Here is a 144,179-nt window from a genome sequence, read left to right as displayed (position 1 = left end):
CTGGGACATTGCCCCTAGAAAGGGTTGCGTACCCACCAAACAGTTTACATTAAACCATAGATTAGAAACATAACTACATACTATACGCCTTCATCTCTTGCCGAAATAGGTATGTAGGCAGTCTAGGGACGGAGTTGTCCCTAGTACTCAAGCATTCGGGGATGGGGTCTAGGATTTCATAAGAAGAAGGATTGCGAAGAATCCTAATTGAAAGATAAGTGTAATAAAAGAAAAAGTAATTCAACGCATACTCGGAAGGAATCTCGTATGGATTCGCTTGACTTCCTGAGGCTTTAGGACAAATTTTGAGGTGGAATTCAAGCTTGCAATATATTATTTTACTTGCTCCTAAGGACGGCGACCTCGGTGCACACCTATTAAAGGAGTGTAGTTCTTAGTGAGTGACTTAGGACCCGAATGGTCCCAATGAGTCTAAGCCTCTGGCTAGAGCACCTCCTATCCCAAGTTGGATAGATGCCTACCCTGTTTGGGTAGATGTCTATCTCGTATTGGATAGATGAAACCTCTTGTCCTGTATGGACAAATGCCTAACCCGTATGGTTAGATGCTCATCCCGGATGGATGAATGCTTGATCCAATTGGATAGATGCCCAGAGTATGCGATTGAATCAAACACAAATGATTAAATTAAAAAAAAAAGATGTTCAAAATTTTTTTGGGTTAAGTATAGCGAGTTACTACAGGCACAAGGTAACAGGGGAGGGGGAAAGGTTATGAGAGACAAAGGAGGGAGAGGAAAATGAAAAGAAAGAAAGGAAGGTCAGGGAGAGAAAATTCATGAGGGGGAATGATGAAGACTCCAAAGGAAAGAAAGTAATGGATGCCAAGAGAGACTAAGATTCAACCCATCATCTCGATTAAGATTGTTAGGGTGATTAATGATTTCGATAGCCTCCTTAAGTTTCCTTTTAAAAAAGTTTTCCTCCTTACACAAGATTTGAGTGTCCTTCAAACAAATATGATGCTTGGTTGTAGTGGAGTGTCCGACTAAACCTGATTTGAGGACACGCTCATGCTTGATATCGACACCATGTTCTTTGATTCTGGTGATGAAAGATCAGTTTGTTTCACCAATATAGGGGGTGCCACAAGAGAAAATGACCTTTTAGACTCCCAACTTAGAAAAAATGTCCTTGGAGTCTTTAAGAGGGTGGGCATGCTTCTTTAGGGTAGAAAAGGCTTTGAAGACACAATGAAGACCTTTTTAATAAGGATTTTTGAGATCTTGTGGGAAATGCCTTCAACATAAGGGAGGGAACACTTGAGAGCTAAGAATGTTGAGGGGGAAAGGGATTGGGTGGTCCAAAAGAAATAGGATTTGGCTTGGTGAAAGGCTTTATAGATTTGTTTGTTAGAGTATCCATTCCACCTAAAGACTTGACAAAGATGGGTGAGCTCAAGGTTTAAGCTATCATTGTCACAAATTTGGTGAGCTCTTAAGGCAAGGGTTTTAAGGATTCTAGCTTTTTGGCTCGAGTGTGTTGGTTGAAAATTTTGTAAACTAGGTGAATTTACAAAATTGTAGTTTCAAACACAACACATGAGATTTAATCACTCATATTCTTCGAAGGGAAGGCTCCCCCTTTAACTTTCTATTTTACTCTACTAAAATAAGATACAACCTTTCGATTTCTATTCTAAGCTTGGGTGGTGCATCATCCTATCTTCTTTTTTAAGATAGATGTTATTCTTTTCCTCTTACTTCAAGAAATAATTTACAATATAATTCTTATAATTTTGACATTACAAATTAACTCAAAATGCAAGAATGAGTAAAATATAGATAAGGAAAGAAGCAAAGTTTCTATAAAGAACCAAAGTCCTATGTTGCTTCTATGGGATGGGAAAGAGAACTTAAGCTCAAAGTCTTCAAATCATTGTCCTCCTATCAACCTTTCTTCAAATAACTTCTTCTGTAACCCAAAATGTTAATTAAGAAAACCAAAATAAAGCACAAAGTCTTTATATTGATTCCTTATTATAACTCTGGATGATATTTTCTGAAAAATAATGAAATGAGCTCAAAGTCTCCAAATCACATCACAATAACACAATAAAGCGCAAAGTCTTCAAAGTGTTTCCTTAATATATCTCAACTAATTTTATCCTTGAAATATCAATGTGAAGCACAAAGTCTTCAAGATGATATAATGTTCACCAGTTCCTAATTCTATTAACAATAATCAAAATATGACACAAAGTTCACAAATTAACAATTGCCTCTACACTTAACAATATTCTCTCAACATGCCTTTACTTGATCAATACAAGAAATTATAATGAAAATGGCATAAGAACACTCTCACCATAAAACACCAATGAATCTAACACAAAGTCTGGATGCCAAAGCTTTCTTCTTATTTCATCAAGATTGTAAAATCACAAAAGGAACACAAAGTTTCACTTTTTAGTTCTTCACTTCAATAGAGTTTTGGCATATAGATTAAATATAATAGATATGAATTACAATAAGCAACCTCATATATATATGAGAGGTGTGCTAAGAAAATCTAGGAAAAACTATGACTAATTCAAAGAAGAGCCCTGATTGACTTCGGACTCCTGCATTGCCTAAGAGAAAAAACTAAATACAAAATGACACTTCAAGTGTCAAAGTTTTATTTTAAAATGCATCTACTATGAATTCTACTAAGTGTCATCAGACACTCCATTTTGATCTTGCTTCATGAATTCCTTGATTTTTTACAGAACTGCTTTCATCTATTACTGATCAGGTCCTTTAGTGTGAGTTGTGATGACCTTGACCTTGGTAATAGAATCTTTGAGGCTCAAGTAGCATTTCTTATACTTATTTAGAAGAGAGGCTAAATCATCCATATTTACTTGGATATCAACCAACTTATCAATTGATGATAATGAGAAAGCTTGTTTGTCTACCCCTTCACCAATCAGGAAACTGAATTCTTTGACAATAGCATCCTCATGAAGGAGCTTCTGGTTCTCATGAAGGAAAGTGCAAGGAAGAGATAAAATCTTTTCGATGGTGTATTTTACTTTATCATTACATTATTTTTGTGCTTTCCTCAAATCTTTGATAAGCACCTCGAGTGTGTTCATCTGATGTTATAGAATTCCCCATTGCTCAATGTACATCTCCCTTGAAGGGATCACTCCATTATTAACTATAACATCTAATTGGAAATCTTCTAACTTCAACCAAGAGTCGAAGTCCTTCTCATGTGTTTCCAATTCATTTGAAAACAAATTCAAAGTTTTATCAATTTCAATTCTTACCTCCTCCAAGTTGTTTACAAGTGTGACCACTGAACATAGGAGATGAGTTACTTGGCTTAACAATCTATCCATCCATTTGCCAATTGTTCTCTCACGATAATTTCCCTATTCAACTTGTTTAACAACTTGCTCATCCACGGAATAAGTGACTAACTCAATTACCTCTAATGATTTGGTAATCTTGATCAAAACCTCTATGAGTCGATCAACCTTTTTCTTTAACTTATCTTTCTTCACCTTCTCTTCATTTGCCACAAGCAGGGATAACTTTATGAAAGCACCCCCCGGGCAAAACTATAAAACCCTGGCAAATCATGCATTATTTTTTTTGGGGGGGGGGGAATTTTCATATTGATGGCGAAATTTTTTTTCAAAGTAGGAAAAAAAATTAATTTGTATTGGCGATTTTTTTTAGGGTACGAAAACTCCATAAAATTCTGGCAAATAATACCTTGTTCTATGGGGAAAATATATATTGTAGGAGGCAAATATTTTTTTGTTTAAAGGAACAAATATATAAGTGTATGGGCAAAAAAAATTACTCCGAAGAAAAAATTATTTAAGTGTATTGGTGATTTTTATCCATCGCTTGAAAATTATTTAATTTGTTTGGCTAATATTTCGTTATTTATGAAAAAATATTTTTTTTTTTGGCGATTTCATGAATTCATTATCATTAATAGACAAGGCACATCACATCACATCAGTACATCATATTGAGTCCAGACTCTACACGATGTATCAATAAGTGCGACCTCTTTGACACGTGACACGTATCTAAAATCCATCAATGGTTTTAAACCGTTTGATGATCATAGATCAATGGCTGAATTTTTATTTCAGCCCAAATTTCTGAAGAGAACGTAGTTCTCCAGAAAGTGCCTGGAATGGAATTGGAATCAATAGACACGTATCAAATGTCACGGTCGATAATGTTGGTCATTTCATATATGTCTAGTCATTAATTGCAATCCACTCTGTCCCCATGACTTCCACTATGGTATTTGGTACTGGTTTATAGTTGTTTCCAATTTCGAACACTAGTGCAATTATGGGAAAGATTTGCAGAGATATACGAAAGATTTTAAAAAAATTTAAGGAATTAATACGATTAGAGAAGGAATTATTATAATCAAGAGCTTCAGCTATTTATAGACGATCTTTGCTTCTTTCGTCTTCAATTAGCCTTTGGTAGATAAATCATCGGAGCTCACGGTATTTAAATTATGCCTCTGGTTTAGGTCTATAGGTTCAGGCTATATAATTTGGTATTCTGATTTCTCAAGATGGACACTCCTATCTGCTTGAGAAGCATTTCTACGAAGGACTAGAGGGCCATTTTGGGCTCTGTTAGAGACCCAACCCTCTAATCAGTCTGTAAGGAGGTTGGGATGTTCACTAATGAGGCTATGAGGATGGTGTTGAGCAGAGAGTTTCTACATAATGAAAATAGATACCATGTTAACACGGACGTTACGTCCCAGTTCTTGGTGTCTCTTTTGGACCTCGGAGGAGACAATGTGGATATGTTGATGTTGTTAAGGAAGGTGTTTAAAGAAGACTTCCTTGGAGAAGACATTACTGTTGTCATCTTTGTAGAAGTAGGGGTGGGGATCCCTTGGGCAAATGAATTAACCAAGCTTCTCCTCCCTGACCAAACAGTGGCCTGGCAACCGTTTCTTTTGAACCTGAATGCGGAGCAATTGACATGTCATAGGAAATGGGTGTGGATTGGTAGGGACTTTCTCCAGAAATGGTTCCTCTTGGATGACTTTCCAGACTATAGTTGGCTTGAAGAATTCTCACAGCTTATAATGTCTGAAGAATTCTACATAGAGGGAGGGCAAGATTCTTAGGGTAAACCATGAATGTGTCTGTTGCATGTACCCTAGCCCCGACCCTCTAGTAGTTTTGTTTTTTTGGCTATTTCCTCCTAACCTAACTCATTTTGGCTTTAAAGTTTTTGAGGGACTTCGATATATAAAAAATGTAAATTTGCAAAACATATATATTAATGATAATTTTGCAAATTCCAGTTCATTTCAGTTTTCCTCTTATGGATATAAAAATGCTTTCTATTTCATTTTATTATTTGTTGTTGGCATCATCCCATGGCAGGATACTTAGCATAATCATTATGTTTTGAAATAGATTAAATAGTTATTAATTTGTGTGGATATAAGATTTAATTTTCACCATAAAAAATAGCAGGTCTATTCTAATTTCTTCTCTAAAGTTAAAGAGCAAACTCAGTGTCACTTTTGAGATGACCTTTTCTAAAAGATATTTTAAGTGCTTGACAAAGATGTATTTGAAAACACATAATGTCAGGGATTGGCTGCAAGTGATAGCATCCAATAAGGATCACAATGTCTATGAGCTACATTTTTTTTTGTCTATGAGCTACGTTATTTCAATATTTTGTTAAAAATGGAAATAAATTTAATATTGTGATCTTTTTTATGTAATGTTTCTTCCTCTATATTTAATATATATATAAAAAATCCATTTCATTCCATTAATTATCTGTATATTGATTATCATTGATTATAAATATTAAAAAAAAGATGTTTATCTCGCGAAAAACAAGTGACTTAAATGTCCAACTCACTTCTTGTAATTTTTTCTGCATAATTTCAATATAAAAAAAAGTCGAACTAACTAGATATATGTACATTGAACACCGAAAATACATGTCATTGAACACCGACACAAAATAAAGGCTATGGCCCATGGGAGGATGAAGCATCAGGTGACGTGGCATTTGGGTGGCAGAAATCCTATGTATAATGGGACCCACGGGAACTGACAACAGATATGCAATGATATTGCCTTATGGACTTATGGTACGCATATCACTAAAAGTGAATGGTTAACATTTAGCCTTTATGTGGCTTTAATGTTGGCTTGTGCTGACGAATTATGCGGTTGAACTAGTGCATGCGGAGGAATGATGGTAGATTTTGTGATTAATGTCGACCGTCGCTGCCATTGCATGTCAGAAATTAGAATTGAGTGAGAGGTGTTTAAATCTTGGGTGGATTAGAAGTCTTGGTATCATACTGTATGCACTTCTAGCATTGTCTTGGGTTTCTTAAGCAGCATGGAAGCTAATTTCTCCTTCCATACTAAAAAGAAATTAGTCTCATTTCTCGGATGATTTACGGATAGGAGGCTGAAAGGTTTGTTCTTGTTTAAGGATGAGCAGTTGTACGAGAGTGAAAATACTATTGGGAGAGGAAATTGTCCATGTAGGTCATCGCTACACGACAAACATGGAGGCATATTCATTGATTGTCGCTTGGGGTTTCCAATTTGAGGATGAGGTAGACAAGGTAAAAAATACCCTGAGAGTTGTAATTGATGGGCACTACCTATTAAATCTGGATAGTGTGTGTGCTCGTGTGGTCCCAAAGGTGGGCATTGTTCCTAAGGCAAGGGTGGTTGGTCTGGTGGCGCTACTACCACTCATTTAATGGTCTGATGATGATTTGAAGGCAAGATGCAGAGCTCTTTCTTACTGCAGGTGGAAGGCCTTCAAAATGTTTGCAAGGTTGATGTAGTGTGATGAAGTTTTAACGGGCCTTCATGAAGTGGCACGTGCCAGGTGGGTCGAGAGTTGCGGCCAAGACCTAAGACTACCCAAGCAATGAAGCGGATCTCAGAATTCTATGATGACCCAGAGCACAACTCATTTCCGAGTTAATCATGCTATGTCCAATGGTGTTTGGTATTGTCTGTTTGTATCTTTTTGTTCCATGATTGTTTTCTTCCCAACTTTGTATGTATGAGGGGATGTCTGCTACAATTTTTGGTACGTCGAATTGGAATTCTAGGGTTTTGGCATGTAGTAGGGTTTTATTTTTTGTTGGGAATGGTGGTTTTGGCCCTTGGGGGTGTTTTTTGCAATGACAGAACTCTGTTGGTTTTACTATACCACCTATACTTGCATATTTGTAATATTTTATTTCCAAGTAATACAATACAAAAATTATCGATAAAAAAATGAAATATCATGTAAGTATTTAAATTACATATTTAAATTATATATTTAATTCATTATAAATTTATATATTTAATTCATATTCAAATCCTATTGATAATGGGACAAACGACAACTAATAACAAATACTGTCGTTTGTTGGATGAGCATGGATCAACGACTTAAGTTGTATTTCGGGTTGAATGTGGGATCTCTAATTTTTTTTGCAAACTTTCACCAGAAATACGTGTCATTGAACACCGATAGGAAAGAAAGGTTATGGCCCATGGAACGATGAAGTGTCAGCTGATGTGGCATTTGGGTGGTAGAAATCCTATGTATAATAGGACCCACGACAACTGACAAAGGATACTGTCATCCATTGGATGAGCATAGTTCAATGGCGTGAGCTATATTTCGGGCCCAATGTGGCAACAATAAAAAAATTTTGTAAACTTCTAACGGAAGACTTCCATAAACGATAAACATTTAATTAAGTATAGTTAAATTCTAAATTTGTAATTGTATACTTAATTTATAATTAACTGTAATAAGCTCTATTTTGGGTAGAAGTTGAAAAGGATTAAAAAGTCTTCAAAACCATTCCCAAAAAGTGACTCGAGTTTGGTGACGTGGCCGAAAAAATGGCAAAATTCCTAGGACCTATGAGAACTGATAACAGATACCATCGTCTATTGGATGAGCACACATCAACGGTTTAGGGTGGATTTTGGCCCGAATGTGGGAAGTAAACACATTTTTGAGAATTTGACCCGGAATTGAACATTTTACATTTAATTAACTATAATTAAGCTCTATTTCAAGCGAAAGTTGAAAAGGATTAAAAAGACTTCGAAAACAGTATGGAAAAGTGACTTGTCACTCGAGTCTGGTGATGTGTCCACTGTCCTCGGAATTTAGACTGAAACAATGAATGTTTTGTCCTTCGGTGGTGAATAGATATTAATAATAATTAATTAAATTACAACAGGATACTAGAAATTTTGCCCTTTAGGTATTACTTTTGAAATTTTCAGTGTTTTCAAAATAAGTGGCTCATAATCGTATTTCATTTCATGGACAAACCAGTAAATCCAAGGAGATTCAGAAATGACTACTAGATTGAGGAATGCAATAGAGTCTGTCTACGCCAATCTAGTGAAATAGAAATTTCGGGTAAAATCTAGAACACCTACATCTCACATTTTTTATTTTTTTAATCTCGTGGTTCAATTTGAGGGTTAGCATTTTCAGGCTTGTATCTAGCATTATTTTAAATTATTAACAATAACAACAATGGGGGAACCAGGAAGCAGTAGTTCAACAAGAAGCCAAGTGAATTAAAAAATATACCTGACCAAACTGGTTAAAACACGAGGTTTCACTGATGAATGCCATGATATTTATGACCCTACTATCCATAGTGAAAAGCATATCATAGAAATTAGATATGCATTGTCTAATAAGGCGGTAGATCCAAGCAGGGCAAAATTTACTGTTTTCAACACAATGTTAAAATAAAGAAGAAATAAAATCACAACGTGGGATGCTGGATTGGGAAGCATGGTGTTACTTGAAGTATTCCCTTGTCTTGAATTTGTCATGGTCTGCACCAAAAATTATGATGAAGATAAAAAAGCAATTGTTAATAAAAATATAAAAGAGGAAATTCTATCCATAAATGAGGGATAATCTACTCGTTTGTTGAACCTAGGGTTTGAAGCACAAAACTAAAACGTACATATTGACCTAGGAAAGTTGGGAGAGAATTATGAGAGTCTCGATCCAAGTCATAAAGATTCATTTATTATAGCTCTAATAATGCGTGGTACTTTGTTGGATCGGAATCATGAGCCTCCTTATAATTGTCACATTTTGTTCCATGGGTTCAAGATACTATTTCCTTGCTGACATTTTGCCTGGGATTGGAAAATGATAGGGAAGTGGGTGCTAGCCTTCTTGAAATGATTTTTAATATCCATTGTGTAAGTCAACCAGTAAGATATAATTTTGTTGAGCACGTTGTTCAATCCATGCAAAAACAATTACTAATGATAAAAAAAGGTTCATGTAAGACATTTAGGTTCTCATCCTACTTGTGTTATCTTCTTCTATCCAAGTATCGTGCACTATTTGAGACCAACAATCTTCACATTGTGAACTATAAGATTGATGAGAAGACTCGGAACAGAACATAGTGTCCAATATATGAATGGATAGCTAAGATAAGGATGCATGATAATGTAAAGAACTACAACCATTTTGTAGGCTTCTTTTTGGCACCAATGTCTAATTGAATTACAAGCACTCCAATGCCTAGATTGCCTATTTCTTGTAGATATTGCATTCAACTCGGAAGCCAAATACAATTGGCTGACTAGTTCTTCAGAGAAGAAAGCATTGTGTTAAGGTTTTACGGATCAACAATAAAATCCTACAGACTTCCAATACATGTGACAGAGAGGGTATTTGCATTGGAATATGTATGGTAGTTGGAGAGCACAGATAGGCACTTTCATGGTCAGCAAAAGAAGAGCATATTTCCTTCCTTTCCTTTCTCATGTGGAGGGTTCACAATTGAGAGAAAAGCATTCAATGTGGCACATGATTTTTTGACAGTGTTTAGCTTTGGTGATGAGGGTCTCTGGCAGTATGATCCAATCGGTGTAGTTCAAGCAAGGCTTAAGAAAAATGGGAACTCTTCAGCGTTATGTCAACATGAAAGTAAACCATTGCTAGAAAAGCTTAGAAACATGGACTCCTAGGATGAGGTAAAAAAAGAGATGGAGAAAATTGCTGCTGACAATAACGTTTCAACAGAAGAATTGTCATCACAAATTATGGCATTGCACGCACAGAGGATAACAGAGGAGGGAATCCAAAATAGGAGGTCCTACAATTTCTACCAAAAATTTGCTAATCCGTCTAACAAATCTATTCCCAAAATAATTTTGCAAGAATGTGCAGACGTATTTTGGACTCAAACCAAAATAAATGATTTTTGGAATATGAGGAAGAATCTCGGTGAACCAAAGACCAGTGCAAATTTTGAGACCATCGACGAGGATGTAGAGTTTAGAAAATTGTGGAATATGGAGCATCCCACAACAACATATGACAGGAGTGATGATGAAAATGAGTATGAGGTTGAGGCCACTCCAACAACTACTATAGTCCTTGCAATATTAGGTGGAGTCAATGAGTCCATGAAAGGAAAATATAGCAAAGGGAGTGGAAAAAATGGGTTTTGAAGGTGGTGGTCTAGGTCCCAGAGGGGAAGGCATTTGGTTTCCACTTGAGGTACAACTTCCATTAGATTCAAAATCGAAAGCTCTTGTTAAACCAGCCATTGGACTTGATTCGTCAAATTCATCACAGAAAAATACTACTCATTACCCTCGAGGTCCACCTACATTTGTTAGAGGTTCAAATTCACAACCACCACCACATCATGGTATTCCCATTGGTGGTGAATCAAGTGCCACTACCACTAGTGGGGAATCTAGGGATAGTATTCCTATTAGTGTTCAGTCAAGTGCCACTATGATTGGTGGGGTTGGCATGGGTATTACTACTGATACTAGTTGTCTTGGTGTTGGACAAGTTAAACAACAAAATATCTCTCGCAAGAGGCCACTAGTGGTAGATGCTCATACTATTTAGAATCATATATCAAGTGCCACTATCGCTACAAATCTACCATTTGCCACTTCAGAACAGACCCCTCAAAAGACTATAAAAACTACACATGCAAGTGACAGTGGGACATGATCAGGAATGGTTATTGGTACTCCTCATAATGCATTAATTAAAAGCACAGGCATAGGTGGAACTGGAGCCTCTGCTATTTCACCTTTCAAACATTCAATTTCTTCAGCAAACCCAAATTTTCAATTTCATGATTACTATGAAAATTTTGAACACACAACAAATGCAAATAAAATAAAAAAAAGAGCATTGCAAAGGGTTGCCCTGAATGAATTTTTAGAGGAACAACCTGCAAGGAACAAGGTATTTCCAACATATGACCCACACAAAGATATGATGGAGTTCATGGTTGTTATGCCCCCAAATAAAGATAAAAATACACCACACAGTCAGATAGATCCCTCTAACTTTCAAGTTAGCACCCTCCAAATGGATTTTTCCAAAGTACAAAATGTGGACAAAATTAGTGTGTCAAAAAGGACTAACGAATTGGTCTACACTTCACTGCTAAAGGTGGAGAGAGAGAAATATAAACTGGAGAAACAAATAGAAAAGTTATAGGTAGACCTGGTAAACGAAAAATCAAAGATGAAAACAGTAGATAACAAGTGCAATGATTTACAGAAAAGGGTAAAAAATTCGGGCTCTACAATAGAAATTGCAAAGCAGGAAAAGATGGAGGCAAAATTGAAGGAATTGAGGGAAAAACTGGCTAAAAGCAGTAAAAAAATTGATGATGAAAGAGCCAGTTTTAAAAAATTATACAAAAGTTATGAGTCTGTTGTTGCCAAAATAAGAAAAATACAGGACCTATTGGATCATGAGAAGGAAAGAGAAAAACATTTGGAAGAGGAAGTAGAGGAAGAAAGAAAAAAATATGCACAAATGAAAGAAGACCTGCACAATGCAAATGATAAAATTAAAATTTTGGAGGATAGATTGAAAGATAATATGAAAAATACAACGAAGTATATACAAGAAAACATTTGGGGGCAATTAATGTAGAGGAGTGACAAGTTGTGTGAATGGTTTGAATTGAATGAAAGTCTGAGATTAATTTATATGAAAATCAAAGGGCACATTGAGAAGAGCATACATGTTTATTCAAAAGAGGATATGGCAAAAAAGATTTTGCAAGTAGTCTACAGTACCAGTGACAACTATTTGGCATCCAAGGGAATTAACAACCACATTGATGCCATAGTTAAGACATCATCTATCCTTCAAAAATACCAGAAACTAAGGGAAACATTAGAAGTTATGGATAAATGTGGCAAAAAGATATTGAAGCTACAAGAAAAGACAACTACTTTGATTAAACTTGGTTTGCCTAAGTTCGTTGACCCATCAAATAAATTCATTGGAAAAGAATCTTACAAAAAAAGCATGGAGAAAAAAATGAAGTCTGATTTAGACTTGCTTCCTAAGAAAACAACTCCCCAAAGCTTTATGGAATTCATCAAACCATTTACAACTCTGAATGCAGTATTGGGTGAAATATTGATGTCAAGTCACTCTTCTAAATATGGACTATTGACAAAGTTGCAGATGACTTTCCATAGTTTAAAGAATATTGACCTTCCATCAAACAAAGAGTGGAGCACCGTACAAAAACTGACACAAAAATCTCAAGAATCATAGTATGTATTGCACAATTTTTTGCTTTTACTCTTAATTATCAAGGTTTTATGTTTTTTCTATTTGGAATTTGGCATCACTTGAAATAACTCTATTTTATGAACAAGAAAAAACCAACACTCACTATTGCTAATCCAGCCTATGAATCTATGATGCACAGTGCAAACCTTTAGCCTGTAAATTTGTATTCTCAAATTCTCCCAAGTTTTAACATTTCTGCATTTCTCTATTTCTGATTACTAGGTTTTGGGCACTGCTATTATCTATATTTAATTTGTCATGGCTTGAAGTAATATTTAATTTTGAACTTTGTTTTTTGAACAGGAGACATGTAGTAGTTGTTAAATTGCTAAATTGTTAATCTGGCCTGTGATGGCCATGTAAATTTGTGTTGAGTTTGCGATACCGATGGCAATTGGGATGATATATTCAATATTCAGTGCCTTGGTAATTGATTTTGATGTTGAGTCTTCACATGTTGCAAATTGACTTGAAGCTGTTGTTGCTCCCTTGTTTCTATAAAAGGGAATTTAGGGTCATTTGCAAAGGGTTCTGAAACTTTGTATTGACTTTTGCATGGAGAATCACACAGAGTGGTGTATTGAATGAATTGAATCATATGGCTATATTGTGAAAGAATTAATGAAAATATAAGTTCTCAACATGTCTAAATAAACATCTATGTATCAATAAACACGTTATGGTCTTTTTATTATGCTATTTTAAATCTGGAAATAGAAAGTTGAAAAATACAATTACAAATCAATATTAAATTCTAATTGCAAAAAGTTTGCAGACTCATAAAATATCATCAAGTTATCAACCATAATAATATGCTTTTGTAATATGAATGATGAGATACAATAATAAGATTAATAAATACCAATCTCTTATAGTTGTCATTCATCCTCATCAAATTCAAAGCTTTCTTGATTCTTGTCTGTGTTTTCTTCACTTTGAGTCTGCATACCTTCGTTGAACTACATCTCAATGCTACCAGTAGGTCCAGTACATGAGTCAATAGTCCCACTGGCACTTTGGTTTGAAGTGTTTCCCAAACCTCTTCTTTCACATTTGGACCTCCATATTTTCAGTGCCCTATCGTAAGGAAAAGTGTGGACATCATACCTAGATGTATAGAGCCTCAAGCATTTTCCAAATTTTTGTCTAGTTTGTTTCTTAGCTTTGATTTTAGGAATCCCAAAGCACTGAAAACTCTCTCATCTTCCACCTAACCCAATATCACGGTAAGACAAATCAACAAGATTCAAATATTTTGGTATTCAATCACACAACACTATGTTCTCATCTATATATTTTCAAAGCCTTGTTACTGATCCCTCTTTGCGAGGGTTCTCCATTTTGCCGTATTTTTCCCTCATAGTGTATGCAAAATGAGATGATTTCTCTCTAAGATGAGTTTTGTCTAATATTCCATTTATAGTTACTCCATTCAATTCTCTGGATATGCAAAATTAGTTTATCAAAGTCAGTAGCTTACTTCGAAAATCAGTTGTACTATTGAGGCTCCAATATTGAGGAAACACAATAGACATGGCTTTGAGTAGGTTGTCAAGAGGTAATATGCTTCTAATCTATGAGGAAAGATCATAATAAATTTTATTCATAGAAGTAGTTACAGACTCAATAATCTTGTCAAAATTTTCCCTTGTAACTCTTGCTAGTTGCTTCCTGGGGCGCTTTCCTGGTTCCTCAGGGTCGTCTATGGCATAGAAGTGCATTGGTATCTCAACTCCTTGTATATTGGCACATACCTCCCCGTTTGTACCAATTTGTAAAAAGTTATCAGGATTGTTCAAATCTGTGAGTGTCTGCCACTTTAAAAAAATTCATCAGATAGTGTTGGTTGATTTCGATAGAGATTTTTGAGGGTCGTGCATGTCAACTTACGCAGCCTAGCATATTTTACAATATACAAAGATCTTTTTTGGGAAGCCTTCATAATATTCCTCATTTCCTCTTGCATGGGCAGAAGAGCTTCTAAAGTTAAGAGTGTCTCTAGATTACTTAACCTCCAAAGAAGGTCGGGAAATTTTGGTTGCTCTGATTCGTCGCGAGTTGTGTGAAATAGTCCAATCAAGGATGGATATTCTGAAAAAACTCGATGCGTTGGACCATCCAAAGAGATCCATCTGGTATCATTATCCTTGAGAAGCTTGTTCCCATCAGTTATTCCATCAACAAAGTGTTGAAATTCCATAAATCACTTGGGACTTCGACAGAAGTGTGAGTAGAGCTCTGATTAAAATTTCAAATTTTTTTTACTGAAGCATACTTGTTCACAATTACAAAAGCTAGATTCATTATGCGAGCCATGCAGTGAATTGTAATAATGTACGGTGCAAAAGAAGTTTCAATCTTTGTACAAAGACCATTCCTATGACCTTGCATTACTGAAGCTCCATCTGCTCCAACACACACTAGTTTTTTGGCAACTGTCATGTCATCCATACGTCCTTATTCAATTAAACATCTCTTTACTAGTTGAAATAAATTTTCCGCTATTGCACTATCCTGTATTTTAGCAACAGATAGTAGATGAGGTTGGCGGGCATGATTTTGTACAGTATAAACATGCATGCATACCCATGAAGTATTGTCTACTACCGTAACTTCATCTAAAGAAAATACAATAAAGTTTGACTCTATTATTTTTTCCTTTATGTCTTCTTTTTCAACCTCAGCAAGACAACTTGCCCATTCCCATCCACTATTTACCAACCAATGACTATTAGGATAGTTAGAAACTTTCAAAAAATGTAATAAACCACTAATTAATGGGAAATTTGTCATAGCACGCCCTCTACTCAAAATATAAAAAACAACACTTAACTAAACAACTTTTCCCAGTTGTTCTATTTGCATTGCTTTTCCAAAACTAGCTTCAATAGAACCTTTAACTTCAGCAGGCTTCCTATGTATTTTCTCATGAAAATAATACTCTTCAACATTCCTCACATGCTTACATTCCTCCTTTATTTTTCATCTTATCACTAATTTTTCAACTTCGTCTATCATTTGTTTTTCATAAACTTTACCCATATGCTTTTCTATGATGTCAAATTTTAGCTGCAACCTAATTTCCTTGTTATGTTTCCAAGTGCAAATCTCACACCTGCATTCTATTGGAGGCTCGCCTTCAATTGGATTCTCCACTAGTTCAATGAATGGATACTTTGATGCCCAGTTAATTTCAAAAATTCCTCACTGACATATCCCACTCCCCATCCTTTTTTATTTTGGTTGATCCTTTTTTGATCTATCTTTTCTTTTCCCCTTCCACGCATTATCATCTATGGCATTATCACCCAAGTAGATTATATCATTCCGGCTAACTTGGGTATCTACCAGATAATCTTCTTCAAGATCATCCTGATCTAAGATATCAGGTTCGCCGCAGTCTTCAACATGCGCTGTAGGTTGTGAACTTTATACTTGTACTTGTGATGATGTACCTTCCTAATTTTCACCACAATCTTTTCCAAAGTCAAAGTACGAAGACAACGTTTTGCATTTTATTGGCCTCTCATGGCCTTCCCCACATTCAGGTTTCCTACCTTTCTTCTGGTTCAACATCTCCAATGAGATAAAGGCTACAAAAAAAATATCAATTTGTTGAAGAAGTAATAATAGACTATAAAGTATAATATATGTTTCATTGGCCCTACGACCTATAATCTAGATGTCTGAGGTCTGAATCTTTCGGCTAACCACTTGGCATTGACGGGTCCCCACTGAATAAGAATGATCTCAACAGTGCAAACAAATATAGATAAATTCATAATAATATTATAACACTTCAAAAATATGATCGCTCACCTTTAGGTCACTAGCAGTCGCCAATGCAATCAACAACAATGGTTTTCCTTGGTATGAAACTTTGCTATTGATCCAAATTCAGAGTCTAGAACCCACCAAATTGTGTAGAGATAGATATGATCTTTGAATGTATTTATACTAATCCTTATATGGCGAATTTTGCAGGAATTTTATATGGTATACAAATATTTGGTGAATACTGCTTAACTATAACATGACTTATGTAATTTTTGAGGCGATTATAGGTCGTCCAAATAATTGGCAAATACAATATAGTTGGAAAAAATTGGGGTGAATGGAGACACTTGTCGACAAATGTCGAGCAAATTGGGTCCTCCTGGCTAACAAATCTCATATGCCTATAGGCAAATTATGGTCGTCTATTAAGGCAACCTCAGAGAGTGTAGGCGAAAAAAATTAAATTTACTGTGTGTCCACCATATATTGTATTGGTTAAATCCTCCCATAGAAACATTTAATTACATAAAACATATTATGATTGGATCATTAATTTGACAGAAATTGATGATGTTCTGGCAACATGGCCACCCCATTCGATACAAAATATTCGCCATTTCCCAGGTCGCCGACGTGCAAAATTCGCCATTGGTGAATACTCACCACTAAAGTAATCTCTGGCCACAAGATGTTGGAAATAAGTTTGAGAATCCTCAACTACACCTTCATGTGTTTGTTTTCCCAAATCAATTCTTCTGATGACATAATCAGTAGGCTGCACTCTATCAAGATCTGTATTCAGAGGGGGAATCACCATCTCCACATATTTGTTCTTTGATTCCTCTACCCTCACCCTAGATAGAGTTTTAGCCTTCTTCTTACCCTTGGGCTTAATAGGCACCAATTGATTAAAATAAAAATCATCTGGAGATATGGCTTTCTTTTTCCTCTTGGGAGTGTTAGACACTAACCAAGGTGGCAATGATGAATCTTTATCTACTCTAGCAGTCAAAACTTGTGTAGCCAATTCCTGTGACTAAACACTAGTAGTAACAATGGGTGAAGTTAAGGTAATAATGGCAATTGGATTTGAAGTAGTAGAAACATGTGGAGGGACTTGGGTTTCCGACATGAAATTTTCAAAATCTTCAAACATGGAAGAAATACTTCAAACAAATTGGGAAGGAAAATAATACCAAGATTGTCATGAGGTGTGTCGAGGGTTGATTCACTAGTGGAAGTGGAAGGAATAACACGGATTTGAGGAGATTGTGAAGAAAATGACACAGTTCAGTAAAAGAGACTGAAGTAGTACCTGTGATATCACATGATGTAGGAGGGATACCTTCGTGCATCTCTTGAGACTAGGAAGTACTTGGAATTTCAGGTAATCCTTCCTCATCAAATCCTCCTTCTTCTTGTTCATATTCCTTTCCAGGATCATCTTCTTGTTGTTGTTCATCTTCGTTTTCTTCTTTATCTCCTTCATCAACCTCTTCTTGAGCTTGAGTCTCTTGTGTTGAAGAATCACCTTGACTTTTACCTTTTCCAATGGTGAATTGAATTTCGAACCTTTAGGAGTCATAGGATCCTATTTATTTTTTGTCCTTAACTCAAAAGTCTTTCCTTTAGGCCTTACAACATCCTCTTTAAATTATTCATTTTGGAAAGGCTTCAAATGAATACCATGTAAATTTAACCAAGTAGTGGTATTATCAAGAATCCTTTGGAACATGGCCCTTATAGAAGTATTTTCCTTTTAAGACCATTGAATGAGAAGTAGAGGTAATCCAACAACTTTGTTTCTCTCATATGCAAGATCTAGGATGTTTCCATCCTCTTCAAGATCTTCAGGAGCCTCAACAAGATCAAGATTCTCAATTTTATCTATTGTCAAATGACAATAATCCAATCTTCAAACATCCTATTTAGTTCTACAATCTACCCATACATCCTCAATCTGATGGATATGAGTGTAGTTCTTCTTGATCTTATTCTTCATGCCCTTATATTCGAAAAACTCTCTAGCTTTGAAGAATTTCATGGTCACTCTCCTCATCTCCTCCTCCATGGCACGAGCCTTGTAGATGGAATTGATGGAGTACCTTCCTATTGCGATGGAGAACTTGAGACTTGTATTATGAGCTCTAGATTGATGCTCATGGATAGATGCCATCTAGCAAGCCATTTTCATAAGAATGATCTTATCTGATGGGTACCTTGGAAGCATGAAGGGTTATCCATCAAAGCATCCAATCCTGATATATGTAAATGTGGGTAATTGCAAGAAAATGCAATCATATTCACTCACTACCTTCCAAGGTACATCTTAAACTCTTTTGTTTTGAATATCTTTTTCAAATAAGCATATGTAATGAGCAAAGAAAGCATCATTTACTCTCCTGAAATGGTGCAAACTCTCCTTAAGAGTTAACTAAGTGAAATACTTGTAAACATGAACTAGGCTCTTGTTACCTATGGTAAATAAGCCTGGAAAATACCTCATTGAGGTGGTTGCATAGACAAGATAAGAAGTCATATAAAATTTCAAGGTGGCGGGCACCTTGGTCAACTGCTCATACAAAGCATCTATAATCTGCTTGCCCTAGTAGATATGCTTCTTATTTTGCCTGATAACGTGAATGTATTTATACATCCACTTATGATATGTGTTAGAGGTTGGGAGACCTTTTACTCCATTGAGAAGAGTAATGATATCATTGACTTCCTCTATGAAGTCACTATGAGGAAGAGTCTCATGCCATCTTGAAATTGTAGGCCTAGGTGTTTTTAGCCAATTATCATTAATGTTCCTCCTGCACTTTTTTGAATTATTATCAAAGTAAGTAATAACTAATTGCATATCAATATCTACATATTGACCTATAGAAGAACATTTGAAAATTATATCAAAGAATTCCTCATCAATCTTGATGAACATCTTCTTTCCATCAACATCCTTTATTGATTTGGTGGTAGGGTCATACCTGTTGGCTGGAGCCAACACAAATTCTGGATTCTATGTAGACATGGGAAAGGCCGCCACCAGATGTATTTCACTGTTGATGGTGGCCTCCATTTTATAAGTCACTGGCGATGCCTTCACTCTTTTTAATAATTTATCAAGATCAACATGGTTGATCTCTGTATCCCTGATATTGTCAATATTGGATGATACAGACAAAGAAGGAAAAACAAGATGAATCTCTTGTTTCTTGAACTTCATTGATCTTTTACTTGGTGAGGGATTTGTCATTTGAAATAGAAGTACCGCAACATGAAAAGATCATCATTTGGACTGATTAGCTTCCATAGGAATCTTCATTTGAAAGGATAAAACCATCGATCAACCACAAATTGGCCAAAAACAACCAATTTGCAAGTGTGTGAATTAGGTGCAAATTGAACTTATAAGTCCAATTTACACAATAAAAGTCTAAAATCAACATCAAATGCATATTGGACTCATGAGTCTGATTTATACTTAGATAAGTTAAAAATCATCATCAGGTGTATATTGGGGATATAACCCCGATTTACACTTGTTAAATGAAAAAACAATACATGGTATGAATCGGGGATATAACCCCAATTTACATCTTGGTGAGTAACATGTAAAACAACTAAGGAGGTGTTGGGCGGGGTTAAAAACTTGATCGACACCAAAAGAAAGGGAAAATAAAAAATGGTGGGTGATAGGTTGGTAACCTTGCCACACACCACTAAGTAAAACCTTGGTGTGTGTTGGGGTTACAACCCCTCCATGCACCAAGAAATGGTGCTTAGCAAAGAAAACATAAAAAATGATGACCAGTGGGTCAGGGTTACAACCCTGATCAAGGAGTCAGGTTAGCAACCCTGTCCCACACCACTATCAAAGAAGGAAGGACTCGGTGGGTGGCGGGGCTATGTGCCCGCCACACACCACAAAGGAAAAGCAATGGTGTGTGACAAACACGCAGTCCTACCATACACCACCAAGGGTATAAGCATAATACAATGTGGATCGGATTTGAATCTGACACACATCAGAGCCAAGGCTTCGATGTGTGTCGGGTTCAAAATCTAATTCATATCGATAACTAGGGTTCAGAAATGATAAGAACGATATCAAAATTTAACATTGACCGTAACTTCAATGTATATGGTTGGTGTTAAGTTTAGCAGAGATAAAATCTGAAACAAAATAAGAGCAAAGGGAAAAATAATACATACCACAGGTTTGCAAAATACGGTATGAAAGAAATCAATCTAGCACCCTCTAAAATTAAATAAGAACAATGAGGAAAACTAGGCCACAAATTGATAAATAAAGGGAGAAAGAAACCCAATACAAATCAAACTCCAAAAATAATAAATGAGAAGTCGAGCTTCATTATGATGTAAATCAGACTTATAGGTCTGATTTACACTATAATGTCTAAAATGGTGTAAATCAGACTTATAAGTCCGATTGACACCAAAGCTAGTTATCATGGTGTAAAGTCAGGTTCAAAAAACCCGCCTTGACACTTAAAAACCAAAAATGGTGCAAGATTGGGTTTAAAACCTGACATGACACCAAAACAAGGAATTTAACTTTAAAGTTAAAATTTGAGATTTTAACCCAAAGGATGGAAATACCAACTTTGAATATCAAGTATTCAAACACAAATGAGCCGACAAAAATGCCTCATTACTTGACTTAAGAGAAAAGAGGATGAATTTGAGAAAAAATCATAGGGGTTATCATGTTTTCACACAAAATGAAAACAAGGACAATGGGGTGGTGATGCGAAGAAGAATGAAGATATAAATCGGCATGGGTAGCTTTGCGAAACACCCAACAACCTATTAGGATAACCGATGAACAACTAAGGGGGGGGGGGGGTGAATCAATTGTTAACAGATTATGTGAATTAAAGCACTTAAAACCTTATACCAAAATAATTGATAAAGCATTAAAGCATCATTGAAAACCAGAGAACCAATACCATGCAACCATAACACATAACACCATGATTTGTATGTGGAAAACCTGGAAAGGGAAAAACCACGATGGGAAACCCTACCCATAGTTAGATGATACTTATGCAGCAAGTATATGATTACAACAGGGGCCTGCACATGCAGGAAGGCACACTGCCTAGAGTGCACTGCTCATCACAATGGAGTCTCATTGACTATAGATATGTCAACCACCTCAAAATGTTTGGACAACAATCCAAAGAGAATAACTCTCGGTGATAACATCAAACATGCCAGATTACAATTCTGGTTAAGCTCAATACCGGAGGTCTAGAACCTCTTACATAAACCCAACTCGATCACCTATGATCAACCAAATCCTCTGCACAAATGATTATTACATTGTTCACTCCTTTCCATTCATACATCCATGCCTAATCTACAATGAGATCTTACATATATTTATACCAACCCGGGACCTAACCAATTAGGTCGGCCACCCAAATGATAATTCAATAGATCCATTACATAATCCTAAAATAAAATCATAAAGCATGTCGGCCTAAGGACAAACAAACATCATCCAATCAATAAAACATCCCGGAAGCGCATCAGAGGATCCACCAACACGTTACATGAAAATTGGTTCATAACCTAGATAGCACCAGACCTAAGTTATATCCACACATGCCAAAGCAATGACACCAATCAGTCAAGGCACGAACACAATCATCATCAGCATCATGAATCCCTTCTAGAAGCTACACCAACACCACTTATGCATTACATTAAAGACCTTCAATAAAGCTCTGCCAGTGAAACCCTTACCAGACCTATAAAGCAGGCTTACTAGAACATAAGATAGCATCTGATCATCAAGTCAATACCAATTGACTGAAACATACTTTAGAAGCATATGAACCATCCATACAAACTTATTCCATCATCCAAATCATACCGGTGACAATCAACTGATAATCTTCCCAATCCAATCCTTCTATCGGAAGCCGGTAAACAACCATAATAGCTAGTGTTGACATTAATGACAAAACATCAATGCAACACATAATCAATTCCATCATATGGACAACACGACCTAGGGATCCATCAGTTTTTTTAAGGATTAAGACATCAAGGAAAGGTAATTGGTTGTCGGATTCAAGCTCTTTGGTGAACATGATACAAGGAAATAGGTTGTTGAGGTGAGCATGAAAGTCTTCTAACTTGTCTAGACCATGAGGCCAACAAGAATTGATGTCATCCATGTATTGTTTCCACCACTTAGGTTTGAGGGGAAAAAAATTCTTAACTTTACCTTGGCTCCTCGCAACATCCCACATGTTGACTTCCTTATTGAAATTGAGAATGTGGTCCACACTCTCCCTGCCAATGTTGTTGAAGAGGTAAGACAAGATTGCATTGTCGCTCTTCGTCATGCCAAACATCTGAGATGCAATATTCCCAAAACAAAGATTCTTGCTTTTAATAAACTTATTTACAATAATGATCTTATTATCTCTCAAGTGGACAAGGGTAACACCACAGTCATTATGAACAAATGCGAGTACTTATAAAAAATGTGTGCCCTTCTCTCAGATATCAATAGCTACAAAATTATTTCTCATAACCCCTACCCCAAAATTTTGAGGAAAGTTAAAGTGGCTATCTCTAACTTCCCCTTTGATGATGCTACTAAGAATCATCTTCTTCTTTCCAATGAAGTAACCCCTTGTATTTATGGTGTCCCAAAAATTCACAAAGTTGGCATTCCTTTGAGACCCATTTTTGACAGCATTGGTTCTTAGGTACTTACAAATTAGCCTCATTCCTTTCCAAATTAATCTCTCCTCTTGTGGGTACCTCTGACTCCTTCATCAAAGATTCCACCCATTTTGTGCAATTTATCAAAGAGTCCAAAGTTGATAGTCATGACATCTTGGTGAGCTTTGACGTGGTCTCCCTCTTCACTAAGGTCCCCATCCCTAAGTCTATCAAGTTGGTCAAACACAAGGTTAGCGTTGAGATCGCCTCCTTAGTGGAACTTTGCCTGAGGTCCACTTTCTTTTCTTTCCAAGGTGTCATCTATGAGAAGGTTGATAGGGTGGCTATGGGCTCCCCTCTCTCCCCTATCATTGCCAATTTATATATGGAACATTTTGAGAAGATGGCCTTGAATTCTTTACCCCTCAAACCTAAGTGGTGGAAACAATACATGGATGACACCAATGTTTGTTGGCCTCATGATCTAGACAAGTTAGAAGACTTTCATGCTCACCTCAACAACCTATCTCATTGTATCATGTTCACCAAAGAGCTTGAATCCGACAACCAATTACCTTTCCTTGATGTCTTAATCCTTAAAAAACCTGATGGCTCCCTAAGCCATCGGGTGTTCCATAAAGCTACCCATACTGATTTATATCTTCATTCTTCTTCGCATCACCACCCAATCCAAAAAGCTGGAATCCTTAAAACCCTTTCCATAAGAGCTCATCAAATTTGTGACAATGATAGCTTAAACCTTGAGCTCACCCATCTTTGTCAAGTATTTAGGTGGAATGGATACTCTAACAAACCAATCTCTAGAGCCTTCTACCAAGCCAAATCCTATTTCTTTTCCACCCCCAATCCCTCGCCCCCTCAACATTCTCATATCTCAAGTGTATCCCTCCCTTATGTTGAAGGCATTTCCCACAAGATCTCAAAAATCCTTATTAAAAAAGGTCTTCATTGTGCCTTCAAACCCTTTTCTACCTTGACGAAGCATGTCCCCCCTCTTAAAGACTCCAAGGACATTTTTTCTGAGTCGGGAGTCTACAAGGTCATTTTATCTTGTGGCATATCCCATATTGGTGAAAAAGGTCGATCTTTCATCACCAGAATGAAAGAGCATGCTTTTGATATCAATCATGAGTGTGTCCTCAAATCGGCCTTAGCGGAGCACTCCGCTACAACCAAGAATCATATTTGTTTAGAGGACACTCAAATCTTGTGTAAGGAGGACAACTTCTTTAAAATGAAACTTAATGAGGCTATCAAAATCATTAATCACCCTAACAATCCTAATTGAGATGATGGGTTGAATCTTAGTCTCTCTTAGCATCCGTTACTTTCTTTCCTTAGGAGTCTTCATCATCCCCCATCATGACTTTTCTCTCCCTAGCCTTCCTTGCTTTCTTCTCATTTTCCTCTCCCTCCTTTATCTCTCATAACCTTTCCCCCTCCCCTGTTATCTCGTGCCCCTCATCCTCCCCCTTTACTCGTCATTCCCTTTCCTTTTAATTTTTCATTTATTTTTCCACTTTTGTGTTTTGATGAGTTTGTTTGTGTTGCCTCTTCTTTTTCTTCTCTTTTATTTTCATTATTTTTATTATATTTCTCTTTATCCTTTTTTATTTTTATTGATATTATTTGCATTCTTATTATTTTTATATTCTTTCCCATTTGTTGTTTTAGTCTTTGGTTTCATTTATTTAGTTGTCTTTCTTTATTTCTTTAATGGTTTTTCCTTTTTTGTTAGTTTTTCCTTGTACATACATACATACATACATACATACATACATACATAAATATATATATATATATATATATATATATATATGTATGTATATATATACATATATATATATATATATGTATATGTATATATGTATATATATGTATATATATATATGTATATGTATATGTATATATGTATATATATGTATATATATATATATATATGTATATATATATATGTATATACATATATATATATACATATATATATATATACATATATATACATATATATATATATATACATATATATACATATATACATATACATATATATATATATATACATATATATACATATATACATATACATATATATACATATATACATATACATATATATATATATATATATATATATATCTATATACATACATACATATATATATATACATATACATATATATATATATATACATATATATATATATATACATATATATATATATACATATACATATATATATATATATACATATACATATATATATATATATATATATATATATGTATATGTATATATATATGTATATGTATATATATATATATGTATATATATATATATATATATATATATATATGTATATAGTTCATGTATTCATATGTTTGAGGTTCTTTATTCTTCTTGTGCGAGCTTTTACTTGAGTGTGTTGTTAGTTTTATTAATATTTTGGTACGTGTTTTTCATTTATATATGTATGTATGTATGTATGTACATACATGCATGCATGCATACACACACATACATATATGTACATATACGCATACACACATACATATGTGTGTGTGTGTGCATACATATATACATACATACATACATACATACATATGTTGGCATTGCATGAAGATTGCATTAATGGTGTATAGTGTTGTCATTGATGTCAATAGTAATTGGTAATGGAGTTGTATTGCAACCGGTAGTGATGCAGTAATGCAACCTGTAGTAGAGCAGTGATGGAAACCGATATTGGTATTTCAAGCAAAGTGATCAATCGATAACCCTAACCAGTTGATAAGCCAAATCCTAACTGATGGAGCTTGGTGAATCAGTTATGTTGATCTATGATCAAATGGTGATCGGAGATGAATATGCCACATATGCATGATGCACGTGATGAGTTTCAAAGTGGTTTTAGCATGTGAAGATAATTGTTTATCTTGGAAATGAGCAATTGCATATCATGAAGTGGAAAATGTGTGATGAGTTACAGGATTCGATGAGCGGTGATCTAGGAGCGGTCGAAGTTGTCTAGAACAATGTGTTGATGATTGCTATGTAATCTAATAGTCATGATTGAACCGATATGTTTGTAATCTCTATAAGATTTGTAGGTTTTGTGATGTTTTACCGACCTATTGTATTTTCTTATAAGGTTGATGAGTTGTTTTGTAATTGTGTTAGCAATTTTAGTTAAGTGTGGTAGTGTGATTGTTGTCGAACCAGAAGGAGTGTCTGTAGAATGTTTTGAAGGCAGACAGGAGCAGAAAAGGATTTGACTAAGCAAGATAGTGCTATTACCAGATCAGCAAAGACCTCGTTGTTCTCTAACCATTACAATAGTTAAATCCCCTAACAAAGTAAGCTTTAACAGGCTTAGTGTTGTTTAAGTCCTCTAACCAGGTGATCCGTTAGCTTGGATTTGAAATCCTCTACCGAGGTTACTCCTAACATGGTATTGTAGTCAATCCCTTAACCGGGTGGTCCCTAACCAGATTTGTTCTTAACAAGACATTATTGTATAAGCTTCTAACAAGGCTTGGCTCCTAACAAGGCAAACTTCAGAAGAGTTCAGAATACTTGTGGGTATTCATCCCCATTGTGGTTTTTCCCATTTGGGTTTCCACGTAAAAAATCATTGTGTGAAGTGGTGAATGATTTTGTGGTTATGTTTTGATATGGTTGATATGATTAACTGGTAAATCCACTTAGATATGTTTAGATGACCGGAAGTAATCTGAAATGAGCTATTACTGATGATAGTCAAGTGATTTAATGTTTTGGTTAAATGGTATGTGAGTTACAAATCTGATTACATTGTATCTTTGATGTTTTAGTCAACCGGTAAAGCTTGACAGTGCAGTTGCAGTTTTGGATACAATGTCTAAACCAGTTTAGTTTTGCAAGTTGTTTATGAGTTGGGATTAAGTTTGGTGAATGTTTAGTTTGCTTTCTATCTACTGATTCACCCTCCCCCCTCTCAGTAGTTGACCTTATCCTTATTGTTTCATCATATTATCAACATACACACACACACACACACACACACACATATATATATTCATTTTATTATATATATATATATATATATATATATATATATATATATATATATATATATATATATATATATATATATATTTTAATTTTTAATTTTTATTTATTTATTTTAAGGGTCCTCTTGTTCATCTAGTGTTGGTTGTTCTATATATTTTGGTAGTATTCTTGGGTTCCTCTTCTTTTTTCTTCCTTCTTATAGTCATTATCTTTTAGGTGTCTTTTGTTATTTTTATCATTTTTTTTGTTTCTCTTATTTTTATCTTAGTTTTTCTTCCTCGTTTTGTGTGCACTTTCCTAACCTCCACATCTTTTTATTTAGCATTAGGTTTTTAACTCTATCTCATTCATCTCCTTAGAATTTTTTCTCATCTTGATGATGAATCACAGAGTGTGATTCAAAATATTGATGACAAAAAACTTGCATACACAATCGAATCCAAAAGCAATATGTGTATTTTAGCTACCACATTTTCTTTACCTCGCTTATCAATAATGGCGATGCCAAACTCTTGTAGTAACAATAGCCATCTAACAAGTCTCCTACTAACCACTAGTTTGTTCATCAAATAGTGAATTAATGTATGATCATTATGAACATAGACATTATAACCAATGATATAATGTCTAAGTTTATTTATTGTGTATATAACAACTAACATATATTTTTCCATTATAGTATAATTAAGTTGAACACCCTATAAATTCTTATTGATGTAATATATATCACACTCCAAGTTCCCTTCTTTCTATCCTAAAATAACTCTATTTATAAAATTAGAGGCATTTGTATGAATATGAAAGGTAATCATCCAGTTAGGTCCTCTTAAGATATGTGCTTGTGTAAGAGATGGTTTCAATGCCTAAAAATCTTGTTGAAAAGCTAATGTGTATGACCAATAATTTTTTTCCCATCCTCCTGCTTCTATGGTATTGGTAGTGTAGAGATTATCTCTATCTCATTTGGATCCACTTCAGCTCCCTTGTGTGACATAAGATCGCCTAGCACAATCCCCTCTTCCATCATCATGAAACATTTCTCATGACTAAGATAGAGGTTATGATTTTGGAATCTTTGAAGGACTTCTTTTGGATTTGCTAATGATTCCTCATAGGAGTTCTCATAGGTAGCAAAGTCATCCATATGTACTTCCACATAGTCACGGTTAAGTCTAAAAATATGCTTAAGATAACTCTTTGAAATGTTGTTAGAGCATTACACAGTTCTAATGGAAAAAATTAATATGCATATGTACCCCATGAACATGTGAAGGTTGTTTTGTTAGATCTTTAGGAGCTATATTGATTTGGCTATAACCACTAAGCCCATCCAAGAAAGAAATAATCTCTTCCAAGTTGATCTATAAAAGGAAGAGGGAAGTGATCCTTCCTAGTGGCCACATTTAGCTCCCTATAATCAACACATATTCTCCACTTTCTTTCTTTCTTGGGTACCATGACCAATGGAGACACCTACTCATTGTCTAATATTGAATATATGAATCTTACATCTAGTATTTTTTGTAGCTTAACCTTCACTATATCTTTGATAGGTTGGGTTCTTTTTGCTTTGTGTTGTCCCATTGGTTTATATCCTTCATTAATGTATATCATATGCACATAAAGGCTAGGCCTATGTATTTCAAGTCATGGTGATCCCAGACAAATGTAGATGTGTGAGCTTGTAGCATTTTCAATAATTAAAAATCTTGAAATATTGTCACCTTGTTGTTGATATTGTCTTACCATTTGACACTTCCATAGGTGTTTCTATAACCATGATAGAAGAAATATCTAGGCTATATATATATTAAGGATGAAATTGTGTGGAAGTAGTTCATGGGATATCTTGGAAGTGTGTTATGAAGCATTGGATAACATGCTATATATTGGGCAAATTATGCATTACACGAATCGGTCTTATTGTGGGTCCATCCATATGAGTTTTGTATAATGTTGGCAAGAACTTCATTCTCAACTTGAACATCTATTGTGGGGCTCCTTTCAATGGCCATAATTGTCTATAGAGAATATTGGTTTTCATCTTCCAAGTTTGTCCATATAGACTGATCTAAATTAGCATGAGGTTGTGCAGGAGTATATAGAACCAATTTCTTTGTCACATTTCCATGGGAAATGATCACATTTCTATATCTACGACCACTAAAGGCATCTGCTATGGCCAACCAAGGTTGTCCTAAGATTAGTGGGTATCCTCCCAAATTAATCTTAGCCTATAATGCCATGAAGTCAACGAGGTATTACCATGAATCAAGTGTGATAACCAAGTCCCCAATCATGCGTTTTGGTTTAATAGTTGACCTAACTACAGGTTGCAATACCATGGGTGTAGGCCTCGAGTCTATTAACTATTGATTAATCATTGTTTCCATTGTCATCACATTTATGGCAACTATAAGATCAATTAAAGTGTTTTTGATAAGTGTCCCATTAATGTGGACATCCACTACAAGGCTACCTGGGTATGAACATTTAGGGACAACTAGGTTTCCCAACATGATGTTAGTTAGCTGCCCTGTAACGTAAACATTTTGGGGATCCTTCTATTTACTACTTGATCGTTTAAGGCACAATTCCTTGATAGTCTTTTTGGTATAGATTTACACGTCTTTGATGGCTTGGATAAGGGGAATTTTAACACAAATATTTTTTAGTTAGCTTGAGAGATCAAATGTAAGTTCAAGATGATACTTTTGGGTAGCTAGCCTTTCTGGGAATGGTGGTTCCTTGCTCATGAGATCTACATGTGGTTGGTTTTGTTTAGGTTACCCATTGTTAGTAACTTGAATGACTAGTTCCTCATCAGATAACTATGTAGTTTGTGGGGATGTGGGGCCAATAAGGATTTTACTTGAATGAAGATGAACATCACTAGGCTCAATTGTGTAGGTTGGGTATTGGATAGTCTTGTTAGTATAAGCCCATTAAACAAGCTTGTTGTTAAGGTTCAGTGCATATTTAGCAAAAACTAAGGTGCTTTAGGTTTTACGGTGGCCTACATAATTAGATTAGGCCTAATTATTGGTTGTTGTTCTTGTTGTTGTAGTTAAGTCGTATTTAAGTTTTTCCACTATTGGTTTCCTTGCCATTATTGTGATAGTGGACATTGAGGGGGATTGCTACTATGGGTTATAGTTGGGAAACTAATATGGCTATCGTTTCCACATCCCCTGCTATGGCATCTAATTGGATGGTGAAATATATGCCAATTGTTGGTTAGGCATAATAGTCTAAGGTGGACTATTCCAATTAGAAGTATTTGTATCAACCCCAAGAAAAGAAGTGTTATAGGACAGGGGGCTTGAGATATACCTTATCTTTGTTGTAAGGGTTTGCACTTAGGAATGTAGAAAACTTGACCTTCTTCATCTTTTAAGGAGTGAAACTTTGATCTCCCTTGTCTTTCTTCAAAGATGCTATCAACCTTCTTGTACTTGCAATTGGACTTCTTTTGTCAACAACATGGACAATACTTAGTGAGGAGAACCTCTACTTCCCTTGTTTCTTCATGATGTATAACATGTCCAATTGGGTCATGAGATGACTAATAATATCTTCTTTCATGTTTGATACAAGTTTTCTAAGCTCCACCCTAAAAACACTAGTAGATGACTTGGTGGTAGATAAGAGTTTGGAGATATTTGATTTCCTCAGAGTTGATATATCTAGTAGTTCTTACAAATTTGGCATATTTCTTTAAAGGATAATTCAGATATATCCCCTACTCCAATTAGGTTCATGGCATACATGCAGTCTTTATTTAATCCTCTCAAGAATACTAATTTGAGAGATTCTGGGGAGAGCTTATTCTAATGTGGTTCTTCAAGAAAAATTGAAACCTCTCCAAATAATCTTCAAGTGATTCATCCTCCTTTTGTGAAATTTGAAAGGTTTCATCTCTTTTCATGTCTCCCCTGTGACATTAGTCTTGATGCTTTAGTAGGAACTTTTCTTTCATTATGTCCCATCTTGTGATGGCATTCTTAAACATCCCCATGAACCATCTCAAAGTAGTATCTTTCAAGGTTGTTGGAAAATGCTTAATCTATGGGCATCAATTATATAATTATAGGTTCGACACAAGACATCAAATTCAAACAAAAGGTATTAGGGTCCTTTGTGATTAGGCCATGGAAATTGGGTAAGACAGATGGAGATATTTTTCAGAGCAATAACACACTCTTGGTTATTAATTGGAAACTCAAGGGTTACTTGTTCATCGAGATTTTCTACTTCTTTGTCAGACATTGTGTGCATCAATTCTTCTATTGTTTTGGATGTTCATGAGGACATTGATTCTTTTGAGGATGTTGAGTTCCTTATTGTTATCAAACAAGCCTCCTTCATTCTAGGTAGATGGAGGGAATATCTTTAAGGCATTTGTCTACCACCACATGCAATGTAAACTAAGCTTGATGGTTGTCTTCCTACACTTTGTTTGTGAATGGTTCAAAGTTTATCTTGATATCTACTAATCCTAATGTTGAAATAATAAAATATTCTAACTAATGGAAGAAAATAACAAATAAAATAATCCAAACTCAGATATCCTAAACCTTAACCATCCTCATTTATGATGCCAAAAATGACTAACTCATAAGTATAATAGAGTGATACATAAAAGTCATACATTCAACTCAATGGACCAATGAACCCTCCATCAAGTAACCTACTAATTCAAATTGGCTCATTTAATTATCAACTAGGGAACTGTATGTTCTTGGATGATGTTGACATTGTATGTTTAGTCGAGGAGGCTCTACTTTATTCTTTTGACTATATATAGAAAATTAACTCATAACAATAAGTTCAATTGAAAACATAACAATGCTAAAAATAAATCTAACTATATAGTAGTTGTTGTAGGTAATTTTTTCTACTGGACTTTAACTATGCTACAACTTATTACACATAACCTATCTTGATCAATTTATTAATAGCTAATTTCATATCAATTTGAATCAACAAAATTAACTACCAACTAATCAACAATTCAACTGTCATTAACAACAATAATCTATACTATAAAGAAGATTACAATACCTCTAGTGGCCCTTGCTTGAGTGTTGTAACCTCAACTATCAATATTCAATCTTCAACTCAGAATTTCATTATCAACATTCATGTTATTTATGACAAATTCAAAAGGAATACATAAAACTGATAATAGTCTCACCAATTGACAAATATATTGATGACAAATCTAATGATTGATTGATACATTCTCGATAACCCTCCAACTCTGGCATGATCCAAGATTTATAAATGAATCCTAAGAGTTAGATTGCTTCCACACTTTAAACAACTATCCTAACAACTGCCCATTCTCCTATGATTATGGGAAGATGACTTATTCTTCCATAATCAATAATAAATATTTAATTAAATGGAGTTGAGGGTATCACAGTCTCCTTCAAACTCATATAATATCAAATAACAGTTAAAACACAAAATGTGCAAGAACATGACAACATCATTATGAACCATGTTCTTTGTTATTCCACATTTTTCTTCTTGTTCTATGACTACATTTTTTCTTCATTAACAACATTAACAAAAGATAACAAGAATCGTTCCACATTCTTTGACTACTGCTCCATGACCACAATCTTTATGACCATTGCCTCCAAGATCGCTACCTTTATGATTGTTGCCTTCATGATCGTTGTTATGTGAACAACAAAAGATGGACGTGTTGAGGGTAATCACCTTTGGGTTGTGGATTAGCAATTGAGTTCTGTTGCTATAGGTTAGTTCCTTGAAAGCATTTTATCACATTAAATATCATTACTAACATCAAAATCCATATCATTCCATAAATATCCACAAAGTCACTAATAAAGTTTTAGGTATTATCTTAAGAGCATGTGAAACATCATAGAAAGTATAAGGTAAAATAAAGAAAACAAGATAAATAAAGTCAATTTTGAGGCTCATCACCCACTCTAAATCTAGATGATCAAAAAATATAGAAATATTGCATATGTATTTCTATATTACATAAAGAAAGTAAAATATGTTATTCTAATATAATTAGATATTGTGATTTTTTTCTTTAGATTAAAATTTTGTTGGTCACATTAGAATAAGCTTTTATTCACACACACACACACACACACACACACACACACACACACACACACACAAGTTTGATTGAAAACAAATTAATCAAAAGATTTCCACAATAATTTTTTTTATCTGTAATGGGCACTTTTTAAGGTGTCGAAACACTATTGTTGTTCAAATCGGTGAGCACACCAGCCCAACCAAAGTACCAAGCCTACGAAAATTTGAACCTTGGTGACGGTTTCACCAAACAAGTGTTTTTTAAGGGTTGTACTACATGGTCACCCTCTCTACAACAATATTTTACCAAGAACCAATAAGTTTTTTGTTTTTTTTTTCTAATTACAAATAAGTGATTAGCTGATTCGATATTTTTACGTGGGCTTTGCCCACCAGGAATGTCTCACACATCGCAAAAGTCTTCATTTGAATTTTCTTTCTGAAAAATTCTGGCAGATGGCAGTTTTCGGGGGTTAATTAAGGCATCCTTAAAAAGTGGTAAAGGTGAGGCAATGCTTACGACACCAACATGGCTCTCTTGAGGCCTTCATCCGGGGAGTCTTGCAGGGTTGAAGCTAGACCGACCGCTTGAAAAATTGCAGCTGTAGCTTGCAAAATCAACGATGTATAAGTCTGACTAACTTTCATGTTATATACTTTCCTTACAAATGTACCATGTTTTTGAGCTAGAATAGCTGCGTCCGTGGCGTAGAGAGTGAGAGGAGCTTTCCAGTGAATTGAGACTTCATATTTCTTTTACATGGCCAAATCTTGGGGTTATTCACCAGATGGAATTGACCAATCAAATGCATGAACAAAGCTTGCAAGTGCAAATTGTATCATACAAATCCCCAGATTATATCTAGGGCACCTTCTTCGCCCTGCCCCGAACAATATTATTCAAAAATCTCATCCATCAATATTGTTGATGGTGTTTTGATGCACTATCGAACACATAATAAAGTATTGAATACTCTATCCTCTCTTGAGTAAAGACTCTCAAATTCTGAAGATTTGCGAAGGATCACTTGAGATGACTTCAAGGTTCTTTTATGTTAGGTCTTAACTTTTCAGATAGCTTCAATGGTGTATGATGTGATTTGTTGTACCTGCAAGAGGACTTACGTTGAATACTTGAATGCTCGAATGATGCTGGAACGTGGGGTGTCACTTGACTTGATTAAAAAAAAAAGGAAAAAAGGAATAAGGGTTGAAGAGACTATTCTCACTCTAAGAATGTAGGAGAAATGGATGATCTTTGATGAAACTCTGACTAAGTCTTGCTTCAACATGCAACAAACATCTCCACAAGGCTAGTGCGATCTTCTAAGGATAGCTTTATGATGTTCAAATCACCGCTACAAGCATAGACACCATCATGTTGATGCATATCAATGAAGAAGCGACAATTGAAGTTAAGTATGGGCTAATATGGATCCAGTTGACTATGCAAGACACTTTACCATCGACAAAGTGTTAGTAGTATAGATATGCGAATTTCACCATTGATCACACAAGAGTTCTTCCATTCATCTAAATAACATGAATCAAATTGAGAAGTATAGAGACCATGCAAATTGTTGAATTAACATATAGAATTCACCATATCTTCAATGAAGTTTACATGTCTTTTGCAACAATGTCTTGGTAACAATCTTTGCCTTCTCTTTCTACTCTACTATAATTATTGTCTATCTGACTTTATCAACTACAAACTATTAACTATCAACTTCACAAATGAAGAAGTGAGGCCTTTTATAGTGCTCTCATTACATTTCAGTTGTTCAGATCAATTTGAAATCAATGGCCAAGATTACAAGATAGAAACCCTAATTAGGGTTTGTTGAACCCATTACAAAGCATTTAATGCTTGACCAATGACATGATTACATTTGAGGGGAAATATGTCCCTTTTAGAAAATTTGACCAATAGATGATGAGGGTAGGTACATCAAACTTTGTGCCCATGTGGTAATTATTTTCTTTTGATAGATGAGCTTTGGTGCATTGAATTTGGATGCCTTCTCATGAAATGATATGTTTGGATAAGTGATGATTGGGCGCCACCTTAGCTTGTTTGATCTTCGTAACTCATCACAAGTGTGTAATTGAATGCGACATATCTCTTGATACTCAACATGTGCGAGCGCTTGATGTGATGATGACTTTGCTCATGTCGATCTTCTAACTTTGGTTAACTCTTCTGAAACGATCGCATGTCTTAATCACCTGCATTTGCGAGCTTTCACCTGGGTATACTGGCAAAGATTCTTGGATTTCCGAAGGAAATTCAAGATTGTAAAAAATCTTCTTGAGTGTGTGACGCCAACGCATATCTTTTGCTTTGATGTTAATAGTTGTTCGTCATGCTGATTGCTTGCATTAAATCCTGTCATCGCCTATACATGATCCTCGTCACGCCTTGAAGTGCATGTTGTGCTTGGAGTGACTCCTATGCCTGCCTTGCATGAGCTTGCGATGTGACGATCCCATCAGTTGCTTTGTAGACACCTAGATCGTTGTCGTAGACCGCCTTTGTGCTGTCACGACTTTCATATATTTGGATCATAGTGTCTCGCGCATTCAATGGTGAGCTCGTTGCACTGCGCAGCTAAAGGGAAGCTGACTACCTTGATGATGCCACTCTCTATCATCGCTTGATCCTTGACACCCACTTTGTAGTTACCATATCATAAAGGATCGATTTTAAACACTTGCAATTAAGCGATCATCTTCATTTGATGCCTGCCAATCCTTATTTAAACCTTTTCATTACATTTGCATCAATCATGGGACAAGACTTCATCGTGTGAGTTGGTGCCATTAAATGTTTTCACTTGCATTATCAGTGTTCTCCTTCGTGTATTACTTCAATTCAATAACTTGCATTGTGTACAATTCTAATGTGTGAATTACATCGTTGAATGCCCTCTTTTAGTTCTTCAAATTTCCAAGTGTATTATCGTTCACCACCTTCATTAAATATCTTCAAATCGATCATTGTTAAGACACATCGACCTTAAACACAAAATGTCTCATATTGAATGTCTCTTTTCCAACTCCTTGAGTCGTCACATTGAACGCGATGTGAGGATACATCGTGCAATGCAAGTGTGGCGGATAACGCTCGTAAAGTGCTTGCAAGGCATAATTGTTTTTCTCTATTGCATTGATTTCACGACCACATTGCATGACGCTCCTTGTTCATTTTTTCATTCTTCGTTTGCTGCGCAACATCTTCTTCGTTAATTAATTAAGTCTTCAATGCGTGACGTGCACGAGGCATGACAAGCGCAACGCTATCGCGTAAGCGCAAAGGCTTCACGCGACGTATATAAAAATCCATGATAAGTGCGAGAGCAATGCGTGGCGAGCACATGACAACGATGCACAAAGGCAATGCGTGACAATTAAGTGTAGCAAGTGCAATGCGATGTGTGCAAGCAACACGCGACAACGATGCATGACGGTAACATGAAGGTGAAGTGCCACAACAACGCAACATCGCTGCGCGACAACAACACACAACGTATGCAAGAGCAATGCGCGAAGGTAGCGCGATGACAACGATGTGCAAAGGCAATGTGCGACAACTAGGCATGGTGAGTGCAGTGCGAGGACGATGCGCGATGGGAACGGGACATCACTGCGCGACGACATCACAACATCGCTGCGTGATGGGAACACGACATCACTGTGCGGTGGGAATGCGCAACGTATGAAAAAGCAAAGCGCGACGTATCACCATGCCTTAATCAACATTTTAATTTTTAATTTTTTTTTTAATTTTATTTAGATTTTTCAACTTTTAATTTATCAGTAATTTTTGAATTTTGAATTGTTTTTGTATTTTTAAATTTTTTGATTTTATTGATTTTTTGATTTTAAAAGACACTAACTCTAAACTATACTAAAGTAAGACAACTATATTTACAACTGTGCTCAAGAAAAAAGTGGGGTCCCCATTTACAATGGGACGATGTATAATTACGTTACGACAAATATTAACTGGATTGTCCACAAAGTGATCCAAATCAAATTCCAGCAGCCTCTCCCACGAATTTGTGGAGAGTCTTTAGGTCAGTCACTCGCCATCATTCCAGTGAGTTATTTTTTCACAATCTGTATGCGCCTGGATGTAGCGAAGAGACGATTTCCACAAGACCACAAATCTTTCCTAAATAAAAATACCTAAAAGCATTTTTCGAATTTGAGTATGTTTCCTAATTACAGAGACTATCTCTGTCATTATGGCATGGGTTAGATTCCCTAACCTTCCGCTCCATCCACTATTGTCAACTTCTTTAGGAAAATTGATGTGAGTCTCGATTTAAATTCATTTCTACTCCCATTTAACTTTATTTCAGATTCTGAAGCGCAGATGTTAGCGCCTTTTAGAAATAAATCCGATTATGTCTTTGTTAGAATTTTGAGATTTTTTCCACAGGTTCTTATTTTCAGAACATTTATTTGGAAGCACAGACAAGCCCTGTCAATTGTTTGGCATGATGCCTTGAAGAGACGTGTTCTCGTGGACTGCAATGATTGCAGGATGTGCACATAGTGGATTTGTTAAAAAAACTTTAGAGATTTTCCCTTAAATGTAATTGGCAGGTATAAATCCAATTTTGTAGTTGGAGCTGCCGTAATATGCATTTACGCAAAATGTGGAAGTATTGGTAAGGCCTGTGAGTTGTTTGACAAAATGCTTCAAAGAAATTTTGGTAAGGCACGTGAATTGTTTAACGAAATGCCTCAAATAAATGCGATTTAATGGAATGTCATGAATGCTGGAAATGCACAAAATGGGTTTGGTGAAAAATCCTAGAAACTTTCAAGCAGATGCCATTGGCATTTGTAAGTCCAAATTCCACAACCTTTGCCATCATCCTCTCTGCCTGTGCCAAAATGGGAGCTTTAGATCAGGGTATGGACGTCCATAAAAGCACAAAGAAACATCATAAGCCAGCTACCCATATCCCTAGCATATCAACAACACATATCAGCTTGGGGTAAAATGTCTACGATTACCTTTTCATCTCCTGAGACAGAACACAACCTTTGCTAGCATCCTACCTGCCTTCGCAAAAATGGCAGCTTTGGGACAGGGTATGGACATCCATCAAAGCATAAAGGATAGAGGACTTTTGTCAGATGTACTTGCCACTGCCCCGGTTGACATGCATGCAAAATATGAGAGCGTAGAAAAAGCGCCTGACCTATTTGAGAAAATGCCTCAAAGAAATGTGGTCTCATGGAATGCCATGGTCGAAGGATATGTACGACATCAATTTGTTGAAATGGCTTTAGAAACTTTCAAGCAAATGCAATTGGCAAGTGTAAAGCTAAACTCCACAACCTTTACAAGCAACCTCCATGACTGTGCCAAAATGGGAGCTTTGAAACAGGGCACGGACATCCATCAGAGTATAAAGGATGGAAGAATTTGTCAGATGTCATTGCAACTGCCCTGATGGACATGTATGCAAAATGTGAAAGCATAGACAAGACATTTGAATTATTTGACAAAAGCCACAAAGAGGAGAAAAAAGACGAAAATATCAGTGTAATGAACCCTTGTTGTACCTGCCTCGCCTTCTTGATAATTAGGGGCCTGATCTGTTCACCGGAGGTTTGATTTAGGGCCAAATAAACGGATTTATGGTTTCCTGCAACATTATAGATATTTCATTTTTATATGTTAGCAATAATATTAAATCAGTGGCATAATTATTGCAGTACAAAATACATACACGACCCATTCTAGACTTTGAGGACTCTCTAGTTTGGCTGGGCTACCCATCCAGACCCATCTCGTCTCTTAGGGCTAATAGGGCCACCTGAGGATGGGCCCAACATACCCCTGGCTTGCCCTCATTATCTTGAATGTACTAACAAACAGAAGATAACAAGAAGATAATAAATGCCTATAGAAACATAGATTCATAATTATAGAATTAGCATTACTTGATTAACATTTATCCATTCTGTTAATTTGTAGGGGTTGATTCATTACGTTTGTGCCTAGTTGCAGGAATATGACTATCATTAATTAGTATTCCTTTTCTTTGCTTATTTGTTGCGTCTATGAATGAATGAATTATGTTTATTCTCCTGTCTGATACTAAAGTTCATTTTAATGAATCATACTAAACCTAATATTGCAAGTTACCTATTTGGTGAGAAAGATAAGTTCATTTTACCCTTTTTTGCTCGTTACTGATGTGTTTAATTCATTGGCAAGAATTGTTATGCATGGAACCGATTTAGCAATTAATCTGGGCCACTAGTTAGATTATATTCATTACTGTTATATGAAGGATGAATTAAAGGAAAGCAGATTGAATACGAGTTGCACAGGGAAATACTTCATTGGGGATAAACACATGGGCACATTTCGACACCCAGACGGACTGGCCTGAGAACGTACCACACTGCTGGCGATGGGGAGAGATGCTTACTAGGCGCTGGTTCTTCATGGGAAGAACCAACGACTAGCCCTCCACATCGTCCGTTGTCTGATGCACTCACTGGCTAATCCTTATGGCTGTCCAGGCATCGTAAAATATGAAACTGAAATAAATATTGTTGCTGAGTAACAAAGTTACCTGTTAGACGCTTCTCCTTGCCCTTCTCTCCTTGTCACCTCCTTCTCCCGTGCTTCCCTTGGGGTGCGGGGTTTATACCTCTTGAAACCACGCGATTCCCTTTGAAACATGGCGTCTATTCCGAAGGTGACTTGGGAATGGACGCGTCCTTTCATCACTCACACTAGTTAAGATAAAACGCATTTAAGCGGTAAAATAATTTATGCATTGGAAGAAAATATATGTTCATGTACATGTATAGTTTATGTTTCTAGTCATTTCCGCTATCTACACGGGAATATGATAGTCGTCCCCCCTTACATTGCTTGTCCTCAAGCGATGTGGAGATTTGGGTGGTTGAAGATCTCTTTGTTGAAATCTCCTTCGGCAACCCTTTCCATAAGATCAAGTATTCTACAATGTTTTTATTCCTTTTTCTCCTTTCTCTTACGTCTAAAAGGGCTTCTGGCTCCAATGTTGATTTTCCCTCATCCTGATTTGATGATATCTTGATCGAAGGTCGATCTTGGAGAAATATCTGGCTCCGTGTAGTTCATCTATCAACTCATCTATTCTTGGGATTGGGTACCTATTTTTGATGGTTTTCATATTCAGTGCTTTGTAGTCAATGCACATCCTTAGAGTGCCATCTTTCTTTTTAACAAGTACCACCGATGATGCGAAAGGGTTGGAACTAGGTTGGATGTGTCCCATAGCAAGTAGTTCCTTAATGGTTTTCTCAATTTCTTCCTTATATTTGTGAGGGTGGCGATAAGGGGTGGTGATGACTGGTTTTGGCCCATCTTCCAATATTATAGTGTGTTCAAACCCCCTCTTGGGAGGCAAACCTTGGGGAATTTCCCCAAACACCCTTTTATATTTCTCCATGATGGGTTGGATGTCCACATGCGTGGATTTCTCACAAGTATTGCTCTTATCTAGTATCATGCATTGGGCCACCCATTCTCCTCGCCCATTTCTAAAAATTTGCTCCATCTTTTTTACATGAAACCACCTTAGGACTACCATCAGGTAAGCCCTTGAGAGTAACTTCCTTCCCTTCATGCTGAAATCGGATTATTTGGTTTGGGAGATCAAACATGAAACATCCCAGTGAATAAATCCATGGAGTCCCCAATATGATATCCGTGTCCAATGGTACCACATAGAGATCTTCCCTTACCGGACAGCTACCTATTATGAACTCCAACTTAGGTGCCAACTTAGTGCATTGGACTCTTGTCCCCGTGGCTGTTGCTGCTTCGAACCCCTTGAAAGTCTGTGTGGGTAATTTATTCTGCTTGACAAACCTTTCATCAATGAAGTTATGGGAGGCTCCGCTGTCCACAAGTGTGACTACTTTCTTCCCTTTAAGTGAACTCTTGATTCTAAACAGGTTGTGTTTAGCAGGATGGGTGATAGTGGCAACTATGGTCTGATCTTCTTCCCCCTATCTTATCCTTTTGCTAGGTGGTTCTTCCACATCCTCATATGGTGAGGCTTCTATCTTGTGAGACCGACCTTGACATTTATGGCTCCTTCCTTCATAGGGTTTTAGGCATGTGAAACAAAGTCCCTTCTTTTTAAGGTCCTCCAAGGCTGAACACATATGTCCCTTTTCTTTCTTACCCTTGCAATAGGTACAAGACCTTACAATCCCTTCTTGATTGTGTTTACTATCCTTGGGTGGAGGTTTGGAGGAGTTGCCAAAGGGTTTGGTCTTGTCCTTGGGTGAACTTTCTTCAAATTTCATAGCTTTTTGTATAACCTCATCTAATGTTTGGGGTTCATGGGCACTTACTGTGCTTTTGATTGATCCCCTCAGCCCTTCTATGAATAGTTAAGCCTTTCTTGTGTTAGACTCGGTACCATCACTGCTAATTTCTGGAATTCTGTGGCATAGTTTTCAATAGTCCCCTGCTGCCTTAGTTGGGTGAGCTCTCGAAAGTGCCACTCGGGATGCTTTTGGTCAAATCTTTTTATGAGCTCCCCTGCTGCCTTAGTTGGGTGAGCTCTCGAAAGTGCCACTCGAGATGCTTTTGGTCAAACCTTTTTATGAGCTTTTGGGTGAACTCCTCATATGTGTTTATAAGTTGATGTCCTTGAGTAATGAGGCCATGGTGCCACCACTCATGGGCAACTCCGGATAGATGAAGTATAGCAAATTTAATGGCACTGGATTGAGTCATGGGGCTGAGGGATAAGTAGGTATCCAATTTTTGGACCCATGACCTAGCTGATACCTTTCCTTCCCCATCATAGTTGGGGATAGTCACCTTACTGAGTTTGTTTTGAAGCTCTTTGTGGGCTGGAGGATGTCTTTCGTTACGGCCAAGTGTCTTTAGTTTGGCATCACAATAGTCTTTGAAGGTTACAAGATCTTGTAGTTCGGGATCCAACCTGCGGTAGTCTGCAAGGATCTGGTCTACATTTCCCACGGGTTTGTCATGGTTATCATCACTTATTGGCACTTCCTCAGGTAAGAATGAAGGTCGGGTGGGCCTTGAGCTGGTGTCCTTTGACGGGTTGGGGTGGTGGTTTTCAGAATGATTGGATTGGGCTTCTTTGGTTCTGTTGCATCAACTATTTCCACAGGGTGGCAGGAAGGAGGCTCTGATACCACTATAATGAACCCTTGTTGTACCTGCCTCGCCTTCTTGATAATTAGGGGCTTGATCTGTTCACCGGAGGTTTGATTTAGGGCCAAATAAACGGATTTATGGTTTCCTGCAACATTATAGATATTTCATTTTTCTATGTTAGCAATAATATTAAATCAGTGGCATAATTATTGCAGTACAAAATACATACACGACCCATTCTAGACTTTGAGGACTCTCTAGGTTGGCTGGGCTACCCATCCAGACCCATCTCGTCTCTTAGGGCTAATAGGGCCACCTGAGGATGGGTCCAACATACCCCTGGCTTGCCCTCATTATCATGAATGTACTAACAAACAAAAGATAACAAGAAGATAATAAATGCCTACAGAAACATAGATTCATAATTATAGAATTAGCATTACTTGATTAACATTTATCCATTCTGTTAATTTGTAGGGGTTGATTCATTACGTTTGTGCCTAGTTGTAGGAATATGACTATCATTAATTAGTATTCCTTTTCTTTGCTTATTTGTTGCGTCTGTGAATGAATGAATTATGTTTATTCTCCTGTCTGATACTAAAGTTCATTTTAATGAATCATACTAAACCTGATATTGCAAGTTACCTATTTGGTATGAAAGATAAGTTCATTTTACCCTTTTTGCTCGTTACTGATGTGTTTAGTTCATTGGCAAGAATTGTTATGCATGGAACCGATTTAGCAATTATTCTGGGCCACTAGTTAGATTATATTCATTACTGTTATATGAAGGATGAATTAAAGGAAAGCAGATTGAATACGAGTTGCACAGGGAAATACTTCATTGGGGATAAACACATGGGCACATTTCAACACCCAGACGGACTGGCTTGAGAACGTACCACACTGCTGGCGATGGGGAGAGATGCTTACTAGGCGCTGGTTCTTCATCCCTGGGAAGAACCAACGACTAGCCTCCACATCGTCCGCTGTCTGATGCACTCACTGGCTAATCCTTATGGCTGTCCAGGCATCGTAAAATATGAAACTGAAATAAATATTATTGCTGAGTAACAAAGTTACTTGTTAGACGCTTCTCCTTGCCTTTCTCTCCTTGTCACCTCCTTCTCCTGTGCTTCCCTTGGGGTGCGGGGTTTATACCTCTTGAAACCACACGATTCCCTTTGAAACATGGTGTCTATTCCGGAGGTGACTCGGGAATGGACGCGTCCTTTCATCACTCATACTAGTTAAGATAAAACGCATTTAAGCGGTAAAATAATTTATGCATTGGAAGAAAATATATGTTCATGTACATGTATAGTTTATGTTTCTAGTCATTTCCGTTGTCTACACGGGAATATGACAATCAGTCACTTGGTTAAATCATTTCATCTACCTTGACCAGACTTTACACAATGACTGTTAGACTTGTTTAATAATTGATAGACTTTTTCAATCAAATTCCATTACACGTTAATGTTATCATTGTTTTGATGTTGGGAAAAATGCATGTTTTATGGTAAAGAAAAATAATAATTGATAGATTTTTTTGAAAGATAGTGATGTCTCCACTACTGTTTTGGATTACTCAAACATCATGTTTATCAACGTAGACCTTGAAGAAGGTGCATGAGATTAGGGTTGTCTTATTTTGTTTGCGTATCATTGCCACACAAGTACTTTTGTATTAAAGTTTTATTTTGACATTGATTCTCATATGATCTATCTATTATTAAAATGTATGTAGTTGAAACCCCAATTTGTGGAAGTGCTTGGTGGTGCATGTTGAATAGATCCTTTGGCAATAGATATTATAATTCATTACAAATGTTGGAAATGGTCAAACTTCATACAACAATGGAAGAAAAGGTTCATAATCTCATTCACTCACCACAGAGTAAGTACAAAACTTTAGGTCGTGCTTTGTGTCTTTTTCCTACTTTGATGGGGTGTTTCTTCTCTCACAGACTTCTCTCATTTCATTTCCTCTTGAGTCGAACCAACGATAACTCCGTTCATGGGATTTGTCAAAGCACATGCTTCACGGTCTTAAGCATATTTTATATATTTGAATGTATCGCTCTCTTTAGTTTGACTTCTAATTTATCAAACGTTTAAATGCATCACAATGTTATCCATCATATTGTTTAAAAAAAATAATGATACTCTTAAACAATGAATTTATTGTGGTTCATTCTTTCTAAAGAAAGTTAATGTGCACAATTAATTATATGCATGATATGCATTATGACCTCTCATTTTGCATTGGTAAAATTCCACCAAAATGTCTTAATGTTTTTATAAATGAAACTCATTTTTGGCCATGTTTTGTTGAATGTTCCTTATAAATGAGTATGAACCTCTAATAGTATTGCTGAGAAACAGCCATTATTGGGCCTCTAAAATTAGTAACCCAATAAGTGTAAATGTTGTCAACTCAAATCCTTTTCAACTTAGCGTTAAGATAAAGACTATAATATTATGTATCTACATGCTTGATACAATATCCCTTTGTGGGACACCAATTCTGATTTTACTTGATGTTTTTCAGGCTATCACATGGAGGTGATATAAAGATTTTAATGTGAATGTCTTCCAAATTTTCTAAAATGTAATTGTAATGCAAACAATAAATAATACTTTCACATGGATGATTGCAATATTACTTGTTCGTAAGTGGTCAATTTGAACATGAAGAATTCAGTTTTCATAATTGTCATTTAATATAAATTATGCATTAAAATAAATAATCATTTAAATTTAATACCATCTGCATATATAACATAAAAAAACATTTGTATATAAAAAATCGACACTCTTAAATTCCAACAATCTCATACAAAATAATTAATCAGTTTGATCCTACTATTGTGTTCTTGTTGTAACCCTTTGGTGCAAGTGCTAGTATATTTTTCCTTTGCCTAATGCATATAAGCTTTATTTTCGCAGTGCACTGACCTCCGGAAATTAACAGCAGGGAGTCGACCAATCATCACTCTGTTACTTCAAACATTCCTCTCACATCCTAGCTGTCGAATTGCTTTCGACTATCTAATTCTGTTTAGCAAGCAGGTAAACATACATAGGATTTCATAAGAAAAAAATGGCATATACTGTGGGTTTGCCTCTCTGTTATTTCCTCTTCTACAAAGGAGCATTCAATTCTATAAGATTTAATCAAGAATTAGAGACGCACAATTTTTTTTTTTTTTGATCCATAAACAAGTTTTGTCTGTTTTTACAAGCAAAGGGAACTAAAATTATTGATGGGTATTAGCAGGGCAGTGAGTGGAAATGGGTGACGAGAAGGCGCGAACGAAAAACACGGAGATAGAAGCAAGAGCGAGGAATATAACCCACAAAGTTCGCTGCACAGAATGCGGTAGTCAGAACATTGAAGATTCTCAAGCTGATATTGCTATTCTTCTTAGAAAGGTATTTACTCATCCCACCAAAGAGGGGCCTTGAAATGTTGATTCCATCTTTTGTTCTGTATTTTCTTTTTTGGAGTAAGAACTAGACAGGTCAGTGTGGTAACACTCCATTGCCATTTAGTTTAGACACATTAAGAAAATTTATAATGTCTTCTTGAGCACTTTCGTTTCTTTGAAAATCATCAGATTGAAGGGTTTTTTCTTTGAGAGACAGCTCTTTCATTTCCTCAACAATAACAAGCTTGAATAATCTAGATCTCGAGCTCAACAATATCGGGTAATTCAAAGAGTCTCTCCACTTGCCTGTTGGCGTTGTCTATGAGAGCCATCTCTTTCATTTATTTAACAACAACAAGTTTGGATAATCTAGATTCTCCTGCGCAACAATTCTGGGTGTTCCCTTGGTTATTTCCACTTGCTTTTTTCTTCGTGTAAGTTGAGGGTCAAGAGTACAAGTTTAAAAATGTTACAAGATTCCTTCTCGATATTTTACTAGCCTTCTGACATTTTGGCTTGTAGAAAAGTTGTTTATTGGTGATGTAGCTTCTTCGTTAAACTCTCTTGGATGATATGGTATTGCTATTTCCCTGTGTTGAACAATGCTATTATCTTGTGTTGAAAATACTGTTTTCAATTATGTTATCGAAGATATGCTTATAAGTTTTATGCCCCTAGCCTACATATGTCATCACATGTGATCAGGCTAGAGAAGAGCTTACTTGTGGCATGCATAACCTTTGCAGAGTCGCCTAGTAGTCTGTTAATTTTCTATTTTTGTTGCTTGGCCCAAGTAGGGGCTTATGGATTGCCCTAACCTAATTATGCCTATCTAAAAAGAGAGTGGGTCTCCTTTTGAAAAAATAAATTTGTGGAATTCATTCTTGGTTATTGTATCAAGAGGTTGCCTTCTCAAAGTGGTTCAACATACTTAAGCATTTCTGTGTTGCAGCTTTTCAGTTTTCTACCTTGATCAATCATCTCAGACTTGTGCTGGGACATTCTATTTTGCCATTGTGGATAGCAACTCTTGCAGTGTACCCTGTACATCTTTTGGAGGAGGGTGATCTTTCAATTACAAACACAATTTTTAAAGAGTAACTTATTTTCTAAGCACAGAATGTTATAGATTGAACCCCAAAGGTTTGAAATAGTTGATGTATAATCATGGGTCAATCAGATGCAAACCAAAACCTCTTCAGGAGGGAAAAAGTGTAACTTCAAGTTTGGAAATATTATCAACCCAGCTTTTGTAGATGAACAAAAGTTCAACTTTGGAATTGGCACCAGTCCATCTATTGGAATAGGATAAAATCTCAATCTGAAAAACTTTGGTGAAGACACAAATCCATTGTTTAGAGAACAACATTTTGGCCACAACTCTTATAGCGTGCTCTGTGCACCTTTTGGTTGGAGGCGAGCTTTCTGAAATATACCAGCTTGTGAAGTTTTGCAATTCTTAGCAGCTAATGAGTTTACAGTAGTATTCTCCAAATTAGAACAAAAAAATCACGTAACTTAGATTCAATTTCTCAGATTAACATTAATGAATCAACACAGAAACAATCATCAGTTTCAGAATATTATCTCAGATGGTATCCAGTTTCCTTCATTTACCAGTTCAGTCCCTCATACATCAATGCACATTTATGCAATGTTCAGGTATTCATGACATACAGAGACAATCTGAATTCATACAATTAATCATTCTAATTGACCAGAATACATCATATGATGAGTTCCTACTTGTGGAAGCATCAAATCAGATGTATAATCTACCTCTGTGAAATTTTTGAGGGCGGAGATAAGTGACCTAATCCTCCGTGCATAGTGCCCCTGACTGGTAGTATGGATGTTGATGAACAGGTTTAAATGCTTGCGTTTAGAGGTGCAAGCATTAGCCGATATCTTGTGTTGTCTGCCTTCATACACCATACGAACTTGGTTCCATTTCTGAACCATGCCTACTTGATCAGATCCTGAATTAATGTTGAGTCACAAGCTCGTGTCCAACACCAGGATCCTGGAATGTCATGTAATTCTCCTCAAAAAGCTCCCTGTAGCCTCCCTTAATGCATTGGTCCAGGTATGAGCCTCTCAGGTTTGAGTCTGAGCAGGCCTTTGCATTTGTTTAAAACTTTAATGCATGGATAAGGAAAACTCTTTGATACCTTAGCCATCCACAGCAACTCATATATATACTCGTTCCTTCCAAGGTTGGCCTCAAAAGGAAAACCACCACAAGCAAGCAAGTTGGCCCAAAGAGCTGTTTTAATAATTATTTAATAATTGCATTTATGCATAATTTTTATTAACATTTTCAATCCCAAACACTACAATTTAAGCAACAAATCCTTCCCTAGCTACAGTCTTCTATTATTGAACTCCAATTTTTTTTCTGAAATTGATGTTCTGCCATGGGTTAACCAGATGCATTAATTCTTTCAGATACACTGGAGTCCCTCAGGCATTCAAGTGACAACGTCAATGCTTCAATGAGTACTAAGCAGGGAATGACAAGGAGATGCCTATGCATGGTTTGAAATTTTTAATGATCTAGTCGCCTAACATGACAACTCTTAGATTTACATCTTTTTGGGGCAATTAGCCAAACTCTTGCAAACAAATTCAATAGAAAAATACACTTTTTGATATTAGAGGTTGTGAACAAGGACCTAAAACTTGAATAATTCTCAATAGTTGGAACTTCTGTTAGTAGGCTACATGAGAACATTCAACAAGAGCTCAAGGTCCATGATCCCAAAAACGTTTAAGCATCAATCAAGAAGGTGAAGGAATTGGAGATGAATAATAGATCCAATTGCAGGCTTTCCATGGTCCTTTAGAGACAAAAACACTACCGACACTATGAATCTTTAAACATTAGTTATGCCACACCACAGCGATAAGATGGGAAAGGATTTATGTTACGATTGCGAAAAAAACTATTCTAGAGAAGTGCTCCTTGCTCATATAAGATTCAGTCATTGATGAATTTGGCAATTAAGAAGACAAGTCAGCGGATTACCAAGAGCAGTTGGATGAAGATGTCACTGTGTTATTCTGTGTTGGATGGCATCATTGCTCCCTAAGCTTTGACTGTTAAAGTTTACATCAAGAATGCAAAGTTATGATGCTCTCGTAACTTTGAGAAGCAGATAATAATAAATAAACCAAAATCACAATTCCTGAGATCACTAAAAATTTCACTCCTTACGTTTCCTGCCCCACCTTCCAAGGTAAAGAAAATATGAAAACAGATCCAGCAGAAAAATATCAAAACCATTATCTATCTGCCTCATACTATACAAGAATTTGTCAATTCTATCGCCGTTAAATATGGAACCCTTTAGTACCAAGATGTTTCTGAAGTCCCATGTTTTTGTGGTACTTCATGCTTTGGAGAAAGTTGTGGTACTTCATGCTCCCTAGGCTTTCGTAGTTGAAGTTTACATCATGAAGACAAAGTTGTGGTACTCCTATAACATTGAGAAGTGGATATAATACATTAACCAAAATCACAATTCCCAAGCTGACTAAACATTTCACTCCTTATGTCTCCTTTCCCTCCCTCCAAGGTAATTACTAAGAAAATATGAAAACAGATTCAGAAGGAAAAAATCAAACCAGCTTCTATGAAAATAGCCGATCTCTACACAGTAGATTTAAATATCTCTGAGATTAACAATGAGTGGATTAATTCATGAGAAATCAGTATTTTCATAGCTTAGTCCTTGATACTTCTGCTAATGCCTATGGAGGATGGGCTAGATTTGTGCTAAGGGAGAGGCGGTCTAATTCTAACCAATTAGATGGTCCTGAGATGGGGTAAGGATCAGTATTCCGTAAACCTTGAGGGAGTAGTCCCGAGATGGGGTAAGGGCCTACATCTGTAAACCTTGAGGGAACCTATTGTAGTTTGGTTTCTCAGCGCCCTGGTAACATAATTATCCCTTCCTCCCTTGGGTTTAGGTAGTAACAAGGTTAGATCATAATATAGAGGGCTATCAATTATAAAATGTGGAATTAATTGAAAAGAGCATAATAAATTGATAATGCATTCAGTAATGTATGATAATTATTGAAAACATGACAGCTTCCAAGTAGGGGACATCACAAAAATACAAAAATTATGAAGAAAAACCTTCTAGCAAACTTGGAATCTCCCAGCCAAGTATAACAAACAAATTACTGTTCCATTTTATAATCTTTCTGTTAACTTTATCGACCGCCCAATTCCATATCTCTTTTAAGGAGGGACACAGAGAAAATGGAATAGCAAGGTATCTAACAACCTCTTTAGGTCTTAAACACACCCAATTAATATTTAACAGCTAACTGGGGAACTCATTAGACCAGCATAGAACACTTGATTTATGCAATGCAATTTTAGAACTAGAGGCCATATGGTACACATCTAATCTCTTGTCCAAATTTATTAAGTTTTGTTCATCTGCATCCACAAAAAGGATGTAGTCACTAGCAAATTGCAACACAATCATTGAATGACTAGAAGGAAAACTCAAACTCTTTATTGGGGTTCCTAACGAGCAATCCATTAAAAGAAAATGAATAGGTTCAGTAGCTATAACAAACAAACCCTCAACAATTTCCGTTCTATACACTTGAGCAAAATTTTGCTAGCTCAATCAATATTTTTAAATCTCAATTGAAAGCCCATCAAAACTAAACCTTACCATTTTTTAAATGATAAATAACATTCTTAATCTCTGCCAATGATAAGTCAGCCTCTAAACCCGAAGCCTCACTACCATCCAATTTGCAGGGGATGACCATTGAGATAATATCCCTTGCTGCAACACTGGCCCTAGGAGAAAACAAATTTCCGTGGAAACTCTGAAAAGTCCTCCTAATCTCTACATCGACCTCTAGTAGCACACCACCAACTTCAACATATTGATCTTCTCTTTCTTATGCATATACTTTAAATATTAAAGAACTTAGAGCAACTAAAAGCACTGCTGAAAAATTTAACTTATTTATATAGACTTAATAGTTGGCCTATAATTCCTCGCCAAATTTCATTTCCTTGATGATGGGAAAAGTACCTCATTTAAAGCATTGGGCAAAAGCTTCTATGCAAGTTATCTTGAATAGATTATACAAGTGTAAAGAAGTTGACAAGCGATTAAATTGCTTTACTTATTTGATACTAAACTTCCAGAGGATATGTGGAATTCTGTAAAGATTCTTCTCCCAAAATTCCTAAAAAGACACCTAGAAAGCCAAGAAACAAAAGCAGGTCAATGTTGTAATTGATTATTCCGACATGCCAACTAACACGCAGGATTATGAAATTGAGTCAAAGGATGATGATTATGTCGAAGAAGATGTGGAGTCCGAGGAGGATGATTCTGTTCACATGGTGTCTTCTCCCCCCCTAAGGCTAATTTTGGTAAGAAGAAGACTCCTAAGAAGAGGGCACGGTTCTTCTTGGACTAATGGGTCGCATACTAGCGAGGATGATGATAATGTCTCCCTTGTTACTGAAAAGGTCAAAAAAGTGAAGTGTTTGATCATTGGGTTGAGTCTTCTTGCCTGGCGAGCCGAGGAACGACCAGGGTTCTGTTGTGACCTAATCACACATCACCTCATTCCAAATACGGACCCCCTACATTTTTGGTCCACTTTGTCTTTTGGTTGTGGTCGTTTGGGTTGTTTAGCAACAATCTCATCAATCTCCTTAGGTCCCCAAGTGTTTTGGCAAATTTTGATCAAGTCTGCAAGTGTTTTGAGTAAATTTGGCTAAGTCTAGAGCTTGTTTTGTCTATTTTAGGGTTTTCACCCTTCAGATTTGAGGTCAGTTTCTTAGGGTTTTGAAAAACCTGAATGAAGCAATGAAGTAAGGACCTTTCAAGGAAGCTACCAGTGAAATTCGAGCGAGTTCTGAGCACGTACTATTTTTAGTAAGTTTCACTACGTCTCGAATTGGCCTAATTTTGCATTTGAACAAACTTACTATTTTTAGTAAGTGCCCTTGTCCCTCGGTTTGCCCTAATTTAAAGTTTGGAAGAACTTACTATTTTTAGTAAGTCTATTTTTGGCAGTTGGCAGGACACTGATGGCAAAACATTCTTGAAAATCTAGTTATAAATCCGGAAAGTTGAAAAAGCAGGCAATTGATCAGAATTTGGCTAAGTCAGGAATTCTTTTCTGAAATGGCAAAGGCATGAAAATCTACTCTAAGGCATGAAAGTTTTCCTTCACTGAGAAATTTCTCTTCAATCCTAAAATGGCACTCAAGACTAGGAGGTGGGCGAACTTCACAAGACATGGACGATTTTCCAAAATTCTCCAAATTCCTTCATCCCTAGTCAGTTGCGCTCCAGGTAAGGGGTTGGGTACAAAAGTGGTATCAAGGAGGAATTTCCAATTGTTTCAAAATTCCTTCAACCCCTATGAAATGCGCTCAAGGAAGAGGTAGGAGTGCTAAAAACATGTGAAGGAGGAATTTCCTCCCAACGCCAAATTCCTCCACTATGGTCAAAATGTGCTCAAGGCTAGAGAGAGGGCCCAAAACACAAAGACAAGGAGGAATTTCCTCCCAACATCAAAAATCCTCTCCCATAGGCAAAATGCACCCAAGTTAAACTCCAGGGCGCAAAATCAAGATCATTAAGGTCCAATTTTCACAGAATCCTCCTCTATGCCCAAAATGTGCCCAGGATAAAGGAAAGGGCATGGATTTCATGTCAAGGAGGAAAAGTTCAAATTTCAAAATTTCCTTACCTCCACTCAAGGTGCGCCCAAGGATGGGTGGTGGTCACTAAAACATGGTGTAGACACCCATTTTTGTCCACTTAATTAAATAGATACTTGATATTTATTTGATTATTTAACCATCATCTAACTATTAATTAAATAAATAAGACATTTGTCTAATTAATTCACCAAAATCCTAAAAATCCCATCTCTCACATATTTAAAATCCTAAAAATCCCGTCTCACATTTAAAAAAATTAATATTTATTTAAATTCCTAAAATCCCTCACCCACTTGCATCTTCTAGAAAATGCAAGTTGCAAGTTAACCCTCCTCCAATTATTTCTTAACCCCCCTCCAATTATTTCTTAACCCCCTATCATTAGCCTAATCACCCTTTAATGGTTTGCACATTCCTAAACCAAAGGTTAACCCAAAACCCATCAACTCAAGCCTTTAATGGCTTCCTTCAAGTCTTCAAGCATTTAATGCTTTGTTCCCATCTCCTCTCAAGCCTTCCCTTGTTGACACTTGTCAACATGTGATTGGCTTAAAAGAGAGCACATGGACTGAGGATCAACACTTCCTCAATCAATCCTAACCCTTCCTCAACCAATTCAATCTCAACCCTTCATTGCCCTATTTTGCCTATAAATAGAGCTCTTTCCTTCATTGTTAGGGGTCACAAGAGTTATCCATATGCATTGTTACTTTGCTTAGAATTTGAATGTTTTTGTAAGAAGGATTTGTATTATGTTTTAGCTCTTCCACTAGTTGGAATTGCTATTTAACGTTTAATACTTCATTTACATCCTCATTCAACACTTCACATAATCAACCATCTCCCATCTTGCATTTGACATCCTTTTGTGTTAGTGCTCAAGTTGAGGGTATACTTCATGTAGTAACGGGATCTTGGAGAGGAGGAGGACAAGGAAGAGCCAAAGCATGGGAACGTCATGAGGGAAGTAATATTCGTGTTTGTTTATTGTTCTTAACTTGCTTCTTCTTTACTAATCTTTCTTGATATGTTTTGAGAGGGTTTGAGTTCATCATGTTTATGGTTGAGCATGTTATTTAGATGAACTCATATTGATTTTCTACTAATTTCCATTTTCATGATATCACATGGTTAAGGAGGAGATTTCCTCTGCAAGGAAATTCCTCCACCTCCTCTAATTTGTGCCCTGTTGTGACGTCTTCACACATCACCCCATTGCAAATGGGGACCCCCACTTTTCGCTTTTTAGAGTAGAAGTTTTGCCTAACTTCCTAGTGTTTGCCTTTTGCTTATGAGAGGCTTTTTGAATTTTGAATAGGATCATGTGTTTAAAATGTCATAATGTTAGAGTGATCCTGAGTTTTGCCTAAGTCTAGGGGTTGCAACAAGTTTTAAATTTGAGCGTAAATTTGCCTACGTGTTGCAAGTCGGTGATATTTTTGTGCCTATGCATTAAAAGGTCCTTTAGGGGTTATTTTCTTCCTCCTAAGAGGATATTCAAGTTAAATTGCACTTTATCCCGATGAAATCTCGATTTGGCTAAGTTCCGATGCGTTTTAATGAAATTTGAAGTGTTCGGATGGTTTTGAGTGGAAAAATCATTAAATTCCTAATGAAAATCCATGTTCTAAGGGTCAAAATGTCAAAATTCCTGATGGGAGGTGCTTTTCCCCCAACATTTCCGATGACCCATGATTTTCCCCCACTCAAAATCCTGAATGGTGGTGAATTTTCCTTGGATTCCCGATGGACCTAATTTTTCCCCCTCTCATTATCCAGACATGGGGCGATTTTCCACCAGAGAGGTAAAAATTTGATTGTGTGTGGGAAATCCTCCTGATGACCCACAATTTTCTACCAGGTTTGTGGATGACTTTTGATGAGGACTAAAATGATGATTCCTTATGCCTATCTATTTTCCACCAGTGCATTTATGACGAGATTTTAAGGATTTTAATGCGGATAGTGATTCCACACATGGGGCGAATTTCCCCCAAGAACATTTTAAAGATTTTTAATAAGTTTTTATTGGGATTTTTATCCTAACTGTTGGAGTCCAATAACACTGAGAGGGGGGGGGGTGGTGAATCAGTGTTATACCAGATTGATCAATTTTAGCCTAATTAAAACATGCATGCACCAACCGGTATACCGGTACATACAAAATTGAAAGAAGTAAAGCAACCAATAAGCCAATCACATAAATGAGAATCATAACACAAAATTATACGTGGAAAACCTCAAAGAGGAAAAACCACGGTGGGATTTGTGACCCACAATATCAATCCACTGGCCATATGAAGAGATATAACAAAATATAAGGGGCCTGCACTTGCAGGAAGGCTTAGAGCCTAAAGCACATTGCTCAATCACAAAAGGAGCCTCACTGACTACATATAAATCCAAACTACAATCCGGAAAAGTGTTGAATTGCAAAAGATAGCATCTTCTATGCCAGAATACAGTTCTGGTTAAGCTCTGTCTGTTCGGGTCTGAAACCCTAAACCCTTTATCGGAATAACCCTTACATAAATATCCTCACATACATGATCTCTCTGATATATTTCGCATCATATCACATCCACATATCCATAATCTTCTATCTCAAAAATGATCTAATCCAACTGACCTATATACCCTATACAACTTATCATGCCTTATATCGGCTTACAAAGATTATTACAATATCAAATTACATGTCAACCAAATAACATAAATACATGAATATCAAAAACAATTGCGGATGCCGGATCCAAGAGATGTCAGCCTCCAATACCGATAACCTTATTCTTAGCCATGTCAGCTTGCATTGCCGGTAACCAAAGAAATCCTTCTATCCTGCCGGTGCTGGTGTAGTGTCTGTGAAGTGCCTGCTGGTACACAACTGAACCAAAACATGAAGCCGGAACAAGATACCATGTTGCCATCAATGACAACATGGTGAAACCAACCAATTGAGTGTTAATTGCCAACACTAACATGGGGCATTTTCCCCCAAGGGTTAATTTTGATCTAAATTTTGGAATATTTTAAATAAATTGACCCCAAATTTAATTGTTTTTACAAATGTTGACGATTATTTAAAAAAATAAAAACAATTATTTAATGATTTGCAATGATCATTTAATAATTAATTATTTTTCTAATGCAAATCGATTTTCCCAAGCAGGCTATAAAGGCAAAGTTTTATCCCACATTGCTTGTGCGGTGAAGTTTCAAGGTGAAAATGTGTTTAAGTATGCCTGCCCAGCATTAAAATAACATTATAAGTGTGCTGATTTGATAGTTTGAAGAATGATTGAAGGCAGATTGGAGGTCTCAAGGCGATTTTTGCCCAAGTGTCAAGTTGACACCATTGTTGGAGTTGAAGTTGCAGATTTGTAGGAAGAGTTTGCCCAATCAGACCTGGGCACCACCATTGGAGAGGAACTACAACATGTTTAATTGCTGATTAAGCCACACCATCAAAGAACTGCAAAAGATAGCATCTTCTATGCCAGAATACAGTTCCGGTTAAGCTCTGTCTGTTCCGGTCTGAAACCCTAAACCCTTTACCGGAATAACCTTTACATAAATATCCTCACATACATGATCTTTCTGATATATTTCGCATCGTATCACATCCACATATCCATAATCTTCTATCTCAAAAATGATCTAATCCAACTGACCTATATACCCTATACAACTTATCATGCCTTATGTCGGCTTACAAAGATTATTACAATATCAAATTACATGTCAGCCAGATAACATAAATACATGAATATCAAAAACAATTGCCGATGCCGGATCCAAGAGATGTCGGCCTCCAATACCGATAACCTTATTCTTAGCCATGTCAGCCTGCATTGCCGGTAACCAAAGAAATCCTTCTATCCTGCCGGTGCTGGTGTAGTGTCTGTGAAGTGCCTGCTGGTACACAACTGAACCAAAACATGAAGCCGGAGCAAGATACCATGTTGCCATCAATGACAACATGGTGAAACCAACCAATTGAGTGTTAATTGCCAACACTAACATGGGGCATTTCCCCCCAAGGGTTAATTTTGATTTTAATTTTGGAATATTTTAAATAAATTGACCCCAAATTTAATTGTTTTTACAAATGTTGACGATTATTTAAAAAAATAAAAACAATTATTTAATGATTTGCAATGATCATTTAATAATTAATTATTTTTCTAATGCAAATCGATTTTCCCAAGCAAGCTATAAAGGCAAAGTTTTATCCCACATTGCTTGTGTGGTGAAGTTTCAAGGTGAAAATGTGTTTAAGTATGCCTGCCCAGCATTAAAATAACATTATAAGTGTGCTGATGTGATAGTTTGAAGAATGATTGAAGGCAGATTGGAGGTCCCAAGGCGATTTTTGCCCAAGTGTCAAGTTGACACCATTGTTGGAGTTGAAGTTGCAGATTTGAAGGAAGAGTTTGCCCAATCAGACATGGGCGCCACCATTGGAAAGGAACTACAACATGTTTAATTGCTGATTAAGCCACATTTTGGGAGATGGCGCCATGATTGGAGGGGCTGCGATTTTGTTTATGAGGTAGACTGCCCTTCATTTTGGGTGTTTTTTGTGATTCTCTTGAGCCCCATTGTTGTTGGGAGGCTACCATTACACTCAGATTAGAGTTTGACGCCATTCTTGGAAGTGATTCGGACACGATTGTTGGCTGGAACCTTCATTTCCAGATTTAACTTTTCATTCCCAGCCATCTCACACTTAGGCGATTTCATTGGGAAGCCATTTTGGAAAGATTTGGAGGCATTTTCTGAGATACACCATTGTTGTTACAGTCTGAAACTCCATAGTTGCAGGTGTCTTCAGACTAATTTTCATTTCCAGCTACCTCCACACTTGGGCGATTTTAATTGTGCATCATTTTGGGTGAGTTTTGGGAGCATTTTCTGAGTACACCATTGCTGATCTAAGTCTGAAACCTCATTTTCAAGTTTGTCTTCAGACTTAGATATTCATTACCAGCCCTTTGTTTGAGCTCAGATTTGACAAACTTCACTTTGGGAAGGTAAAATCCATCAAATACAAGTGTTTCTTATGACTGCGATGAGTTTAAATGACTGATTTATTGAAGTTGCACGTTGTCTTCAGACGTTGGGCAGTCATTGTTGGACCTTGGAAGGGTGTCTTTAGACTTTAAGAACTAAAATTCAGACTTTTCCACACCCTTTTCCAAGCATTGTGGTATACTTCCGGGCACTAATTTTGACATTTTTTTGAATATACTAGGTTATCTTTAGACTGAAACTTCATTTCCAGCCACATAGTTGTGCCCAGATGTGACCATTTCTGAGTAATAAGTCAAATGCAAGCATGTGACTTGGCTGTGACCACTCCCAGCCATTGATATTTATCATTTTTAGTGTGTCTTCAGACTTTTTGGAGCCATTTTCAGACTTTCAGAGGGTGTATTCAGACTTAACATCAGAAAATCAGATTTTAATACACCATTTTCAGAATATTTCCAGACTTGGACATTCATTTTTGGGCACCAAATCATACATTTTCTGAGTTTACAGGGGTGTCTTCAGACTTATCCTAAGTTTGAAAATCGGGTTTTCTTGAGGAGAATCTTCCAAATTTCAATCTGGACCTTCATATTTTCTAGAGTTGGTGTTACAATTTTCTAAGACTACCTGTCACGAGTTAGGACAAATGTCAGGAACAAAGTTCAGATGGTGTCAAGATGTCCACTCCATCGAATGGTGATCAAATCAACACAAGATTTTCAAGAACAATTGATCTGGATGAGGGTCGAATTTCCACTGAAGGGCGGCATTACAAAGGAAGGAAGTTGTCTAGATAGACATCAAATTTCCACCAAGTGAAAGAATGGATAAGGATAATGCAGATGGTTTTGAGGACTAATCAGTTCGTATGCGAATGGATTTCCCACCAAGGTTGAAATCAAGTTTATCAAATTGGTGTTTGATTCAATGTTTATTTGTTTTGCAGGACTGTTTCGAGGAAGGGAAGCGCGATGATCAACACTTCAACTCAAATAATGCGGATGAGGAAGATCAATACTTAAGGATTGAATGAGGATTTCTGGACAAAGATTCCAGAAGGTGAATATGAGAACTAGGTCAATCGTGAAGAAGACTTCACCTTTATGGTGAACAAATGAAGGAAAGCAAGTTCAAGAAATGAACACAAAGGATTCCACATTATGAAATCTGGAACTACATCGAGGAATTTCAATATCAAAGAGCACCAAGGAAGGAAATAATTCAAGATTCCAAGATGGGGAAAATTTTCCAAACATGAGGAAATAGTTCATGGGGAATTCCTTAACATAAGGATGGAATGCAAAGTATCATAAGGAATTCCAAACATTATGAAGAAGAAGAGTGTTCAAGGCAAATTGATTAAGTGTATAAGGCAAGCTGAGGTGGCATCCTAGTCACCTTTCGTTCAATCAAGGGGTACCAAGTCAACGTTCATTCAAAGAGGGAATAAGTGACACATGGCATTACATGAAATATTATTTATCTTACCTACCCTCATTTCTTATCGGCCAATGTAATGGTGGTTGTAACAAACCCTAATTAGGGTTTTATCTTGTAATCTTGGCCGTTGATCTTGAATCAATCTGAGCTATTCATTTCTTTTGAGGCTCTATATATACCCTAGTGCCTCTCATTTGTAAGAGAGAGATTTTGTAGAATTGTTGGTATATGCTGCAACTTTTGAATATAAATCATTGTTCGACTTGATGGTGATTTTGTTTAAGTGTTGTCTTGCATTCAAGGTTCTCAATTCCTCCAAGTTAGATTAGAATTTCCTTTCAATGTTTGCTAGATTGAATGAAAGAATTGTTGAGCATATTTGTGTGGAATCTATTTATCCATACCACTAGCCTCTTGCTGATTGTAAGTGCGCCGTGTGTGGTCAACTGGGAATCTATGCAAGCTTAACTTCAATTATTATATGTCCATTGTTATGCATCAACTTGGATGGTCTCAATGTTTGATGGTAGTAATTTGAAAATCTATGAAATATACCTTAGATGATTGCACTAAGATCATGTCAAAATCTGTTCGACTTGATGGCGAGACCTTGCCTAGTTTGATTCCATTGAATTTGTTCATCATTTCCTACATTCCTAGGCTTAGAATAGATTTCCTGAACCCGATTTCCTTTTTTGCCTTTTTTAGAAAGTCTTGTTAGAATTAAGTCAAGAGCTTCATTGCTAAATCCTAAGTCATCGACATACCTATCCTAATCCATGATAAGATTGAGCATTCATGTACAACGTAAGTCCCCTTGTGATTCCAGCATTATCACATCAAACCACTGAACTTATCCACATGTCAAGACCTGACATTTCGTAACCTTGGAGTTGTCTCATTTGATTGCGAAGCATAGCATTTAAGAGACTTTGTTCAATAGAGGATACGATACTTTGGTATTTTATTCTGTGTTTGTATGTGCATAAAACACACATCAACACGCCCAAGGTCAAAGAATGAGTGCCAAAATCAAAGCGAGGAGGAATTTCTCCAAATGTCCAAATTCCTCCCCCAGTGCCCAAATGCACTCCAATCCAGAGATGGGCGCTAAAATTAATGCATGGAGGATTTTTCACCGTCAACAAAAATTCCTTCACTTCCTTAGAATTGTGCTCAAGGTGAAGAATTCTTGAAAACTGAAAATTTGGCTAAGTGTGAGAGATTTCTCTCTCTAGGACTCCGGATAGGATAAGATTCCTTGGACATGGAAAAAAAGTGGCCAGTAGTCAGAAAAATCTCTCTCCAGGACGAGGTATGCACGAGAACAAGAAAAAATTCCTTTAGGACAAAAATCTCTCTAGAGAGAATTTTCTTTGTCCAAGATTTCCAGACATTCAGGGATCTTTCAAAAGTGGAAAAGATTGTTAAAATTCTTCCGAGGCAGGAAAACCTTCCAAACGAATATTCCGTATTTATGACACAACTCAAAAAATTATAAAGTTTCCATTTTTTGACAGAAGATGATGATGGGGTCCACTTGCATGACGAGTTGTCTATTGATTGCATGACGACATGATGGGTCATTCATTGCTGAGGGATGTTTTTGACAAAGTGGTGGTTCATTCAATGCATGACAACTGCCATGTTGAGGAGTTAGTGGGTCATTAATGCATGGTGGGCGATTTGAAATGTAATGGGCATTTAATGCATCATGGATGCCCTTTTTGAGAACAAAGGGTAATTAATGTATAGTGGGCGAGATTCCTCATTAATGGCTCTCCCCACTACTTGACATCAATATTTTTGGGAATCTTTGGTCAAACCCTAATTAGGGTTTTGAATGGTGAATTTTAGCCATTGATTGGAATGTAATCCACGCCATCCATTTTCTTTTTGGAGGCCTATAAAAGGGGTTCACTCCTTCATTTGTAAAAGAGGGAGAATTGTATGAGATTGTTGCTATAAGTTTCTAAGATAATAATAGTGATACATTGTCTTTTGGTGTTCACTTGAGTTATTTTAAAACTTGCATGGTTTCATCTTCCTCACTTAGATTAGATTTGCTTCAAGTATTTAGATGAATGAACTAGATAGCATTACTTTATGGTGAGATCATTTGCTCATACCTTTTGTAGTTAGATGATTTCTATCTGCAGTGCAAGGTTGGACTGAGCTTTTATATGTGTGCTCTTAATCTGGATTATTGAACGAGCATTGTTCTTTGATGGTGTTCATAGATGATTTAAAATCTTACAAGCACAACCTTTCAAGATTGCACCTTCTTTATGTAGTTGTCTAAAAGTAGCGAAGTTAAGTGCGGTTGATCTCACCTAAGTCTCGTTGTCTGTTGAGTTCCTAGATTTAGATTAGAAACTTTCTAAACCCTTACCTATTTACTTTCTGCATATCTTATTGAAAAGTTCCAAAAAAGAGCTATCCATTGCTAAATCATCCACGAAGCCTCCTTGAAGTTTTGCATTTGTTTAAGTCTTCTTCACTGCACGTAATCCCCTTGGATTACTAGCAACATCAAACCAAACGAGCGTATATCTATCATAAAGTCGCAAGTACACAGTTGGAACCTTGGAATCACTACATGATCTTTTGGCAATCTTAGCATACATGGGATTTTGATCAAGAGAAGATAGAGTGACCGTTGGAAACTTTATTTTTTGTTGGTGTGGTCACAAAACACCCGTCAACAGAATTGGTACTAGGAGGGCCGAACGTGAACGACTGAACTCCAGGTCATTTCAATTCATATTGGTGAGGAGTAATCTTAAAGCATTTATTCACCCTCCTTCGCGCTCAACAGAATTGGCGCTAGAAGGAGGGCATCCAAACAGAGTTTTTCACTGAAGAAACCAATTTTCAAGGAGAATTATCCAGATGAACCAAGATGGTGTTGCCCCCTAGAGGTACACCTCCTGTCCTGCAGCCGAATTTGGGATTCAACGACGACCAAGAAGACATCATCTCAGGACTGAACAATCTTGCCTGGAAATTGAAGAGGAGTGCACCTGAGTACATGCACGTGTGCTTCGTGTTGCAAGAGGAAGAAGAGAAAGCCATTGAAATCGGAGTGGCAATTGAAAGAGCATTCCTCAACTAGAGGTTTCCACTAGCTCCACATCCTCAATAGTTTGAAGACCTGAATTTGAAGATACATGCTGGATTGTATCAACTTGTTCTCACTAGAGAGACACCGAAGAATTTTGAGATCCACTTCGGGGATGGACTTGCAAAAGTTAAAGTTTGCTCCTAAAACCAAGACGTGGGAAGGAGGCTTCATCAAGTCAAGATTCACCAAGTGTGGGAGATCTTACCCGCTTATTCCAGACTCCACAACCTCGAAGACTAGTAAGATGCATCGTTCACTCTCCTGTAATGACTGGTGTTGGTCAATTGTAACTGAGGAAAGCATTCATATACTTTGAACTATTGCAAATATGTGTCTTTATTGTCATTGATGTCAAACAGAGTGGTTTGGATATGTTCTGGTTTGGACATCTGGTGGATTGAGTTTAGTGTTGCAAAGCTGTTGAGCTGTTATGATTCTTAGACTGAAGAGTGTTTTGGTAGTTCTACACTTTGGCAAGTTGCGTTGGAATAGTGTCAGCATGTTCTTAATGATGAATTTTGTTAGAAGCATGTTTTGGATGGTTCGGGTATATTTGTTTTGGTCTGAACTCTTTTCTTTGAGCAGAGATATATTTGGTGCAAGCTTTAGATCGCATTATTTGAATTGGATAAATTGTATATGTGTTCCAGTGATTCCCCTGGAAGTGTTCTTTTGGTTTAGTACTATGTGTTGGATGTTCTTGGTCCAACTTCTATTATGCGTTTTACTTTTTGGTCCGGTTGTATATCTTGGTTGGAAAAATGTATACGTTATGATAATTTGTTGAGTAGGTGTGTAAAAAAGGAGAGATGAGATCTGAATAAGATGCAAATTGGTTGTATATGAGATATTGGTGTAGAAAGATGCTAGTGAGTTTGATATGCAAATGGTAAAGTAGCGAAGATCAGTAAGGGTGTGATGCAAGGTACTTAGTCGGTTTTTTGTTGCAGTGGATATAGATGTAGTGATCCGGAAGGTCCGGTGGTTTAGATATTTCAGTAAGAGTAGATTTTTGTGCTTTAATAGTGACTATAATCTGCATTATGAGATGCCTCTATTTATACAGTTCTTTTTTTGATATTGTAATTTTGTATCTTGCCCTGAGTGCAGTTAGCTTCAGGTTTGCAAGCCCTTTTTTGTATCTTGCGCCATGAGTAGTTAGCCTTGGATAGCAAAGTCCGAAACAGTTAGCTCTATTTTTGTAATCATTTCACACAGTGGATATATTCTTGTGGGTTGACTCCCACCGTGGTTTTTCCCTGTTCGGGTTTTCCACGTATAAAGATTGGTGTTCCTATGTGAGTGCTTATGCTGCTGTTGTTTAAATCTTTATTATGTGGATAAATGGATTTAAGTTGTTGTTGTCGGCATAAATTGCCTATTGTTATGTTTGATAATATTTGTTATCCGACAAGGTATTAATTAATTGTATTGAGTGGGTTGTCAGTCTCGGGTAGTTATGTGTCGGGTGGTTGACAGTTGTGTACCTCTCGGCAACCGTCGGGTCCTTTAAATATGTCGTGTACTGTCAAGGAAGTGGCATGGTATTGTTGGATCTATTGTAATCCTTGGCTGACCATCTTTGGTCTCTTCTCTTTAATAATTGAATGTGTGAATAAAGATATATTTTACTGCTGTGTCTGGTATGCATTGTCATGTACATTATTATTTCCTGTATTTAATTTACCAGTTGTAGTGGTAAACATTTTGGCACCGTTGCCTTAAAAGAAATCGGGTCAGCCTTGAGTGATTCATGTTCGTAGATCGCATCAAAGGTGAGAAGAGGCCACAGGGTGGTCAAGACCAAGCGATTAGGTGATCTGCTGACCCTCGGCCGGAGGGAGCACAGAGACAAGTCGAAGCCTGGAAGTACTCGGAGTGTTGGGACGCTGGAGGTGGACGTGTAGAGGACGCGCGCATGTCTGAGAGGGCAAGGAAAGCATCGGAATGTAGTGGTCGGAACAATTCACTTAGGTTCGACACACCTGGAAGTACTCGAAGTGTTGGGGACATTGAAGGTGGACGTGTAGAGGACGCCTACGTGGTCGAGAGTGCAGGGAAAGCACCGAAACGTAGCGGTCGAAACAGTCCACCTAGGTTCGGCACACAAGGTGAATACACATATACCTTCTGAGTGAAAACAATGTTGAACACCTAGGAGAAGCAGAAACTGCCGAAGTTCACGGGAGATGGGTCAGAGGACCTGGTACGGCATTGCAAAACATGCATAACCATTTGAGAGGCAAATGGCCAAGATGACAAGGACTATTGGCTGAAGGCATTTCCGCCAACCTTTGGGGGATTGCCATTGACTGGTACACAGACCTTGACGCCCAACACAAGACGAGATGGAGTGATCTGAAGAGGGCGGTCGGGAGGAATTCAAACTCTTGAGTGATGATAATGAGATCGTGGCCGAAATCTATAATACTAAGCAAGGGAAAAATGAGAGTGTACGCACTTACAACCGTAGGCTCAAAGAACTGTTGAATAAGATGGAAAACTAGCCAGCCGACGAGTTGAAGATGAGGTGGTTCACAGAGGGATTGATACCCTCATTGCGCAAGAAGATGAAAGTAGTGCCTCCGCCCTCATACGCTGATGCGTACAATCAAGCGATGGACATCGAGAGTGAAAATAAAACCTCCTCCCGAGAGAAGAGGAAGACCGATGATGATGAGAGCACCGAAGGTAGCAGTGACGAAGAATCCAAAACCGTACGAGCCCTTCGACGGAATATGTTGAGAATGATGAAAGAATTGAAGGCTAAGAAAGGAACCAGCAATGAAGGTAATGAACTATGGTGTATTGAGTGCAAAAGGGAGGGGCACACGAAAGGTAATTGTCCTAGAAATATGTTTTGTGAAATTTGCCAAGTTCTGGGGCATTCAATCAAGGAGTGCCCGTACAATTTGAAGATGAGAAGTACACAAGTACTCTTCACACAGGGAGAGTCCAGCCCATCGAAATCACAGAATGTATTGCCAAGTGGTTATGGAAATCAATGAGGGTGAAACCAAATACAGTACGACTCCAGAGGACGTCCTATCATACAGTGCCGACAATGTAGTGAATGGGGACACTTTGCGAGAGACTGCCATAACAAGAAAGACAACATACAATTATTGTGCAAATGGTGTGGACTAGGTGACCATGAAGACACCAACTGCCCGAATCAGAAGGGTATTAATATGCTGGACGTGGAGGAACAAGAGGACGTAGTTTTGGCAATCATAAGAGCACAAACAAAGAAGGCGATGTATTCAAACTCTGGTACGAAAAAGGAACAAGCCGAAGTAGAACAAGTGTTGGCGAAGGAACAAGTAACTTCGAATGGAACTGCAAGTATGTCATTGCGGGACTCAGAGAAGAACATAGTCTGGCAGGTGCTACAAACAATTGTACCCATCAAGGTGGCAGACCTTCTTCAAACTATGCCGCAACTGAGAATGGCAATTGCCAACACAATCAGTGATGACACAGTCATCCAAAAACAATGTAAGCCACACGAGGAGGAACTGACGGGAAAACCATCAACCGAAGGGAATGAGTCCAGTGATCCAATGTTGTTGACAGTGAGCATCGGGAGGAAGCCCACGGTCGTCAAGATGGAAATAATGGGGAAGAAGTTGACAAACACCATTGTCGATGGAGGCTCGGGAGTAAATGTATTGCCATAAGACACATGGAAATGTCTGGGGAAGTCGAAGCTTTGGCCGCCAACCTTCCACTTGGTAGGTGCCGACCAGCACAACATCCAGCCATTGGGAACATTGACCGCACAAAAAGTAATGATTGGGACACAACAATTTTTCTTGGACTTTGTAGTCATTCGGTTAGAGAAGAAGGCGTACGATGCACTCCTTGGGAGGGGATGGTTGATTACTGCCAAGGCGAAACATAACTGGAAGCGAAACACACTCTCGATCGAGAGTGACGGGAGGAAGCACATCATTGACTTGAGGAGCCAGGTGGTGAGTGAAGAAGTGGAGAGTTAGGTATGGACGGAGGGAGAAAGGGCATGAAACCCAACGATGAAGCGGTGCTCGAACTGGAAGATTGCTTTGAGGATGAGATGAGTTCTCTTAATGGATTATTTCACTAGTAGATGGAGGATTATGAAGTCTTCCACTCCGATTGTAACATGCTACAAATTGGCGAAATTGAGGAAGTGCTAAGTCCAACAGGCTCGAAGGAATTGTATGGGGTTGGGCTATATGAGGAGAAAAAAAGTTGCAGGAATAATGAAGCACGTCATCTGTATGCTATAGGGGGGTTGTATGAGAGAAGGCTGTACAAGTTGAAAGCACATCATCCGTACAACAAATCTGTACGGAATTTGGAAGCACACCATTTACCTCAAAAGGATCCGTACGCCCTGCAGAATACTACCCAAGAAGAGTTCCGTACAACAAATCCGTACAGAGGTGAAATTCAGAAAAGCCACATAGACAAACCGTACATTGGCAGGGTCCGGGGTTGGACGAAGGGAATAAGGCTCAACCCGTATGAAGGAGTCCGTATAGAAGAAGATACGAAGGCAAGTAAAGACCAAGACGACATCACATCAAACTGCTAGGAGGAAATTACCACCGTATGGACATCAAACTGCCAGGAGTGAATCACCGTACAGACATCAAACCGCCATGAGGGAATCACCACCGTACGGACATCAAACTGCCATGAGGGAATCACCACTGTACGACCACCTTCTCCTTGCCACGTACATCACCTCAGAACCGTACATCCAACTGTACGACATAATTGTGGAATAATCGTACGGACTTCACGACGGTCATTGCTTTGTATTGTACGGCTTTCAGCTCATTCCGTACGACATGGCAAGTTCATTCATCTCGTACGGTATCACAGGTGCATTCCTTCTGTACGACACCTAGTGCATCGTTCCCTACTGCCAACGCACATTTCGAAGTTCCAAGGAGTTATTGCCGTACGTCAATTCCGTCACATACGGACAAATCATATTGCCCACACCGTACGGAGGATACTTCATCTCGTACGAACAAAGCCTATTGTCGACACCGTATGGCCAAAGCATTTCTTTCGCATCGTACGACAATGGTTGCATCCTGTACGGGAACACCAATCAGCCGTACATCATCAACCTCAACCTGTGTGTGGAGTTCTCATCGTGTCGTATATGGTACAATCCTCTCAATGCCATCGTTCCGTACAACAAAGTGGTTTCTTCACGACATGTTGCTGCCCCTTGACCCCGCTGGGGGTGCTGCCCCTAGACCCTCATTGGGGGCGTTGCCCCCAAACCCCCATTTGATTTGGCAGGTACACTACATGTTGGGGTTGTCCAGTCGAAGTCGTTGTTTGTCGTTAGTCTTCCTGAATATTACTTGATGTTTGCTTGTCGTTTGGAAGACGACTTTTTGTTTTGGGGGGGATGATGTTGTCGGCATAAATTGCCTATTGTTATGTTTGATAATATTTGTTATCCGACAAGGTATTAATTAATTGTATTGAGTGGGTTGTCTGTCTCGGGTAGTTATGTGTCGGTTGGTTGACGGTTGTGTACCTCTCGACAACCGTCGGGTCCTTTAAATATGTCGTGTCCTGTCAAGGAAGTGGCATGGTATTGTTGGATCTATTGTAATCCTTGGCCGATCATCTTTGGTCTCTTCTCTGTAATAATTGAATGTATGAATAAAGATATATTTTACTGCCGTGTTTGGTATGCATTGTCATGTACATTATTATTTCCTGTATTTAATTTACCAGTTGTAGTGGTAAACAGTTGTTAATTGTGTTATTGAATTTTGGAATTTAGTTTATGCCAATTCACCCCCTACCCCCCCCTCTCAGCATCCGGTGTGTTCAACGTGGACTTTCCTTCACCTTGGCCAATCGGTCCCTGCCATATGAGTCCATCATACTTCTGAATTCTGGCATTCAAGTAGACTAAGTATGAACTCATGTAGAAAGAACAAGTTTGCGCCAAGTTCCTCAATTGCTCATCCAAGTTGTCACTTATCAATCTGGACCAGTCTATGGCTCTGATCCCCTGTATAACTTCTGCAATGTAGTAGAACATCCATGGTTCATAGGCATAGGCATGTTGACTTCCCATGAGTTTGTTCATCGGGACCACCAGATCATTATACTCCCTACCTAAAGTCCATTATGATGGGTTGTTTTGACAGTTTAGAATGACGAGGCTTAGGATTCTCCATCCACTTGCGGTTGACAGTAGCTGCACACTCTTCTGCTCTTGCATGATAGAACTTCAATGCTTTCTCTTTTTTCTTATAGTCCATGGAATGGTATGTGGTGATTCCAATGCCTCTGAGATCGCTCTTGGAGTGAGGTTAGCCAGTAACTTGCTGTCAGGAGTTGCGATCGTTCTTCTCTTTGGATTGTAGTGTTTTGCACATTCGACAATCAATTCTAGACATTGGATGGAAGGAGGAAATCCAGTTGCATGGACGATTCCACTTTAGACCATTGTTCGAGCCACTACTGAAGGAACTATGCCATCATGCCCGAGCATCGTTCGCTTGAAATCTTCTAAGTTGAATGTCCCGAAGTTGATGTCGCCAACATTTTCCCACTTTGACTAGATTTTGGAGTCAGGAAAAATCCTTTCATCTCCTTCTTGATCAATGCCTGTATTGACTTAGCTGCGACCTTGACTTCCGCCATTCAATTTCCTGGAATTCCGAGGATAAATAATGTCAAAATTATTTCCTTTTCTAACTTGGAAATTTTATCAATCCATTCTATGGTTCAATTTGTCGTCACAAGGATTAATAAAATATAAATTTAAAATGCTTGATTGCAAGGAAAAAAAGTTAAGTCTATAGTGTGATTTTGGTTGGAATGACTGCATACTTGGAATTCCAAAAAAAATATAAATAAATAACTAACCTTGCCAAGAAGGAATTCCAAAAGTAAAATAATGCAAAAAAAATGCCTTGGTCAAATTCACAATAAATTACCCTTCTCCCCAAAGCAATAAATTACCCTTCTCCCTAAAGTCACTTCTGGCTGTGAATTTCCAAATTGTGAGGTTAAAATGAATTACCAACTTACCTTTATAGGTAGTTTTGCCTCTTGAATTCGTCCCTCTTCGCCTTATTGGTCGACCAAAGGAGAAAACAATCAGTTTCATTTAGGGTTAATCAATTTTGTTAAAAAAAAAAACTAATTAATTTTCTTCATGTGTGGACCCCACGCCCCAAAATCATTAAAAAAGCATTAAATTAATAATTATTTATTGCTCCACGTTTCATATCTTCCTTGGGCGGGTTTTAGGCATGGTGAAGGATTTTGTCCTTGTGGAAAATTCCTCAGAGAAGAATTTGAGCTCCTGGGCACACTTTTGGCCTAGCGGAGGATTTTGTCTCTTGCGGAAAATTCCTCCTCCGAAGAGAATTTGCACTATTGGGTGCACTTTTGGCCTGGTGGAGGATTATTGCTCTCGCGGAAAATTCCTCCTTGGAAGAGAATTTGCACTCTTGGGTGCACTTTTGGCTTGGTGGAGGATTTTTGCTCTCGTGGTAAATTACTTGGAAGATAAATTTCACTCCTGGGCGCACTTTTGGCCTGGTGGAGGATTTTTCAATTTCGACAAATTCCTCCTTCATTAGATTTTTATCCTCATGGGTGTAGTTTAGCTTGGAGGAAGGAATTTTCTTCTGCACTTATTCCTTTTACGCTCTACATTTCATCTTCGTTCTTCTAGACTTGAATCTAGATGCTTGCTCCATTTATAGTCAGCGTTCACATGTTTTCTAAAAATAGCAACTGCTAAAAATAGAAAGTTTGTCCAAACGCAAAATTAGGCCAATTGGAGACGGTGAAATTTGCTAAAAATAGACTTTCTAAAAATAGAAAGTTCATGAAAAACACCCAAATTTCACTAGTAAGCCCTTTTGAAAAAAAAAAAACTTCCCTTACCTAGTCAAATTTCACCTTCTCAGACACTTTTGATCACAAGCCTCTTCTTTTAGAATCGGCAGGACAAAAACCCTAAAATTGATGACATTCTAAACTTTATTACGTTTAGTTTATTTGCATTCCCCTCTAACGCTTGAAATTGTGAGAGTCACAAAGATATTGCCAAAAGACCTAAAGCAAACGATCAGGTGAGTGAAAATGAGGAGGTCCCCATTTGCAACGGGGCGATGTGTGAAAAGGTCACAACGAGCAGTTTTCATTCAAATGCAATTTGTATCATGAACATTGGCCAGTTCCTAATGACGATTGTCCAAAAAATTACTAAGGAATCCAATACCTAAGAAGGCTCCAATGAAACCAGCTTGTCGAAGGAAAAACAGAAATGTGCAAAAGTCAACACAATCAATCAACTCAAATCTTTTTATGGCCCTACAAAAAGCAATTGAGGAAGAAGCAGAAAATGGTAAAGTGGAGGAAGATATTTTCTTGAGGAGCTGACAGTGAAAGATGAATTACCAGCTTGTTAAGCAAAGAAACTTTAAACAGTATTCTCCACAAATTAGAACCAAAACTAGGTCATGCTCTTTCAGACTTAGTATTATCAGGTCAACCAATTACTCAGTAAACAATGAGCAGTTTAAAAATAATTTTCTCAGAATGTATTCAGCTCATATACTTCACCAGTTCAACATCTATGCAGTGTTCAGGTAACACAGACAAACTGTATGTTTATTTTACTGAGACTGTTCGCTCACTAATACATATCAATTAACATGAATTTCTACAGGCCAGAATACCAACTCAGAGGCTTTCAAAGATTTAGACAGAGATTTGTTTATCAACAGCACTTAGATATATTTAATATTCCAAATAGATTAGCAATCAGTTTAATAAACTTGATCTCAGACTACAATAACAGTATTAAACCAATTGCAAATGGACTCGTAACAATGCTCAAACTGCATTCAAATTTTACAGGCACCTGTTGGAATGCTCCTGCAGCTTCACTCTGAGTAGCTTGATTAGATTGCCAATCATGACTGCCTTGGAATGGCACTTATGAATCAGATAACAATGACTATCCTTCACACATGGCCTGGAATCTGTACATTCATTGCGCTGCCCAGTATCGCATTCTACATGATGTGGTTGCTAATGCCAAACAAAAGAGGAATCAGCTTCACCTCTATGGAAGTATTTCCCACTCTTGGCTTCGATCAATTCCTGGCTTTCCACGGAAAGGTTGTGGTTCAGTCCTAGGTGATTCCAAATGCCCCCCTTGTACTCCTGTGTAGCACTGCTCCTGTGTAGTGCTGCAATTCAGTTAGGAACCAATTCAACTGCTGCAAAATAAATGACTGCACAATGATAAACAATGAAATGCTTGATAATGATACTGCAGGGGCTATGTCCTACCAGGGATGTGATATCCAGGTTTACCTCTGGATATCCTGTGCATTTGTTTAATGCCAGATCTATGGAATAGCTCAATGCCCCCCTCAATAGCAGCACACCTATAATTATTAGCTTCCAAATCGACACAAGCACAAGCCATAAGTCGACCTCTCAAAGCTGTTTTTTATCGAAATTAATTATAATTAACATTTATTTATAATTTCAATTTATTAGCTATTCAATATAGACAAAATAAATCAATTGGATGTTAGCCAAAACTGCTGATGTGTCAGGCAGCTTGACCAGCCCCTAAAACCGGTTTATCACAAAAGAACTTGAAGAGCCTTCCTTGCCCATTCAACCAGTGCTTTCCTCACCCACTCAAGCATAGATCTGTAGCATCTCTGTTCAAAGCTGTGAGCAAATACTTGAAGAGTTGGATCATCATTCCATCCCCCCTTCTATTCAAAAGTTCACTAAAGGCAGGAAAAAATATAGAGGTGTGAGCAAAAGAGGCAGTGGTAAATATGGTGACTGGCATGCGGGGTGCCATGGAAACACCCTTAAAGCCAAAAGAAAATCAGGTAAGTAATGTTAGTTATTTCTTGGAATATGTGAGGTTTAGGAGATTTCGAAAGAAAAACTGCATCAAAGTGTTGGCAACAACAATGAAGGAAAACTGAGAGTGGAGGCGGGGGGTGAATCGGTTTTCACCAGATTAACTAATTTAAGCACAACTTCAAATCTGATTAATTGCAACAAGAACAAAGATGAACACAATAATAGCAACACACATAACACCAAGATTTTTGACGTGGAAAACTCGGTTAAGGGAAAAACCACGGTGGGAACCTACCCACAATAAGATGATACTCTACAGTAATATGTGAAAATATTACAATGGGCAATGCACATGCATTTAGGCACACTGCCTAGAGCTCACTACTCAAAATGTAATAACCCGGAAGGCTACAACCCTTAGGGAAGGTTCACTACCTTATAAGAACATTTGGACAACAATCCGGTTTAATTGAACTGAAAGAATAACATCTCCAAATGTTTGATGACAGTTCCGGTTAAGCACATTTGTCTGCCCTGCAACACACTTTGTTCTACACTTCACACTGAAAGATAAATTAGCTTGATTGCACATACACCACTCTCTGATAATGCAGACACAACACCTAACCACCAATTACATGAATATAACACCTATTTATACAAATCATCAACCTTGACTACAAGGTCGGCTCAACCCTTAACACCTAATTACAAAATTACATCACACAATACATAAATCAACCATCGAACCAATACAATGCCATGACGACATAGCATGGACCCAAAACAACTCCACCGAACACGCAACACCACCAAAAATCTTGCCAAGATCATCCACAACATGCTACACCACCGAAAATGTCGCATAACACGAAGAACATCACCAAACCCATAAGATCTTCAATAACATGCACAATGATCAATGCAGACTAGCAAAACAAATAGGACACGATTAGGAAACACCAACAAGCACATTGGAACCATCCGCAATAGCTGCACCAACACAACTTAATCAAATATCCATCGATCAACATGTCGATACTCAAAAACACTCAACAGCAGCAACTAGGACTAGAAAGATAACTTGCGGAACACCAAATCACGAACCATTTGAATTGAAGATACACACGAACATCCCAAACACTCTCCCAGATCCGCAACTCAAGATATAGTCATTTCGGAGCACAACGGATCAAATACTAGAACACTGTAACATTGAACATTGAAAAACCAATTCTCATATCGAAATCCATAACCCGATCAAATCACCACATATCATCATGAAATCAACACTGAATCAAGTATCTCTAGTTGATTTAACGTATCAAATAGATAAACCAACCAAATCAACTCTCTGCAATCACTGGAATACCAAAACAACTCTCTACAACACAAAAATATGTTGACATCAATGATAACAACATATCCTAGTAACATCAATATCCAACAATCTCTCCCTTTGGCATTGATGGCAACATATGAATGTGAAAAACAATCAATGCAAAGGAATCAACAACAACAATCTCCCCCTAAGATCATGCACACAAAGCTTCCAAGATAAGGTAGTTTTTCACATGCTTCTCTCCCCCTTTGATAGCAATGCCAAAGACATATACAAATCATGCATCTCTCCCTCTAAAAAGGACAATCTCTCCCCCTTAGGATAAACTCACATATCTAACTCACACACACTGACTACTCCAGCTGAGTAGCAACACCTGTTCATTAATCTGGATAAGAAGATAAGACTATAAAATCCATCGGATTGATGCATCTCAATGCATCTAGTTTTCATCAGGAGGGGCAGAGACCCCTAACTTGTCTCTCAAAGATACAAATGTATCTGTAGGCAAAGGCTTAGTAAAAATATCTGCAATTTGATCCTTTGTAGATACATACTCCAATTTGACTTTTTCCTCACTAACTTTCTCCCTCAACAAATGATACTTAATTGATATATGCTTTGTTTTAGAATGCAGTACTGGATTGTTGGAAATATTAATAGCACTTGAATTATCACAATATATAACAGTAGGCTCATCATACACAACTCTAATGTCCTTCAACATCTGCTTCATCCAAACTACTTGAGTACAGTTGCTAGCAACAACAATGTATTTAGCTTCTACAGTAGATAGAGAAATAACATCTTGCTTCTTACTTGCCCATGAAATCAACTTCTTCCCCAAAAAGAATGCTCCACCGGAGGTACTCTTCCGGTCATCAACATCACCTGCCCAATCAACATCAGTGTAAGCACATAACATGAAATCATCATTCTTCGGATACCACAAACCATAGTCAACTGTCCCCTTCAAGTATCTGAAAATCCTCTTCACAACAGTAACATGACTTTCTTTAGGATCAACTTGAAATCTTGCACAAAGACAAACAACATGCATAATATCTGGTCTAGTTTGAGTCAAGTATAACAATCCACCAACCATAGATCTATACAAGGTCTGATTAACTTTTGGAGATTCATCTTGCTTAGTCAACTTGCACCCAACCACCATAGTAGTTCCAATAGGTATGGAGTCATCTAACCCAAACTTCTTCAACAATTCCTTCACATACTTAGATTGAGAAATGAAAATGCCTTTAACAGTCTGTGTAATCTGCAATCCTAAAAAGAATTTCATTTCATCTATCATAGACATCTCAAACTCTTTTTGCATATCATCAACAAACCTCATACTCAAATCATCATCTCCTCAAAAAATAATGTCATCAACAAAAAACTCAACAATCAAGATGTTATCATTATCAACCTTAACGTATAAATTAGTGTCAGTAGTACCTTTGCAGAATCCCAACTTCATCAAATACCTGTCCAATCTAGCATGCCAGGCTCTAGGGGCTTGTTCAAGTCCATACAATGCTTTCTTCAATCTGCATACCATGTCTCCTTCATCTGATAATGAATACCCATCCGGTTGCTCAATGTAGACTTCCTCTTCAAGATCACCATTCAAAAAGGCTGACTTCACGTCCATCTAATATACCTTGAAATTCTTATAAGCAGCATATGCAAGTAGTAATCTAATAGCTTCAATTCTAACTACCGGAGCAAAAGTCTCATCATAATCAATTCCTTCCATCTGTGAGCATCCTTTACATACCAATCTTGCTTTGTTTCTAACCACTTCACTGGCTTCATTCAAATTTATTTCTGAATACCCATTTTGTACCAATCACATTCTTGTCTTTTGGCCTCGGAACAAGTTCCCATGTGTTATTCTTCTCAATCTAATTCAACTTTTCTTCCATAGCTTTCATCTGATTCTCATCTTTACAAGCTTCAACAACATCTTTAGGTTCAATTTTGGAAATCAAACATATTTTTTCAGCAGCAATTTTTCTCCTAGTCATCACAACTTTATTTTTATCACCAATAATCTTACTTTCTTAATGATTTAATCTCACATACCTCGATGTCTTCGGATTATTTTGATTCTCAAGTTCTTGAACTTCTTCACTGACAACAGCAATATCCGGATTAACTGTCTCTACCGGAGCATTCTGTTTCTCAATAGTCACTTGCTTTGAAACAATATCGTAATCATCAAACTCATATCCACATGCTCTGATCTGCTTTCCATGACATTCATCAACCTTCACATTTGCACTTACCACTATCTTCTTCAACCTCTTATTGTAACACCGGTAGACCTTGTTCTTAGTAGAATAACCCAAGAAGGTTCCTTCATCACATCTTGCATCAAACTTTCCTATATCCTCATCTCTTTTGATATAACATTTGCTTTCAAAAACTTTGAAATATCTAACTGTCGAAACATGACCAATCCATAACTCATAAGGAGTGTTACCAGAATCACCTTTTATATGCACCTGGTTGAATGTGTATACAACAGTGCTAACAACTTCTCTCCAGAAGGTCTTTGCAACATCTTCAATCAACATAGTCCTAACAACATCCAAAATAATTCTGTTCTTCCTTTCAACAAGATTATGCTTCAAACCTTCAACATATAAGACATCATAAATGTTATGCTTACCACCAAAGGAAATGGAACCTCTACCACGAATTACACAAGCTTTATCATCACCAAATCTTACTATACCGCCATTATACTTCTCCATATTCACAAATTTACTTTTATCACCTGTCATATGATGTGAACAACCGCTATCAATCACCCATTCATCTTTGTCTTCAATCTTAGCAGCCAAAACTTTCTCCTCAACAATGCAGCTTGTAGAATTCACTGGTACCGGATTATCTTCCTTGATAGCAATAAATACAAATTCATCTTCCGAATTTACTGACTCTTCATCTGTCACACCTTCATCAACGACATAATAACATTTCTTCTGATATTTGTACTTCTGGTTAGGCTTATAGGGCTTATCATACTTATCATGTCTCTCATATCTATCATTCTTATCAAAATTTTTATGCTTATCATACCTTGACATTCTTTCAGAACATCTAGAAGTAGAATGTCCTATCTTATTACAAGAGAAACATTTCAAAGGTAACTTTCCATCATATTTACTGGCTCCCTTAGGCAATCTCCGAGCAATAAGTGCTTCAAGCTCTTCCAACTCTCTTTCTTGTTCTTCCATCTCTCTCATTTCTTTTTCATATCTGGAAACCCTAGATGAACTTTCTCTCGGATCATATTTCTGCTTCCTGAATACAGAGGCTTTATTTGCAGTCTCAGATTTACCATGTGATTCTCCAAATTCACTCAACTCAAAAGCAACAAGTTTACCAACCAACATGTCTCTTGTCACAGTAGTCACAGTCCGGATCTCATCAATAGCAGCAACTTTAGATTTGTAAGCAGGAGGCAAAGATCTCAACACTTTAGCAACAATCTCATCTTCTTCAAGAGTTCCATCGGCACATCTGATGTTCATGACAAGTTCATTCACTTTAGCCATAAAAGATGATATATTCTCATCTTCTCCCATCTTCAACATCTCATACTTTTCTTTCAAACTTCGCAGTTTTGCAAATTTGACATGTTTATCTCCTTCATACAAGGTCTCTAACTTTTCCCATATCTCATGTGTAGTCTTCAAACCCATCACATTTGTCATCTCTGAATCGGTCAACATCCTTGATCTCATTTGCAGTAATTGGACCATTCTGAGGAACAGTGTAGGCATTCTCTGTAATCTTCCAATAATCTTCTCCAAGACACTTCAAATGACACTGCATCCGGTCCTTCCATATAGTGTAATTGCTTCCATCAAATCTCAGACTCTCTTTCTTGAAAATATAGGTTGCCATCCCGGATCTTCTCAAGCGGTCAATCTTCTTCCGGAGGATCTAGCTCTGATACCAATTGTTGATAACAACAATGAAGGAAAATTGATAGGGGGGGGGGGGGGGTGAATTAGTTTTCACCATGGTGGGAACCTACCCACAATAAGATGATACTCTTTAGTAGTATGTGAAAATATTACAATGGGGAATGCACATGCATTTAGGCACATTGCCTAGAGCTCACTACTCAAAATATAATAACCCGGAAGGCTACAACCCTCAGGGAAGGTTCACTACCTTATAAGAACATTCAGACAACAATCCGGTTTAGATGAATAGAAAGAATAGCATCTCCAAATGCTTGATGACAGTTCCGGTTAAGCAGAGTAGTCTGCCCTACAACATACTCTGTTCTACACTTCACACCGAAAGATAAATTTGCTTGATCGCACATACACCACTCTTTGATAATGCAAACACAACACCTATCCACCAATTACATGAATATAACACCTATTTATCCAAATCATCAACCTTGATTACAAGGTTGGCTCAACCCTTAACACCTAATTACAAAATTACATCACACGATACATAAATCAACCACCGGACCAATACAATGCCATGACGACATAGCATGGACCCAAAACAACTCCACCGAACACACAACACCACCATAAATCTCGCCAAGATCATCCGCAACATGCTACACCACCGAAAATGTCGCATAACATGAAGAACATCACTGGAATCATAAGATCTTCAATAACACGCACAATGATCAATGCGGACCAGCAAAAAAATAGGACACGATTAGGAAACACCAATAAGCACGTTAGAACCATCCACAATAGCTGCACCAACACCACTTAATCAAATCTCCATCAATCAACACGTTGATGCTCAAAAGCACTCAACAGCAGCAACTGAGACTAGAAAGATAACTTGCGGAGCACCAAATCATGAACCATCTGAATTGAAGATACACACGAACATCCCAAACACTCTCCCAAATCTGCAACTCAAGATATAGTCATTCCGGAGCACAACGGATCAAATACCAGAACACTGCAACATTGAACACTGAAAAACCAATTCTCATATCGGAATCCATAACCCGATCAAATCACCACATATCATCATGAAATCAACATTGAATCAAGTATCTCTAGTTGATTTAGCATATCAAACAGATAAACCAACCAAATCAACTCTCTGCAATCACTGGAATACCAAAACAACTCTCCGCAACACCGGAACACAGGAATATGTTGACATCGATGACAACAACGATGTCAACATATTCTAGCAGCATCAATATCCAACACAAAGTTCTCTTGCAAAATAAAAAATCAGATGTTATTTTAATTTAGGAAACTAAGTTGTCAAGTTTAGATGCTGCTCTCCAATATAGTGGAGCTTTTGGTGGGGTCATCATTGTTTGGCGCCTTAATCTTACACTAGAAGATCATTTTTAAAATTCAAGCTAGATCAGAACTTCCTGACAAGAAAAGTCCTCTGATATACTGCTCACTATCACCAATACATGCTCTCCAAATCATTCTTTAGATGAAAGAGCTTGTTGGACTTCCATCAAAGATAATGCTGGCCAATAGCCTCACACAAGTTGGATTCTTGGAGGGAACCTAAATCTTGTGTCCAGTCAAGCTGAAAAAAATGGGGGTCTCCTAGTGCAAGATTTTGATTGGAAAGCATAGGAGAATGTTATGAACAGTCATGATTTGAAGGATCTCAAACCTAGGCGAGGGATATACACATTGTCTAGCAAGAATGCTGGCACTACTTTTGTAGCAGCCAGGCTAGACATGATCTTAATCTTAGGAGGACTTTTGGAGCTGTCTTTGCTTTCTTTCACAGAAATCCTTCCTAACCTCACCTTTGATCACATGCCCATAAACTAGTTTCTAAAGCAAAAGGCTAACTGGATTTTTATTCCTTTCAAGTACTCTTCCATATTGTATAAGGATTATGGTTTTGAACAAATGGCCAGCCAAGCCTGGTAGGAACACTCTTATCATTTTCCAGGTCAGCAGTGGGTTAAAAGAATGCAGCACACAAGTATGCTTATTAGGAGATGGCTCCAATCTCATAATAAAAGGCAAAAGACTCCAGACCTTAAGCTTAAACTGGAGGTAGCTCAAAACAAGATAGATGAAGTGGGACAAAGCTATTATTTTTCACACAGCAGCAATGATACTCCACCCAACCGCTTGACCTTCTTCACAAAGAAGAAACCATATGGTGCCTGAAGTCAAGAATGTGTTGATGTGTATTTTGTACACGACCAAACACAGAATAAAATACCCAGAGGTATCTTATCCTCTCTTGAATAAAGTCTCCGAATGTTGGAGATATCGCGAAAAGGATCAATCGGGATGACTTCAAGGTTCTTTTTTTTTGTAGGATCTCTACGTGTGGATAAGCACGAGTGGTCGTTGTGTATGCTGTTTGTTCAAGGGGCCTTACGTACTTTCAGAGAAAGCTTGTCCGTCTTACTTTCTTTCCAAATGAAGGAACGGGATTTTCCTAACACTAGCAGATTTCAAAAAATGTCAAAAGATAAGGGTTTCAAGGAAGGAATACTTGAACTAATCCTAAGAATGACTCAATGAAGACTAGACTTGATAAGATTCTACCAATTTCAGTATCGCCAAGAAATTACAACTCTACTGGAATTGATGTGATCTTCTAAGGGGATTCAATAACTTTCAAATCATCAAGGATATAGATACTATCATAGAGATACATATCAATACTTCCAAGAATGATTGATTTCTTAATCAATCTCAATGTTTCCAGTTGACCACACAAGGCGTTCTTACAATCAGTAAGAAGCTAGTGGTTTGGAATGTGAATCTTATCAAAGATCAAGCACAGCACTTCGTCCTTCAAACTTAGAACTTAAATGCTATTTCAACTGAGAGTGATTCAAGAAGATAAACAATCATGAAGGTAGCCACAAGTATTGCAATAAAACACCATAACTTCAATATTTTATTGATCTCATAGCCAAATGGACAACAATTGTTCAAAATTCTTTCTTCACTACTCAATCTTGCTACAACAATAACTTATTTCTCTCTAACTTTCTAACTTTCTTCTCTCTAAGCTCTCTCTCTCTAACCTCTAACCCTTAAAAATGAAATGAGTGAGGGCATATATAGCATCCTCAAATACAATGAACGACTCAGATCGAAAGAAGATAAATGGTTGAGATTTTGACACCTAAACCCTAATTAGGGTTTGTTACAAAAAAGTCCCCATTTAGATAAACATTACTAATCCATAGCCAATAAAAAATTGGCACAAATATCGAGGAGACATAGACCAATGGGAATTAAGTTGCCACATCATCCTATAACAACTTTTCATCTAGAATTTTGTTCCCTTTCCTATGCTCTTTCTTAGCATATTCAATGAATCTGGACACAATTCCTTCAATCTCAGCAATAGGAATCTCAGGAAGATTCTTCATTCGTTCTTCCAAGTGAAGGACTTGATCAAAAACAGTGAGAAGAGTCGTCTCCCATCCAAATTCAAGTTCTTTGGTCTTCTCAATTAGGAACATAGTAGTATACATTTGATCTCGTTGCTTTTCTGTGATGATGTTCTCCTTCTTGCAAAAGATGACCTTGATTCTATCCTCCAACTCTTGGATGTCCACATCTGTCTCGATCTCGATCCGCCTGTCAAGAATGGTACACAACACCTCAAACACCTTATCTTGAATTGGATGAATGATGCCTTCAACTCGGCTGCATCTGGTGTTGACGTCTTCAAAAAGGACTTCCTTCATCTGGAGCAGAGTTGACCACTGTAGGAGGCTATGGGCTCCTCCATCCATTATCTTTTCTTGCGTCAGAATCCGTCTTGGTGTTTCTCTTATCACTTGTAAGACTGGGATGATAACATCTCTAGTATGAGTGAATGCAGCTACAGTTATCATTAGATTATGAATAATCTCAAGGACCTGGATAGCTCGATGAACTGTCTTCATCATCCTTGTTGCAAATTCAATAGCTACTTTGTAAGATTCAAGAGGGAGTGCATGTAAAGGAGATACTGCTGGATCCTGACGTCTCAAGCGCTGATTAAGATGACTAAAATAGTTCCTCCAAGCACTGACCTCTCTCTCAAGCTTCTTATTCTTTTCCATTTCTTCTTTAAGTTTGTCTTTAAGTGCTTCAAATGAATCAGTTGCTTCTTCCATTGCTTGCTCGGAGGTAAGTGGACCAAGCTCAAATGTTTCTAAGTCATATTCTTCTGCTAGAATCTCATTCTCATATTTGTCCACCACTGGTGTAGCTATCTGCACTTTTTTGGATCCTGTCTCATCTCTAATTACCTTAGACATCTTCGTGGCCTTCTTCTTCTCTATTACTTCATGAGAATTTCCTATAAGGCTTTCCAAGTCAAACACATCTTCTTCTTCTTCAACCATAACTACCCTTGTTAGTCTCTCTTTCAGCCAATCAGGAATGGCAGATCTTGTTTCTCTCACTTGTATTTCTTTAAGTAGAGGTCTATCTTCCTGGAAAGGAGATGTTGCTTCATCATCATTCTTTTCTTCATGTTGCTCATTAGCACCAACTTGGGGAGATTGACTTGATGAATGCTGAGGTGTCTGTCCTTTCTCCTGTTTATCATTCTGTACCATGGATTCCATAGACTCATCAATTTCATATACTATCTGCCTCTGATCTTCCCCTTGACTTGCTTCCTTTTCATGCCTAGAAGATGTGCTTGGTGGGCGATCAGGATTCGTTTTCTGCTTTTTCTTGGAAAGTTCTCTCTTCTCAGGTCCTTCTTTCCTCTTTGAGCCTTTGGAATGAGAAGTATTCTCACTCACACATGCTTCTCCTTCTTTTGGTCTTGCTTCCAAGGTGAATGTCATAGATACATTCTGCTCCTTCAACTTTTGATGCTGTACATCCACCCATCTGCGAGTGTAGGATAAAACGGGAGCCATCAAAGCTCTCAAGTCTAAAACCTTGGGCTCATTCCAATCTATCTTTACTTCTTTGTCTTCTTTCTCATAGGATGACTGGAGGTATCTACCATTATCCTGGGCTTGATCGGCTACTCTATAAATTTTGTATTTCCTGATGAGATCTAAGGGTAGCCTGGAATGCATCTTTCTTTTGACCTCTAAATCGCCTGGGACATTCATCCAAAAGTCCTCCACCTAAAACTCATGCTTGTACTTCTTGCCGACTGTCTCCTCCATATAACCATGAGGATCAAAATTCTCTCTCGAGGCAAAGGATGTGAATGAGTATAGAGATAATTCTTTTTCTGCATCTTTCGCGGCTTGAGTATTAGGACACACTTCAATTGAATTCCCTAGTATGATGGGCACGGGAATTCCATTTCCATGCTTGTGTCTGGATGCCTTTGCATAGGCTACCAACTGTCTAGTCACCTCAAGTAGTACTATCCTGTCTGTTGGATATCTTGACAACATGTAGGGAGGTGAAGGACACCCATGAACTCTGATGTATGTGAATTTTTGAAACTAAATGAACCATGCACCATGCTTCTTCACAAGCTCTTGTGCATCTAGAGACAGTCGATTGTGAATCCCACCTTGCAATATCCTGGTAATATTCATCGTGAAGGTGTCATTGACTAACTTGTAGTCACTTCTAGGCGGATGATGCAGTTGAACATAAGAATCACAAACTCTTATTTCTCCGGGTCCTCTTCCAATCACTCCTCTGTGAGGTAGCCCTGCATACTCGAAACTCCTGACCAAGGCATATATAACATATGAGCTCATGTGGAATGATTTGGTGGGTCTTAGCCTTCTCAACTGCACGTCCAGACAATTGCTAATGATTCTGGCCCAATGAAGTATTCCTTTTCCTTGAACGATCACTTGTATGAAGAAGAACATCCACTTGTCGAAGAAGACGACTTGAGAAGCACCTGTAACTCGATTGAGCAAAGTTATCAAGTCTTTGTATTCCTCCTGGAAGTCAATCCTATGTGGTGTATTGGGAATCCTGTTTAGGCGAGGCCGACTTTTGAGCAACCAATTCTTATTGATGAAGTTCAAACAAGACTCATGATCATCTTCATAGATCGACCTTGCTCCTTCCAAGCTCTTGTAAATCATGTCTTTATGGTCCGGAAGATGAAGAGCTTCGCCTATAGCTTCCTCTGAAAGGTAGGCTAAGATGTTCCCGTCCTTGGTTACGATCGTCCTTGATTGTGAGTCATAGTGGCGAGCACACTCGATCATCAACTCATGACACTTGACTGCGGGAGGGAAACCTGCAGCCTTGATGATGCCACTCTCAATTATCCTCCTCGCAACAGGTGATGGCTTGTCAATGTAGGGGACCTCTCGAAACTTCTTCACATTGAAGTTTCCTAAGTTGGTGTCTCCGATATTATTCCACTTGGAGACGATCCTGGTCTCCAATTCGTCGCTCCTCTGATCTTCCTTGATGAGAGCCTGCCGAGTAGTAGATCCTCCGGCTTTGGGGGTCGTCATTTGATGCCTACACAAAAATTTAAAATTAGTCTTTAAGCATCATACCTTAAAGCATAGAATTTAAGACCTTTCAAGGGAATAATTCAAAACATTAATTTGAAAATGACATGATAAATCAAGAATTATAAATTCTCAAATTAATTATGAATGAAAATTAGATTTTTCAAGACTTAGACTTTAAAAGATTGCTATGAAATCAAAATAAGTCTTGAATGAGAACTTCAAAAATTTGATTCTTCATACCTCCTTCTTTGAAAGCTTAACTATGAACCTTGGGAAATGGAAGAAAGAAGATCAGATTTTGCTGGATAAGGATTGAATTTTGATCTCCCTTTGGATGAATTATGTCTCAATTAACCTTCAAAAGAAGTTCGCCTTCCACTAGCCTCCAACCACTTAGCAAATTTTGGAAATTAGCCTCCAATTTAGCAAGAAATTCGCCTCCAATCTGGTATAATTCGCTCCTCCAATCTGCTCTTTGAAATTTGCATGAGAAGAATAATGAATGGATGATTTGAAAGTGCTACAACACTCCTCTCTTATATAGGGCGCTCACCCTAATTAACCATGAGGCCGACCTAGGTTTTTAGCAATAAAATAAGATAAAATCCCCTTTAGAAGGAGGCCGACTTGCTTGTAGAAGCAAATAAATGAATTTGAGCGCTTACCTTATTTTTAAAATTTTAAAATTAATTTTAAGACTTGAAAGGTGTTCTTTTTGTTTATTTTAAGGCTTGAAAATTAATTAATTCAATTATAAAGGCCTTAAATTATGCGAATTTGATCTAGCTCCCCCAAATGTCTTAGTTTTGGCAAATTTAGTGAAAATTGAGGAATATTGAGGTTTGATTGAGGCTTAATGAAGTTTCCTTTCTCCCTTGGGCATTGAAATATCCAAGATGATGAAAGCATAAACCATTTCAAGACTTATTTGAATCTTACATCCAGGCTTGTTCACTTCATGAATTGAAATTTTCACAACCAATATTTGCAAATTTAATGTCCTTGTCTTCACAATCTTGCGATTTTCCCTTGACTTAATCAAACAAGGTTGAATGATAGGCTTTTGATGATTTGACTCTTGCGGATTGATAGGATTAGTTGTTCAAACACGTGTCGCGGTCACCACCCTCCTTCTAGCGCCAATTCTGTTGACGTGTATTTTGTACACTATCAAACACAGAATAAAATACCTAAGGGTACCTTATCCTCTCTTGAGTAAAGTTTCCGAATGCTGAAGATATCGCGAAAAGGATCAATCGGAGAAACTTCAAGGTTCTTGTATGTAGGATCTCTACGTGTGGATAAGCTCTTTGTGGTATGATGTGATTTGCTGGAATCACAAGGGGACTTACATTTGATGATTGAACGTCTGATCTACTTTGAATATTGCTGGAACACAGACTCTTACTAGCTTTGATTTGAAAAAAAAAAGGAAAAAAGATGAGGGCGAGGAAAGAATCTAATCCTAATACTAAGGAATGTAGGAGCAATGATTGATCTTTGATGAAATTCTAACTAAGTCTTGTTTTGACATCCCAGGACCATCTCCACAAGGTTAGTGCGATCTTCGAAGGAAAGCTTTATGATGTTCAAATCATCACTGCAGGCATAGACACCATCAGGTTGATGCATATCAATGAAGAAGCGACAATTGAAGTTAAGCTTAAGCTGAATGATTCCAGTTGACTACACAAGGCAAGTCTGCAATCAACAAACTGCTAGTAGTATGGATATACGAATTCCACCATCAATCAAGCACATTTTTTCCACTCATCTAATAACATGAAATCAAATACAAGAAGTATAGAGACCATGCAAATTGTTGAATCGACCCATAAATTTCACCATTTCTTCAATGAAGTTACAAGTCTTTTACAACAACATCTTGGCAACAATCTTTGCCTTCTCTCTCTACTCTACTCTAATTGCTATTCTATCAACTAGCTAATCACCTTCTAACTACTCTCTATCTGTCTTCTAACTGCTTCCAACTATTCCTTTACAAATGAAGAGTCGGGGCTTATATAGTGCCCTCAATACAATTCGATGGCTTAGATCAATTTGAGATCAATGGCCAAGATTCAATAATGAAAACCCTAATTAGGGTTTGTTACAACCATTACATAACATTTAATGCTCGACCAATGAAATAATTGTATTGCTTGGACACATGTCCTCTCTGGAAAATTCGACCAATAGATAGCTGGGGTAGGTACATGGAAGTTTGTGCTACCTTCTATGAGTTAGGTACATTGAATCTGGACATTGTTGAGGTGGACCAATCCGACTGGAGGAGTGATGACTAGGATGCTAACTCGTCTGACACTTGTAGCTTGGTAGATATTCAATTTGATGTTGTTGAGAAGCTAGCTTTAATTAACTCATCTGGAACTATCTGCTTCTTCAACGAACCCTTGCTCTGACTTCTTGTGTCCTTGATGTGCAGGATGATTGATGTACCTCGCCTTGGAATGCTGGATTGGAAGAGGTCGCCCTTGTTGATGTTTGATCGAAGAAAGCCATCCTTGTCGATGCTAGATTGGAGGAGGTCGCCCTTGTCCTTGCTTGATCTTCTTGGAGGAGACCGTCCTTGATCTGGCTTGATTTTACAACTTCGGGATCTCCATTTGATGCCTACACAAAATATTAAAGTTAGTCTTTTGAGCATCAAACCTCAAAGCATGAAATTTAAGACCTTTCAACGGTAAAACTTAAGATATTAATTTGAAAAAAGTCATGATAAATCAAGAACTACACATTTTCAAATTAATAGTGAATGGAATTTGGATCTTCAAGACTTAGACTTCACAAAATTGCAATGGGATCATAATAAGTCTTGAATAAGAACTTCAAAAAATGATTCTTCATACCTTCCCTTTGAGTATTTAAGTACAAAACCTTGAAAAATGAAGGAAGAGGACCGGATTTTGTTGGGCAAGATTTATAGTCCTTCCTTGGATAAAATGCACCTCCTTTAGCTTGGAAAAGAACTCCACCTTCCTCTTCAAAAATCTAGAAATTCGCCTTCAAATACCTTCAAAACATCTGGAATTTATCCTCCAATCTAGCAAGAAATTCTCCTCTCCAATAGCTTTCAAGATGAATTTCGCCCTCCACTAGCTTCTCCACACTTAGTAGAAATTCGCTCCACTCCTCTGGATTTCGCTCCTCAAATTGCTCTCCAATTTCGCACTCAAAAGGATGATTGAATGATTTGAATTGTGAAACAACACCTCCAATATATAGAGCGCTCACCTTCCACTTACCCATGAGGCCGACCTTGCAAATAAAAGGTGAAATAATAAATAAAACCTCAAAAGGAGTAGGCCGACTTGTCAAATAAAGGCAAAATAATGCCTTGTGCGCTCAACTTTTAATTTTTAATTTCACAAAAATTAATTTTAAATGCCTTTATAATAGAAATTCGATTTTTTGAAGCCCAAAATTAATTTATTAAATGCCAATTTAATTAATTTTTTCAAATATTCCAAAGTTAGCAATTTGGCATCTAATGCGATTTGGAGGATATTAACGCCCAAATGTGGTAAAAAATAATGAATGCCATTAACTTCGCGCTGGTCCCTTGGAGAGGGATAGGAGCACTTTTTCATTTTTAGGCTAGGATTCTCAATTTTTTGAAGTCAACCCTTTGTTCACCATGCTTTAGAAGATCTTTCCCATCTCACACAACTTTGCCTTAGCATAATCTCGGAGGGAATTTGTTGTTTCATAAAAAGCGCCCTGGTCCTTCAGTGAGGGACAGGAGCACTTTTGAGTCCATTGCATGAATTCTTGATCATATCAACTTCAAATTATCCTCCAGGCGTAGAATATCACATTTCACTCCATCTTGAGCCTTGGTAATAAAAATATCATTTCAAAATGCAAGGTAAATGGTCATATTTGGAAATTGCGCCCTGGTCCCTTGGTGAGGGACGGGAGCACTTTTGCCAGTTGTTGTCAAAATTTGTAACTCTCGCATCTCAATTCCACTTCAAGGCATTTTAAACACTTTTTCAAACTTGCGCCTTGGCCTCAATTTGTCCAAAATTGGCGAGAAAGGCTAGATAACATGTTAAGCGCTCTGGTCCTTCAGTGAGGGACAAGAGCACTTTTTCAACTTCAAGCTTATCCGTCCTTTGCTAGCTTCCCAAATTATCTTCAATGGGCTAATCATGTCCTCTTCCATTCATTTCAATCACAAACTTGCCTTGGCCTTGCAGGAAATTTACACTTTCTTGGAAAATCACTCTGGTCCCTTGGAGAGGGACAGGAGCACTTTTTGGAAAATCGCTCTGGTCCCTTGGAGAGGGACGGGAGCACTTTTTCATATCTTGGTGTATTTCTTTGTCTTTTAAACCTTCAATCGCGTCCAAGGCATAAAACATCCTTCGTCCTTCCCATCCAAGTCAAGTTTTGCCATAAAATATCAAACAAAGAGGAGAAACTTGATAAAGTGCCATGGTCCTTCAGTGAGGGACAGGAGCACTTTTTGTCATTTGGGTTGATTTACTCCTTTGTGATCCGCTTAAATTATATTCAATGGACAAAACATGCTTCCCTTAACCTCTTCAAACCATAAAATCACTTTAATCTTGCAAAGATAGTGCAAATTTGAAATTCAAGCTCCGGTCCTTTAGTGAGGGACAGGAGCACTTTTTGCCCTCTAAGCCAAATTGTCTCACTTTTCATCTCGAAATTCCTTTGCTAGGGAAGATTTCATCTTACTTCACGCTACGAATAAGAGTTAATGTCCAAAAAAGGTCTAAAATTCTACATATAAAGAAAAGCGCTCTGGTCCTTCAGTGAGGGACAGGAGCACTTTTTACCTTCTAGGCAAAAACTTCATCATTTCATCGTTTTTAATCAAGTCTGGATGTTCTATCACGTTCATTTCGCCATCCACCATGCCTTTGATGTTTCAATTTGACCAAACGAGGCCAGGAATGGCTCAAATAAGTCTTTTCGCCTTGGCCCTTGAGTGAAGAACAGGAGCACTTCGCCTTGGTCCCTTGGAGAGGGACAGGAGCACTTTTTCCTTTAACCTTCAGAATTCACCATTTTTGTGCCTTCAAAATCTTCAAAAGTATCAAGTCATGTCCAATTATCATTCCGGAAGACCCTGCACAAAACAAAATAGAAAAGTCGGTGACAAATATGCATAAAATAACATTTGTGCTCTGGTCCCTTGGTGAGGGACAGGAGCGCAATTTGACTTTTTGAACTCTCTATCAGGATAATTTTTATGGAATATAACATTTAAGTATAATTCTTATACTTTAAGTTATATTCCATATATACTTTCAGGATGTTTGAGAGTGGTTTCAGACCTCCAGGAGTTAGATTGCAAAATCTAGTTTTTTGAGGTTTTTTAGTTTCCAGACTTAGTCAAATTTCAGGATCGGGACTTTCAGACTTAGCCGAATTTTAGGATCAGGACTTCACTCAAGCCAGACTTGCTATCCATGTGATCCCCTGGGCGACACTCAAAATGCAAAGGCTAACTGACAAAACCCTAAAAGACCCAAAAAAAAACAAACCCCAAAAAGCAAAAAAGTAGGGGTCCCCATTTGCAATGGGCGATGTGTGAAAACGTCACAATAGGCCCCAGTGATACAACCAAATGTGGAGCATATGCAAGATGATATCCTCTTCGATCTAACTGTCCTCGCTTGAGAACTTATACGGGATGAAGATGAATTTTCAATAGTCTTCTGGGTACTGATCGAAGAAGAGACAAAGGCCGAAATGATCGACAACCGAATTGCTGGCAGAAACTCGGTACCTGATGAGGAAGCATGAAATTAGGGTTATTTATAATATGGATTTAGTGTTAATGATGTCTTCTAATAAGTTTTGTTTTGGTTAAGATAATGTTTAAAATAGTCATTTGCAAGACCGTTACTATTACAGAAACTGTTTCTTGAAAACGGCTAAGGGAGTTTAAGTTATAAAAGGAGGTAAAAAGATAGATAAAAGGGGGGGGGCGGGTTGGAAGGACAAACTTGGCGTTGTTTTCTAAGAATTTTGGATTTTACTAAATGTGATTCCTTTAATATCAAGCAAAGGAATTTTGAATTGTTTATCTGATGTGATTAGACTTTGTGCTATGATGGATAAATTGGCATTCTTATGTGGGTGCTTCTCTGTTCAAGATTCTATGCTTAGGGTTATTAAAGTATTTGTTTCCCCTTTTGTTCATTGTTATATATTTATCTTTGAATGAATATAGAGCGATAGTGACGCTGTTGATAATTATTTATAAATTTCTTTCTGCATGCTGTTTCTTTCTCTTTCCTTGTTTCCTTTAAGGCTTTTTGGTCAAAAGTCTCACCTTTCTTGCTTTTTGGTTAAAAGCATACCCCGAAAAACCCAAACTTATACCATAAGAGGGAGCTGTACCTCTAAAATTCAGAGGAAAGTTGCAGAAGGAGTTGCAACTTATCCAATTGTTGTTAATAGTTTGTTCTCTTATTCGGGTTGGGAGTCATATTGTCATATTTTTGAAGAGGACAAAATTTGTTAACCAACAAGATCCTAAGGCAACCGTTTTTTATTTGTCCTTTGACAAACTTTGACTCTTTGTAGAGGGATGGAACATAAGTGAGCTTTCACTTGAAAATATGAGCTCGTATACTCTATGTTACAATGGTTACACCACAAAGAAAACAACCAGCACCAGAAATTTGTTTAATCATTGTTGTATATTGCCAAAGAAGGAACTAGAACTTCCAGTTCTGACCATTATGTATGAACCTAAAATGGAAAACATTATTGAAGATTTTAAAAAAAAAATCAGCATTATAACCCCTTATTATGCATAAAATGTTCAAAACTTACTAAACGAAAAAAAAACAAAAAAACTTGAAAAATATTGAAAAAATAATTCAAAACTTGAAAAAATGAAAGATTTACTCACCTTTGATGGCTAAATCTTGTCCAACAATTCCTAAGCTTTTGGTGCGTGTCTTACTCCTTTTTAGCCTTCACCTTTGAGAAAAATGAAACAACCTTCAAAACCCAACGATGGCAGCTTGGAGGAAAAAAAATGGTTTTCTTCGTGTTGTGTTTGTGAAATGAGTTGCAAACACCAAATAGAAGTATGTGAATAATTATTATTATTTTTGTTTAGTTTGAAAAGTTGCTTTTTGGGGTTGTGCCTTCTGTGGGTACTCTCGGGTTTGCCCAAGGTACCACCCGAGCACTCAAGTACCCTATGGGTTCGGCGAAGTACCACTTGGGTGGTACCCTAGGCAAACCCGGGGCTGCACCCGCACTGCACCTAGATTTGCATCGGACTTGCACCCACACTTGGCCTTCAAGGGAAGGACTTGGTAACATAGGGATGAAGTTTTGGGCATTCTAGAGGCCTAAACATCATTTGCTAAGTAGACCAATTTTGAATTTGGAATGATTAAAATTTTGCATCTAGATCATGTCATCAGTGCACAGGGAGTTCAAGTTGATTAGGAGTAGATGCAGGCTATCTAGGATTGTCCTCCCCCAAAGACCTTGATAGGCCTACAAGGATTATTTGGATTATGTAGCTACTACAAAAGATTTTTTAAAGGGTTCTCGCATTGGGAGTGCCCTTAACAGATTTGACTAAGAAGGGGGCTTTCACATGGATCAATGTAGTACAACAAGATTCTGACAAGCTCAAGGAGATGATGAGTTCATGTCTTGTACTGGCCGTTCTTGATTGATTCCCTTTGTGTTTGAATGTCATGCATTTGGAGAAGGGATTGAAGCAATTCTCATGCAAAATAAGATCCCAATAGATTTTGAGAGTAGTGAACTTAGAGAGGCAGAAAGAAGGTTCTCAATCTATGACAAAGAGACGTTGGCCATCATGCATGCACTAGGCAAGTTCAAGCAATATCTAATGGGTGCCAAACTTGTGATGGAAAAATACCAAAATAGCTTGAAGTACTTTCTCAATCAAAGGATTTGAATGAAAGACAATAGAAATGGGTATGTAAATTTCAGGCTGATGACCTTGACATTGAATATGTTAAAGGTAAGAAGAACATACTAGTAGATGCCTTGTCAAGAAAGTCCACTCTATGCTCATGATTGATATTTCAGGTGATTGGAAAGCTGAAATCTTAGTAGAATATTCTAAGAATGCCTTTACTATTGACATCTTGGAAGATAAGTTGAATGATGATAAATACTAGGTAGCAAATGAGCTCAACATCTACAGGGGTATACATCTTGTCCTTGAGTAAAAGATGAAGGTTAAAATTTTAAGGGCAGTCCATGACACCCCCTTGGTAGGACATCCGGGGTATTACAAGACATACAAACAGATTAGGAAAGTTTTACTTGGAAAGGACTCAAATGTGATATCCTTAAGCACATTAGAGAATACTGGCTTGCCAATAGAATATGATTGAGCAATATTTTTGAGTAGGTCTATTGTAGCCTCTACCTGTTCTAGATCAGAAGGGGGAGAACATCTCGATGGAAATTGTTATAGGACTCTCAAAGGTACATAATAAGGGTTGTATCTTTGTTGTGGTTGATAGACTTACCAAGCCAACAACAACTTGTTCATGGCATCAAAGCCAACAACTTCATCCCTCATTTTAGTCAACAGTGTTTCTCTTTTACTTAAAGCATCCACTACCTTCTTTGAGCTTCCTCTCCTATCTTGAAGGATAAGTGTGTAACCTTGTAGGAGCTCTACTCAATATGTTGTTGGTTCAGCTTGACTTGACTGATAATAAACTATAAAGCATCAAGATCTACATATAGCACAAATTCTTTAGGAAGCAAGTACTGCCGTCACTTCTTTAATACTTGTACAATGGCATAAAACTTTTGATAGTAAACAAAATATTTATTTCTGGCATCAGCAAGTTTCTTGCTGGAATAAGCTTATGGGCTTGCCCTCCTGACTAAGAACTGCTCCAATGGCTGCTCTACTGGTGTCACAATCCACTTGGAATACCTTTTGCAAAATCTGGCAAGGTTAGGACCAACAGTTCAGTCCCTTTTTTCTTTAAAAGCTCTGAGCTCTTGTTTGCTGCTAATATCCATTTGAATTCATTTTTCTCCCCACATGGTTTCAGTGATGGGTGCACAAAAACCACTATGTTTTGCATAAACTTTTTAGTAAAAGATGTGCTAAGCCATTCAAGCTTGTAGCTTTAAACATACTCGTAGGCATAGGCCAGTCCAGTCACCTTTTTTGGATCCACTCCCAGCTCTATGTTGGGGATAACTAATTCCAAATAGACCATGCTTTTTTAGATTGATCAACAACTTCTCTTTAAGCCTTTGTAAAACTTTCCGAATATGTGACAAATATTCCTCCCTGCTGTTGCTAAAAATCAGTATATCATTAAGGTAAGCAATCACAAATCTGCCCAATAAAGGTCTCAGCACCTCATTCATTAACCACATAAATGTGCTGGGAGCATTTGTTAATCCAAAGGGCATCACTAATTACTCGTACAACCCCTCCTTGGTCTTGAAAGCTATTATCTAGGTTGCAGGGAAACGTCTCCCTGACCACCTGGTACAGGTTCACGTATCCAGTACCAGAGGCGTCTTAGGGTTCGCTGGTGCTTTTGGGAGACGTGGGCGGGAGTCGTGCGTAAGTTTCCTGACGAATCCCGGCCAAAAACTAAATTGCGACCTTTTTTCACACCTCAAAACACTGCCGCGGGCCAAAAACACACACATCCACAGCCATTTGTACGCCGCGCGAAGGGGTTTTGCAGGCGAAAATGTGAAAAGGGTCCGATACGTTTTTCCGAGCACACAGGAAGCTACGCAATTGCGTATTTATTATTTAATAATTTTGGACGTCTTTAGTTTTGCGATTTCCTCACGATTTCTGTCTCTGCGAATCCGAAATCATTCATTCACGATATTCACAGTTTATATACTGTGAATGAATTGCAGAAATTTTTCTACGGTTCATTCACAATATATAAACTGTGAATGAATCGATTGATTCACAGTTTATATACTGTGATGAATCGCAGAAAAATTTGTGCGATTCATTCAGAAAGCACAAGTTTAGTTTTAACTTCTAAATTTGTTTTAAATATTTTAATTTTTAATTTTTTAATTTAATAATTTATTAATTCAATAATTTGTAATAACTAGTATTAAATATATTAATAGTTTATATTTTAACTGATATAAACTATTAGTCTATTTAACATTAGTTATTACAAATTATTAATTTTTTTAGTTTTAAATTTTTTATCTTTTATATTTATAATTTTATAATATTGTACTTTATAATTATAATATTTTTGTCTTTGAATTTATCAGAAATTTCTGATAAATATTACAATGATTGTATGAAAGTTCAATGTCATTATATTTTTAGATTTTCTATAAATTATTAAATTATATTTAAAAAAGTTGACGTCTCCAAGTACCCCCGTCTCCTATTTTGACAAAAAAAGTCATACCGGTACCTGTACCAGTCTCCAAGTGCCCCCGTACCCATGCAACCTTGGCTATTGTCTATTCATCGCTCTCTCTTATCCTAATTTGAATGATAAAATCAATTTTCCAAAAGTATTTAGCTCTCCATAGATGGTTAATGATGTCATCCACTTTAGGTAATGCAAACCAATATTTGATTATTGTCTTGTTTATGGCCCAAGAATCCATGGACATTCTGCATCCACCATCCTTCTTGGATGCTAACACAACAGGATCTGTGCATGGGTTAAGACTGACTCTAATCAGTCGTCTTTTCAACAACTCTTGCACTTATTTACCTCTTCATTCCCTGCAGGGTCAATCTATAAGCAGCCTTGTTGAGTAAGCTAGCTTTAGGGATCAAATCTATGATGACTTATAATCCTCATACGTGGCAGCCCTTTCAACAGTTATTTTTACACGATTCGTCAAATTCTCCCAATGACTTATTCACCTACAAAGGTATTTCACTATTGTCACTTAATGTTCCTACTTGTAACACCTTGGGGACGTACACAAAACACACCTTTTCATGCATGCAATCCTTCAAAATTGTTTTCCTCACACTAGTGGTGTTCTTGGACCATTCTCCACATCGGCTTTGGTTGTTGATGGAGTGAAGACATGTTTCTAGCCATTCTTTTGCCCTACTGTCTTGGCTAGTCTTTCTATTGAATTGCCACAACCTCCCTAAAAGTACATGGCACACATCCATGGGCATAATTCCCTACTCTTCACCTCTTTGTGCATGCCTGCAACAAATCCCCATCGTCCCTTTCAAATGCATGACTTAAAATCTGCAAGATGAGGACCAAGTGAGAGATTCTACTCATGTGTTCTACTGGGTCGTTTTCCTTTTTTGATGCAGACATTCTCTCCTTGGATTTTTCTGCCCTTTCAAGGCCATGTTTTCTTCTTTTCTCTGCTTCCTTATTGCCGACTCTTCTTTTGTTCTTTCCCCCACACAGCCCTTCTCCCTTAACTTGGAATCTCTGACCCTTGTTTTCTCTTTATGGAAAATTCCTTTCTTTTCCTACCACGTGGCTTAAGGCCGTACAAGCAAAACAGTCCTAATTTTCAGTTTCCCACCCACAAGGGAGTGTTTGGGTGCCAAAGGAAAGGTATACAGCATGGTCTCAAGTTGATTTGGCCTTTCCCAGGCATCCACCAAATTATTTGAGTGCCCAACCAAACATCACAAAAATTTCAAAACAAAATTTGAGGTTTAAATTTACAAATGTACAGTAACATTAACAAAATGCCCCTACATCAATAGTGGTTGACAAATTTTCTAAAATGGCATATTCCATTCCTTGTCAAAAGTCAAATGATGTGACTAAGATAGTTGATTTTTTCTGTAAGGAGATAGTGTAGTTGCATGGGTTACCACAGCTCATTGTGCTAGGCAGGGATATGAAGTTCCTTGGTCTTTTCTGGCACACCCTGTGGAGAAAACTGGGCATAATTCAATAACAGTTTCTGCATATCATCCATAAATGAACAAACATATAGAGGCTGTCTGTCAGAGTCTTGGCAATCTACATAGACATCTGGTATGAGAGAAGCCTATGTATTGGGGCTCTATTTTGGTGCAAGTGAAGTTTGCATACATCTCAGTGAGTACATCATCAAGGAAGATGACATTCCAATTGGTGCATGGGAACATCCTTGCAAATTGTCAAAGATCATTTAGAGCGGGAGATGGTAGGCATGTAATTGTAGAGGTTGAAGACTTTACACAATACATGAAGGAAGTTCACATGCAAGTCTTGAGGTAGCTGGAGTAAAGCGTCGATGAGAGAAGGCTTACTGAGAGGGTTAGTCAGTCATGGCACATCTAACAAATGAGCACTTATGGGGACATCCTTGCAAAGTGTCAAAGATCATTTAGAGTGGGAGATGGTAGGCATGTAATTGTAGAGGTTGAAGACTTTACACAATACATGAAGGAAGTTCACATTCAAGTCTTGAGGTAGCTGGAGTAAAGCGTCGATGAGAGAAGGCTTACTGAGAGGGTTAGTCAGTCATGGCACATCTAACAAATGAGCACTTACCCAAAGGAACATATAACTAGCTAAAGCCCAAGAAGATTGGTCCATGCTACATTTTTTGTAATTTCCTGAGAATGCATTTGAGCTCAAGCTGCCAGAAGCATTGATAGATCACCAATATTTAATGCATCTAGTTTGTATTCCTACTATGTGCTAGCGAGTTCAGAGGTTACACAATGGAAACACTTGATTGGCAAAGGAGATACTAGAGAAGTAGCAAGATGTAATTGTGTAGATCTTAGACATGCACATTAGTAACAAACCCTGTTGGATTGAGAAAGGAATATTTTATTCATTGAAAGGGTAAAGGGCCTATAGAAGACTTATGGATTTCTAAAAATTAAGTCAACTTGGGTGGCCGGATCAGTTGTTGGATTGTCCTAAATTCTGAGTTCCTAGCTCACAATCTTTTTCCCAAGGGTGTTTGATGTAAGAGCATCCTTGGGGTTGGCACAATCTTGCATTGCTCAAAAATGTTGTTGATTTGGTAGTTATTGTGTGCAAGCCTAACTTGTGCATGCATGTTGTTTTGTGCGATAGTTTGTTGTGTGCAAGCTTAACTGGTGTGCGTGTGTTTCTTGTTTTGTCTAGGTAGTTTTGGTGTCTCCCATACCATTGTTGGTCCTTGTGTAGGCCCTATTTGTTTGGTACATATTTGTTTGTACCATAGTTCCACGGAGTTTCCTGACGGGGGGATGTGGGGAAGGGCTTTAGGGACCGGGGGACCAAGGGCCTAAATTTGGGGACGGTTGGGGGACGACAACGGAGCGGTTTGGGGGGGGGGGGGGCAGTACTGATATAAAAATAGAAGTGAATTGAAATCTTCAAGGGGAAATCTGCAAGGCAAAATCTCTATGAGTGCCCCATGGAAGGCGAACTAGTTTCCACGAAGTTTAAGTTGCAATCAATATGTAATGGCATGTGCCATATAGCAAGCGACCCAGTGGCATCCCCGATAGAGGTGGTGGAAGTGGTGGTGCTGTTGGGTGATGTTTCTCCCAAGTCCCCAACTCTCAGAAACGTCTCCCTACAGGGGACGCGGGTTTTTTTGAGGGGGGGGGTGCGTCCCTATGGAATGCTAGAACTTTGTGCACATCTCAACACACACACGTCTTACCTTGTTGAAAGCACCAATCTTGCTTTAGTCCTTATGCATCTCATCCAACCCATACAAAAAGATTTGACCCTATAGTGTGCTCCTTAGATAAGTTATCAAAATGTCAGAGCACAGAGTCAGTGTTGGGATGGCTTTTGTTAGATGATAGCGATTAGATTTTCTGACGGCTTATCAGTCAGAATATTAGGTAAGCCTCAGTTCAAATTTATTAAGGTATGGTATAAATGTTGTACTTGAAGATTGCACATCTTTGATCCATAGATTGGATTTCCTCCTAGATGCACATTTAAGATGATGACTTACATCAGTTCCCCATATTAACGTAGATCACATTTTTGGTAGGCACTATTAATTCTGGGTACTTGGTCATTTTAGAAGGTTGATCTCTTAGAGTGAAATTTTTGGCAGGTGATTTGGGTTTTGGGTAGAGCTTAAGATTTAGTGATTATATTGTAGAGATTCTCTGCAAGTATTTCTCACAATCTGAGTAGCATGGTGTGTTAGGTTTCACATATTGGTGGCCCTTTGTAATTCTTTCAATTTCGACAATTGAATCTATTATTTTCTTGTTCAATCTCCATTGCTCTTGCATGCTTGCTTCTGATTCTGTGCTTTGTGCTCTTGTTTGTTGTCTGTTCATTTGACTCACAGTTGGCTGCTGCACAATTCTCGCTAGGCAAAAAGAAAATGGCCCACAAAAGTAGCCTAAGGAACCAATCTACTTCACTTTCATAGAGGAAACCTTCAAATGAGCTGCAAGGGACAAGAACAATAAGCAAATCAAACCTCCAGAGGACTTATCCCAATTATCTCCCATATCACATACAATATAACGTAAAGAAAACCATCAATAGACCCCTACCCCCTAGGGGGCTATTTTTGGTATCCATCCTAGCATATCAGTGGCGAAAAGGGGACACATATAGGCCACTAAACACAACCTCCCTTGTGTAGATGGATCATTAAAATGCTCAACATTGTCCAATCAAGGAAATGCAAATTCTCTCATGGAGCACCAAAATGTTATGTCCCTTTCTTAGGAATGAAGGAATTACTTGAAGATCGGTAGTCTATTACTATTTACTGTAGGCTAAGGGACAAAATAAGGGAAATAGTTTCATTATAGCATTATAATTTTGGGCCCTAGTTGTCTTTTCTAATAAGGGCTATTTAAATGTTATTATTTGTGATCATCTAAATCAAATATTGTAAGGCCTATGCATTACTTTATTTAAAAGTATGTTTAAATCATTTAGAGGGAAAAGTAAAAATAATAGTGCCCAAATTGGAGGTGCCTATATAGGAGAGGCAAGTGCCCAAAGTAACATATCCATTTTGTCATTATTTTGAATTCAATTTGCAAATTTGAACACTCAAGGATGAAAACCCTTGGTTGTGAAAGGCAGAGGACAAAAACTCTCTTGGTTTTAATTTGTGGATTTGAGGAAGAAAACCATCTTATCCAATTGATGGCGGTTTCATTCTGGGATTGCAATTGAGCTTATTGTAATACCAATTTTAGCTGGAACATTTTATAATTGCAAGAAAATTAGAATATTGGCAGGTTTGTTGAATTTGTGGATGTGCCTACAACTGTACCTATTTTGGTGGTACTTTACAGTTTACACATTAGATTCCAGTCATTATTGACATTGTTGACATGGATTTGCACAGCTTCTGTTGCCACCATTTAAATCCAGCCCAACGTTTAGTATTAACATTAGATCCCAATCATCAACAGCATTTTCACAATGTTACCCCGAGTTTCCGGGACGGGGACGGCAGGGGACGGCGGGACGCGTTTCCGGGACGGCAAATTTTTTTGCCAAATTTGGGGACAGCGGGGGACGGCAAAGGGGACGGCTATTAAAATATAGGAAATATTTAAAATATATAGGAAAATTTCAAAATTCTAAATGTTCATATGAAAACATGGATAAAGCATGCATACATACATTATATTCATATGAAAACAATAAAACATGGAAATGGCATGTGTATGATACTATGAAAAGTTGAAGACATTTTAGAATGTAAATTCTGAACATACAACATTGTTAATACTCAATAGACAATATGCAATTATGCATTCATAAATCAGAATTTCAATTCATTCACATTGTCAATATGCATATCATAATAGATATTAAAGAAATAACATACAAAATGTCAAAACAAAGAGGTTAAATTTTCCCTACTTCTATCGACGCGGTTTCCCCCCATATTTTTCAGCGGGGGTTTGGGGGCAGCGCCCCCAAGGTGGGGTCAAGGGGCATCGCCCCTTGCGGGGTCAAGGGGCAGCGCCCCTTGCGCGCTCCCTGTCGCGATACAGGGCGGGGTCGAGGGGCAGCGCCCCGCGAGGCCAAAAAAACTTATTCTTTCATAAAGGTGTTGGGTGTTATTTTTCTATTAACTCGCCGAGTTTGGCGATTTTTGGGCGATTTTCTAATCTCTGTGTCAAAATGCCCAAAGGCTACACTGCTGCCATATAGTTTCATTGTCAAAATTATGAATTAAATTAATGTTATCTTTTAATTTTTTTATTTTTACTAACAATTTGAATTAATAAGGGGCCTATATTAGAAAAAAAATTTAAAAATTGGAAAATACAACTTTTTTTAGTTTTTTAATATTTTTTAATGGCCTTAGATAAGGGGGACGTCTAGCCGTCCCCGGGACGGATTGGGGACGTCCCAGCCGTCCCCAGCCGTCCCCGGGACGTACGGACGTCCCCCAAGGCTAGGGCAGGCGTCCCCCCGTTTCGGGGACGTCCCCTAAAATATAGGGCAATTTGGGGACGGGGGGAAACGTCCCCTAGCCGTCCCCAAGTCCCCGAAACGTCCCCGAGACGGGGACGGGGGTTTTCAGGTCGGGGACGCGTCCCCGGGTAACTCTGCATTTTCAGCAGCTGCCATACAGCCTTGAAGGAAGCCGTACAAAATAAATTCTAGGCGCCAGCTGTAGGAAGTCTGCTGTACATATTTGGGGTGTTTGGTGGCTGTTTGATGCCATTTCAAGCTATTTCAGGCTGCACCTAATCTGACTACCAGAATCATCACTACTCAATTCTGTCCATACAGTTTGTGAGTTGGGACTTTGCATGAAATAAATTTTATTGTATTAAATGCTGCTATAAATCAGATCAGTTTTTACTTTCAATTTCAAGGGTTTCCAGGATTTCATTAAACTGCTATTTATTAATTATTATCATTTATTGATCTGATTGAGTAAAATATCCAATTTCTAGGGCTTTTAAATTGAATTTTCATTATTAAAACTCCAGATCTGCAATATGTGAGTGCTTGGATTAATTCTGAAAATTCCATTTTACTGATCAGTGTAAGACTAGGGCTTGGATTGTATTTCCATTTTCATTTTCAGTTTCACTTAATCAGAAAATACAAAAAAAATTGCATTTTCTTATAGGGTTCCGGAGAGGGGACACAAAGCCTTAGTGTGACCAAATAATAATAAATACCAATTCCTCAAGGAGAAAGTCAGAAGTAAAAATAAATATGATATCATTGCTGGAAACTGGTACAAGAAACATCAAATATGGGGAAGCAAGCAACTCAGATTTTGTTCCAACACTAGAGCACTGATCCAATAAGATCCTACTAGAAATGCTTCCAAATTATACCAATCCTTTCATTTTGGTGGGCGGGTGGTGGTGGGGGAGGTGGCAGGGGTGGACAAGGGGGTCTATTTCTCTCCATTTGAACTACAGGCTTGCTGTTGGATTAACATCTGTATACCTGCTTTTGGGTATAATACAACTGTAATGACTGAACGTCGCATAGATTGCATCATAACTAACCTATGGAATATCATTTTCATGGGCTATTTCAATGCCATAAAAGGCTGTGAAGAGAAAAAAGGGGGCATGGTTTTAATTAGTAAGTTGTCGACACTCTCATACAACAAGAAATAGGAACATTCTTGATAGATACTAGATAGTGATTTTGAAAAAGGATGGCACCCTGGAGTAAGAGATGAAAGGGAAGAATTACATAGCTGTAAGCTGGATAGGACATTGATCTCAGATCAATGGCTGACTGCCAACTGGCAAGTTAATGTAAGTGATACTAGTATTTCAGATCATTGGCCAATATCTCTAGTCCTAACGACCAAAATTTAGATTTGAACATTTGGCTTCCCCAAGCTTAGTTTTAGCAAAAACTAGAACAGTGGTAGGTAGAAATGATTTAGATTCAGTAAATAACCGGTCAGTTTTATGAGAAAATTCAACAATTTGAAAATGAAACTCAAGTGCTCTTACAAAGCTAGAAATAACCAACTCCTTTGATAGAAATCAATTTCACACAAGATCTGCATGCTTGGAGTAACAGACGGAAGAGAAAAAATTACATATCTGAGATGCTGGACAGGGGATAGTTATCTCAGATTAATTGCTGGCTACCAACTAACAGGTGAACATGAGTTTAGTGATGCTATATTAGATTGTTGGCCATCATGTCTAGGCCAAATAAGCCAAAGGCAGAATCAGTGCAGACTTCAGTTAAAAAATTAAAGCATGTAGCTTTCTCATCCTGGTTTGAGCCAAAAAAATAGAATGATTGACAGAATCAATTTATATTCGGAGATATGATCCATAGAATTTTATGGGCCAGCTGAATTATCTCAAATCGAAACTTACATACAAGAAGGAAACTGAATTTGGGAATATCTTCACTCCAGTGACAACTGTAAAGAACCAATTAACCTTGCTGCAATGACAGATCTGGGATAATGAATTCACATAAATCAGGACAGGCCAAGAGCAAACGCTCATTCGGGAACTTGCCAATTTCTTAGGTAAAAGAGGAACAATGTTGGGGCAAAAATACAATGAGCAATGAATTTCACAGGTGGGATTCTAGCACAAATTATTTCCATAAATCTGTTCCAAACAGTTAACATATGAATTCTGTGAAGCAAATCCTTACAGCTGAAGGAAAATACATTCAAACTGCACCTGAAATAATGATTTGCATCATTGACTAAAAATTATCATAACAGAGGAAATAGCCATCCCGAGGAAATTACCAGCTCCAAGGGAGTTAATTAAAAAGTTCAAAAAATAATTAGAGACAATATAATGAAGCCTCCCACAGAAGAGGAAATTAGGCAAATTCTTTATAGCTTGGACATTTCATGTAACATAATTTTTTCCTTCCAAACCCACAACAAGCCTGCTGAATTGCAGCATAAAACATGCAAGTATTCTAAGAAATTATGTCATAACATGTCTTGTTAAATACCATTACATGGGAACTGTCTACACTCAACTATGTTCAACTTCACTTGTTAGTCATCCAAAGTTTTTAAGTGTAATTGTTAATGAACATGAGATTTTCACAGTCCATATGAACGAGTAAAAGCTTGTGATAAAAATTGTGTAAGTTTATTTTTATCAACTTTTTGGATCACAGTCCATGATCCTATCATCAAGATGATAAAAATGAGGTTAGGACTGCAGGACTTGCCCAATAAAATGTATGAGATGGCACTGGACAGCTGGTTCATTGGGAATTCCTTCTTGTGTCAGTAAGTCACTTATCAACTATACATGTTAACATATCTTGTGTGTCTGGTTCAAGGTGTATTCAACAGTTCTGGACGTAACTAATATGAGCTGTTTAGTACATTTTTATTATGTATATATTGTTACATGCTTTGTATTTTTTTATAAATTTTTTCCGTTTAAGTAAGATATGATGTCAAAAACTACACCAACAAACCCTTCCACCATATTAATTTTCTTCCTTGAGCAGCTTAACTGTAGTTATACTGGGAATAAACATGCAAGATCCATTAGTTTCCAGTTGGTAGGAAATGCCAAACAGCTCATTCAAAAAAGTGATATAATGGAAAGAGAAATGGAAAAGAAACAGCTTTTTTACTATAACATTTGTGTATGAGTACGTGCTTTTGCTATGTAAAATTTGTGAAAGAATCCTTGTCTTCATGTATTGTGCCATTACCTTTGTTGGTTTGGCTAACATGTCTATGTTTAGCTGATTCGAGATGAGATACGAGCTGGGAAGTCAGATAAAGAAGTTTATGATAAGCTTGAAAAGGACTATGGAGAGTCTATCCTTTATGCTCCTCGGTTTGATATACAGACTGCTGGTATTTGGTTATCACCGGTAGGTTGCAAGTAGTCTTTCTCGTAAAGTCTTATAGTTACCTTTTCCTTTTATGCTTCTAATGCAACAGCAATGTAGAATACAGGTTATTGTAGCTGGGGCTTTTGTAGGAATATGGGCATATCGAAGATACCAGGAACGGGCTAATGTGCAACTTTTGGCCTCAAGGTTGCTTAGAAACATTCCTTTGACTCGCAATGAGAGGCAAGCAATGCTTGAACTTTTGCAACCCCCACCCCCAAAAAGAAAGTGGTGGTCATGGGGTGGTTAACAGTATTTTCATCCTGTTTGTTTTGCTCCGTTATATTCCTGCAATTTTGTTAATTTACATAGTTTTATGTGCTACAAAATGACTAGACTGGATAAAATGAAACGATGTCAATGTAAATACTAGTCAATATTGCCAACATATAATTGATAACTGTAAAAAGTATTCATTGCCTCAATTTTTGGATGTATGGGTGAGTATATAATATGCAATTCTACTATAGCTAGTAATTGATTGTTTTGTAGACCAAGTACAGTGAAAAATCTTGCTTATTCACCAATAGGATTCAGTGGAAGGAAGATGCAAAATATTATTCTCTTATATATTTTGAATTGATCTATTTGTTCAATATTTTGTTGGGGATCCATGACTTTGAGGTGTACACTGGTGTCTGGTGAGTTGCGCATTGCTGAGAGGTCTTGGTTTTGATCTGGATGAGGTGGTCTTTGGTGTTTACATTGTGGAGTATGACACCATCTCTGACATGATAAAATTCATGACAAGTTTCATTTTCTCTCATTTGAAAAAAAACTTGGAGGTTTTTCATATTTTGCATTTGTAAGTTGGAGGTGTGATGAGTCAAAATTTTGTGAAGGGGGGCCTGAAAGTTTCTTCCTATTCAGAGTAAGAGATGGTTTGCTTCAGCCTTTAGATGTAGTTCAATCTTTTTAAGCTGTTTCCATTTCTATGCATTGAGAAATTGAATGGCATGATCGGTATTATTTGTTTTGCATTTAATATTTTAGTTGCTTTGATCTTTGATAGTATCTTTTTCATTTTTCCTTTTATTTATATGTGGCTACCATTTTCCACATTTCTAACATGAAATTCTTAAAAAATAAATAAATGGAAGGAATTTTGTGTTTTTTTATTTTGATTAAGAGCCAATATACTTTATATTTAGTTCACATTGTCATTCTGGTTCATTGCCATTAGGAAAAAAACAAGAAAAAAAAAACAATACCAACTAATGATTATTGTGGAAGACCTCAGTTCCTTAGCAAAAATATATTGATTGGGTTGTATTTAGGTTAATCAAAGTAACTACATTTATTGCTTCTCCCTCTACTAACACATTTTTAAAAGTGCTTGTGTGTGAAGTGGGGCCCTCTTGCCTTGTGAGGAAATTTTTCAAATTTTTCAATTATGTAATGACTACTTATTGGGATGGTTTTAAAATGCCTTCAAAATATTGGACAAATTCCAAAAAAAAGGTAAATTTTACAAAAGTTGCCAACAAAAACTCTTCACTTACAAAAATATATGTTTGGGTTATGATGGGTTGATATCACATTATTAAGAATCGTAGATAAAGGTGACATAGTTAGTACATACTACAAAAGCTTCCTCAGTGAGGAAAGCAACTCAAGGCTGCAAAATCCATGGTGGACTACATTCATTGTACCTTTTTGACCTATTGACAAACGCTTAAAAATATTGCTCGTTTGTGAAGTGGACCACCCTCCCTTGTAGCTTACACTAAAATAGATAATATGTTAGTGTAATAACTATTCTTGGAGGTTTTATGAGATGACACTTAGTACACAAATGGACAAAATCTCACGCAATTTTAAAAACAATAAAAATTGTCTAAAAGAATGTAATTGTTGAACACAAATGCATGACATGGCTATAATTGTGTTAATGTCTAAATTGGGAAGAATTGTGAGATAACATAAGATATTAGATGTTTTAAAACCTTTGTTAACACAAAGTGGATTTCTTGCACCATTTGTTTGCCTTATCCTTACCTACAAATACTTAAAACTACTTGTGGTTTAAGTGGGTGTGCTTATTCTATAATTATTAGAAAAATCTATAATAATTTGTTATTGTTGTAGTAATATTAAGGGATGAAATGTTGTGTTTCCATATGCTGTTTATAATGGGTTATGCTTGTAAATGTTGCATTATGTTGTTTGTCTATAATTTTAATTAGTTTTAATAAGCTATAATTACAATCTAACTTGGTATTGACAAGACATTATTTTATGCCCTCAAGCAAATGTTTAAATCTACAAGACTAATTTAATGTTTTCTAATAAATATAACATGCATGCATTTAGATATCAATTTAATTTAGTTGATAATAAATTTATTCTCTTAAGAATAAATAACATTAGATTACATCTATGTTAGTAAGTACAAAAATATATTGAATTATTTAACAAGCTTGAGGTTAAGCTCCTAAGATTGAATTTGAAGTATAATTTTGGGATTAAAAAAGTACCTAAGATTGAATTTATTTTTCAGTTACTTATTATAGTTGAAAAAAGAAAGGATTTTGGAACAAGTATATAAAATAGCAATAGCAATAAATGATTAAAGAAAAATTGTTCAATGATCATATGGGAGAGAATTTGTTTCACTTCCAACACTATTTTAATCCTCAAAACCTTCCATCTCCAAGACTATCCAACCCTAATATATATTCAAAATGTTAATGCCACCCTAATATATGATCAAAAGGTTAATGTCACCATCTTCCTCTCTTAATAAGGGAAGGAATTCCTATTCACTCTACTAAATAATGTAGAGCTCTTCACGTCAAGGAAGAATCCACTAATCTTCCTATAAAGTAACATATTAAACTAGAATATGTGGGATTGAAACTAATAGTTTAGATGCTTAGGATTAACCACCTATATAGATGAACACAGACTAATCAACATTCCTCGATGATGTGATCTTCACCCAAAATTGATAAGTATAAAATTGCTTGATTTCTCTTAGAATTGATAATATTGGCAAGAAATTTCAAATTACTTGAGATGTACTGTGTCTTATATACAAAGTAGATATTAACATTTTTTTAATGTCGATAGGATTCTTGACTTGAACCTTCCATTATGATTATCTAAAAGAAAAGATGATTCAACTAGAGTTCAATAAGTCCATGAATGTCTACTAGATTATTTCACTTACCTTATCATCTTATATATTTTCATCCATTTGGTTCCTTTTTTTTTCACCTAGAAATTATCATTCTATGTACTCTATGATTGTTAACTCCCCTCCTAGGTATCTTGAATGAGATAAATTCAAATCAAAGTTATTGGCAACATGTTTGACCATGTTTGAATTTTTCACATTAAATTTGTTGTACTCGATAGTTTAGTCTACACCAAATTTATTTTATTTATAGAGAAACCTAATAAAAATTCAAATTATTATATTATATATGCACCCTCGACCCACTCAAATTAACTAAAACATTACTAGGAGCACAATGACCACAATTCTATAGTTACAATCCTCAAAGTTCACAAAGATATGCACTTCATTGCAAAAGATTCCAGAGCTAACATGGTCTTATCTAATTCCATATTAGGATTTTCTCAATGAAATATCAAGGACCATGTATCCTACCTACCTTGTGTACTAGGCGTGTTTCAAATTGGATCATGTTGGTAGTAAGATATATTGATTCACTATTCAAAAGAAGATGAAAATGTAAATCGTAAGACAATTTCGAATGATTGATTCCTATTGACTTTTTTCTTTAAAAATAAAATAAAGGTTGTCCGTAGTGGCATAAGCATGCCTAAGGTGATTCAAAAACCTTGGATGTGAAATTCAATGCAATAAAGCTTTATAGGTGATAATAGAACCATTACTACTAGTAGATAATGGTTTGCATAACCTCTAATTTATACATGTGATGGTTATTTAATTGCCAATATATTAAGATGTTGTTTTCATTGCATTTTCAATACTTATGTGGTGGTTGCATTTCAAACACTTGCAGGGAGTGATGATTTTATCATAAGCTAACACGTGAGTAAAGTAATGGTTGCAAATAGGGCCTCTTCTTTAAGACTTTCTAGTTTCATTTTTGAACTTCCAAGGAAATATTAAATGCATAAAAATTCCAAGGGGCCACTGTAATAGGTTGGTTGTACTTAGTTAAGTGGGAATTGTGTTGTTACAACCTAGTGATTCTTAGAGAGATAAAGGTAATTGGGAAGTGCTTATAGTAGTTGAAGAGCTTGTATGAGTGTTTGGGCACATTGTGCATGTAAAAGATGTTTTTGAATGGATAAAAAATTATCATGTAATAGATAAGGAGAAAAAAATGTTGGCATGGTTTGTGTCATGTTAAATTTTTTGTTAATTTTTAGTTTTAGGTATAATTGTCATGTCTTATGTTTGTGCTACTTCAAATCTTCTTAGCACTATTAAGTATGAATTGGAAATGGGGCAACACATGCATTTCTCACATGTCGTTCATGTGTAAATTATTGCTCATGCTCACATGGTAGATGCTAGTGGAATAGGGGAATGTTTAGAGGACCACCCTCTTTGCTAGGAAGGAGTTTACTAAAGGTGGCAATGATTAATGCATGAGGGAGTTGTGTTTATTTGATATGGTGGTGGCAACAATGTGGGATGTGTTCTAGTAAACCTCTGACTAGTTGTTTTGATGGTAATCCTTGTATGATTATGCATGTTGTTTGCAAAAATTACATTTAGCTCATGTAGGGCATTGGTAAGGAAAGTGTTCAACAAATTTTTTTTTATTTCAAACAAAATTTCTAAGAGAGTTAACTTTAAATTTCATTGTATATAGTTTCTTGGTTGCATTTGTTGTAAGATGCACTCTTTCCATTGGATTTTCTCTTGATCAAACCACTTGATAAATTAGTTGAGCTGCCCCACGATGATTCAAGATAAATTCTACTTAGTTATCTCTAATCCAAAGACACATGAGCTTGATATGTGGGGGAGAAAAGAGATTAGTAAGACATACTTTAGTGTGCTAATTTGAGCTTTGTGTTTGACTTCATAATTAATTTTTATTGACTTAAATGATTGCATTTATTGTGATCTGTTTGGTTTCTTTTTTGTTTATCTTGTCCTCTTTGCAAGGACTTGGTAAGAATTTAGGTTTTTTTTGAGTCTAAAAATGCTTTGATCTATGAATTGAGTTGACATTTGTTTTTTTGTTTTTGAATTGATTTTAACTAACAAAATGAATGCACTAGAGGCAAGAGGAAGGAAAATAAACTGAACAAGGATCTGGAAGACCTGAAAGTTGTTGGGGCCACCTACGATGAGTTGGTGATTAAGGCAGAGGATTTGCTGAAGAAAATTACTGTGTAGTGCCTTCTCTGTTTCTTTGCTGTTTTTTGTTGTTAACCTGTTCTTTCTGTCTGCTGGTCTTTTGGCCAGTCTTTTTGTATGCGGACTTTAAAGCACTGTTCTTCTTATTGCTTTTTCTCTATCTATGTTGTAAAGGTTTCGGGTCCTGAAAACCTGTTTTTTAATTAATCAGAACTAACAAAATGAATGATTTTGATTGAAGCTAAATACTAAAATGTATTGTTTAATAAAAAAAGGGAATGTATTGTGATCTACTTGATTCTTTTTTGTTTCTTATCTTGTCTTGTTTGAAAATAAGACTCTATAAGAATTTAGGCTTTGGAGCCTAAAAATGCATTGATCTATGAATTGAGTTGACATCTGTTTTTTTGCTTTTGAATTGATTTTAACTAACAAAATGAATGATTACAATTGAAGTTAAATACTAAAATGTATTATTTAATACAAAAAAGGAATTACTAATACATGGTTTTGTGTTTCCCAAATAAACAATGTGAGCTAATCAACTATCAAATCAAATAAGTAACAAAATGCAACAATTATTTCAATCAACTAAGTTAATAGGAAAATAACAAGCTAATCCTCTACTCTCATTTTTTATGTGATTTGACAATGACTTCATGTAAATTTGTTCCTTTTTTTGTTCCTTCGATGAAAAAAACTCTATTGAAATGAAGGTAGAATTTGTACATCAAATTACACTAATCTAATGAAAATAAAAAAATTCTATCTTACTAAAACTAAATTTGAGAAGTGGTAATAAAATTTTATAGATCTAGGCAAGATGAATATATGATTAACTATTCTAACAACTTGTAAACAAATTTTGGAACCTCGCACTTGGGATGCTGGCGACCCCAAAATGTTGATGAAAAGATCCATGGTATGCATGTTCTCAACAATTCATCTGTAATCCTCTCTCCTCTCTAGCCTGGGGTACTTTGCTTGATGGAAGAAGCAAAGGAGACGGGGAAATAGACTCAATGGGAAATTATTGGGAATGTTGCAGTTATTTTTTGGGGAGCATAGAAGCTTAAAAAATGGTCATTGAAAGAGATTAGGGTTGTATAGAGCATATGAGTTACTTGGATAACTTGGAAATTTTTCTTAGGAACCTTTAGAATTGAATTTTTAACCTATTACAATGGCTATAAAAGATAACAAAAAAATTAAAAAATATTTAGGAGAGGTCACCTAAATAAAAAGATCATTTTTAAATCTATTTAGAGTATAAATAGGTTAAAATTCAATGGGGAGTTGGAATTGAAGAACTAATAGAGGCATGAGTAATCAAGATTGAAATATGTTTAAGTTCAACACTTGGGTGCATGATGGAAAAAATTGAAGTTTTGACATGGAAAAAAAGATATGTGAGATCACTTGATTTTTCTTTGTTAAATTGCCTTGGCAACTTGCAAGTTTTTTGAGTTGTTTGAGACTAAGATGGATGATTATTTATGTTAAATATCATTTACACATTTTCCTCATATGGGCATCTATTTGAGACCAATACTGTTGGAATGCACTGATACCGACAGTAAATTGAGAGGGGGGGGGGGGGGGGGGGGGTAATCAGTTTACTAACAATAACAACAATCAATTCAATTATAAACCTTAAACCAGAGCACACCACAATGAAAGATATATCATGAAAGCACAACACACATACCACCAATATTTTGACGTGGAAAACCCGAAAAGGGAAAAACTACAGTGGGAAACCCTACCCACAATCAGATGAATACTTTGCAGTAGTATTATGAATAATTACAATGGAGTCTGCACATGCAGAAAGGCCAACAACCTAGAGCACACTGCTCATCACCAAGGGAAGTCTCACTGACTTACAAAATCATCGAACAACAAACCAGAAAGAAATGAACTATGAAAGTAGCATCTACAAATGCCTAATACAGTTCTGGTTAAGCACTGATGTCTGCTCTGTAATACAAAACCTTTCCAACCTTCACCTGAATGATATGACTCTATTCACACATAATCCTTTCTCTAATAATGCAGACTTAACCAACCATAACCATCGCATATATCCCTTTCCAAATTACATGAATAAGTCACCTATAAATACAAATCATCAACCTTATTGACAAGGTCGACTAAACCCTAAACCCATAAACCGATAATTACAAAAATTACATCACACGATACTACCAAACCAATATTATGATTTACATTACATAGCATGGACCTAAATCAAGTAATCAAATAATTATATCCACCGGGGATTCCGCTAAGACCAAAAACCAACACACTTCACTTGCCGGTAGAAACCCTCAGTGAAAGTTTAACCGGATCCAAATAGGACCACCATAATAGCACGCCATCCAATGCAAAGTCACCAAATGCTTGGGATATGATCAAGAAACACCTTTAACATGAAAGAAACCGATTCCATAAGCCAGACCCAAAATCCACTGACCAAGTCACCAAAACAACATACCGACAAAGCTAATCGGGATTGCTAGAAGCTGGTAAAGCCAAAAGCTAGCCAGTAAAGGCATAAACCAACCAGTAACTAGAAATACCAAAAGCGATAACCAAATCATGAAACCACCATAATATATCAAGCATATAACCATCAGAATAAGCATCCAAAACCGATTCTAGAGATCTGATCATACCAGATCAGAATCATAGCCAAAACCAAAATGATCAACAAGACTAACCAAGATAGATCCATCCGAGATAGTCTCCAACCAGGGTACAATGTTGACATCAATGACAACACATAACCAAACAATCTCCCCCTTTAGCATTGATGGCAACACTGGATGTGAAAAACATCCAAGTGCCAAGGAATGCCAACAATCTCCAAAACACCATCAAAAGATCTAGTAGTATTCATATGAATACCTTCTCCTCCTTTGACATCAATGACAAAGGACAGATACCAAACCAAGAATACTGAACCAAACAACTGACTACTTCCCCTGAGTAGTAGCACCATCTTCATCAACCTGGATCAGAAAAGTATGTCTGATAAGATCACCAGATTGATGCATCTCTGCATCTCTAAGTCTCTTCCGGAGGGTTGGTAACCCCCAACTGATCTCTAAGATATTCAAAAGTGTCTTTAGGAAATGGTTTCGTTAGAATATCTACAATTTGTTCCTTAGTAGGCACATAAACCAATCTGACTTCCTTTGCTTCAACCTTTTCCTTCAAAAAATTATACCTTATAAAAATGTGTTTTGATTTGGAATGAAATACAAGATTCTTTGACATATCAATAGCAACAGTATTATCACAGTGAATAAAAATAGGCTCATCATAACTTACCCTTATGTCCTTTAACATCTGTTTCATCCACAAAATCTGAGTACAGTTGGTAGCAGCTGCAACATATTCTGCTTCAGCTGTAGACAATGAAGTGCATGATTGTTTTTTACTATGCCATGAAACCAACTTATTCCTAAGAAAAAATGCATACCATGTCACAAACCCAAGCACCACAGTGCACAACACAAGGAAACCAAGGGCGCACACCCCAAAGATCTGATCTAATTCATCTTCCATTGCTTTTATCCAATTTTCATCCTTACTTGCTTCAATAAATGGTCCCAGTTCAATTTGAGAAATTAAACATACCTTTTCAGTAGCTAACCTTCTCCTAGTCATCACACCTTTCCTCTTAACTCCAACAATTTGATCTTCAGAATGGTTTAGCTTTACATACCTAGGAGTCTTTGAATTTTCTTGATTTGCTGACTCATTTCGTTGTTCCTTTGTCACTGTTGAATTTTCTAATGCTATTGGTGTCACTGGTTCACTGTTCTGAACTGATTCTTGCATTACCGGTTTAGATCTGATAAATTCATCTTCCGGTCCATAATCATATGCTCTGATTTGATTACTGCCATGCTCATCCACCTTGATATTTATGCTTTCCAATATCCTATTCAATATTTTGTTATAACATCTATATGCTTTGCTCTTAGTAGAATGACCCAAAAATATTCCTTCATCACTTCTAGGATCAAACTTTCCTAATGCATCATCTCTTCTAATGTAACATTTGGTTCCAATTTTTTTGAAATATCTGATAGTAGGAGTATGACCAAACCATAGTTCATAAGGAGTCTTACCGGTATCACCTTTAATGTGTACTCTGTTGAAAGTGTATACAGTGGTATTGACAACCTCTCTCTAATAGATATCAGGTAATTTAGCTTCAGTCATCATAGTCCTTGCATCATCCAAAATTGTTATGTTCTTTCTTTCCACCAATCCGTTTTGCTGTGGGGTTCTAGGTGTAGAAAGTTGTCTCCTAATACCATTCCTTTCACAAAAGTTGTTGAACTCACTGGATGTAAACTCACCACCATGATCTAATCTTAAGCACTTTATCTTCAGTCCTGTCTCAGTCTCAACCATAGCCTTAAAGATTTTGAATTTCTCAAAAGCTTCAAATTTCTCTTTCAAAAATGCCACCCACATCATTCTAGAATAGTCATCAATAAGTAACATAAAATATCTATCACCTTGAAAGGTTTTAGTCCTTGTCGGTCCACACAAATTGGTATGAATAAGATCAATAATTTCATTAGATTTATCATGTACACTTCTGAAGGAAGTTCTAACTTTCTTACCCATTTGACATTCTCTACATACCGGATTATGAGGTTTAACAATCTTAGGCAAATCTCTGACAACCGGTATTGAACTGATCTTTACCATGCAATCAAAATTTACATGACACATCCTTTTATGCCATAACCAACTTTCATCAATTTGAGCAATCAAGAAAGCGTTCTCACCAGAGTTCAAATGAAAGATATTACTATTAGTCTGAGTTCCGGAAGCAATCTCCAATCCAGATTTATTAATGATCTTGCATTTTCCATCCTTGAATTGCAAATGAAATCCTCTATCCATCGTCTGACCTACACTTAAAAGATTATGCTTTAAGACTTCAACATAATAAACATTATCAGTATTAGTCTTACCATCCAATGATATTATTCCTTTGCCTTTGATCCTACATGCCTTGTTGTCTCCAAATCTGACCAATCCACCATCCAATTCTTGCAATGATAAGAACTTTCTTTTGTCACCAGTCATGTGATGTGAGCATCCACTATCTATAACCCATTCATCCTTTTCTTCAATTTTAACAGCCAAGGCCTTTTCTTCAATATGTGTTGCTTCAATGACAAATTCCAGAGAATCATCCTTGATAGCAATAAAGACCCAATCTTTGTTGGATGAAGCACCATTACCGGATCCACTCACAGGTTCATCATCATCATCGGAAATACCATCATCATCACCAACATAATAACATGATTTATCCTTATTCCTTCTGAATCTAGATCTGCTGTGATATTCAGGATTAGGCTTATAATTCCTCATAAATCTTTCATGATTCCTAGCAACTCTTTCAGGACATCTAGATGCAAAATGAACAATCTTATTGCATGAAAATTATTTTAAAGGGACTTTGCCTTCATACTTACTTCCAGCTGGTCCTTTAGGAATTCTTCTAGCAATCGGGGCTTCCATCTCTTCAAGTTCTCTTTCTCCTTTCTCAATTTCCTCCATATCCTTAGCATACACCTCTTTCCAATCTATCTTCTATTTACCAGAGGCAAAAGCTCTAAATGTAGTCTCAGTTTTAGCAGCACTCTGATCTCCAAGTTCTTCAAGCTCAAAAGCAGTCAATTTCCCAAGTAGTGTATATCTCTCTGGTCACAGGGGTACTTGACATTGTTCGGAGCTCATTGATAGCAGTAGCCTTCATCTTGTAAGCCGGAGGTAGAACTCTTAGAACTTTTGACATTATTTCATCCTCACTGACAGATCCCCCACAACATTTGATACCCATGACAATCTCATTGACTCTATCCATGAAAGAACTTATCTTCTCATCTTCTTCCATCTTTAAAGTTTCATATCTTAACCAAAAACATTCAAGTTTAGCAATCTTCACAGCCTGGTCACCTTCATAAAGAGTTTCAAGCTTTGTCTAGATCAACTTGGCATTCTCCAACTCTATGACATTCAATAGCTTTTCATCAGATAGGACACTTAACAATGCTTCTTTTTCTCTTACATCATTTTTAGCTCTCTTCTATTCATCAACAGGTGCTATTGTTTCAGAATTAGGATCATGAGGTATATACCCTTTCTCCACTATCTCCCAAACTTCAGCTCCAAGACATTAGAGATGAATCTTCATTCGCTCCTTCCATATCTTGTAATTTGTACCATAAAATCTGGGACTCTCTTTTTGGTAAGGATTGATTGTAGAACTAGATGCAATTGCCATTGTATCTCCTCAAGCGGTTAAGCTTCTGCAGAGAGGACCTTTCTCTGATACCAATTGTTGGAATGCACTGATACCAGCAGTAAACTGAGAGAGGGGGGGTGAATCAGTTTACTAACAATAACAACAATCAATTCAATTATAAATCTTAAAACAAAGCACAACACAATGAAAGATATATCATGAAAGCACAACACACATAACACCAATATTTTGATGTGGAAAACTTGGAAAGGGAAAAACCATAGTGAGAAACCCTACCCACAATTAGATGAATACTCTGCAACAGTATTATGAATAACTACAATGGGGTCTACACATGTAGAAAGGCCAACAACCTAGAGTGCACTGCTCATCACAAAGGGAAGTCTCACTGACTTACAAAATCACCAAACTATAATCTTGAAAGCAATGAACTGTGAAAGTAGCATCTACAAATGCCTGATACAATTCTGGTTAAGCACTCATGTCTGCTCTGTAATACAAAACCTTTCCAACCTTCACTTGAATGATATGATTCTATTCGCACATAATCCTTTCTTTGATAATGCAAACTTAACCAACCATAACCATCGCATATATCCCTTTCCAAATTACATGAACGAGTCACCTATAAATACAGATCATCAACCTTATTGACAAGGTCGGCTAAACCCTAAACCCATAAACCCATAATTAGAAAAATTACATCACACGATACCACCTGACTAATATTATGATTTACATTACATAGCATGGACCTAAATCAAGTAATCAAAAAATTATATCCGCCGGGGATTCCGCTAAGACAAAAAAACAACATGCTTCACTTGCCAGTAGAAATCTTCAGTTAAATTTTAACCGGATCCAAATAGGACCACCATAATAGCACACCATCCAATGCAAAGTCACCAAATTCTCGGGATATGATCAAGAAACACCTTCAACATGAAATAAACCAATTCCATAAGCCAGACCCAAAATCCACTGACCAAGTCACCAAAACAACATACTGGTAAAGCTAACCGGTAAAGCCAAAAGCTAGCTCGTAAAGGCATAAACCAACCAGTAACCAGAAATACCAAAAGCGACAACCAAATCATGAAACCACTATAATATAGCAAGCATATAACCATCAGATTAAGCATCCAAAACTGATTCTAGAGATCTGATCATACCAGATTAGAATCATAGCCAGAACCAAAATGATCACCAAGACTAATTGGGATAGATCCAACCGGGATATGGTGTTGACATCAATGACAACACATAACCAAATCCAACATATTGCCAACAAATACAAGCTCTTATGAGCAATTGTTAGAGACTAATACAAGCTACTTATAAGGACATTGAGATGAATGATTTAATCATTTAGGAGACAAAAATAAGATTGTTGCAAGGTGAAATGGGTATACAAGCAAGGGAAAAGGTTGTCAAACATGAGAAAGGGTGAGAAAATACTTGGGATTTGATCAAACACTTCCATTGAGACTAGAAAAGATGAGAGTGAGTTTTATTAATACCATGTAGGTTGTGTGTTGGACTATCAAATCATCATTGGACTACCGTGTATGCATATATAATTTTGGGCACTTACATATTTCCCATTATGGTATTACAAAATACATGGAAGGTAGGTGCCAATTCTCAAAATAGGTGTGTGAGACCCCATAATTTATCTGTACTCACCTAGGTCATTATCCTATATCTAGACTTGTAAAATAAAATAAAGAGTTATGCAAAATATAGAAATGAAGAAAAAAAAATCAACTAATCAAATAACAATATTACTCACTCTTAATGGGGGATTAGAGAAATAGTACCTTTGTTATCTACTCATATCATCATCGAAAATATATAAAATAAAAAAATAAAAAATTAACACAAGTGCATTTAACTAAAACATTGCCTCAAATTACACAAAAAATGGGTGACAATGAGGTGTGGGGTATACCCAATACCACATCATTTAGCTGACCTACAAAAGAAAAAAAACATGTTGCTTGAAAAAAAAAGACTATAGATCCAAAATTAACTCATTTTCTAATTAATTTATAGATGTTCTTATATGAATAAATGAGTTGTGGATTAATGATGATATTTTTGGATAAAATTGCAATCATCAAAGATGCATTGATGAGAGCATTGTGGTTATGGTAGTGGCTTAGTCCTAGGTTATTATGTAAGTATGTATATCAAGAAAAAATGTATTCCCCCCTAAATTCTTCTTTTATCACATTTATAGACATAGTGAAAAAATTTAGGGTAGTTTGTTCGATTAGGTAAGCATCTAGGTTAAAGATGTTATCATGCTTTCATTTTCCATTATCATTATTTATTTTGTCATTTTTGAGATAAAAAGGGGTTTGGTTGGCCATGACCCCCCAAATCACCCATTTTGGACGAATCACTTACTTTGGAAGTAGGATCTATGCCTAGGTGACATCATGGTTAGTTGGGCAACTTGCCAATCACCCTTGTTAGCTAACATGTGGGTAATTTAATGGTCTCAAATAGAGCCTCTTCTTTAAGACTTTCTAGTTTCATTTTTGAACTTCCAAGGAAATATTAAATGCATAAAAATTCCAAGAGGCCACAGTAAAGGGGAAACTTGCCAATCACCCTTGTTTTCTCCTAAGGCCTTGATTTTCTATTTTTTAATTTAATGTTACACATTTTTTTTATATATTTTGTAGATTTTTAGTATTATTCATGGTTCAAGCTATGTTTGGTAGAATCCTTGCATTCATGTGAAATATGAGTAGAGAGTGGGGATGACTTGACACAGATTGGTCAAACTAGCTCATATATACTAAGAAATTGTTCACCAATATGGGTGGGATTAGGTCACATGAATCATGATCATTGGACCCTCAATAATTATTTGTTATGATATTTTGACTTGGTACACTTACCAAAACACTTTCTAATTCTTAAGTTTCTAAAGAGTGGACAATCACTCTCTATGATTTATATTGGATTTTGGTTGTCCCCAATTAGGGAGGCAAGTTAACCTTAGTTGTGTGGGAGTAAGATGATGAGATAAAAGTGTGGGTTAGAAACATGGGTAATGACCACCTAGGATACAAGAGGTATATCTAACTAACAACAATTCTTATACTTGACCTCCTACCTCTACATCGAGTTATCATCAACTTGCCTACCTAGTTTTTTGGGGAAAGAAAGATTTTATTCTTATTTGAATGTGGGCTTTGATCATTTAATATGTGGATTAGGGAAAAGCATTTGTATGTGGTGTGTTGGTGTACAAAGTTGTTGGTCCATAGATAATTAAAGGAAATCTTCTCTTGAGCACCAGGGATGTTAGACTTAGGGAGGAAGACTTCACACTTATGTTTAGGAAAGACAACATTGGACCAATTTATTAAGGTGGGTAAGACCTTTTAATTTTGGCTTTGTTAGACCAAGTGAGGATTCCCTAAGGTTTTTCTTTAATAAATATATTTATAGGTAATGAATATGTTCCAAGTGACACAAACCATACTCAATGCATAATATACTCGTAATAGGCTATCACTTGACATTTATATACTAGTTTGATCCCACAAGGTTCCCACACCTTTATAAAGTAGATGATCTACCAAATGAGGTGTGTAAATATATGTTTTTAATAACCCTTAATTATGTTATGCATATTTACATGTGGCAATTGATAAAACAATGTGAAATGAAGTGAAATATGATTGTTTAAGATTTGCTGGTGTGATGGGAGGTTGAGAATGAAGAAAATGGGTAACTTGATCTAAACGAATGATAGAGTCTTAGATTTAAAACACAAAAAGATGCGATGACTAGAATATACTTGGTAAAACCTTAGTGAAGATGTTTCCAAACACCACACCTTCAAACTTTATGCATAAGCTAGGTCTATGTGTACAAATGAGAAGATGCATAAAATTGTATAAAATTAAAATAATCTTAGTATTTAATTAGTGAACCTATACAGGATGGGGACTTAGCTCTATTGGCAAGAACTTATTATGGTAAATCACAAGATCACGAGGTCTAGTCTCTCCCAGACCACATGGTACCGAAGGACGTATCGTGCCAACATCATCGATCACGTTAAAAAGTTTACTAGGTGCACTATAGTTTGTAGGAGGCCACTCGATTTTTTCAATCTAAAAAAATAGTGAGCCTATCCATTCATTATATTTCTATTAAAAGATAACTTACAAAAACTTTGCAAGGATTTTATAGTTATGTGGTTGGCTAGGTAATCATAAATATCACCCAAAAATGTACACAATACATATGCAGACAATAAAATGATGTTGAATATGCACATTTAATCCATTCTTTAGGGATTACAATATTTTATTACACATTTAGGATGAAGAAAATACTATTACAATACAAAATATCTTAACCCTTTGCTATAAATTGAAACCCTAATGGTTTGCAATAAATATTCTCATGGCCTTGCTCAACAACCTATTTTCCATCCCTTTTTAAATAAAATTTTGATGATATGTCACCAAATATAATTGTGCGACATTGGGAAAAGGAAGAAAAGTCACCATCTGTTGTAAAGGTCACCCACCTCTTTGATGTTATCAATATTAATGCAATTGTGTAGAAATTGTCTCCTATAGATGTGTAAAGGCACTTTGAGGCATGCACAAATATTATTTTTCTTTTTTATTGCAACCACCTTACAAATCAATGTGTCACTTCATTTTGGTATGCAATCCAAGGAAAATCCTATAAAATTTATTAAGATGGTAGCCTAGAGAAGGTCTAAGTGTTGGAATTGATAGTGAACCCAACAACTCCAAGAAATCACTTACAACCAAAGATACCTATTGAATTTGAAGAAAAAAATCCATTATTGATCTATTCAACCTCGAGAGAGATTGACCCAAAAAGTATGATTGATACACCTGTATTGATTGATTGAACAATCTTGGATTGATTACAATGAATTCTTATAGAAAAAACATAAAACCCTAGATGCAAACCTATACGAGGATTAGATTAGATCATGACAAGTGCCATCATCTTATTCTATGAGACAACATAGATAATAATTAGTTTAATCTAAATATTAAAAACATCCTAAGTTTAGCTTAAGTGTAATAAAGAAATATGGGACATAATTAATTAATGATTGATTAATTAATTACTAAGGTAACTAACTAATTACTCCAACACCCTATTTAAGATCAACTTAAGGAGAAGCTAAAAATTTAATAATGAATGGAATGATGATGCATGAATGGATGGATGGATGTGTTTTGACTACTAGAATTGATGAGGTACCCATGTACAAAAAAATGAATCTCTCACAATTGAAGAAAATGAGAAAGCCACATGGAAAATATCTCCTCTCCAAAAGAGAGAAACTGAAATTAATGCACTAGTGAAAGAAGGATATAAGGACTTGATGTGACCCCACAAGGATCATTTCTATCAAACAAGGACAATATATGTTCCCTCATAGGGGAGAGAATGAGGACATGAATCCCTCCCATAAATAAGTATCTTTTGTGCCAATGATGAAAGCACGAAGACAAAAAAATCCACTTCCTACAAACAAAATTTCTCCCCTTAGGAAGAAACAAATCCATTTGTGATTGAACAAGCCATTCCCATAAGATAGAAGAATCGAGAATCCAAACCCAAATGATGTGTGCCTTGAAGAATTGCTCAAATTTTCTCATGTTGGAATGGATATCAATTTGAAAACCTATTAAAACTAATGTAGAAAAAGATCCAAAGATGATGGAGATGGTGGGCTAAACAAATTAAAATCGATCTATGTTAATCGCATGTAGGTTATACCAACACACATCATTATGTCTCTTATCAATTAAAGAATATTGCGATGATAGATATCAATAGTACAATGTCCCTTGGCCCCCCTAGCCTAGACTTGCCATTAAAAAGCTATTTTTTTCTTTTCACAGTAGTTCCCTTCTTCTTTTTGAACTCATAGCGTGATGCCACGTAGTTCCTTCAACCAATGGCATAGCAGAAAAAACTACCAATAATATTTTAAATGACAAGTATCCTCATCCTATTCTATGAGACAACATAAGCTATAATTAGCTTAATCTAAATATAGAAAAGCACTCTTAAGTTTAGCTTAGATGTATTAAAGTAATAAGGGACTTATTTATTGATTACTAAAGTGATTACCTAATTACTCCAATACTAAGAACCATCAGTGTTACGAAATAATGCATAATGCTTGGTGTAGAAAAGAGCTCTACTTCTTTTTGAATTAATGTAAGATATCAATGGAAACAAAGTTTTTGAGGCATCAATAGAAACAATATTCTTCTCTTATTATTTGACACAAAAATCAAAATTTCTTTTGGTTTCTCAAAAGTGGACGTGACAAATGTCTCTACCGCACATGTCTTCATTTAAAAGATTATTGGTAATTTTTTCTGCTATGCCATTGGTCGAAGGAACTATGTGGCATCACACAGTGAGTTCAAAAAGAAGAAGGGAACTGCTATGAATTTTCTAAAGCCTTTCATCAAATGGTCTAGGTGTCAGCTCTACATGAGTTTTGAAGAAACATATAAAAGATACTCATAGGAGATGCACTAGTGGTCCAAGGTTCTAGAGATAGTAAAAGAGATAAGCCACATGTTAAAACATGAACCAACAAAAAAATGATGATAATAACTGCACCACTAGAAAGTGCTCAAAACCAACTTTCTAACAATATCTTTTTTTTTTTCAATTTTGACTTTGTATGCCCAAGTTATTGTGAAAAGAAAAAAATAGCTTTTTAATGGCAAGTCTAGGCTAGGGGGGCCAAGGGACATGGTACTATTTACATCTATCATCAAATTATTCTATAGGGTGATTGTATATTCCAGATCACTAGTATATTACTAAAGCTTAGGGAATATTCTCTCTAGTGACCAACTTGCAAGAATATGCTTGTTTTGATAGAGAATATTCCTTGGATGTTGGTGCATGCAATGAGGTAGAGTTGATTTGAGGTTGCCAAATATTTAAAGAATATTCTTTAATTGATAGGAGACACAATTATGTGTGTTGGTATGACCTACAATTATGTGTGTTGGTATGATCGAGTTGAATTGTTGGCACTAGGATGAAACAAGTTTTTGTGTAAGGGTTCTACTACTATTTTTTTTAATAAATTCTCATATTTGAGCATTTGGACTATTAATAGTTATGTTTTTTGCCTTTTTGTATCTAACGATGATGCTTGTCTCATTTCAAGATGAATAAATTCTTCTATCAAGGTTAAATCTCTTAGAAAATAGATTAAGAGTCATAGATATGGTGCTTCAATACTGTGTTGGAGTTGATAGTGAACCCTAAAGCTCCCAAAAATCACTTGCAACCAAAATGCCTATCACATTTGAAGAAAAAATCCATGATTGAGCTATGCAACCTTGAGAGAGAGATGAATCCAAGAAAGCATGATTAATTTGCCCATTTTGAGGATTGAATAAAGTTGGATAGATTATAATGAATACTTATCAATAATATAAAACCCTAGATGCAACTCGAGTTGAGGATCAGATCAAATCATGACAAGTATCCTCATCCTATTCTATGAGACAACATAAGCTATAACTAGCTTATAGAAAAGCACTCCTAAATTTATCTTAGATGTATTAAAGTAATAAGAGACTTAAATAATTAATAATTAATATATTTACTACTAAGATGATTACCTAATTACTCCAACACGAACCATCAGTGTTAGGAAATAATGCATAATGCTTGGTTTAAAGAAGTGCTCTACTTATTTTTGAATGATGCAAGATATCAATAGAAACAAATTTTTTGAGGCATCAATAGAAATAATATTCTTCTCTTATTATTTGACACAAAAATTAAAATTGCTTTTTGAGAAAAGAGACAACTGTCTCTACTGCACGCCTTCATTCAAAACACTATTAGTAGTTTTTTTTGCTATGCCATTAGTTGAAGGATCTACGTGGCATCACATTGTGAGTTCAAAAAGTAGAAGGGAACTACTGTGAATTTTCTAAAGCCTTGCATTAAATTGTCAAGGTGTTAGCTCTGCATTAGTTTTGAAGAAACATATAAAAGAGACGCACTAGTGGTCCAAGGTTCTAGAGATAGTAAAAGAGATAAGGCACATGTTAAAACAATACTCCACTAGAGAAAAGGGAGGTGATGCACTACTAGTCGAGGAAAATTCTTCTACAATCACCGAATTCATGTAAAATCAAAGGGGAAGTGACTGCTGGTTTCAACAAAGGCGAATGACTCTACTCTAAACACCCAATTATCTTTTTTTCTTATCCAAGATGACCACCATGATGGAGGATGACTTATCTTTAAATATGCATGTAATAGATTAAATAAGGGTTATCTATTTTTAACCTAGCAAGCTTGAATAGGTGCTTCTCGTAAAATGATCTGAATATTGATGGCCTCATGTATTTTGTTTCCCTTTCAAAAATATAAACTCAACCACAATTACAAATTTGGTAAACTGCAACAACAACAAAGATAAGAAAACTGATAGCACATCACACAACACCAAGATTTTGATGTGCAAAACACGGTTAAGGGAAAAAGCATGGTGGGAACCTACCCACAATAAGGTGATACTCTACAGTGGTATGTGAAAATAATTACAATCCCGGAATGCACCAACATTCAGGCACACTGCCTAGAGCTTACAACTCAAGATACAATAAAACGAAAGGCTACAACCCTCAAGGAAGTCTCACAGACTTACAACAAGATTTAGACTACAATCTGGAAGAAATGAACTGCAATAATAGCATCTGCAAATGCCTGATGATAATTCTGGTTAAGAACATTTGTTTTCTCTACACCAATCTCTGCTCAATACACCATACCAAAAGATGAATCCCTTGTTCACACATAGACCACTCTATGATAATGCAAACACAACCTCAACACCTAAGTTACATGACTATATCACCTATTTATACAATTCATCAATCTTGACAACAAGGTCGGCCAAACCCTTATCTCACAATTACAAAATTACATCACACGATATAAAGAGTGACCACCGGACCAATATAATCATATACATGATATAACATGGACCTAAATCAAATCTCCAAATATACAACACCACCAAAAATCACACCAAGATCAACTGCAACATGCTACACCACCAGGAATACCGCATAACACAAAGAACATCACCGGTTCAGTAAAATCACCAAAAAATCACACAATGATCAATGCAAATCATCAAAACAAATAGGAAACAATTAGGAAATACCAACAAGAACGTTAGAATCTTTGTTGGAATCCAAGATCACAGAGGGTGGGGGGGTGAATCAATGTTCTACCAGAATGGAGAAATTTAACCTTATTAATACAACAACTCAACAAACGGTAAACATAAAAGCATATAACAATAAGAAACATTGCAAACACAAAGATAAACACCATAACACCATAGATTTATACATGGAAAAACTCAAGGAGGAAAAACCACAGTGGGATTGGAGACCCACAATATCTATCCATTGATCAGATGAATAAATAATACAATAAGGGGCCTGCACATGCAGGAAGGCACACTTCCTAGAGCACATTTCTCATCAAAATGAAGTCTGACTGACTACAAAAGAGGTTAACCACCTCAAAATATTCAGACAACAATCCAAAAAGAATAACTGTGTGTGATAGCATCAAACATGACAGATTACAGTTCCGATTAAGCTCAATATCGAAGGTCTAAAACCTCTTACATAAACCCAACTCGATCACCTATGATCGACCAAATCCTCTGCACAAATGGTTATTACATTATTCGCTGCTTGCCTATTCATATATATGATCTACAATGAGATCTTACATCACTTTTATATGAATCCAGAACCTAACCAATTAGGTCGGCCACCCAAATGATAATTCATTAGATCCATTACATAATCCATAAATAAAATCACAAGACATGTTGGCCTAAGGCCAAAAAAACATCATCCAATCAATAAAATATCCCAGAAGCGCATCAGAAGGATCCACCAACACGTTTCATTAAATCGGTCCATAACCTAGATAACACCAGACCTAAATTAGATCCACACATGCCAAAGACATGGCGCCAATCAGTTGATGCACAAACAAAATCACCATCACCATCCTGAATCCCTTCTGGAAGCTGCATCAACACCAATTATGCATTACATCAAAGATCTTCAATAAAACTTTGTCGGTGAAACCCTTGCCAGGCCTACAAAGAAGGCTTACTAGAACATAAGATAACATGCGATCATCAAGTCAATACTAGCTGAATGTGATACACATCAGAACATATGGATAACCAATCCAAACCAATTCCCCCAGCCAAAGCATACTAGAGCATACCAGATCAATATCATAATCCAACCACTCTACCAGAACCAACTGGGAACCGGTAAACAACCAAAACAACCAGCGTTGCCATCAATGACAAAACATCAATGCAACACATAATCAATTCCTCCAAATTTCCAACATCGCCCCCTTTGGCGTTGGTGGAAAAACTAGATGTAAAAAGTATCCAAGTGTCAAGAAATGCCAAACAAGTCTCCCCCTATGGAATAAAACCAACAATCTCCCATAAAATGATATAGCAATGAATCTCTGAACCAAATATCTCTGTACCAATTAACCATCCATAGACCTGAACCAAAACTCCCCCAATGGGATACAACCAATCTAAAATTTTGTTTCTCCTCCTTGTGACAAAAATCTTCCCCTTTAGACTAATATCTTGTTAAGCTCTATTTTTCACATATATATCTGTCCCCCTTAGACATCAATGCCAGAAATATAACATAAACACCAAAGAAAAACATAAAGCCTTTGAACCACACAACTGACTACTCCCCCTGAGTAGTAGAACCAACTCATGAATCCAGAATGAATAGAACCTCTGTAAATGCATACATATTGATGCCAATCAACATTACTCAAGTCTCTACCAAAGGGGCAAAAACTCCCTATTTGTCTCTCAAATACTCAAATGATTCTTCAAACCAATTTGACTTCATTTTCTTCTCCATCAAGAAATTATACTTGATAGAAATGTGTTTAGTCTTGGAGTGAAATACCAAACTGTTTGATATGTCATTAGCAATAGAGTTATCACAGTGAACAAATAATGGTTCATTGCAATCTACCCTTATCTGCTTCAACATTTACTTCATCCATAGAACTTGAGTGCAATTAGTTGTGACATACTCAGTTTCAACAGTAGATAAAGAAATACATGACTCCTTGCTGATCCATGAAACAAGTTTCTTTCCAATAGAGAAATCTCCACCAGATGAGCCTATCCAGTTATGAACATCACCTACCTAATCTGCATCTGAATATGATCATAGTGTAAAGTCCTCATAAACCAAAATCCATACCAGGAAAAACTTGAAAACATCTGAAAATCCTAGCTACCGGAGCAAGGATTCAACATAATCAATTCTTTCCTTCTGAGAGTATCCTTTGTAAACCAATCAAGCCTTGTTTAATAAACAACCAAGTCCATCCAACATCTACCTTTACAAGCTTCAATTACTGATGTTGGTTCAACTTGAGAAATGAAACATACCTCATCAGCTGCCAACCATCTTCTTGTCCAATTATCTGATCTTCTGAATGATTCAACCTTACATACCTAGGAGTCTTCTGACTTTTAGTTTCTCTGCTCTAATCTTTAGTTACTGTTGAACATTCTGATATTGTTGGGGTAACTGGTTTAACATTCTGTTCTAATATATGTGCTACCAGTTCAGTTATGATCATCTCCACTTTTGGTTCTCTGTCATAAGATTTATCTTGGTCTTTGTGCTGCTCATCCACTTCCACATTAGTACTCTCTATAATTCTCTGCAATTGGTAAGCCAAACCAGATCCAATGATCCAAAAAATCTTCGTCATTTAACCTTCAAACTGATTTCTCCAAAGATCTAAAATAGGCTTTCAAACCACTACTAGAGGCAATGCAAGATCAGTCATCAATTTGCCTCCCCTTAAGGTGAATGCCTTAGTTACTAGATGAGCTTCCTACCGGTGCAGGAACATTATTCTCTGCCGGTTGAGTAACCGGGATATATCCTTCAACCAAATGAACACCTGGGGCAATTGATTCTGGCGGTTGAGCCTCAGACTTCATAACCCACCTCTTCTCATGCTCCTTTCAAATATCATCAACCTTCTTCTTTCCTTTTTCATCAAATTTATCACTTCCTACTGGTAGGTTCTTGCTTTTGCAAAATTTAGCAATATGTCCTACTTTGTTGCATGCATAACAAGTGATACTATTCTTCTGAATTGCCATACTATAACCTTGACCATTTATTGACCTACAGTGATTAGCCATATGTCCAAACTTTCCACATGCATGACATTTCACATTCATTCTACAATCTTCTGCCTTGTGACCATACCTTTTATAATTTTAACATTGACCAGGAATTGCATTGTTATCTTGATTTGCTTTATTTCTACAATGTCTAGCCATATGACCAAATTTATTGCAAACAAAACATCTACCATTGAATTTATGTGTATCGGGTTGCCTTATTGGTGACCTCTGATTCCGGTTGACCTTTTGATCATTCTGCATACCGGATGTCTAATCTTCATTTGCAGTACCAAATCTCTGACCTTGTTCAAATCCAAGTCCTCTAGTGTCTCCCTTGGATATTTTATCCTTCAATAGCTCATCAAAGTTTAACAGAACTAACCTTGAACTTATCTTTGTATTCATTTGCAGCATCCAGATCTCCTCTAAGGATTATCATCATTCTTTCCAACTCTTGCTCATTGTTCCGTGATTGCACCAATTTGGTTTTCAACATATCATTCTCATGCACCAACCTAATGCATTCCTCAGATCCATCTTTTAGAGATATATCAAGATTTTATTCATTCTTCTTCCAGTCTTCAATCTCCTTGCACATCCTCATAGTTAGGGCTTGTACTTCATTCTTCATCATACCATTATCCTGACTCAACTTCTGACATTGTTCCTTAAGGGCATCCTTCTCTTCATCATCCCGATTTTGCATAAGTTCCTTCCTTTTAGTTTGACCATTAGATAGAATTTCTTGCAGAGTGATAATAGATTATTTTGTAGATCTAAGTTCATCTTCCAGCTTTATGTTCTTAAAATTTTCAGCTTCAAAATCTTCAAGAGCAACTTCAAGTTGCTACCTCAAACACATCTCCATGGATTCCGGTTTCAGGATCTCCCTCAAGTTGTTAGGATTTTGCAAAAAGAGGACTAGGATCTGATACCAATTATTGAAATCCAAGAACACTGAGAGGGGGGGTGAATCAACGTTCTACCAGAATGGAGAAATTTAACCTTATTAATACAACAACTCAACAAACTGTAAACATAAAAGCATATAACAAGAAGCAACAATGCAACCAAAAAGATGAACACCATAACACCATAGATTTATATGTGGAAAACCTCAAGGAGGAAAAACCATGGTGGGATTGGAGACCCACAATATCTATCGATTGATAAGATGAATAAATAATATAATAAGGGGCATGCACATGCAGGAAGACACACTGCCTAGAGTGCACTTCTCATCACAATGGAGTCTCATTGACTATAAAAGAGGTTAACCACCTCAAAATATTCAGAAAACAATCCAGAAAGAAGAACTGCTTGTGGTAGCATCAAACATGCCAGATTACAGTTTTGGTTAAGCTCAATATTGGAGGTCTAAAACCTCCTACATAAACCCAACTCGATCACCTATGATCGACCATATCCTCTACACAAATTATTATTACATTATTCGCTCCTTACCTATTCATATATATGGTCCACAATGAGATCGTACATCACTTGTATACCAACTCGGAACCTAACCAATTAGGTCGACCACCCAAATGATAATTCAATAGATCCATTACATAATCCAGAAATAAAATCATAAGACATGTCAGCCTAAGGATAAACAAACATCATCCAATCAATAAAACATCCAGAAGCGCATCAAAAGGATCCACCAACACTTTTCATTAAAACATGCCATAACCTAAATAGCACTGGACCTAAATTAAATCCACACACGCCAAAGAAATGAAACCAATCAGTTAAGGCATGAACACAATCACCATCAGCATCTTGAATCCCTTCTAGAAGCTACACCAACACCAATTATGCATTATATCAAAGATCTTCAATAAAGCTCTGCCGATGAAACCCTTACTAGACCTACAAAGCAGGCTTACTAGAACATAAGATAGCATCCGATCATCAAGTCAATACCAACTGAATGTGATATGCATCAGAACACATGAATAACCAATCCAAACCAATTCCACCAACCAAAGCATACCAGAGCATACCAGATCAATATTGTAATCCAACCACTCTACCAGAACCAACTGGAAACTGGTAAACAACCAAAATAGTTGGTGTTTCCATCAATGAAAAACCATCAATGCAATGCATAATCAATTCAACCAAAGCATACCAGAGCATACTGGATCAATATCGTAATCCAACCACTCTATCAGAACCAATTGGATATGGTAAACAACTAAAACAACTGGTGTTTCCATCAATGACAAAACATCAATGCAACACATAATCAATTCCTCCAAATTGCCAACAATCACCAATAATAGCTTTACCAACACCACTTATCAAATCTTCATCGATCAATATCTAAAATTCAAGAATATTCAAACAAAAACTTGCCACGAAGAAAGATAATTTGTGGAGCACCAAATCATAAACCATCTGAAATGAAGATACACAAGACCATCCCAAACAATCTCCCAAAAAATCAGATCAAGAGATGATCACACCGAAATATACCGAAGGAAATACTGAACTATGCAAAACACTGATCAGAAAAACTAAACTGCAAACTGGATCATATGATATGATCAATTAAGCTTCCTAGATCGCCAAAACAAATACAAAAAATATAATGACACTAGAAATACTCCATACATCAAACCATGATCCCAATAAACCAATCTGCAACCACCAGAGCAATAAATCATAGGAATATGTTGACATCAATGACAACAAAATATCCTACCAGCAACAATGTCCAACAATCTCTCCCTTTGGCATTGATGACAACATATGAATGTGAAAAATAGTCAATCCAAAGAAAGAAAACATCTCCAACAAACTCCCCCTAAGATAAGGTAGATGAAACAGTTTTTCACATGCTTCTCTCCCCCTTTTACATCAATGACAAAGATTCTCAAAACAAAAAACCAAACTTACTCCCCCTAAAACACACAAATCATGATTCTCTCCTCCTAAAACACACTGACTACTCCAACAAAGTAGCAACACCAACTCATCTGTAAGGTCACTTTTCTCTAAAACTCAATTAAGTAATTGCAACAAAATCAATAGATTAAATGTTGATGTAAAGTTCATTAATTAAAAGTAATTGTCATAAAATTATATGTAAATGATAATAATTACAAATTAAATTAATAATACAATAAATGGAATAATATAACGATTTAATTCAACCATATTATTGGCAAATCATATATAAAGCATTCTCAATTTCTTATAACATCAAGGTTTTCCAATACTTATCTTAATCTTGAGCACTCGGGATAGCCATTCTCACTCCAAGAAGATTCTAGTGGCCTTGGGTCCTTTATGGCTATGGCACCCCACAGAGGAAACCAGTTCTTACATAGAACCAGCCATATTATCTAACATTTCATTAATATAATTATACCTCTCTTTTAAGAGATTTTTCATTAACAATCTTTACTAATCTTTATTTAAGACAAAGGAGAATAATATCCTTTATTTTTATCCCCTTTTTAAATATAAAAGGTTTATTTCATTACCTTATCTTCTCTTGGAGAAAAAGTCACATAACATTTCTCCCCTTATAATTTAGCTGCTGTCCTCACTAGCATGAGATGTATCTATGTAATGCCCCACCAGGAACCTTGAAGGAACCCACATCAAGGGTGAAACGATTTTTTAAGTGCATTTAACACAACATGCACGATAAAACACAAGTGGAAGACTTACACCAGAATTCCTTAAGGGTTACCAACAAAGAATTAAAACCAAAAGTTAAATTCCACAGTTACGATTAATCCAATAATCCATCACTAACTCAATGATCACAAGAAGCCATAAGAAATAACAAATACATCATTGAAAGATTGAAAGGATACAACATAGTTCCTCTTCAATAAGCATTTACACAAATCATAAAGGAAACTGATAAATAACATCCCAAACTTAGGATTACATTGCTTTTCCAATACATGGCTTCTCAATATACATATAAAGATACAACCTAACCACATAGAAGGTTACAAAAGTTCTTGATACAATGACCACATAGGTCTCCAAATAACAATAATCTCCAAACATGAGACAAGCATGAGCCACGAACCACAGAAACACCTGTGAAGTCAATCCTCGCATGAAGGTACAAACAAGCACATCCGATGGGAAGTGGCACTACCAACCGACCATGTAATTCCCAAAATGGAATCGACCCACCATGCTAGGAGATAGCTGAGGACCCTCAAGCAAGCAAAAGCATGATATGGTTGATAGAACAATACGACTCCATGACAACACAACATGACTCCACAATATCCAGGTGACTCAACATCACAAATACACAAGTGAATTGACATCATAAAACACAAGTGAATCGACATCACAAAACACAAGTGAACCTAAAGAGAGAGTTTCATTGCATAGCTTATTATGGCTACCATGGTCGGCCTCCATAGGTGTCGACCCCCATCCTGGGTTACCCTGGTAACCTTTCCTAAACATCCGAATCCAAATAAGTCTCATGCGGACCCTACCAGCCTCTCGTGAAAACAAGGTGGTCGGTTTTCCATTCTAGGCCTTCTCATTACATTATGAGCCCTGTACAAGCATTCACCTATGCGCGAGGTACAATATCTTATTTAATGTTATGAACTACCCACCTAATCAATTAATTAGATTATCACTTTATTATTTGACTTTCGATGGGTTATCCCGCCAACCACTTAGGGCGCGGCCCCCACTCGAAAGCCACTTTTTCAAAGGACACTACAAACATGGCCACTCTACGAGGACCCTATGGCGAAGCAGACAACCATAATACCAATATCCAAAAACAAGGACATATTGACTCTAAGTTAACCATAAGACAAAGACTGCATGGTTAAGACAACGAAGTCATCATATATCACTTGGTCAAAGGTACCAAATACGCCACCACAAGACAACTGAACCATAGACCAGAAATAACACAATATAACTCTTTGCAAGGAAAGCTAATTTCACTAAGTCTAGACTCAAACAATCTTTAAGAAAATCAGCATCATAAGCACTTGTAACATCATTGATTGAAAATTAAATAAAACACTCTTCTATGATCTTCATATCTATTCAATTTCCAAATCAATATTCCATCAAGAATGAAATCCACATTAAATATTCAACTGAATAAAACATGAATTCCTAACAGTATTTAATTCATTTCCATATTACATCCAATATTTACCAATTTGAATTACTAATTCATGCCTTGATTTCCATAGATAAATTTATTAAAACACATAATAAAAATAATTTGGAACTTACTATCTTTATATAACATTTGAAAAAATAACTTTGAAAATATTCCATTTTATACAAATAAAATTCATAGCACAAAACAAGTTGCACCATGAGGGTACAAGCGTCACGTGGGGGTCAAGGCCAACCCGCGGTAGTGCTGCTGCCGAGGCAGCAAACACTACCTATTAGTAGTACTACTACAGTCAGTAGCAGGTGTATTGACCAGTAGTGCTTCTACCGTCGGTAGCAGGCACTACCGACCGATAGCACTGCTACCAACCAGTAGCAGTCCTATCGACCGGTAGTGTTGCTAGCATCCGAATGAACTCCTAGCGACTGGTAGTGCTGCTACCGCGTAGTAGTACTGTTGACCGATAGTACTGCTACCTATGGGTAGCAGACACTACCGACCCGCATGGTGTGGCTAGCTCGCCACGGGTAAGGTAAAGTCAATTTTTAATAAAAATTCACCCTTCCTTAGCAAAGAAAAATGATTAAGCATGAAAACGATTCATTCCCTGTTCATTTCACGGGCACACGCACACAATGCCAAAATCCAAATAACAAAGGGATATTTAGCAATAAGGTAAATGGTGAAATAAAATCACCCATACACCCAATAAATATCAATTTAGGAAAAAGTAGAAAAATTCAACAGGTAGAAGAAGGGTTAAAATAAATTTCCTTACTTCCATACACGGGAAAAATTCCTTGCATCTAGCGAAAGGCAATAACCAATTTTTGCCAACATAAACCCCAAATCTTGGGCAATTAGATACTAGAAGGCACACAACAAACTAAATCTAATTCATTCTATTCCCAATAGAAGGGGTAATTCGAGAAGTTGATTTTCAAGAACAAAAAACATACAACAAATAGAGAAATGAACCATTTCTTTCCTATAAGCATACATATGATATAAGTTTCACAAAATCAACAATAACATGCACTCTTTCTTCCATTCCAATCATTCCATAAGAATCTACAAAGAGATTTGCATTTTTTTTTCACACAGGAAGCAACTGAAATATTCAAATTTAAATTTCAAACAAGAAGAGATTATCCAACCTTGAAACAAACTAGCAAGCAAAATGATGGAAGAATCCCAGTCCTTGCAAACCAAATCAAATTCCAGCTCCTCCTTCAGAATGGTTTTCCAAATTTCTCTCCCAAATTTTCTGTCCCCCCATTCCCGTGAATTTATAGGAATATATGGGGAAAATAATTCCAACCTAAACTTTCTAGGTTAAAATTTTTCTCCACCAATCAGATTAAATTATATAAAAAGTAAAAAGAAATCATATTTTCTCTTTTCCAAAAACAATTCTTTTCCAATAAATAAAATACAAAAGTCAAATGGAAAGGTAAAAAGAAAAGTTTTTATTTATATTTTCTATTTTCCATAATACTTTCTTTCAACATAAGCATTTAACATTTAAATGGCTAGGCAATTACTTATTTCCTTCCACAATATAATTATATAACTATTCACAATGAAATAAGCCAATTTAACCATTTAATCTAGCAAATCATTAATTTAATTAAATCAATAATCTCAAAGCATAATAATAACTAATTACACCAACATAAGAATAGCATCATCTACTCAATTAAATAACCATTTAAATAAATGGAAACATGCGCACGAAGGATGATCAAATGACAACTCACAAATGACCAAACCAAAGCACTATGACTCACATACCAACAAGACGGGAAAGACAACCGACTGACAACACTCACACGAGTGTAACTGGGGGTCAAGTTAGGGTTCAACAACTATCTCCTCCACTCCCATTGGACATATAAGGCACACTTAGACCTGTGAAACCAGGTGGAGTCGATACCCTATACCTACCCGATACTAGTACCTGCAATATCCTGCACCAAAGAATCACACGTGCATAGAGACAAATATATATAAAGACATGACATGCACACTGATGAAGGAGAATCACGATGTTCCCTAACTCACCAGAGTGAGTGAAGGAAAATCATCTCCTAACATCCCATACACATGCAAACACACAACACATAAATAACACATCACTCATATAAGGAAAGAGTGTCAGTCCATGATAATGATCCATAAAACAACAGTAATCATAAGCACTGAGATACTGCATAAAATCATACACCACAAATCTAGAAAAAGTATGAAATAACATCACATAAAATATGAATCAATATACAATAATGTTCCACTGAAGTCAATAAAAAACATACAAAAGGAGTCTGATAAAGGAGGGGTACTACATCCTCCCCCCCAAGCCTAGGCTTACTCCTGGAAGCCTAAAACATATAAGAATAAAGCTCTCTCATCTTCACTGCATCTTCCTATGTCATTGGGGTCTCATCACCTGGGTCCCATAGGACCCTCACCTGGTCGATGGTACGACCCCTGAGGGTCAAATCCTGATGGTGAAGAATGTGCATGGGCTCCATGGAAAGCTGCCCGTCCTCGACCTGCAAAGCGTTATAATCAAGAACATGGGTCACATCAAGATGATAAGGTTGAAGAACAAAAATATGAAAAACATCGTGGATGCAGGATAGACCCGACAACAAGGCAAGACAGTAGGCAACATGTCCTATCCTCTCAAGGATCTCAAAAGGGCCTACAAAACTAGGTGCCAACTTAGAACCCTTTCCATAATGGATCAGACTCTTCCGTGGATGCACTCTCAAGAACACACCATCGCCAAAAAAAAATTGACAATCTACTCTATGGGCATCGACATACTTCTTTTGCCTATCCTGAGTAGCAACCAAATGCCCACAGATCTGCTCAACTTGCTACTCCATCTCACGAAGCAAATCCGGTCCTAAATGCACCCTATCCTCCAACCAATCCCAACTCAAAGGATTACGGCAAGGACGAACATACAATGCATGGAAGGGAGACATGCCTATAGAGTTGTGATATCCGTTGTTATAAGAAAACTCCATAAGGAAAACATATTCCTCCCAGTGTGACTGCTGGTCCATAACATACATGCGAAGCATGTCCTCCAGAACTTGATTCACACGCTCAATTTGACCGTCAGTCTTTGGGTGATAAGCTGAACTAAAGTTCAACTGGGTTCCCAAAGCATGCTGAAGTGAGGTCCACAAGGCTAAATTAAAGACATGGTCTCTATCAAAAATGATCCACCTTGGGATCCCACGCAACCTCACCATATCTTCCAAGAAGACTCTTGCCACCATTGTTGCTATATAAGAAGACCGAATAGGAACAAAATGAGAAACTTTGGTCAATCTATCAAAAATGACCATGATGGCATCATCATGGTGATGCGAAGAAACATGCAACCCCACAATGAAATCCATGGAAATGATATCTCATTTCCAATCTGGTATCAAATATAGCTGTACAAGCCCTGCAGGGTGCTGATGCTCCACCTTCACCCGCTGACATTCCAAGCACTTCAACACAAAATAAAAAATGTCATGTTTCATACCAGCCCAATGATATATCTGTCTAAGATCTATGTGCATCTTTTGGACACTAGGGTGTGCCGAATAAGGTGCATGATGGGCCTTAGTCATGAACAAAATGCAAAGACCCTCCAAAGGAGGTACATAGATCCATCCAAGATGTCGAAGAAGACCATCTAAATCAAGAGTATAACTAGAATATCTACCCTCCAATGGTCTTCCGGACTCCGCCATGGCTCTAACATTCTGATACCAAGTGTCCTGGGGAAGAACTCCAAGAATTCTCTCACTCAAGTCCACACAAAGGGACAATGCTGCAACCTTATGCTGCCTACAACTCAAAGAATCTACCACCACATTCTCTTTCCCCTGAATATAACGAAACTCAAAATCATACTCGAAGAGGAATTCCATCCATCTTCCCTATCGAGCATTCAAGTTCAGCTATGTGAAAATATACCGCAAACTACGGTGATCACTATGCAGCTCAAATCGATGCCCCAACAGGAAATGTCTCCATCTAACCAACACATGCACTATTGTTGCCAACTCCAAGTCATGAACTGGATAGTTCAACTCATGATCCTTGAGTTTGCGATACTCAGAGGCAACTACATGTCCATCTTGCATAAGCACTACACCTATACCTTCTAGAGAGGCATCTTTGCATACCATGAAATCTTTGGATGGATCAGGAACTGCCAAAATTGGAGCACTAACAAGGATTTCCTTCAAGGTACGAAAAGATAATTCGCATTGCTCTACCCAAACAAACTTCTTTCCTTTCCTCTGAAGAGAAGTAATTGGGTGGCCTATCCAAGAAAAGCTCTGCAAAAAGCGACGGTAATATCCGGCCAAACCCATGAAACTCTGAACTTCAGAAACATTGGTCGACACTAGCCAATCCATAATGGCTTGGATCTTAGAAGGATCCACAGATACACCTTCTCCAAAAATTATATGACCAAGATATCTCACCTCTGATTGGAAGAAATCACACTTCACCAAATTTGTAAAAACCTGATTCTCCCTCAAGCACCGCAATACCTGATGAAAGTGACCCTCATGCTCTTCCATAGATCTAGAATAAATCAACATGTCATCCAAGAACACAAGGACAAAGTGGTCAAGGTAGGTGCAAAAAACCCCATTCATAAAACTCATGAACACTAAAGGCGCGTTCGTCAACCCAAATGGCACCACTGTGAACTCATAGTGACCATAACGAGTACAAAACTTCATCCTATGAATGTCTGAATCATGAATGTGCAACTGATGATACCTAGATTTTAGATCTATCTTAGAGAAAACCTTGGCTCCCTTCACCTGATCAAAAAGATCATCTATTCGAGGCAATGGATATAAATTCCATATGGTTACCTTATTCAACTATCGGTAATCAATGCATAACCGAAGATAACCATCCTTCTTAACGAATATAACCGACACACCTCAAGGAGAAACACTAGGACAAATGAATCCCTTGGCCAACAATTCCTCAACCTGCAACTTCAACCCACTCAAATCCTGAGTAGTCATCCAATATGGTGCTCTCAAAATAGGTTCCGCACCAAGAACCAAGTCAATTGGAAAATCTATGTCTCTCTTTGGAGGCATACTAGGAATATCCAAAGGAAACACATTAGCATACTCTCAAAGAATAGGGTGACCATCAAGAGCGATTTATCGACTCTCTTCCTCATCCACATCCTCAAGAGCAACTGCCAAAAGTTGACACCCTTGACGCATGCACTGCCTAAGTTGCATAGCAGAAATCATAGGTAAGGATATCGATCGCTGAACTCCAACGATCCCCACTCTCCTGCCATGGTCATCTATAAACTCTACTATCTTCAGACGATAGTCTACATGAGCGCTGTGAGATGATAACCAATCCATCCCCAACACAATTCCATAAGACCCCAAAGGAATGACTCGAAGGTCAACTGAAGTGACAAAGGGTCCTAGGTCCAACTCACAACTAGGAACAAAGGCATCTACAAACACACGCACACCGGTAGCCAAATGTACTTGCCACCTATCCACCTTCTTAGCAGACACGAGCACGCACCGCTCCACAATGGATGAAGAAATAAAAGAATCTGAAGCACCGGAATCAAAAAGTACAAAGATAGGGATACCACACAACACACCTGTAGTCTCAATCACTATACTCTGATGCTCATCCTGGTGGTCATCCACCACTGCAAATACTCTATGGATCTACCTGCATCCCCCACTGTTGGCTTTGATGCGGTTGGCCTCTAACTACCCAACTAGTGTGAACGCTGAGGGCATTGAGCGACTTTGTGGCCAAATTGACCACAAGAGAAGCAAGCTCCTCTAACAAGTCCTATACTCCCAGATGACCTACTGGACTGTTAAAAGCTTTCCCCTCTAGGGGCCCAAGATGCACCCTTAGAGGACTGCCTTGGAAATGTCTTCCTATTCCTTTGCCAGTTCCTTCTCTTCCAAAACTGAGAGTTGCTACCCTGCTGGCCCTGAGACTGCTTCGATCTCGGTGGTTGCTGACCACCCTTAGTGGGTGCCTAAGGACCCCTAAGATGTGCAACAGTCTAGGATTGATTCCCTCTCCCTCTATAACCACTAAAAGGATCACTCCCAAGATAAACTCCAGACTGGACACCATGAGCACGACTAAGGTTTTGCTCTTCCAGTCTGGCTTTCGCCATGACTACCTCTACTGAAGTAGGCTCAAAAACTCTCACTCCTTAACTGATGCGGTCGTTAAGACCCCTCAAAAAGTGCTAAACAAGCATAGCCTCATCATTGCTGATCCTGACATACTGTTTGAGCTCATAGAACCTATGCTCAAACTGATCTACTAACAACCCAAATTGGCACAGAGCATAGAACTCGTCTGCACATGATTGCCTTCACTGGGGTGAGAGAAATCATGCCTTGAATCTCTCCGAAAATATCTCCCATGACACGGTGTTAATGCTCAAACTGATCCTCTCCTCCTCTAACCACCACCAGATAAATATGAAACTCTCGAGACACATGATAGCGCATCTCACCTTGGTGTTGCTACCATATGGATACATGGTGAAACACCGATCTAAACTGATAAGCCAGGTCTCTGCCTCGAGACCGGTACCTTTATCATCACAGAAGGGAGGATTGGACCTCATCAAGTCCCTCATGTGCCTCATGTTAGCTGGATCCAGGTCCACTGGGACCTCTCTCCCTCTAGGAGATCTCTCTCTCTCTCTCTCTCTAAAATCTGCTGAAGTGACTCCTCTACCTGGGCATGGATGAGCTGATCCACCTCAGGTCTAGGGCCTAGTCTAGCTAGCACCTCTTGAAACATCTACCATAGCTCTTCCCTTTCGGGAACCTTCTCTCCTGAATGTTGTTCTTCCTGATGAACAGACTAATCCCGATCCACACTCGCATGAGTGGGTGGTGGCGAAGGACTATGGTGGTTAGAACCTTGATCTCGTCCTCCTCCTCTACCTCTGGTGTGGCCACCAACATGACCACCTCCCTTGGCTTACCTAGCCATGACCTAACACTACACAAGAGAGAAAAGCTCAGATCAAAGGCAAGGAAAGAAGCAAGGAAGTCACACCACAAGACCTACACAAAAGGTCAAGGCGAATGGGCTCAATACAAACCCAGAGTACCCAGTGTTGAAATATGGGTTTTGATACCAAATGTAATGGCCCGTCAGGAACCCCGAAGGAAAACTGACATCGAGGGTGAAACAAATTTTTTTTTAAAGTATAAACATAATAAGTGCATTTAACACAACATGCATGATAAAACACAAGTGGAAGAATTACACCAGAATAAACATAATAAGTGCATTTAACACAACATGCACGATAAAACACAAGTGGAAGACTTACACCAGAATTCCTTAAGGGTTACCAACGAATAATTAAAACCAAAAGTTAAATTCCACAATTACGATTAATCCAATAATTCATCACTAACTCAATGATCACAAGAAGCCATAAGCAATAACAGATACATCACTAAAAGATTGAAAGGATACAACATAGTTCCTCTTCAATAAGCATTTACACAAATCATAAAGGAAACTGATAAATAACATCCCAACCTTAGGATAGGGCCTAGTCTAGCTAGCACCTCTTGAAACATCTGCCACAACTCTTCCCTTTTGGGAACCTTCTCTCCTGAATGTTGTTCTTCCTGATGAACAGACTGATCCTGATCCACACTCGCATGAGTGGGTGGTGGTGAAGGACTATGGTGGTCTTAACCTTGACCCCGTCCTCCTCCTCTACCTCTGGTGTGGCCACCAACACGACCACCTCCCTTGGCTTTCCTAGCCATGACCTAACACTGCACAAGAGAGAAAAGTTTAGATCAAAGGCAAGGAAAGAAGCAAGGAAGTCACACCACAAGACCTACACAAAAGGTCAAGGCGAATGGGCTCAATACAAACCCAGAGTACCCAGTGTTGAAATATGGGTTCTGATACCAAATGTAATGCCCCACTAGGAACCCTGAAGGAAAACCGACATCAAGGGTGAAACAATTTTTTTTTTTTAAGTATAAACATAATAAGTGCATTTAACACAACATGCATGATAAAACACAAGTGGAAGAATTACACCAGAATAAACAAAATAAGTGCATTTAACACAACATGCACGATAAAACACAAGTGGAAGACTTACACCAGAATTCCTTAAGGGTTACCAACGAATAATTAAAACCAAAAGTTAAATTCCACAATTACAATTAATCCAATAATCCATCACTAACTCAATGATCACAAGAAGCCATAAGAAATAACAGATACATCACTGAAAGATTGAAAGGATACAACATAGATCCTCTTTAATAAGCATTTACACAAATCATAAAGGAAACTGATAAATAACATCCCAACCTTAGGATTACATTACTTTTCCAATACATGGCTTATCAATATACATATAAATATACAAATTAGCCAAATATAAGGTTACAAAATTTCTTGATACAATGACCACATAGGTCTCCAAATAATAATAATCTCCAAACATGAGATAAGCATGAGCCACAAACCACATAAAGAACTGCAAAGTCAATCCTCGCATGAAGGTACAAACAAGAACATCCGATGGGAAGTGGCACTACCACCTGACCATGTAATTCCCAAAATGGAATCACCCCACCATGCTAGGAGATAACATAGGACCCTCAAGCAAGCAAAATCATGACATGGTTGATAGAACAAGATGACTCCATGACAACACAATATGACTCCACAATATCTAGGTGACTTAACATCACAAATACACAAGTGAATCGATATGACAAAACACAAGTGAATCGACATCACAAAACACAAGTGAACCTAAAGAGAGAGTGTCATCACATAGCTTATGATGGTTACCATGGTCAGCCTCCATAGGTCCTGGCCCCCATCTTGGGTTACCCTGGTAACCTTTCCCAAACCTCTGGCTCCAACTAAGTCTCATGCAGACCCTACCAGCCTCTCGTGAAGACAAGGTGATTGGTTTTCATTCCAGGCATTCTCACTACATTATGAGCCCTATACAAGCACTCACCTATGCACGAGGTACAATATCTTATTTAATGTTATGAACTACCCACCTAGTCAATTAATTAGATTATCACTTTATTATCTGACTTTCGATGGGTTATCCCTCCAACCACTTAGGGAACGAACCCCACTCGAAAGACACTCTCTCAAGGGACACTACAAACATGGTCATTCCACGAGGACCCTATGGCAAAGCAGACAGCCATAACACCACTATCCAAAAATAAGTGGTCAAAACAAGGACATACTGACTCTTGGTTAGCCATAAGGCAAGGACACTACATGGTTAAGACAACGAAGTCATCTTATATCACTTGGTCAAAGGTACCAAATACACCACCATAGGACGACTGAACCACAGACCAGAAATAAAACATTATAACTCTTTGCAAGGAAAACTAATTTCACTAAGTCCACACTCAGACAATCTTTGAGAAAATCAACATCATAAGCACTTGCAACATCATTGATTGAAAATTAAATAAAACACTCTTCTACAACATTCATATCTATTCAATTTCCAAATCAATATTCCATCAAGAATGAAATCCACATTAAATATTCAATTGAATAAAACATGAATTCCTAACAGGCATTTAATTCATTTCCAAATTACATCCAATATTTATCAATTTGAATTACTAATTCATGCCTTGATTTCCATAGATAAATTTATTAAAGCACATAATAAAAAATCATTTGGAACTTACTATCATTATTTAACATTTAAAAAAAACAACTTTAAAAATATTCTATTTTATACAAATAAAATTCATAGCACAAAACAAGTTGCACCGCGAGGGTACAAGTGCCACGCGGGGGCCAAGGCCAACCCATGGTAGTGCTGCTACCAAGGCAACATACACTACCTGTTGGTAGTATTGCTACCGTCGGTAGTAGGCCTACTGACCGGTAGTGCTGCTACCCTCGGTAGTAGGCATTACCGACCGGTAGCAGTCCTACCGACTAGTAGTACTGCTATCGTCCGGTAGCAGTCCTACAGACTGGTAGTACTGCTATCGTCCGGTAGCAGTCCTACTGACCGGTAGTGCTGCTATCACGTAGTAGTACTGCTGACCAGTAGTACTGCTACTTGAGGGTAGCAGACACTACCGACCCACGTGGTGGGGCTATCTTGCCACGGGTAAGGTAAAGTCAATTTTTTAATAAAAATTCACCCTTAACAAAGAAAAATGATTAAGCATGAAAATGATTCATTCCCTGTTCATTTCACGGGAACACACACAGTGCCAAAATCCAAATAACAAAGGGATATTTACCAATAAGGTAAATGGTGAAATAAAATCACCCATACACCCAATAAATATCGATTTAGGCAACAATAGGAGAAGGGTTAAAATAAATTTCCTTACTTCCATACACATGAAAAATTCCTTGCATCTAGCAAAAGGCAATAACTAACTTTTGCCAACATAAACCCTAAATCTTGGGCAATTAGATACTAGAAGGCACACAACAAACTAAATCTAATTCATTCTATTCCCAATAGAAGAGGTATTTAGAGAAGTTGATTTTCAAGAACAAAAACATACATGAAATAGAGAAATGAACCATTGATTTCCTATAAGCATACATATGATATAAGTTTCACAAAATCAACAATAACAAGCACTCTTTCTTCTATTCCAGTCATTCCATAAGAATCTACAAAGAGATTTACATTTTTTTTTTAACACACAGGAAGCAATTGAAATATTCAAATTTAAATTTCAAACAAGAAGAGATTATCCAACCCTGAAACAAACTAGCAAGCAAAATGATGGAAGAATCCTAGTCCCTGGAAACCAAATTAAATTCCAGGTCCTCCTTCAGAATGGTTTTCCAAATTTCTCTCCCAAATTTTCTGCCCCCCGATTCCTGTTAATTTCCAGGAATATATGGGGAAAATAATTCCAACCTAAACTTTCTAGGTTAAAAGTATTCTCCACCAATCAGATTAAATTATATAAAAAGTAAAAAGCAACCATATTTTCTCTTTTCCAAAAACAATTATTTTCCAATAAATAAAATGCAAAAGTCAAATGGAAAGGTAAAAAGAAAAGAGTTTATTTATATTTTCCATTTTCCATAATACTTTCTTTCAACATAAGCATTTAACATTTAAATGGCTAGGCAATTACTTATTTCCTTCCACAATATAACGATACAACTATTCATAATGAAATAAGCCAATTTAGCCATTTAATCTAGCAAATCATTAATTTAATTAAATCAATAATATCATAGCATAATAATAACTAATTACGCCAACATAAGAATAGCATCATCTACTCAATTAAATAACCATTTAAATAAACGAAAATATGCACACGAAGGATGATCAAATGACGACTCACAAATGACCAAACCAAAGCACTATGACTCGCATA

At 37.0% G+C, this 144,179-nt stretch overlaps 1 protein-coding gene across 11 annotated transcripts; it reads left to right on the top strand.

Moving 5' to 3' along the window:
- The first annotated feature begins 37,239 nt into the window (after positions 1-37,239).
- On the top strand, positions 37,240-104,046 carry LOC131060574 (cytochrome c-type biogenesis CcmH-like mitochondrial protein). Of its 11 annotated transcripts, none has more exons than XM_057993848.2 (5): positions 37,240-37,348; positions 45,394-45,516; positions 45,725-45,879; positions 103,482-103,613; positions 103,699-104,046. In XM_057993848.2, the coding sequence occupies exons 3-5, from the start codon at positions 45,739-45,741 to the stop codon at positions 103,882-103,884; spliced, it is 459 nt and encodes a 152-aa protein (XP_057849831.2). In that variant the 5' UTR covers positions 37,240-37,348; positions 45,394-45,516; positions 45,725-45,738; the 3' UTR covers positions 103,885-104,046. The 11 variants fall into 11 exon arrangements, with proteins under 11 accessions (XP_057849831.2, XP_057849841.2, XP_057849837.2 ...); XM_057993854.2 differs by having other exon boundaries at positions 37,246-37,348; positions 45,422-45,516; XM_057993855.2 differs by having other exon boundaries at positions 37,246-37,371.
- Positions 104,047-144,179: the final 40,133 nt, after the last annotated feature.

The sequence above is a fragment of the Cryptomeria japonica genome, chromosome 8 (assembly GCF_030272615.1).
Source record: "Cryptomeria japonica chromosome 8, Sugi_1.0, whole genome shotgun sequence".
In the NCBI taxonomy this organism is placed as follows: Eukaryota; Viridiplantae; Streptophyta; class Pinopsida; order Cupressales; family Cupressaceae; genus Cryptomeria; species Cryptomeria japonica.
The sequence above is the reverse complement of the archived record's forward strand: the minus strand, read 5'-3'. Positions and strand labels throughout refer to the sequence as shown.

Coding starts and splice junctions, on each gene's coding strand:
- LOC131060574 (XM_057993858.2), top strand. CDS start 45,739: ATGGGTGACGAGAAGGCGCGAACGAAAAACACGGAGATAGAAGCAAGA. Junction 45,880..103,481: donor TTGCTATTCTTCTTAGAAAG/GTATTTACTCAT, acceptor GTCTATGTTTAG/CTGATTCGAGATGAGATACG. Junction 103,614..103,698: donor CTGGTATTTGGTTATCACCG/GTAGGTTGCAAG, acceptor TGTAGAATACAG/GTTATTGTAGCTGGGGCTTT.